Source organism: Pinus tabuliformis, chromosome 1_1 (genome assembly GCF_031772625.1).
Source record: "Pinus tabuliformis cultivar Carrire ecotype Pingquan chromosome 1_1, CPIR1, whole genome shotgun sequence".
NCBI lineage: Eukaryota > Viridiplantae > Streptophyta > Pinopsida > Pinales > Pinaceae > Pinus > Pinus tabuliformis.
In genome coordinates, this window is record NC_142297.1 from 359,442,388 (window position 1) to 359,586,566 (window position 144,179).

Below are 144,179 nucleotides of genomic sequence, written 5' to 3' on the forward strand. Positions count from 1 at the left end.
TTTAACTTAATTATCTTTGGTATTGAGATTCATATCCCAATACTTATCAACTAGCACTGCATATTCTAGTTTTTGTTAAAACTAGGTAAGTGTTTCGCACAATTGTTAATGAAGAAGGTTCTATGTTCATTATGCCAATTTTTTCTTGGAAAGCCTTGCATTATCTAATAATAAATCAATCATCTAGCACTCTGAAATATTTTGATAGCAGATGTTTTCATCCATATGGGATCCTCAATGATTTGCCCATAGAGCTAGCGGGAAAAATGGTCGCGATCGAAGTTGAATATATTGATGCTCAACTTAATACAACCTTATCCTTGGTCGAAGTTGTAGCTATGTTATATCAGCAGTGGTCTCATCATTATTTTGAATGACACAATTTCCTCACAAAGTGAAAATTGTCAAAGTAGACTAGTTGTCTTACTATATTTCAGACCCTAACTCTGCGAGTAACATATCGTTTGTCACAAAAACGAATTCTCCTTATGAAGATATTGGTGTTGGTTTACTCAAAGACTCATCGTTGATGGGAACCTTTGCGATTCCTCCACTGAATTTTCCTTCTAAATTGTCCAAGGTTAACATCATTACATCAAGCAATACGGAAACTCATGATATGTGGATAGCGCCTTTATAGTCTAGTTATCCTCCTATGGCAGTGAGATGCCTTTGAGCCATTTTGAATTGGCTTATCAGGCAGTACAATCATTTTCTGACCCTGTGTCTTTTGATATTGAACGAGTGGATATGACCAATGAAGATTATTGTCGTTTGTCTTCATTATAACTGGTTTCATTCTATGATCCTTTTAGTTATACATTTCCAACTGATGAAATAATCATGCAGGTCACGACTTTAGATGAAATTCCATGGGATGATTACCATCATAGTTCATATTTTCTACCTAACCCTCACAAATTCAAGAAGGATTTTTCAAATATGTTTTCACCTGAGATAGTAAATATTCCAGAATCACCCATTTCACTATTTCAAACTAAGGCCAAAAGGAATTTGGCAATAAATCTGCAAAAAATACCATTGACATCTCAGTTAAAACAAGGATTGTTCAAAATATTCACATAGGTGCCTCATGTTCAATTCTATGAAATTTAGACATATAAGGCCCTATTTCAGTAATTTTGTAACATTTTTTCTTAGTCCTATGAGGAAATCCCAATAATTGATCCAAGCATTATAATACACAAAATTAATACTTAACCTTATGCCAAGCCTATTAGACAAAGATTACATCGGTGCATCTGCAAAAAGTTGTTTCGATTAAAGTTGAGGTCGCAAAACTACTCAAAGGAGGTTTAATCTACTCAGTTCCCTTAACTCAATCGCTATCAAATATCGTACATTTTAACAAGAAATAGGGAACCATTATAGTATGCATCAACTATAAGGATATTAATAAAGCTTGTCCAAAACACAATTATCCTACTCCCTATATCGATCAAATCATCAATGAATGTGCCGAAAATGAAATATTCTAATTTATGGAGAAATTTGTTGGCTACAATAAAATGTACTCCTAGTTGATCAACACAAAACTGCATTCATTTTCCCATGTTGGGATTTTTCTTATCGAAAACTCCCATATGGTTTGAAGAATGCAGGTGAAACGTTTCAACGATCCATGTGTTATGCATTTCACAATATAAAGCATATTGTGTAACCTTATTTGGATGAAATTCCAGCTCATTCATTGAGATGAGAAGACTATCCAATGGATTTGAGAGAAATTTTTATCATATGTCATCATTACAATATTTTCTTGAATCCACATAAGTGTTTTTTCTATGTGCAATCTAGTTTATAGATAGGGTTTGTCATTTCAGAGGAGGGAATTCATGTCAATCCATTGAAGGTTGAGGCTATTTTGAATTGACCTCTTCCTTCCAATATTCACCAACTCCAAAGTTTGCGAGGGAAAGAAAATATATACGTCGATTTATCCATAACTACATTGACTTGACTAAAGCTTTTAGCCAACTTTTGAAAAAGGGTATCCTTGGATGAAGTGGCTTGAAAGGCCTTTGATGTAATTAAATATGCATTGACCCATATGCCATTACTGGAATCAACTCATTATCATCGAGACTAATTTTTATACTTAGATGCATCTGGTGACACCATTGGAATGGCCTTAGATCAAGAAGACAAGTTCAATGAAGAGCATGTGATATATTACTTAAGTCATAATTTGACCAAGGCTAAAGTAAAATATGCACATGTGAATAATTTGGCCTTGGCCACTGTTCATGTTGTCCAACGATTCCATCACTATATTATATTGCGGAAACCTAATATGATTTTCAATTGAAACCCCATAGTTTACATTCTTGCTAGATTTCCAAATTTATAGTAATCCTATAGGAATTTGATTTGGAATTCATTAAATCCAAATCTAGGAAATCAATCATATTTGTCGAACTGTTGTGTGACTTTCCCCGTACTAAAACTAAAAACTTTGAAGAGGATTCTCTTACATATGAATCTCTCTTTATAGTAAGTACCTTAGATCCATGGTATGGAGATATCATCATTTATCTTCAAACTCAAACATTCAACTAGAACTAAGCTGAATTCATCATCATTGAATCCAATATCAGTGGCAAGAATAAAATATTGTTGGAGATACACTTTATCGTTGTGGTTCTAATTCTATCTTACAACAATGTTTAACTCACATTGAAGCTGAAAAGGAATTAAATGACTGCCATTGTGGATCTTGTGGTGGTCATATGCCAAGATTTTCCACTACTCAAAAAATCTTGTGCTTAGAGTATTTATGGTTATTTATGTTTAAATATTGTATAACTACAGTCTGGAAAAATGCCATAACTGTCAAATTTATTGTCGAAAAATGTGTGCAGATGCAACTCCTCTTTACCCAATCATTGGTGTTGGTCATTTCTCTAAATGTGGCATTGAATTTCCTACATGTAACCCTCATGTGCCTAGGCAGAATGGGTACATTATCCTTGCGGTATATTACTTTCAAAAATGGTCTGAGGCGATGCCTACATATAAGGATGACAGTGAAGCAACATCCATTTTCATGCTCAATCATATCATTTCTTGTTTCAGAGTACCACGAGCCATCACCACAAACCATGGTAGTCATTTTTGAAACTATATGATGATTGATATTACCACAAAGCTAGGCTTGTGTCATGGAAGTTCTACACCTTATTACCCATAGGAAAATGGCCAAATGGAAGTCGTTAAATTTTTTTTAACCACCATGATTAAATGGATTATCGGGACTCATAAATAAGAGTGGCATATAATTCTTTATCTAGCCTTGTGGGAATGTTGTACCACATCAAAAACATCCACTGGGTTTACTCCTTTCCATCTTGTCTATGAAATGGAAGTAGTTCTATCGATTAAATGCAAGATACCTTCTTTGAAACTGGAAATTGAATTATTACTAGCCACCTATGTTGAAGAAGAACATTTCCTATACTTAGCACGTCTCAATGAGACTCGCCAAGATGTTGCATTAACTAGTGGGACCCAAAAGAAATGAGTTAAAACATAGTATTATTAGAATGTAAAACATTGTTTGTACATAGAAGGTGATTTATTCTTGGTCTATGATCAAGAGCATTGGTGAGCTCTAGTATTGTAGCAATAATGCTACAACTCCTGGGGCTTCTTGTCTCTCATTTTATCAACCCGGTAGTTCGTACAAACTTGGAAGCGACGGTGCGATATGCACAAGTACTAGCTCTTGTCGCAGCTGTCACTTGGTCAGCTGGCACAAGTCCGCTAGGGCTCAAGCCAACTTCTATAGGCTCTCAGAAGAAGCTTGCTAACTGATGGACGAAAGCTATTCTCAAAGGAAAGCTACTCTACTTGACAAACTGAACTGAAAGCAAATCAAAGCATGTAAACCTAGGAAACCCTAATTTAACTAGTCTAACCTCTACAATGCAAAGAATGTGAATGAAACTTCAACCAAGGCTGTTGTTACCTCTAATAAGTGCAAATGCATGGATCTAAACTACTTGCATCATGAAAGACATGTTTTTGTATTTTTCCTTTAAGTGAATGGAATGATTGTGATTTTGTGCTAACTAGGGTTTGGTTGTGCAGATGGGATGTAGAAGGAAGGAAAGCGTGGGACAGGTTGGGGAGGCTAGGAGAGGTTCCTAGGGATCCTTAGAATCCATCCATAGAGGTTCCTCACATTCAGAAGCTCGGCAACCGAGTGAGTGGCCTCCTACAGGATGACTGCAGGGGATCCTACAGGATACTCTGGTTTCTACAGGATGTCTACAAACTGCTACAGGATGACCTACCGTGAGTGTTTGAAGTGATGGAATGGTAGGGGGAGATGTGTAAGGTAGGAATAAGGCTGGTGATGGCTGTCGAAGTGGAGGAATGGGGATAGGGAGTGAATGTAGGGAGTAGGTTGGAAGATACAGGGCTAGGTCAACGAAAGGGCTAGAGAATGGAAGTACGTGAGGAGTGAAAGACTTTGGGAGATAACGGAGCGGAGCAGGGGTCAAAGATGTGTTTGCATGCGTGATCAAGATGGAGGACGAAGTGATGGAACGAGAGAAAGCAGTGTAGATGAAACAAATTCTTGTGACTGTTACCAAACCGAAAATGCATTAACCTAAACTACCTGTGCTTGTAAATTCAATGAACAGCAATCCAAAACGCGAAGGAGAATGTGCATGAAGCTGTGGTAAAGGAGTGTGGTGCAGGTGTGAATCATGTGGAAGCATCTAACATAACGTGACTGTGTTTGCAGCAATCATGAAATAAAGAAATGCGTATTTTTGGTGGTTAGTCATGGACTTCACCCCAATCCCAAATGAGATGGCAGTGAGCCTTAACAACCTTTTTGCTGGAGCTCCAATGGATTATATCTATCCTCTGCCAATCTAACTAAGCAACCAAAAGCAATTCAACCATAAACTAGTCCTATCTATGCTCATGAAAAAGACTAATTCAACAACCTGTAATTCAAATTGCATGTGAAAATGAAAACTCAGAGTGCTGAAACGAGATGCAAACAACACTACAGCAGAGGGGATCTATGGCTCTCAGGTTGGGCCCTAACCTGAGAGCTATAGTCTCCTTAAGAAAACTCAGAGATAGATCAAAATCTGCCTTCTTTATTCATAATATGATGTTATGCCAAAACTGGCTTACAACAAGAACTAACAGCGAGCTGTGCTCCAAAATTACAATAGTAATGCGAAAGATTCAACAACCTATCAAAGGCTACGGTCTCTATACTTATGCAAAACAGTGATCCAACAAGTGTCCTTGATTTTAGGAGCTCGGCTGTCCAACTAGAGTTTAACTGCTGATCCTGTAGGACAGTCATAAGTGCTGTTCCTGTAGAACAGTTGTAACTGCTGTTCCTGTAGAACAGCTGGCTGCTTCGAAGCTCGGAGGGGAGATGGATTGAAGCTTGGAGTTCTTGGTGGGAATCACGAGGAATGTCCCCAAGACTGTGGACATCCTCTCCTAAAAACCAGCAGTGCCACCTCGTTGTCTCCTTTTCTCCTTTTTCGTTGTCTTTTGCTCCCTTTTAATGCCAAAACCTGGAATCATAATGCATTAGTCACGTAGATAGAGTGCCTACCCTTCTTCCTACAAACAACATGAAAAAACTAAGAAATGAATGCATAAGCAATAAAAAATGAATGGTTTGAGCAAGTATAATAGGCCAAAATGAGCCCAAATTGTACCAAAATTGGGGCTCATCATCACCCCCAAGCTGAACCATTTGCTCATCCTTGAGCAACCTTGCTCCTGCTCCTTATCCTTGGCCGAGGACTCGGGACCGGAACAAGCTCTTTCTTTTCTGCTTTTGATGGCCCTGCCTTCTCTGCCCCTGGTGGTGACGAGGGTGATGCTTCCTTCCCCTTTTCTATTTCCTTGAGTCGGGCTTCGGAAAGCGACTGGCCTATCTTTCGTGTCCAGGAAGTTATTTTTGGGCTCCCCTTTTCGAGGGTGGATGATGTTTTAGAGGGGGTCCTTGCACTGGGTGAAGTAGGGACATCCCTTGAAGTGGTTTGGCTGCTGGGTGGAGGCTGTGGCTTGCCTGTGGTCATCCTCTTGCTTCTCCTGGCTTCAGATGGTAGAGGGGTCTCCCTCTCCCTTTTCTCTTTCGGTTTTGGAGGTGTGCTGAGGGCAGCCAGTGCCACTGCTGCCTCCTTTTCGAGAATGCCAACCTTCTCTTTCCTGCGTTTTTCTCTCTCGGAGCTCCTTGTAGAGGCCCCCTCCTTTTCGGATTTCAGGCTTCCTGTGGAAGACCCTGCTTTGCCCGCTTCCGGGCCTCCTGTAGAAGATTCTTTCTTTGTCTTCGGACTCTCTGTAGGAGGTTGTTTCTCAATGACTTTCGGGCCTCTTGTAGAAGCCCCTCTTTCCAATCTCGGGCTTCTTGTAGAAGCCCCTGTCTCTGTCTTCGGGCTTCCTGTAGAAGCCTGTGGTTGCACATTCGGGCTTCCTGTAGAAGCTAGTTTTTGCGTTCCTGTAGATGCAACTCTCACCACCTTTTCTTGCTTGGCTGCATGGATTTTGCTTTTGGCTTTGACTGCAGGAGCTGACGAGGTGCTTGGGCTGGCAGGGACCACCTCAGTTTTGACTGCCCTGCTTTTCAACCTCTTTTCCCTTGTTGACAGGATGGGGGTGTCCTCTTTTGCTTTGTCATACTTTCCCTCCTCCTTCTCCTTTCGTTCTTTCTTCTGTGTTGGAGTCGGGATCTTTTGGCTTTTCCCTTTCTTACTCTCGGCTACTGGCTCTTCTTCTTCACCGCTAGAGGATCCCGTTTCTTCAAGCAACATTTTTATGTCCCCTTCTCTTGTTAAATTCCTAAATGATTCCCATGCGAGGGGGACTTTATATGGGTGGAGAGCATCCTCCACAAGCAATTTTATTAACCCATGGTGGGCTATCTGATCAGGAATGCCATCCTTGAGCTTTATAGAGCACTCCATCAAGGACTGCAGTAAAAAGTAAGGAATGCTCAGCCTCTGTGCTGCAGGAAGGTCAATCCGTTGTCTTAGTTCATTGAGCAACCTGAAGTGATACGCATATATGATGCTGTAACGACCCTCACAGGTGATATATTTCATAATTTGCAAGCTGAATTCGTTCCATGGTGGCAACAGGCTTGTCCTTTTCACCCCATTTTTGTCCTCTGTGAATGATTCTTCAGGTGGGAAGAACTCCTTCTTGGCTTGCTGGCTCTGCTTCCGTTCTTCTTTATCCCACGACAAACCCATGGGCAGTTCAGTGATTCGACTTATATGCTCTGGGGTGAGTCGGAGGCTGAGACCTCTGAAGCTTACTGTGGCCAGCGTCTGGGATTTAGGCTTCAATGCCTGCAAAAATTCCTCGGCTACTTCATCATCGTAGCCCTGCAGCTTATCACAAAAAGGCATCCATTGTGCTCTGGTGAAGAGCTCTACCACTGCGGGATTTCTCCTTAATTTGGTGGAATCTGTGGGTTCTCGCCTGATAAATCCACCCGGTATGATGCACAATTTTCTTAACCGGAGGTGGTGATGGTGGAAGAGTGTGAAGTTTCGGTGACAGAGTGCAGAACACTCGTATAATCCACAAAATTTTACAACACAGTCTAACTACTTCAACAATCCTGTAGAATGACAGTATAGGCCTACAGACAGCAATTTCACCACTTTTTCTATACCCAGACAGTAACTGACAATTCTACCACCTTACATGACTATTTGCATGAGAAGTCCAGGGTTACCTCGTTACTCGGCCACCTTTTTTATGTGAGCACCCGCGTTCCTGTAGAAGACTGCGTTCCTGTAGAACTGTTTTCCTGTACGAGCAGTGCGAAAATTTCCGAGAGGACTGCAATTGGACCGCGGTTGAGGTGCGCTTCACTGGTTTTCTGGTAACAAACAACTCGGCGTATCAAGGTGCAGAGCCGATCAGAATAGCCACTCAAATTCGAAGTGGTGGTTGATTGAATGCATGTCAAAATCTAGCCGATTAGATTTTGAATCGGCGCGATCCGTGGCGCGGGGGACAGCTCATCCCCCGCTGGACCGTTGAGCGACGTCATCAACCACTCACTGGCATATTCACTTGCTGCTGCATTCATTCCCAGAGATCTGCCGCCGCCTTTTTCTGCTGAACTCATTCCCACGGATTCTCACGTGCGTGCTGCTGATTTTTTGTGACCGCCACCCGATCATCCGACTATACCACAACTAGTCGACGTGGCCAGTCAACTGGCCATACGGCTGCTCAACCATTCACTCTTACGCCATGCAAACAAATCAAAGTAATATTCATGCAATTTGATGGAGAGAAGGTTGAGACACTTACCTGTGCGTGTCTGCACACGATTTTCAGTTTTTGGACGACGGATCTACCTGCTGCATGCGGCTTACACAGACCCGGAGGCTCATGGTTACAGGTTGCTGACGCTGGAGTGGATGGTTCTACTTTCATGCGCCCGCGTTTCATCTCGGATGGCGGTGCTGTGGAGGGTATTCACTCGAGCAGGTTGGACTGTTACAGGATCCCCGCGAGGGGTCTCGTCACAGTCCTTTCTCCTTGGGTGCATGCTGCACGCTGGCGGTTCTGGCTTCTCGATCACGATCCCAGCGCTCTCGATGCATATGGTATGAGATCTCGTCATTTGTTACCTTTGGGAATGGCTTTCCCACGAGAACTCATCGATTTTCTTTGTGGGTGCAGGGACTTGGCCGCATGTTGACACGGGTGGTGGAGCAAGGTAACAGCGTCGTGCATGGGCCCAAAAGAGGCTTGGATGCGTCCACACCAACCCATAGTCATCAGATCTGCTCATGAAATGCATTCTGGGCCGTTCTGAGCTTCTACAGGAAGTTTCCTGTAGAAATATAGAGCTTCCTCTAGACAGGCAGCTCTTCCTGTAGAAATTTGCACCTTCCTGTAGAAACTGGCACCTTCCTGTAGAAAATCGCACCTTCCTGTAGAAAATCTGTGTCTTCCTGTAGGAGACTCAATTTATAATGAAAGTGCACATACCTTGAAGAACATAAGCATTCTTGGAGGAGGTGCTGGTGAGGTGTCCTGGCTGCATGATAAGGACTTTTGGCCTTGAGTTGAGAGGCTTTCTCTCCTCCATAGAACACCTGCAATCTGCATGCAAATTTCACATAATAACTTATTGATCTTGTTTTTTCTTTTGTTTTTTTTCCTTTTTTTTTTTTTTTTTGAAAGATAGCAGGGGCGCCTCAAGGAGGTTTTCACCCGTGCCATCTGCCCTGAGCGCCTCAGAGAGGTTTTCGCTCAAGGATCTTTTTCAACTTTTTTCCCTTCTTTTTTTTTTTTTTTTTTTTTTTTTTTTTTAACAAAAGCAATAAGAGCGCCTCAATGAGGTTTTCACCCCTACTACCTGCCTTGGGCGCCTCGGAGAGGTTTTCACCCAAGGATCTTTATTTCTTTTTCTTCTTTTTTTTTTTTTCTCTTTTTTTATCTTTTTTTTTTTCAGATCTTCTTTCAGGGTGTGCCGGAGGCAGAGGCAGAACCCTTCTCTATGACCAATACAGATTTCTCCATAGTTTTGATAAACTCTTGCCTTGAGATAGGTCTCATGTAGATCTTCAATCGATGCCCATTGACAAGCATGGGAATGGCTTCTTCATCAATGGTCCGAATGAGGACAGATCCATTGTCATGGCATTGTTCCACTACATACGGTCCCAGCCATCTGGTTCTCAACTTCCCCTTGAAGTCTTTGAACCTGGAGTCATACAACAAGGCCCAATCTCCGGGCTGAAATTGCTTATCATGGAGATGTTGGTCATGCCACACCTTCCTCTGAAGTTGAACCACTTCTAAGTGAAGGAGGGCCTGCATGCGGTGCTCATCCAGGCCATTCAGCTGCAACAACCTTTCTTGTTGTGCATGGCTGAGATCTAGGTCCAGCTGAGCTGCCATCCTCAAAGTGTTATACTCAAACTCAATGGACAGCAAAGCTCTCTTCCCATAGACCAGCTCATATGGTGTGAAACCGGTGGTGGTCTTCCAAGTGGTGTTGTAGGCCCATGTGGCCTCAACCAGGCGATCTGCCCAATCTTTTCTGCTGCTGCTCACCACTTTGGTCAAGATCCCTTCTAATGCTCTGTTGGTGACTTCCACCTACCCATTTGCGTGAGGATGATAGGGAGTGGAAGTCCTATGCTTGATCTTGTGATGAGCTAGGATATCTTCAACCAGGTTGGAGGTGAACTGGCTCCCTTGATCGGTGACCAGCTCTCTTGGGTAGCCAAACTTGTAGAAGATGTTCTCTCTTAGGAACTCGGCTACTTTCTCTTCTATTGTTGCCTTGATTGCTTTGGTCTCTGCCCACTTTGTCAAGTAGTCAGTACACACAATGATGTAGGATCTTTGCCTCGAAGAGGGATTGATTGGACCCACAAAGTCCATGCCCCACTTCTCAAATGGCTCAAGAGTCACTTGAGGTTGGAGAGGCATCTCATCCCTTTGGGTCGGTTTCCCCATCCTTTGGCATTGGTCACACTGACTGACATATCTTCTGACATCTTGATGAAGTGTGGGCCAGTAGTAGCCTGCCTGCAGGATCTTGAAGGCAGTTCTCTTTGCTGCAAAATGCCCTCCACAAGGCCCATCATGACAAGTGAGGAGGATATCAAAGACTTCCTCCTCCCTTACACAACGCCTTAAGATCTGATCGGGGCCAAGCATGAATAGGTTGCCCCCGATCCAAGTAAATGAGGCACTTTTTCTGATGATTCTGCTCTTCTCTTTTGAAGAGAGGTGCGGAGGGAACTGAGCTGAAACAAGGTAGTTTGCTATATCAGCAAACCATGGAGAGAGTACTGAGATAGCAAACAGATGCTCATCAGGCATCTGGTCATCCACCGTCCCATCTTCATCTGCAGACAAATCCAATCTAGATAAAAAGTCAGCAACAACATTTTCTTTACCTGGTTTATCAACAATGGTTAAATCAAACTGCTGCAATAAAAGTAACCATCTAATAATACGAGCATTCACATCTGGTTTATTCATCAAATATCTAATAGCAGCATGGTCAGTATGTACAAAGGTCTGGTAACCAGTAATATAGTGTCGGAACTTGTTTAATGCATGGACTACATCCAAGAACTCTTTCTCGGTTACAGTGTAATTCAGCTCAGCTTTGGACAAGTTTTTGCTAACAAAGTAAATGGCATATGGAAGTTTCTGCTCAACTTGTCCTAAAGCTGCACCTATGGTTTTGTTCGAGGCATCAGTGTGGATGTGGAAAGGTAGGGCCCAGTTTGGACCTCTCAGGATTGGTGCTGACACCAACTTGTCCTTTAACTCATTCAAACTCTTCTGACAATCGTCAGTCCACCTAAACTCCACATCTTTTGCCAATAGGCCAAACAATGGTGAGGCTAACTTGCTGAAGTCCTTAATGAATCTCCTGTAGTATCCCGCTAATCCCAAGAAACTCCTAACATCCTTGACCTTTTGGGGAGGTGGAACCTTCTTGATTAGAGCAATTTTGTTGGGATCCACCTGTAACCCTTGGCAAGAGATGGTATGGCCTAGCACGATCCCTTCAGTCATTAGGAATTCACATTTTTTAGGGCTAAGGGACAAGTTCATCTCGATGCACTTGGTGAGGACTTTTCCCAAGTTGGACAATGCTTCCTAGAAGCTAGCCCCGTAAGGAGTAAAGTCATCCATATAGATTTCTACTGCATCATGGACCAACTCTGAGAAGATGCTCAAGACAGCTCTCTGAAAGGTAGCAGGAGCATTGCATAGTCCAAAGGGAAGGACTCGGTAGGCAAAGGTACCCCAAGGACAAGTGAAGGTGGTCTTATCTTGGTCTTCCGGGCTGATTTGGATTTGATTGTACCCGCTAAACCCATCCAGGAAAGAGAAGAACTTCTTTCCTGCCAGTCCATCCAACACTTGATCTATGAAAGGTAGAGGGAAATGGTCTTTCTTGGTAGCTTTGTTCAGCTCACAGTAATCCACACAGATTCTCCACTTCCCGTTCTTTTTGGGAACCAACACTAGAGGGGACACCCATTCACTATCTGAGATGGGGTAGATGAATCCAGCATCCAACAGTTTCTGCAATTCTTCCTTGACAATGTCTTTAAGTGCTGGATTCATTCTCCTCTGAGGTTGCCTAACCGGTTTACAATCCTCTTTGATGTATATATGATGGGTACAGACCGAGGGATGGACTCCTTCCATCTCTTTATAACTCCAAGCAAAAGCATCTAGGTGGTTGGCCAACAGACTACACAGCTCCTTTTCCTGGGAAGGAGATAGGGAGGAGCTGATTTTCAATGCTCTCTCAGGGCCGAACTCCACATTCTTAACTCTGGGAGTGACAGGGTTGGTTGTACAAAGATCCACCAAGGTGCTAGCTTGGGCATCCTCCACCAATTTTTCTAAAGGTAGTGCACTGGTAGGTGGGTTTTGGATCAGAGTCTCAATCAAGTCATCCTCGGTTGGGGGGTTTCATTTAGTGGTATCTATGGTACACAGAGGTGCTGAATACACCTCGTCTTCTTCTCCTTCCTCCAACCAGAGCGGTAAATCATGCTCTAAAGAAGGTTGGGCAGGAGGGTATAGGACTAGCTGCTTGGACATGGGACCATTTTTGATGGTCATGTTTCCTGCCCGACAACTTATGTAAGCATCTGCAGTAGCTAACCAAGGCCTTCCCAAGATGAGAGGGTATCCAGTAAGCTTGGCCTTTGGTTGCAGAAACAGGAAGTCTGCAGGGTATTCCCAAGAATCAATGGAGACCATGACATCCTCCACAATCCCTTCGGGAGTCACGGTGGAGCGGTCTGCTAGTTGCAGTACTGTCGAGGTCTTCCTCAAGGAACCTAGAAGATTGAATTTAATCATGGTATCCCTGGTCATCACATTGATGGCCGCCCCCAGATCAATCAAAGTGTGGGGGATAATGGTGCCATTGATGTCAAAATCTAGTACAGGACTTCCAGGATCTAGGTACTTTGGGCAGATGACTTGTCCTAGCATAAGGTCAGACAGTTGTCCTATGACATTGATAGTTGATGCATCTTTCTTCCGTCTGCCTAGGTGTTTGAAACACTTCTCCTTAACCAGCTTTTTATAAATGGGTACATCCTTGATAGCTTGGAGAAGGGGTATCTTCACACACAACTGCTTGAGCTCTCCCAGAAGCTCATCCTCCTCTGGGTTGGGTTGTGTGTTGGCTGTTAGTCTCTCAGGAAAGGGTGGAATAGGCTTTGGTTCACTCTCCTGATGGTCTTCCTCATCCTCTGGGGGAGGAGGTTGGCGATCTGGAAGAGTCTTTCCAGATCTAAGATTGATCTCCTGGATCTCCACAGAATAGGTAGGGCATGAGGTCTCCCCAGTATATACCTGCTGATTCTGTCTATTGTTGGGGTTCGGGTTCGGTTGAGCAGGCATCTGAGGTTGCCTTGGAGGAGCAGGAGGTAAAGGCTGAGGTTGAACTGGTGGTGGAGGCAAAATGGCAGGAGGAGTGTTGTATTGGGGCCTCCACCCCGACTGAGGTGCACTCCATTGAGGCTGTGACTGGGCATGTGAATGATAGGAATGAGAAGTAGGTTGAGTGGGGTACTAAGGTGGATAAGACCATGGAGGAGGCATGGACCATGAAGGATGAGAAGGGGGACCCCAGGAAGGCATAGGAGTTGACTGGTGGGGGTTGTAATAGGCTTGAGATGCCCCTTGCATCCCCTGCTGATAAGGTCTAGATCCTTGTGGCCTCCTTTGGTTAAGGTAATAGAGAGGCTCTGTGGGAGCTTCGGTCCCTTGGTACATGGCTTTAAACCCAGGTAAGGTTGGACACTGATTTTTTGGGTGGTCCTCCTCACAAACGAAACACACTTCAACCGAATGCAATGGGCATTCGTTCTTAGGGTGTCTTCTGGTGCACCTAGGACAGAAGACAGCCAAGGCTCTCTCAGCTTCCTCTTTCTTCTGCTGGATCCTGAATGTGTCCAGCTGCATGGCAATGGTCTATCTCACCTCAATCTTAAGATGTTCTAATTGGTTTGTAAACTCATGTTTGGAGAAAGGGACACCAGTGGAGAGGAGATTTCCTCTACCTCGTTTCCTAGCTGCCCTGGAATGATTTCTAAACACAGTTTTGATGTCCTCATAAGGTAGTTGGTAAATGTCCCCCCCAGCTAACATGTGAAGGGTGTCTAAGAGATCTTCAGGGACTCCTCGGAGTAGAACCAACTTGAGGGATTCAGGGTCAAGTGTGCACCTGGCCCGCTGCATGGCAATGGTCTATCTCACCTCAATCTTAAGATGTTCTAATTGGTTTGTAAACTCATGCTTGGAGAAAGGGACACCAGTGGAGAGGAGATTTCCTCTACCTCGTTTCCTAGCTGCCCTGGAATGATTTCTAAACACAGTTTTGATGTCCTCATAAGGCAGTTGGTAAATGTCTCCCCCAGCTAACATGTGAAGGGTGTCTAAGAGATCTTCAGGGACTCCTCGGAGTAGAACCAACTTGAGGGATTCAGGGTCAAGTGTGCACCTGGCCCGCTTATAACTAAGTTGGAACCTCTCCTCATAATTCTCTAAAGACTCATCACTCCCCATGGTCATCCGAAAGATCTCTCCCTTGGTTTCCTTAGACCTATAGTAATCCCTATACTTGGTATTGAAGGCTTGCTGCATTTGAGCCCAAGTAGCGATGCTATTCCCAGGTAATCCCATGAACCAGCGTAGTGCTGCATCCTTAAGGGTTGAAGGGAAAAGCTTCAGCTTTTGCTCATCTTCAGTATAGTCATAGGTTCTACAAAGGACAACAAACTCAAACAAGAAGGTATCAGGATCGTCAGTGGTCAGTCCATGGAAGTGAGGCAAGGCGGAGGGGCTAATGTTCTTCATTTTCATCTCTCCATTGGTCTCTCGGATGGGGAAAGCTCCTTCTATTCTCTCATCTTCTCTTCTATTATCAGCCATGGCTTCAGATGGAGTGGTCTCTAACTCTTCTTCTTCTATAGGGTCTTGGTATATCTCAGGATGTTCACCTATAGGTTCCTTTGGGTCACTGTCACCAAAGAAGAGAGAAGGGTGGCTCAGTGATGTGGTGGGGGTGTTTGGTAGGAATTTGCCTGATCTATCTCGGTTCCTACGAGGCATGAAATGGAAAGGACTTTTTTTTTTTTTTGTGCTTTTGCTTTTTCTTTGGTACCTGCAAAACTAAAACAGAGTGATCTACACTAACTATATTGCTCAAATGAAATTTGCGGAATTGGAAAGCTAATTCTAGGAAAGCAGGAAATATTAATCTAGGAAAGCAAGAAAGATTAATCTAGGAAAGCAGGAAAGGCTAATCTATGAAAGCAGGAAATACTAAGCTAGGAAAGCAAGAAATACTAAGCTACTTTTGCAGAATGGAAATGAAATAAACTACTGAGCAGAAGTAAGAGTACGAAAGTAGAAGAAAAGCAACAATTACTAATACTCTGATGCTTCCCCAGCAACGGCGCCAAAAAGATGGTGAGCTCCAGTATTGTAGCAATAATGCTACAACTCCTGGGGCTTCCTGTCTCTCATTTTATCAACCCGGTAGTTCGTACAAACTTGGAAGCGACGTTGCTATATGCACAAGTACTAGCTCTTGTCCCAGTTGTCACTTGGTCAGCTAGCACAAGTCCGCTGGGGCTCAAGCCAACTTCTATAGGCTCTCAGAAGAAGCTTGCTAACTGATGGACGAAAGCTATTCTCAAAGGAAAGCTACTCTACTTGACAAACTGAACTGAAAGCAAATCAAAGCATGTAAACCTAGGAAACCCTAATTTAACTAGTCTAACCTCTACAATGCAAAGAATGTGAATGAAACTTCAACCAAGGTTGCTGTTACCTCTAATAAGTGCAAATGCATGGATCTAAACTACTTGCATCATGAAAGACATGTTTTTGTATTTTTCCTTTAAGTGAATGGAATGATTGTGATTTTGTGCTAACTAGGGTTTGGTTGTGAAGATGGGATGGAGAAGGAAGGAAAGCGTGGGACAGGTTGGAGAGGCTAGGAGAGGTTCCTAGGGATCCTTAACATCCATCCACAGAGGTTCCTCACATTCAGAAGCTCGGCAACCGAGTGAGTGGCCTCCTACAGGATGATTGTAGGGGATCCTACAGGATACTCTGGTTTCTACAGGATGTCTACAAACTGCTACAAGATGACCTACCATGAGTGTTTGAAGTGATGGAGGAGTGATGGAATGGTCGGGGGAGATGTGTAAGGTAGGAATAAGGCTGGTGATGGCTGTCGAAGTGGAGGAATGGGGATAGGGAGTGAATGTAGGGAGTAGGTTGGAAGATAGAGGGCTAGGTCAAGGAAAGGGCTAGAGAATGGAAGTATGTGAGGAGTGAAAGACTTTGGGAGATAACGGAGAGGAGCAGGGGTCAAAGATGTGTTTGCATGCGTGATCAAGATGGAGGACGAAGTGATGGAATGAGAGAAAGCAGTGTAGATGAAACAAATGCTTGTGACTGTTACCAAACCAAAAATGCATTAACCTAAACTACCTGTGCTTGTAAATTCAATGAACAACAATCCAAAACGCGAAGGAGAATGTGCATGAAGCTGTGGTAAAGGAGTGTGGTGCAGGTGTGAATCATGTGGAAGCATCTAACATAACGTGACTGTGTTTGCAGCAATCATGAAATAAAGAAATGCGTATTTTTGGTGGTTAGTCATGGACTTCACCCCAATCCCAAATGAGATGGTAGTGAGCCTTAACAACCTTTTTGTTGGAGCTCCAATGGATTATATCTATCCTCTGCCAATCTAACTAAGCAACCAAAAGAAATTCAACCATAAACTAGTCCTATCTACGCTCATGAAAAAGACTAATTCAACAACCTGTAATTCAAATTGCATGTGAAAATGAAAACTTAGAGTGCTGAAACAAGATGCAAACAACACTACAGCAGAGGGGATCTATGGCTCTCAGGTTGGGCCCTAACCTGAGAGTTATAGTCTCCTTAAGAAAACTCAGAGCTAGATCAAAATCTGCCTTCTTTATTCATAATCTGATGTTATGCCAAAACTGGCTTACAACAAGAACTAATAGCGAGCTGTGCTCCAAAATTACAATAGTAATGCGAAAGATTCAACAACCTATCAAAGGCTACGGCCTCTATACTTATGCAAAACGGTGATCCAACAAGTGTCCTTGATTTTAGGAGCTCGGTTGTCCAACTAGAGTTTAACTGTTGATCCTGTAGGACAGTCATAAGTGTTGTTCTTGTAGAACAGTTGTAATTGTTGTTCCTGTAGAACAGCTGGCTGCTTCGAAGCTCGGAGGGGAGATGGATTGAAGCTCGGAGTTCTTGGTGGGAATCACGAGGAATGTCCCCAAGACCGTGGACATCCTCTCCTAAAAACCAGCAGTGCCACCTCGTTGTCTCCTTGTCTCCTTTTTCGTTGTCTTTTGCTCCCTTTTAATGCCAAAACCTGGAATCATAATGCATTAGTCACGTAGATAGAGTGCCTACCCTTCTTCCTACAAACAACATGAAGAAACTAAGAAATGCATGCATAAGCAATAAAAAATGAATGGTTTGAGCAAGTATAATAGGCCAAAATGAGCCCCAATTGTACCAAAATTGGGGCTCATCAAGCATGGCCCTTATATTTTAAAATTTCCACTAGCGAAAGGGGCATATCAGCTAGTGAATTATTATGGAATTCCTTTGGGAAAGCCCATAAATGGTATTTACCTAAAGAAATATTATTCTTAGATTGTTTGGTGAAACGTTTGTATATTATTGTACCATAGTTTATATGTGACAATTTTTAGTAGTTTTTTTTGTTTCGATACTTCTCCTTCTCATCTTGTGTTACACTTTATTTTTATATGTCGACATTCTGTTATCACTTAGAACTATAGTTCTTGTATATAAGGTTGTCCATAAGTTTTATATAAAGGTTTTAAGTCTTGTGAATAGGTTTATTGGTGTATGTCAATTTGAAATTTGAATTTCAAAAGGTATTGATGTGAATTCGTGTAAAGGAAAAATCATTAGACACCCTCCATCATTGTTAGTTAAAGCATGTCATGTCATTGGTACTTTGCACAGTTTCGCAGCGCGGGTTTGATGTCATTGGTACTTTGCGCAGTTTCGCAGCGCAGGTTTGATTGGTCAGTTTAGCTGCGAAATGATGTTTTCGTGTTTTCGCAGCGTTCCGTTTGTCAGCGATTTCGTAGCGCATCTTGTTAAATTTGAACTGCCCGCGCTACGAAATTGGGGTTTCAGGGTTTTTTGTAGCGTTTTTCCTTTGAATGTCAAATCCGAGGGAAGTGAGTCATAGGTCCGTTAATGATTGTCAGTTCACATCCTCTCTATGTCATGATAAACCATTATTCTGCCATAAGGTCCAAAGTCATGTATTTGAGTGTTAGTTTAAGGGATGTTACAAGAGATGGTTATATCATGATGGGTTCTTCATATTATGTAAACATGTTTGCTGTATGAGAAGCCCAAGTTCTTATTTAAAAGGACCACTGCAAGCGAGCCTGCACTCCAAAGTCGAAGTTTGTTTTCGTGCTACAAGCTACCATTAGTTTCTTGTGTGAGAATATTCAAAGCAAAATGGAAAGGAGGGAACACTGATCTGGTAAATGTGTGAGGACAGAGCCGGAAGGGTTAGATGTTACTCTCAGGGATGAAGGGGTAGCAAGGGCCTTTCGAAGTGCTGGCTGCTGGCGGTTTTGCGAAAAATTGAAGGGAGGACATGCAGAAGTGACAAAGGCTTTCGCATTAAATTTCACTAGACTGAATTCGAAGGTGGCAATGTTGGAATTTCCGGTGTCTCCTGAAGTTATTTCCACTGTCACTGAAATTCCGAGGGGTGGCCAAGAATGGTTCAAAAACTTCAAGTTCGACATGAGTCCCTGCAAAGAGTTTTTGAAGGAACCTTATGTAGATGAAGACCTCACCAAAGCAGTGCCAAGGAGCTATATAAAAGAGAATTATGCTATGCTCCTCACATGTATCCAGAAGTACCTGACATGTGAGGGTAGGTACAATAAAGTTTACTCCTACCACTTCAAACTTCTGTTACATTTCACAGGTAAGGTTTCAATAGACATACCTTTCTATTTGTTCAGGAGCATTAGCAAAATGTGTGATAAAATTCAGTTAAAGAAAGATGGTTGTGAAACATCCCTTTTTCATCATGGTCTAGTAAAGTTGCTGGTGTTGGATAGTTTACAAAAAATTGGCAAAGATTGGGATTCATTTGTGTTTATGGCCGGTTTCCCAAGCAAAACAGGCCTCACTCCATTACCTGTGAGAGAAAGAGAAGAAAGGAGTGAAGAACCCACTTTGGCTGAACTTAGAAGAGAAGTGACAGACCATAAGAAGCCTAAAACTAAATCAAGGAAATCAGAGAAGTCTGTGGCAGCTAAAGAGACACTTGAAGCATCAGTGGAGAAAACTCCTAAGTCATCTAGAGTATCTGAAAAGGAAACCCCTAAGTCATCACCTAAGGAAACACCTCAGTCATCAAAGCAGAAGACTCAGAAAAGGAAAGATGAAACTAAATCCAGTGAGGTTGAAAAGATTTCAAGGGTGAGAACTAGAGGCCAACTAAACAAGGAGAAAGGAAAGTCAGTCCCTGTGGAAGAAAGTCCTATTTCAAAAGGTAGTTTAAATGACTTACTTGAAGCCATTGAACTAGAGCAAGATCATCCAATACAAATTGAACCACTAGAATTTGAGCAAGATCACTCGGTGCAGCCAATGCATATTGATCTAACTCAGTCCTCACCTGAAAGTTCTAAAAAATCAAGGGCTTCTAAAAGGTTGAAATTTGAAGAGCCAAGTAAAGAATATGCTTTTAAGCCACGCAGACCAGTTACAAGAAGGCAAATCAAAGAAGTGGAGAGAGCTCAGAAAGAGAAGGCACCTTTAGAAATGCCTAGGACAGAGGTACTTGAAGTTTTCACTGGAATAGTTCAAGCAGCCAAAAGCAAGAACAAGGATAATAAGGTTATCATCAGTCAAAGTGGAAATGTTATTGCTATTAAGAAACAAGCTAGAGCAACAAAGGAAGAAATACCTCAGATTAAAAATGTTTCTAAGGAAAGGGCAGTAAGATATACAAATTATAAAAAGGCTGTAATGAAAGGTAGAACAAGTTTGATTAGCCAAGCTGACTCAGTATCTGATGCATATGTGTGGACAGTGCCAGCTCTGAAGCAGGCAAAAATCATGAAACAAATGAATACAAGCTTAAGAGCAGAAAACAAGGTGTTAAAGGAAGAAGTTAGCAGCTTGAAAAGGAAGCTAGGCAAACTAGCTAATTGATCCAAGGGGAAATTTGCCTTCCAAATTTTGGTAAATTTTGGCTGTCATCATTTTAAAACTTTTTGAAACTTTTTGAAGTCCTTACACCTGTGTAGAATGGCTGAAGAAATCACAGAGTTAAGTTATTGTTGCTTTAAGGTTCATATGCTTAGTTTTGATTACCTACAGCAGTTTCGTAGCGCGCTACGAAACTGCTGTAGATGACTGTTTATGTGAAAAATTTGAGTTTGAATGCTGAGGTCAGCAAATCTTAAAAGGGATGACTCGAGGCTAGCATGGAGATTATAGAAAGTCATTCAGATGTTTAAAAAGGTGCCAGGTGTAAGTATTCAAGGAAAAGGTGAAATTTTGTCTTTTGTTAAAGTTTTCACTTTATGTCCGAATTTTTAGGGTTCTGGTAGGGTTGCCGAGGTGTGGAGTGGTACACCTGTTCAGTTATGGGATGGCCAGATCATAAGTTTTCTTCCATCATACGGGACTATTAGAGGATTAAATGGCTTGAAACATGATCTTAAATGCATGAACACTAATGGGAGGCAGAGACCGTGAACATAGGGTACAGATTCTTATTTGTTGATGAATCATCTACACATCAGGCATCCAAAGCTGCTCATCCAGTGAATGTGTTTTCAGTTTGGTTTGGCTATTATTGAAGTGCTACAGGTGTCAAGTTTCAAGGATGCATCAATGTACACGAGGAGATAGACTTGAAGTTTCAATGGAATGGAGTCCTCTGTTTTCGTAGCACAATACCTTTTGTAATTAATTAGTTTGTTTATGATATAGATAAGGTAATTAATGATAGAATTCCGAGCTCCCTTCATGCTTGTTGAGGAGTCTCAGGTAGTAGTATTTTGGTTTGCTATATATAGAAATGACTCTTATGTAAAAAAGGTTGGACATTTTATACAAAAACAGAGTTGTTTTGGGCCATTGTAAGACTTGTGACAGTAATAGTAAAACAGTATTGATTTCTTCTCAAGATTCTCGATGGGTTATTGTGGTCAAATATAATGATGGTGTTTTATATTTTATGTTCTTTTACAGCCTTGTTGTAACACAATCACTCAGAATTCATAATCTTATGCTCTGACTTCCTGTGTGTTTGGCAAGCTGTGGTTTTGATGGAGTATGTTTGACACTTAATGCAAAGAGCCTTGACTTCCATGAAATGACTATGTTTTTCTTGTTTACTTAGTGTATGAGACTCCATAGCCCAATGAGAACCAGTTTGACATGTATCCAACCAGCTTTTGCTTTCATGAATGAATAAAGAGTTAGCCATCTGTTATAGTGAAGGATTTTTATCAAGAGTTTGTGAGAGAGCCCTCTCTGATCAAAGAGGCTAATCTTTGATCTAAAGTTAGGTTGAAAGAGTTACATGAAATCTTGCTTGGTTGCAGCCCTCAGTAGTGATTTTGTGATAACATTTTGGTGCGTCTGCCGGGAGTTTAAGATTGAATTTCTGAAGGTAGCAGGAGTTCAAATGATTTTCGAGGCTGCATTCTACCTTGGTGACTCCATTTGTTTTTAAAGTTTAAAGGTGGCTTCGAAAGGAAGATACACAAGGAGTAACCTTGATCCAAATCCACCTAGTCCTGTGGAAAATCCTAATATCATCTCAAGGAGTAAACAAAGATTCTCAGATATACCAGGTACTTCAAGTATTTCAAAGTCATTATTTCCTGAGTTTTCTAGAAGTCCTGAGAATAAACTTGTTGATGATAAAGTTCAAGAGGTTATATTAAGGTCTGAAAATGAAGAAGAATTAATTGGTATTATTTTGGATCTACAAAAGAGAGGTATTGATACTTCTTCTTTAATTTCACAAAAAGATAAAGAGGAGTTTTGGGAAATTGTTTCTTCTGAGTTATTATTAGAGAAAGAAGATTTAAAACAGCTCAAGGAGCTTGACCCTTTCGAAATTCTGCTTAACTCAAAGATTGGTTTACCTCTCCCAAATTGGAGTTCTTTTGTTAGTGGTTTACAAAGCCCCACTAGCCCTTTCCGTACTCATACTTTGTCTTCTGCCTCTGCTAGTCCAAATAGCCCTCAGACTTCATCTCATACTAGTTCTGGTCCTTCTGGTCATAGCATACCTATTGTCACTGTTCCTCCTTTCATTATGGCCGTACCTGCTAGGTATGCTCCTTTGGCTCTCCCTGCTGTTCTGCATGATTTACCAAATAAATATGCTGCTAGGATTCCAACATGGGGAGGAGATGAAGACATTACAGCTGAAGAGCATGTGGATAGATTTAATGACTTTATTGATAGGTATGAAGTGGATGATGAAGATGTCAAATTGAGATTGTTTGCTCAGTCTTTCATTGGGGAGGTCAGGAAATGGTTCAAAGCCTTGGGAGCTGGTAGCATTCACAGTTGGGCTGAGTTTGAAGATAGCTTTCTGAGGAAATGGGGAAATAGAACTAATCCAGTTCAGGCCCTCACTGAATACAATAATTTAAGAAGAGCTCCAGATGAGACTATTCAAAATTTTTCTAAGAGGTTTAATAAAATTTATAATTCCATTCTAGCTCACTTGAAACCTCCTGGAGCTTTAGCACAGTTAAGCTATGTTGAGTCCTTTGATTCTGATTTTTCTCTCTTACTCAGAGAAAGAGAGTCTGCTACACTGGCTGACATGCAAAATGATGCTATCAAAGTGGAGGTGAATATACTTGCGGCTAAAAAGTCCAAGATGGCTAAGACTAAGATAAAGGAAGAGGAGAGGCCTTCTACCTCTGCTCAAGAAGATAAATTTGAAACCATGATGAAGACTATGGAGAAATTGATGGACCAATTAGCACTTGGGAATACTGCTGCTCCTCAAGCACAACAAGAACCTCGGTTTAGAAATCCTCAGTTTAGAAGGCCTCAAAATCAGCAAAGGCCAAGGGAGAATAGAAATCAACAAGCTGATCCTCCTGTAAGACCTCCGTTTCAGCAAAATATGGTAGATGGAGAGGAAGAATCTGAGGAACCTGAAGAATCTATTCATTGTCTTCGTGAAGAAGATTCAGAGATTTTTCTAACAAAGGAGGAACATGATGAGTCTAGCCAACTAAAAGCCGAGGAAGAACCTTCAGATTTCTTAAAGGGTTATCAGCATGCCATATTTGAAATCCAAAAGCAATACAACCTCAGAAATAGAGATGTCCCCATTACAGCAAATAAGGTTCATCCCAAGAAGAATGTTTCAAAAGCAGTGGAAGACAAAAAAGAAAAGCCAAAACAAGCTGATGAAAAAAGTGATTCTCCTATTGAGAAGAAGGATAATCAAACTCTTGCTCTTCCTAAGGAAATTGAAAGGTCTACTCCTGTGTTCAATATAGAAAATGAGATTGCTAAAATCAAAATATCAGTCCCATTTAATGAAATTTTGAAAGTGAACAAGTATAGAAGTAAGATTGTGGAAATGCTTAATTCTCCCCCAGGAGGAGCTGATATTTTAAATTTGCAAGAAGACAATCCTATCATTTGTTTAGGCCCAAGGCTTGAAGATGAGCAGAATGATGAGTTTCCTCCTTTTTATATAAGCATCAATATACATGAGATGACTCTTCATAATGCCATGTTGGATTCAGGGGCATCTCATAACCTTATGCCTAAAGTCATTATGGAAAGGTTAGGATTGGAAGTGACCAGGCCTTATAAAGACTTATTTTCTTTTGATTCAAAGAGGGTTCATTGTATTGGGTTGATTAAGGATGTGGTTGTGGCACTCACACAAATCCCAGCTAAAACCACTGTCATGGATATTGTTGTGGCAGATGTTCCACCTAAATTTGGAATATTACTCTCAAGGTCATGGGCAGCTAAAATTAAAGGTACCATGCAGATGGATTTGACTTATGCTACTATTCCAGTATTTGGAGAGCAGAGAAGATTATACCGTGAAACAAGGATGGCTTATATGGTGAGCAGCAAGGATAAACCACAGAATTTTCCCATTTATTCTTGTGACACAGGCCTGGGATCAGCTATTCTATTTAATGAATCAGTGGGAGAAGAATCACAGAAAGAAAAAGCAGAAAATCAGTGTGAAGAGTTGCAGCAAAATGATGAAGAAGATATTTCTGGTTGCTGGTCTTTGTATTTTGATGGAGCAGCAGGGAAAGAAGGTGTTGGGGCTGGAATTTGGATCATGAGTCCGGCTGATGAAAGTAAGTTTCTGTCTTATAAACTCAATTTTGATTGCACAAATAACATGGCCGAGTATGAGTCCTTGGTTTTAGGCTTAGAAAATTTGATTGAGTTTAAGGCAAAGAACATTGCTGTGTATGGAGATTCTGAGCTAGTTATAAAGCAAGTTCAAGGTGCTTATCAAACAAAAGATGCAAGAATGAGAGCTTATAGGAACTTGGTGTTAGAATTGTTGGAGAAATTTCAGTCATATACTTTCAATATCAAAACCAGAGATCAGAATTCCATGGCAGATTCTCTTGCTGTAGCAGCTAGTCTTTTTGTCATTCCCAAACATGCTTCTGATAGTTATGAAGTGAAAGTCCGCCATAGGCCAGTGATCCCTGATAATATATTAAATTGGCAAGTCTTTGAAGATGACCAGCAGGTGAAAAGTTTCCTAGAATTGAAAGGAGAATTTGAACATTGTCAAATTGATCAGCAAAACATGTTAGTAGAAACAAAAGAAAAGTCTGAGGTGTTACAGCTGCAAAATAATCTTATTCCTAAAGGTCTGATTCCACTTGAGAAACTTTTTGATCAGAATGATGTGTTTAAGGCGCCAAGGTTGCAAGCAAATGAAGAGGAAATAGAAAGATGCAATCTAGGTGATTTAGTAGCGCCTAAATTGGTCAAAATTTCAAAATTTTTATCAGCTGATCTAAAAGTTAAGTACATTGAGTTAATGAAGAAGTTCATTGATGTGTTTGCATGGAATTATACTGATATCAAACAATATGATTCCTCAGTTATACAGCATACAATCCCAATCAAGCCAAATGAGAAACCTTTTAAGAAAAAATTGAGAAGAATTAATCCTCTGCTAATGCCATTAATTGAGAAAGAAGTCAAGAAGCTGTTTGATGCAAAGATTATTGTTCCTATCAGATTTTCAAATTGGTTAGCTAACTTGGTACCAGTTAGGAAAAAGAACGGAGAAATAAGGATTTGCATAGACTTCAGGAATTTGAACAAGGCTTCACTGAAAGACAATTATCCTCTTCCTAAAATGGATCTTATGTTACAGAATATTGTAGGCTCTCAAAGAATGTCAATGTTAGATGGCTTTTCAGGATACAATCAAATCCTTGTTCATCCAGAGGATCAGGAGAAGATAGCTTTTACTACACCATGGGGCACATTTATGTATGCGAAGATGCCTTTTGGCCTCATGAATGCAGGGGCGACTTTCCAAAGGGCTATGGACATTGCTTTTGCAGAGGAAAAAGACAAATCAGTAGTGGTATATCTTGATGATATCACAGTCTTTTCAAAGAGAGAGGAAGATCATTTAAAGCATCTTGAAAAGATACTATTGAAGTGTAGAAGGTTTGGCATTTCTTTGAACCCAACTAAAAGTATCTTTGCTTTGACTTCTGGTAAGTTGCTTGGGCATATCATTTCTCAAGAAGGCATTAAGATAGATCCTAATAGAGTCAGTGCTATTTCAAAGTTGGATTTGCCAAGGAGCAAGAAAGAGGTTCAGTCTTTTCTTGGTAAAGTTAATTTTGTTAGGAGGTTCATTCCCAACTTTGCGGAGGTGGTTAAGCACATCACAAAAATGCTAAAGAAAGGAGCAGACTTCAAGTGGACAGCTGAGGCAAGGAAGTCATTTGAAGAGATTAAGAAAGCACTCACTCAAGTGCCAGTTCTTATCAGCCCTGATTTCTCCAAGGAATTTCTAATATTCACATATGCCTCTGAGGATACAATTGCTGGAGTTCTATTGCAAAAAGGAAATCAAGGTACTGAGCAGCCTATTTCATTCTTTAGTAAAACATTGGCTAATGCTGAATTAAAGTATAACATTTTAGAAAAGCAGGCATATGCATTGGTAAAGGCAATCAAAGATTTTAGAATCTATGTGTTACATTCTCATATTATTGCATTTGTGCCAAGTGCTGTTATTAAAGAAATTCTTACACAAGCAGACCCGGATGGTAAAAGAGGAAAATGGATAGCCAAATTGTTGGAATATGATATTGAAATTAGGCCAACTAAACTAGTGAAGGGTCAAGGGTTGGCAGAGCTGTTAACTCACTCAAATCTAGACAGCAGTGACATTAATTTCAATGCAGAAATATCAAAAAATTTTGAAGAAGAGGAAGAGTTGGTTCAGATCAATGAAAAATTTCTGATATCTGAATGGTATAAGGATGTCTCATTTGTTCTACAGCACAACAGAGCCCTTGACAATCTTTCCAAGTCTAGAGCTCGTTTCATCAAGCTGAAATCCCTTAGATATTTTGTTTATGAGCAGAATTTATTTTGGAAGGATGCTGGAGGAATTCTATTAAGTTGTTTGATTGAAGAAGAGACTGATAGGGTGATTGAGGAATTTCATAAGGGAGATTGTGGAGGCCACCATTATTGGAAGGCTACTGCTAATAAAATATTGAGAGCCGGGTATTTTTGGCCCACCATGTTCAAAGATATTTACAAAAAGGTTGCAGCCTGTCATGAATGTCAGTTGTTTGAAGGTAAAAGGAAGCTTATGCCTATGCCACTAGTTCCTATTTATGTAGAAGCACCATTTCAGCAGTGGGGACTAGATTTTATAGGTGAGATACATCCCTCTTCATCAGGCCAACATCGGTGGATACTTACAGCCACTGATTATTTCACAAAGTGGATAGAGGCAGTACCAACTAGGCAAGCTAATGATGCAGTCATTATTTCCTTTTTAGAGAACAATATTTTATCAAGGTTTGGATGTCCACTCAAGCTTATCACAGACAATGCTCAGGCTTTTAAGTCTAAGAGAATGATAAACTTTTGCCACCAATACCATATTTCTCTTGGTCACTCAACAGCCTATTATCCACAAGGCAATGGTCTAGCTGAAAGTTCAAATAAAAGTCTTGTGAGGATTATCAAAAAACTGCTGCAAGAAAACAAGAAAACTTGGCACTTGAAGCTGAAGTATGAATTGTGGGCTGATCGCATATGCACTAAAAGATCTATTGGAACCTCACCTTATGAACTTGTGTATCGAGCAGAAGTTATTTTTCCAACGTCTCTTGGTGTACCAGTTATGAAGCTAATTCAAGGACTTGAAGAAGAGCCAAATGCCATACAACGAAGGATTAATCAATTGATAGCATTACAAGAGAAAAGGAATGAAGTGGTTGAAGACTATCAACAAATTCAGAATAGAGTCAAGAGGGCTTTTGACAAGAAGATTAAAGATGTGACCTTTCAGATTGATGATAAGGTTTTGAAGTGGGAAGCCAAGATTGAAGAAAAAGGCAAACATGGCAAATTTGAGAATTTATGGAAGGGGCCATATTTGATCTCTGCTTTCCATGGAAACAATACTTATATTCTACAAGAAGTTGATGGATCACAGTATGCTGGTGGGCATGTTAATGGCAGGTTCTTAAAGCATTATTATCAGTGAAAAATCTGCCAAGTAGTCCATGATCATTGTAAATAATCATTTTCTGAGTGTTTCATGTTAGTAATAAGTGACAAGCTGAACAAGAAGACTTTAGCCCGAGGAGAAGGCCCACAAGGTTTGAAAGGGATGCTTGTCAGCCATATGTGAGTGTAATAAATGGATAAGGCACTGGTACTACGTGTTCTTAGTGTACCATAGGGGCACACTATCCCAAGTGGAGCCACTGTTATCACTTAGAACTATAGTTCTTGTATATAAGGTTGTCCATAAGTTTTATATAAAGGTTTTAAGTCTTGTGAATAGGTTTATTGGTGTATGTCAATTTGAAATTTGAATTTCAAAAGGTATTGATGTGAATTCGTGTAAAGGAAAAATCATTAGACACCCTCCATCATTGTTAGTTAAAGCATGTCATGTCATTGGTACTTTGCGCAGTTTCGCAGCGCGGGTTTGATGTCATTGGTACTTTGCGCAGTTTCGCAGCGCAGGTTTGATTGGTCAGTTTAGCTGCGAAATGATGTTTTCGTGTTTTCGCAGCGTTCTGTTTGTCAGCGATTTCATAGCGCATCTTGTTAAATTTGAACTGCCCACGCTACGAAATCGGGGTTTCAGGGTTTTTTGTAGCGTTTTTCCTTTGAATGTCAAATCCGAGGGAAGTGAGTCATAGGTCCGTTCATGATTGTCAGTTCACATCCTCTCCATGTCATGATAAACCATTATTCCGCCATAAGGTCCAAAGTCATGTATTTGAGTGTTAGTTTAAGGGATGTTACAAGAGATGGTTATATCATGATGGGTTCTTCATATTATGTAAACATGTTTGTTGTATGAGAAGCCCAAGTTCTTATTTAAAAGCACCACTGCAAGCGAGCCTGCACTCCAAAGTCGAAGTTTGTTTTCGTGCTACAAGCTACCATTAGTTTCTTGTGTGAGAATATTCAAAGCAAAATGGAAAGGAGGGAACACCGATCTGGTAAATGTGTGAGGACAGAGCCGGAAGGGTTAGATGTTACTCTCAGGGATGAAGGGGTAGCAAGGGCCTTTCGAAGTGCTGGCTGCTGGCGGTTTTGCGAAAAATTGAAGGGAGGACATGCAGAAGTGACAAAGGCTTTCGCATTAAATTTCACTGGACTGAATTCGAAGGTGGCATTGTTGGAATTTCCGGTGTCTCCTGAAGTTATTTCCACTGTCACTGAAATTCCGAGGGGTGGCCAAGAATGGTTCAAAAACTTCAAGTTCGACATGAGTCCCTGCAAAGAGTTTTTGAAGGAACCTTATGTAGATGAAGACCTCACCAAAGCAGTGCCAAGTAGCTATATAAAAGAGAATTATGCTATGCTCCTCACATGTATCCAGAAGTACCTGACATGCGAGGGTAGGTACAATAAAGTTTACTCCTACCACTTCAAACTTCTGTTACATTTCACAGGTAAGGTTTCAATAGACATACCTTTCTATTTGTTTAGTAGCATTAGAAAAATGTGTGATAAAATTCAGTTAAAGAAAGATGGTTGTGAAACATCCCTTTTTCATCATGGTCTAGTAAAGTTGCTGGTGTTGGATAGTTTACAAAAAATTGGCAAAGATTGGGATTCATTTGTGTTTATGGCCGGTTTCCCAAGCAAAACAGGCCTCACTCCATTACCTGTGAGAGAAAGAGAAGAAAGGAGTGAAGAACCCACTTTGGCTGAACTTAGAAGAGAAGTGACAGACCATAAGAAGCCTAAAACTAAATCAAGGAAATCAGAGAAGTCTGTGGCAGCTAAAGAGACACTTGAAGCATCAGTGGAGAAAACTCCTAAATCATCTAGAGTATCTGAAAAGGAAACCCCTAAGTCATCACCTAAGGAAACACCTCAGTCATCAAAGCAGAAGACTCAGAAAAGGAAAGATGAAACTAAATCCAGTGAGGTTGAAAAGATTTCAAGGGTGAGAACTAGAGGCCAACTAAACAAGGAGAAAGGAAAGTCAGTCCCTGTGGAAGAAAGTCCTATTTCAAAAGGTAGTTTAAATGACTTACTTGAAGCCATTGAACTAGAGCAAGATCATCCAATACAAATTGAACCACTAGAATTTGAGCAAGATCACTCGGTGCAGCCAATGCATATTGATCTAACTCAGTCCTCACCTGAAAGTTCTAAAAAATCAAGGGCTTCTAAAAGGTTGAAATTTGAAGAGCCAAGTAAAGAATATGCTTTTAAGCCACGCAGACCAGTTACAAGAAGGCAAATCAAAGAAGTGGAGAGAGCTCAGAAAGAGAAGGCACCTTTAGAAATGCCTAGGACAGAGGTACTTGAAGTTTTCACTGGAATAGTTCAAGCAGCCAAAAGCAAGAACAAGGATAATAAGGTTATCATCAGTCAAAGTGGAAATGTTATTGCTATTAAGAAACAAGCTGGAGCAACAAAGGAAGAAATACCTCAGATTAAAAATGTTTCTAAGTAAAGGGCAGTAAGATATACAAATTATAAAAAGGCTGTAATGAAAGGTAGAACAAGTTTGATTAGCCAAGCTGACTCAGTATATGATGCATATCTGTGGACAGTGCCAGCTCTGAAGCAGGCAAAAATCATGAAACAAATGAATACAAGCTTAAGAGCAGAAAACAAGGTGTTAAAGGAAGAAGTTAGCAGCTTGAAAAGGAAGCTAGGCAAACTAGCTAATTGATCCAAGGGGAAATTTGCCTTCCAAATTTTGGTAAATTTTGGCTGTCATCATTTTAAAACTTTTTGAAACTTTTTGAAGTCCTTACACCTGTGTAGAATGGCTGAAGAAATCACAGAGTTAAGTTATTGTTGCTTTAAGGTTCATATGCTTAGTCTTGATTACCTACAGCAGTTTCGTAGCGCGCTACGAAACTGCTGTAGATGACTGTTTATGTGAAAAAATTGAGTTTGAATGCTGAGGTCAGCAAATCTTAAAAGGGATGACTCGAGGCTAGCATGGAGATTATAGAAAGTCATTCAGATGTTTAAAAAGGTGCCAGGTGTAAGTATTCAAGGAAAAGGTGAAATTTTGTCTTTTGTTAAAGTTTTCACTTTATGTCTGAATTTTTAGGGTTCTGGTAGGGTTGCCAAGGTGTGGAGTGGTACACCTGTTCAGTTATGGGATGGCCAGATCATAAGTTTTCTTCCATCATACGGGACTATTAGAGGATTAAATGGCTTGAAACATGATCTTAAATGCATGAACACTAATGGGAGGCAGAGACCGTGAACATAGGGTACAGATTCTTATTTGTTGATGAATCATCTACACATCAGGCATCCGAAGCTGCTCATCCAGTGAATGTGTTTTCAGTTTGGTTTGGATATTATTGAAGTGCTACAGGTGTCAAGTTTCAAGGATGCATCAATGTACACGAGGAGATAGACTTGAAGTTTCAATGGAATGGAGTCCTCTGTTTTCGTAGCACAATACCTTTTGTAATTAATTAGTTTGTTTACGATATAGATAAGGTAATTAATGATAGAATTCCGAGCTCCCTTCATGCTTGTTGAGGAGTCTCAGGTAGTAGTATTTTGGTTTGTTATATATAGAACTGACTCTTATGTAAAAAAGGGTTGGACATTTTATACAAAAACAGAGTTGTTTTGGGCCATTGTAAGACGTGTGACAGTAATAGTAAAACAGTATTGATTTCTTCTCAAGATTCTCGATGGATTATTGTGGTCAAATATAATGATGGTGTTTTATATTTTATGTTCTTTTACAGCCTTGTTGTAACACAATCACTCAGAATTCATAATCTTATGCTCTGACTTCCTGTGTGTTTGGCAAGCTGTGGTTTTGATGGAGTATGTTTGACACTTAATGCAAAGAGCCTTGACTTCCATGAAATGACTATGTTTTTCTTGTTTACTTAGTGTATGAGACTCCATAGCCCAATGAGAACCAGTTTGACATGTATCCAACCAGCTTTTTCTTTCATGAATGAATAAAGAGTTAGCCATCTGTTATAGTGAAGGATTTTTATCAAGAGTTTGTGAGAGAGCCCTCTCTGATCAAAGAGGCTAATCTTTGATCTAAAGTTAGGTTGAAAGAGTTACATGAAATCTTGCTTGGTTGCAGCCCTCAGTAGTGATTTTGTGATAACACATTCCATCAAAATTATATTGGCTTCACTGATGGCACTAGTCATAGTACTTGTAATTTGTCTTTCTCAACCTGGGTCATTTTTTCACCCACATATGAGTTAGTTTCTATTCATGGGATATGCCTTGGTCAAGCAACAGACAATATTGTAGAATATAGCACGGTGATTGAGCTATTATCTGATTCCATTGCATCTGGCATTCATTGGTTGATCATTAGATTAGATTTGCAACTCGTAGTATTTCATTGGAATCGTGTTTATTTAGTTAGAAGTGCTTCCATGTTAAGGATGTTTTTGTTGTTCGTCTCTTGGAATGAGAATTTGATTATATTGAGCTTTAACCTATTATTAGAAATTTAAACACATTAAAAGATTCATTAGATAATTATGTGTTAAATTGGCACTTGTAAAACATTTGTAAAGAAAATGATGCAATATTCCTACATATATTGTATGAGATAAACAAAAATAGAAGTAGTAGTTTTCATTATATAAAAGTCTGTAAACAGTGTGGCTTTTACCAAACAATTCATCAAATGACTGCCTCTATGTTCTAAACATGTTGATACATCATCAAAAATTAAAAAAAAATAGCCCTCAGACTAGTCACTACACATGATGATGATCATCGTAGCATACAACAACACGTGCTACTTGTCGTCGAAAATGGGTAATAGGACCAAGAACTCTTGTAGTATGTGTTTGGTAGAAGAGAGGAAAATCATCTATCGTGACATTTAGAATGTCTAGAGTCAACCTCTCAAGGTTGTGCTCTATCTATGTGAGTGTTTTTTTCACATACAGGTTTTGTATTATGGGAGAAACTATATGCTCACCGGATCTGTCATATCTATGTAATCCAGCTAGTCTCACTGGGGTCACATCTACATGATCATTTCAGATAATTAGTTTTGGATGTCAAAAATAACAAAAAAATGAAAATATTAAAAAATAAACCAAAATGTGAAGTTTTTCATATAACACATCACTACATCCCATGGGGTAGTTGCATGTTTGTATCTCCTCTATAGTCCAACCCTGCATAAAAAAGTCTTCGATCATGATCACCTAACTTTCTAGCCACTCAAAGAGGTCTAGAGAAAATATAGCTATTGTTCCTTTGCCACTTCGATTGCATGCCATAAGTGTACCCCATTTTAGCATGTGAGGGTCACATGCCCTCCTCTATCTACAGATACTTGTGGAGCCAAAATAGGAATTTGCTACAAAGTAAACAAAATAACAAAGGCACAAAACCCAAAGTTTTTGAATTTTCTCGTTCCCACCTTGTTTAGTTTCCCCTTTAGGTTGACAAATACTGTTGAAAATAATAATGAGAGGGGGGGGGGGGGGGGGGGGTTGAATCAGTATTAGCAAATCAATAACATTTTCATTTCCATATTAGATTCATATACGTTACTTTAGTTAAGGAAACTTGTATGTATATGCAACTGTGTTTAATGCAACTAGCATATGTACAACAAACTTATGATTCAGTTAATTCATCATATGTTGATCTTTAATCAATGCATCTGTACTTCATTAATCATATAAATAGTAACTAGGTGTAGCAAAAATAGAATAGATCATCACACATAAGAAAAACACATGAACACCATGATTTAAGGTACAAACCCAATGTGGGTGAAAACCGCCTACTACAATTCGTCTCGATATTCTTTTAATAAGAAACTTCTTTTTACAATATTTTTGTTCTCGTGCAGTCTTATCCTAGTACGTAGGCTTCTACCTGCAGAAGGCTACTACCTTCTCCCGTTCTCCAGCTTCTCCTAGAAGGGAGCTACAACCCCCTTAGCTCTTGCACTAGCTGATGTACTAGTACGTAGGCGCTGACCTACAGAAGGCTACAACCTTCTCTTTTCTTCCAGGGACCATGTTTCATAAATTTTCAAAATAAAATCAATCAAGAATCAAATATATCTGCATCAACCAATCTCCTTTGCAACAATACAAAACTGAATCAACCACTCACTTCTCTGAATGTTGTAACTAGAATACAATAACAGTAACCAAAAACCAATATGAAACCCAAAACATTGCAACAATAAAAAAAAGTAGTTAAAACATATCTTATGATACATACACTACTTCAATAAGTAGAACCTACATCCATACACTGATATATCAAGGAAAACCTGCGTATATGCCATTTTGAATTACCAAACCAGCATGTATATGCGCCTTTGCTATGTTGAACCTGCATATAGATCTGTAAAAGATAATTTACCCTTTTCAACTATTCAAACATCATTTATACCTAGATCATCAGATTTACAGATCAAGACATGTGCCAAATATAAAAGATCAAAATCACACAAAGATACTTCTCTTCAAGCCTTAAGATCTTGACCCATCAATAGATTTTATCCTTCTCCTAGTGCTTAGGTTCCTCCTTGATTTAGATCCAACTGTGCACAATAACCCAATCACCAGTATTCTTGATCTTGCTCTTCATAGGATATTCAATCTTTCAATGCCTTTGCCTAATGATATCCTTCCCCTTTTATAGTCTTAGGCCTTACTCAATACCATGGTCCAAAACCACTTAGAACCAATACTTGGGACCCAATACCTGGGTTCAACACTTCGGATGAGATACCATGGTCCAAAACCATAGGTCCAAATGCCAAGGACTAAATACCATGGACTAAAAATAATATTTCCCACATGTACACACTTTTCCTCGCATGAAAGTGTGTGCGTACACATACGCGCCTTTTGATCGTTGATCTCACTTGTATATGTGGCTTGGTCAATCGGAACCTGCATATACCTTCTTTTCCTTTATTCTGAGAGCTTGTGAGCCTAAACTATCATCTAAATGATTTTTTGAGTGAGTTGCCATCAAGGACAATACCTATTCCATAATGCGTGGCCTATGTTATAATGCTAAAAATCCCCCCCTTTGGACTTGATGGCAACCTCAAAGTCCCAAAGTCACTCTCCCCCTTTGTCATCAAGGGCAGAGGGTTGTGCTCCCCATGAGTACATTGTGAAATCTCTGCTCCGTTGTGTTGTCCAAGTACCCCTGACTATAGGCAATGTCTATAAAAAGATGTTCTACAAGAATAACATGACTTTATACATCATAAATTACCTTCCTATCACCAAAGACTCATACATACATCCATCTCCTACCCAGGTGGGGATATACCAGGATTTACTCGTCCACCCAACCAAGTGGGGATACACCAAAAGTTTAAACATGATAAGAAAAAAAGATTACATCATCCATCCCAGGCATAATGGGGAAACAAGATAGGTCGTTACATCTAGACCTACAAACATGATCTCCCTCTGCACCTATTCCACCTAAAACAAAAACATCGGTGAAATTGAACCAAGATCTTCTAAGATAATGCCAACAATGCATTATTAGAAGTATATGGTCCCCTTGAGTCTGTGCCAGATGGTCTCTGTCAGACCCATATCAGACTCTTTTCATCCAGAGTCTAGCCCACTGATTTACTTCAAATCAACATTTACACGATCGTATCTACAGAAAAAGGCATATGTATGTGAATGCTCTTCATGAAACTCGCGTACACCCACTTTTCTTTGAAATAGATAAATGTCAACAACAAGATGATGAATCAAATACTCCTACCGTATGTCTGAGCTATTCATATGTCTCCCTGGGTAGTGGTTTAGTGAATATATCAGTAACCTGTTCCTTGGAGGGAACATACTCCAATTTAACCTTTTGTTCAAGCACTTGCTCCCGGAGAAAATGATATTTGGTAGGTATGTTCTTGGTATTTGAATGCATGACTGGATTCTTTGAAATATTGATTGCACTTGTATTACCACATAAAATGGAGATAGGTGGAGTACAAGTGATTTGAATGTTTTGCAATGTTTGCATCATCCAAAGGAGTTGTGTGCAACAAGATGCAACAGCCACATATTCTGCTTTAGCTGTAGATAATGCAATTGAACTTTGTTTCTTGCTGAGCCAAGATACTAATCTGGAACCCATAAAGAATGCACCACCACTAATGCTTTTTCTGTCATCCATGCTTCCTGCCCAACCTACATCTTTATATGCATGAAGTGTGAGATTTGTGTCTCTAGGATACCAAGCCATAGTTTTGTGTTCCTTGATGATATTTGAAAATCCTTTTAATTGCCTGAAGGTGTGCTTCCTTTGGATTTTCCTAAAATCCTCCAACTATTCCCACTGCATGCATGATGTCTCGACATGTGCCTGTTAGATAGGGCAGACTACCAATCATGCATCTATAGGTTGGTTGATGTACGACTACTGATTCATCATTTGCGTTGAGGTTGCAACCTGTTACAATAGGGGTACATACTAGTTTCAAATCTTCCATGCCATATTTCTTCAAGATCTGCTTGAGGTACTTAGTTTGTGATATAAAGATATCTTCTTTGTTTTGTTGTACTTGTAAACCAAGGAAATATGTAAGCTCACCAAGTAGGGACATTTCAAATTCTTTTTGCATCACCAAAGCAAATTTTTGACTCATGGCTTCTTCATTGCTACCAGAGATGATATCATCAACATACATAATAAGTATTAGCAATTTATCATTATCAATTTTTATATAGATTTCTATCTGCTGATCCTTTTGAAAAACCTTGTTCATGGAGGTATTTGTCCAAATGATAATGCCAAGCTCTTGGAGCCTGTTTAAGACCATAGAGTGCCTTTCTAAGTCTGCATACAAGTTTTGGATCATTTCCAAGGATGAATCCATCTGGTTGCTCAATATACACTTCTTCTTCTAAGTCTCCATTTAAAAAGGCATATTTCACATCCATTTGATATACTTTGAACTTCTGAAAGATAAAAAGAGCAAGGAACATTCTTATGGCTTCAAGTCTAGCAACTGGTGCAAACATTTCTTCAATTTTTATACCTTCTTGTTCAGCATACCCTTTATAAACAAGTCTGGCCTTGTTTCTAATAACATATCCATTTTCATTCAACTTGTTTTTTAATATCAATTTGGTCCCTATGACATTCTTATCATTAGGTCTAGGAACTAATTCCCAAGTGTTATTCTTTTCAATCTGCTCAAGTTCTTCATTCATGGCCTTGACCTAGCATTCATCTTTGCATGCTTCACTTATATTTCGTGGTTCGATGGAGGAGAGCAATGTTAGATAGCTTGAAGCTTATGTAATAGTTTTTCTTGTTTGTACACCTGCCTCTTTCTGCCCCAAAATTTGAGTCTCTAGATGGTTCTTCTAAACATACCTGGATGGAGTCTTTTCTTCTACTCTTATCTATTCTTCTGGGGCCTCATAAGTTTCAGCATTAGTCTAATTTGATGTTGAAGGATAGTATTCTTCATCTTCAAAATCTTTGGTTTTTATCTACTTTGGATTGTCGCCTGCTTCATCAACCACCACATCAATACTTTCAACAATTTTTCCAAGTCTTTTATTGTAACAGTTATATCCTTTACTTCAGGAAGTACCCAAGGAGAATGCTTTCATCTTCTCTAGGTTCAAACTTGCCAAGGTTTTCATCGATCCTTTTGATGTAACATTTACTTCCAAAAACTTTGAAGTATTTAACAGTGGGAGTCTTACCATACCAAAGTTCATGAGGAGTTTGAGTGTTGTTTACCTGGACGTTTTTTTTGTTGAGAATAGTAATGACAACAAATGTAGCTTCATCCTAGAAGGTTGCAGGAGTTCCAGACTCATCTAGCATAGCATGAGCCATTTTTTGAACCATTCTATTCATCCTTTCCACCACCCCATTTTTCTAAGGAGTCCTTGTAGTAGATAATTCCCTTCTTATTCCACGTTATTCACAAAAGTCGAAAAATTCATCCGAGGTAAATTCCCCTCCTCGATCAGACCTGAGGCATTTGATTTTGCGAGCTGATTCATTTTCAACCAAGGCTTTGAAATATTTGAACTTTTCGAAAGCTTCCTCTTTATGCTTTAGAAGTCCTATCCAACACATCTTGGAAAAGTCGTCAAAGAACAATATAAAGTACTCTTCTCCTCGAGGTGACCTTTTGGTTGATGGACCACATAAATCAGTATGGGAAAGTTCAAGTGACTCACTAGTTGATCCTTCCTTCTTAGGGAAATAAGTTCTAGTTTTCTTACCAAACTGACATGATTTGCATATTGTATTGTTTGGAATTCTGATGTCAGGAAGATCAAAAATATGCTGCTATTTGCATGCTTTCCTTATTTGAGGGAAGCTTAGATGCCCCAGCCTTCTGTTGCATAGCCAGTGTTCATCGTTTTTGCTTAGATAGCACTACTGTTGTCCTCCCTTGAGTATGTATAAATTATTTGGAGTTCTTATACCTTTTATCATTGTTTCTCCTGTATTAAGCTCACGAAAAATACATCCATTTGATCGAAATACTACCTCATTTCCTTGATCACACATTTGACGAGCACTCAATAGATTATGTTTTAAGCCATCAACATACATAACATTTCCATCTTTGACCTTTTCTTTTAAAAGAACAGAGCCTTTAACTTTTATGAGTGTAGGGGTGTCATTTCCAAATGAGACCTTCCTCTCCTTTTCTAAGGCACTATATGACTGACATTTTTCTTTAACACATGTCATATGCTTCGAGCATCCACTGTTGATGTACCACTGATTTTCCTATCCTTCCACATATAAGACTATACCACATCTTTCTAGTTGTGGTTCCTTCTTTGTCCATGTTTTGGGACCTAATGAGGCTTGCTCCTTCTGAGATATTTGTTGAAACTTACTCCTGCATTCGAAATATTCATGACCAAAGTTGTTACAAATAGAGAATTCTATTTCATTTTCAAGAAAAAAAAAGTTATTGTAGGTACTATTCATGATCCCAGTCACACTCCTTTGATTTTGAGCTTCTCTAGTCATGATGGTCTTGTAGGCAACACATTGAACAACTTTGTTTCCAAAAAACATTGGCCATTAAAGAAATTCTTGCGATTATTAAATATACTGACCAGGTGATTGTAGTTTCCATTGACATTCATTCTTGAGGCAAATTGAGAATGATTTACCTACGGTTAGTTGTAGCTTCTAATCATCCTTGAAGTAGATTAACCCCAATTTACCTGGTGATCCGCTTTATGCCTTTGCTGATGATTGTCGACCTGCTCACTTCTCCTTGCTGCATCAAAATAACTTTTGGAGGTGGATGGCTTTTGTGCTTGAGATGCTTCTTCAGTATATCCAAGACCTGTCTTGATTAGAGGAGAACGTTGCACTTTGATAATCTCATCTAAAGTTTTAGATCCTTTATCAAATCTAATATTAAGAGCTTTTATTTTCTCAATATCTTTTCTAAGTCCCACAATTTCACATTCTAAATTTTCATTGTGTTTTTCCCTTTCAACAAGTTGGAATGTTAGAGTATCTATAATCATACTCTTTTCTTCTAAAAAATTTTAAGTTTAGAAATTTCTTCATAGAGATCATCTACATCTATAGCATCCAAGAAATCATCATCTTCAAAAGCTATCAAAAGTCTATAATCATTACCATGTTAATCTTCACCACTATTTGAAAGTCCATCATTGTCTTCATGTGTATAATAGCTCTTCTTACTTAAGTTCTATTTTCTGTTCCATTTAACTAGTTCCTTACCTTTATCAAGCTTATCTTTATGAGGAGATTTGGTTGCATAGTGATCAACTCTTCCATTTGAAAGGTAGCTTACCTCTGAATCTTCTAGAGCCTCGTTGAAGGTTCCTGACAAAGTTTGATTCTTCCTCTCCTTCTGACGTATGTCCCAACTCATTGTATTCTCCTTTTGGAGTTTTTAATGCGGCTTCTATAATGTTTGATGGACCCCCTTTTCTCATTTTGAAAGCAATTAGGATTCTGTGTAGCTGTGACATGGTAATACTCTGCAGATTCTACTTTTCTTCTATGGTAGAAACTTTTGATTCAAACTTAGAAGACAAAGATCTGAAAACCTTTTCAACTAAAGTAACTTCTTTTATCTCTTCACCCAAGTTTTTGATGTGATTGACAACCTCATCTATACATAAGAAATAATTAGCCACACTTTCATCATTGTGCATTCTAAGAGTTTCATATTGAATTCTGAGAGATTGTAGTTTTGCACATTTTACCTGATCGTCTCCTTCATGGCTTAGAATGATCTTGTCCCATATTTATTTTGCGGTTTTGAGATGCATAACCTTGACGAATTCTTATTGAGATAGATTCCCCAATAGTGTATTGATAGCCTTTGTGTTTGTTTCATATTTCTTTTTACCAGCCGTATCTGTAGGAGTTGTTGATGGAAATTTGTATCCTCCTTCCATGATGTTAGCCTCCTATTGCAATAGGTTTCATATTTCATGATTGACTATTTTACATGCCAAATATGTCATCTTTTCATGCTGCAAGGTTCCATATTTCCAAGAATTTCCATTTTGAAGAATCATACCATTTTTGAAGAGATTTACAGTTAAGGGAAAGCCAAACAGGTTAATCTTGGCTTCCCTAGGTTTAAATTGCTTGTTTTAGAAGATAGAGAATGAATATATGTCCAAACAGCTTAAGATTGGAAGATGAGTAGATAGGAAGAGAAACAAGGGTGCTCAACCATTTAATCTGAGCCCTGGAAGAGATAAGGGTACATATAGATAGGAGGGCAGTCAAAAACAAAAGAAGATAATCAGGGTCTGCAAGTCCAAGTTCACCCAAACCAAAAAGAAGAAAAATGTTAGGTGAGTAGGCTGGGTAAGTAGTTTTGAGGTTGCAGAATGAATAAGTGTGATCAATTTTGTATTTCAAAGTGTTATTTTACTTCAGATCACAAGTACAAGGCAATTTTCCCTTGGAGCAGCTCAAGCGAGGCATGATTAACTTCCCTTTATTCCTTTCCCCCGAATCATTCACTAACTTCCCCTAAAGATGTTAAGATCAGCTTAAAATCTTTAAAAATTCATCATATTCCATAGCATTTGCCTAAGTAAAGATCTGCTTTGCTTAAGGATGCTTATATTTCTTATACAGGTCCTGTTTCCCCTTTAAAACCTAAGATTTCTATCCTTAGCACTTTCTTCACAAAAGTCATATTAACTCCTAACTCTATTATGTAAATCCCTCCGTATTTCCCCTTCCCATACTAAAAAATATAGTAAAAATCCCCATTATTTACATATCCCCTCCTCTGGTTGAAATATAACCATAAATATTGCTTGGGAATTACTAAGTTTACTTGAAACTTAGTAAGAACCCTCATTTTACTAAAAAAACCATCTTCCTAAGAAGTTCAGACTCCTTCCAAAACACAAAAAACCCCTTCAAATGCTATCGGACCACTTCCGATGCATTAAGGACCCTTCCTAAAGCTTAAAAATCTTCATCCGATGCATTAAAACCCATCTCCATTGCATTAAGCCTTCTTCCGATCACATTAGGCCTTCGCCGATTAACAAAACATTCCTCTGATCCGTATCCCCCTCCCTCCGACGCGATATCGCTATCGGAGGTGGCAATGACCTTGTTGGCCCATATATATTCACACTCCGATGGCTAACCCTGACCGCGACTTCGTGATCGGCAGTAACGAGGTTTCTGATATATATATATATATGCTGCCCTCTCATCCACCGATGCGATATTTCTATCGCACCCGAAAGCATATCGCATCGCGATCCACTCATTTTCATAATCGCATCATTTATCCATATATACCTCCACTTCCCCGTAAAACTTGGTTATATTGCAAAACTTAAGTTTTACTGCTAACCTCATTTTACACCAATATATGGCATTTCCGCAATATTTCCCATTTTCGCACAGCGGCATGCCTTATCGATTTTTCTATATTGGTGATCGCTCCCATCACCTCGCATATATAAAAGCCATCGCCCCCTGTCCCCACAGATTGTCGATCGCCGATTTAATCGCTGTCGTCTCATCAAGCCCCCGAGTCGCAACGAGCCAGCCACTGCTATGTCACCCTGCCATACCCGGGACCCCCCATTGACGTCATGCTGACATCATCACAGAAAAGGCCCGAAGGGCGAAAATCGCAGCAAAGGATGCCCGAAATGAAAAACTGAGGCAGTTTTCGATGCACGATTAATTGGTCAAAATGGAGGGCCTCTCATGGCTCAGCTACCAGCAGGCCCGAAAATTCACAGTTTGATAGGATTTCTTCATTTATGTTCATATTCAAATTGGCCAACGTCGATAGCATTCTACAGGCTATGAAAAACATTTGCAGCAGCTATTTTTGCCTTGAGAGGACAGAAAAGGGGCGATTTGACAGTTTCAAGAACATCAGGGGAGAGAAAGGGGCCCGATTCAACTGCAAAGAGTATCAGAGGTAACATGAAGCCCAGATCAAAATGAAGAGTATGAGTGAACCAGAAAAGAGTATCAAATCGGCAATGTCGAAGCAGGTGAACATTAAAGGCCCCCAAGCAAAGTCAAAGAAGTAGTAAAGGCCATTCAAAGCTCATCAGATCAAGATTGGTGCACATTAAAGCCACCTAAAAGCAGCAGAACCACCTAAGAGGTGAAGATGAGAGAATAAAGGCACAATTATTGTAGAGAACACTGCACCGAGCCACCAAGGACACCATATTAACTCATTTTAATGCAACTGCCTCCAGCATAGCTCAAATAGATATATTCTTGCATTAATTTCAGGACAAGATTAGATTAAAGAACTCATTTCCCTCAGATCTGTTTAAGATCTGCTCTAATAGATATTTTTAGATATTTTCCCTATATAAACCACCCTAATTCATTGTTTAAAGGGTTGGTTGGTTGACATTCCTCATTCTGGACTTGTGCTGTATTTTTGAGAAGCTCTGTAATCAAATCCTGTTGGAATGATTTGGATGAAGAACTGACTATTGTGGTATTAATGATTAAAGAGTGACTATGGAATTCTTGTGCTACTACATGGCTCAATAAGTTTTCCTACCTCTGTTTACAATTTTTCATATGTTTATGCAGAATTGTGTTACCATCTAAATAGCAAGAAAAAAGAATAGCTTAGGTTTTGCTTGAGTGCACCCTATGCTCAGTTCTTGTTATTTCTATATGTTTTCTCAAAAATGGTTATGAATATGCATACTTAAATGATCATGTTTACCTTGTTTCTTTCACATATGACTGTTATTTAGGAATTCTTGATTGCTCCTAGAGAAACTATCATTCACCTTCCCTCTCTGCTAGCTAGTGAAAGATTCTTAGTTGCCTTTCATCTCTGACCTTCATCCAATCTTTATTCCAGCTTGATATTGTTCCATGTGTAGCTATCATGCTCTATATTCCTCTTTTGACCAAGAAAACGCAACAACAAGCCCTAATCCATGACTCCATGCCCAATGGTTTGAACTTCTCACACTATGCATCCCAACACTGCTTGAAAACATCTCTGTCCCACCAAAATCAAAACAAAACCCTTGTACACCATAACTAGCCTAAAATCAACCCAAAACAAAGTAAAATCATAAAGAGAGAGCCCTCTTTGACTGCAGGTAGGCTAGGACCTGCAGCCCAAAGATTGGTTTGTGGTTACCTCGGCCGTATCCCTTAAGGAGCCAAGGGACAGCCTCAGTGATAACATCATTGACGACTCCACTGGGGGTTTTATTCAGAAATTTCCAAAAAACAAGTTAGAAGCTAGCTCCCAAGAAGAAAACACATAATACTAGGTCCAACCCACACCCAAATCCACCAGCTGTTTTTGAAAATCCCAATTTAATCTCTAGAAACCTTAGCAAACAAAATCAAGAATTTGTTGATTCTAGTCCTGAAACAGTTTATCCAAGTTGTTTTCCAACCCTTGTTAAAGTTTTGTTTCGTTCAAAACCTACTTCCCCTTGTTCATCATCCACCTCTCCAAGCACCTTTTCCACACCTCCATTCACTGCACATACTACCACTACCACCACTGTTATTATAGTTGTTCCAGCTATTCCAGTCATTCCACTTATCCCTGTAAATATGGCTAACAGATATGCACCTTTACAGTTACCAGCAAATCGAGGGGCTATGCCTCAGGATTATCAAACCAAAATCACATACTTTGATGTTATTGGTTCTAGCACAGCCCTGCAACATACCAAGAAAATGCAGGACTTTTTTGAGAGTTATGAAATAGATGACGATAGTGTAAGAATGAAGATTTTTGTCCAAAGTTTAATAGGAGATGTAAGGCCTTGGTTTAGAGCACTTACTGCAAATTCCATAGCTAACCCAGAGGCCCTTTACCAACCATTTCTTAACAGATGGGAAAAGAAGAAGGACCCTCTACACATATTATCCGAGTATGACACTATCAAAATAGGCCCTCAAGAAGCTGTCTTAGACTATTGTGCCAAGTTTAACAATGTTTAGAACACTATTCCACAAAACCTTAGACCTCCACCTGATCTTGCTTTATACAAATTCCCTGATGGATTTGATTCAAACATGGCTTATCAGTTAAGAGAAAGAGCCCCTCAAACCATAGTAGACATGCAGAATGTAGCTGTTAGTGTGGAGACAAATCTGATTGCCAAGCGAAATAGAGAAAGAGCTGAGAGAAGAAATACTTTTAAAGATGAACCTTCAACCTTTGAGCAAAAATTGGACACAATCATCAAAGGTATGGACAACTTTGAAAATAGAATGGGGACTATTGAAAGAAAAGCCTCATGGGAAGGATAGCAAAAAAATCCTATCAGAAATCCAAACTTGAGAAAAAATCAGAACCCAAACGTTGGAAGGGCAAGTCCTGACCATGATATAAGACCTCCTTTTCATGAAAACTATGCTGAAGCATCCACATCTAGTGAGTAGATAGAAGACACTCACATTAACTTGATGGGTTTGAAAAGTGAACAAAAAGTGTTTCTAACCCAAGAAGACCAAGATGAACAGGATACAAATCAATTTCAGACCAAGTCTGGAGAGTCATTTGACTTCAAACAAGGCTATGATTCAGCTTTCTATGAAGTTCATAAACAATACAAATTGAGAACAAGAACCATTGATGTGTCGGATCCCATCAAGCCAAAGGATGCCAAGCAAGCTAAGAAAGTAAAGGACAAGGCCGCTATCATAGAACCTGCTGATAAAACACACCCAAAATTAAAAGAAGTGACCATAGAGGATGTATCTGACATGCAACCCTCTAATAACCAGCCTTTTGTATCCTTTCCCTCAAAAGACAATGTAAATAGCACTCCTCAAAGCCTTCCCAAAATAGAAAAATCTCAAGAAATCACTGATAACCAAGAGAAAATCACTGAAGATACAATTGAAAAGGGAAAATATGCTAGTCACAATACTAAAACCAGTCAGAAAAACCTTTTGATTTAGAAGTAGAAATTGGTCAATTAAAGATATCTATTCCTCTCTCTAAGCTTGCCAAACATGATGTGTATAGACAACAAATCAAAAGATCACTGCAAATACCAGAGAACAGGGATGATGTTAATGTCTTAGATAATCAACCTGAATTACTTTTTGGTCCTGAGGTCAATGGTAAGTCAGGACATGGAGTTGTTCTACCCTTTTACGTCAGTTTTCACATTCATGATAATGTGTTGCACAATGCTATGTTTGATTCAGGGGCTTCACACAATCTAATGCCAAAAGCTGTAATGGAGAAGCTAAACCTTGATATCACTAGACCCTACAAAGACTTATTCTCATTCGATTCTAGTCAGGTCGAGTGTTTAGGCTTAATCAAAGACCTTTGTGTGTCTTTAGTCCAATTTCCCAACAAAACGATCCTAATGGACGTGGTGGTTGCTGACATTCCACCAAAGTATGGTATGCTCTTGTCAAGATCTTGGGGAGAAAAACTCTAAGGATCTCTCCAACTAGAGCTCTGTTATGCCACTATTTCAGTCTTTGGGCAACCGAAGAGACTGTATAGAGAAACACTGATGAAGTATGTGGTAAGTAGTGAGGAAAAACCCCAAAACTTTCCCATTTACTCCATCCATTCTGATATGGATTAGTTTATATTGTTCAATGATGATAGTTTCCATCCCACTGATGAGAAGCCTTTGCCTTTAGCACAAGAAACATGCATCAATCACGAGTCAGTTTCCCATACCCATGAAACTGTTAAAACAATTAGTGCAACCAGCATACAAGAAGAACCACATGAAGCACAAAACCAAGGTCCACCCAATCCTAAAATGACTGAAACTCTTAATACTAACCACAAGCAAGAAATCACATGGTATTTAGAGTTTGATGGTTTTGTTAATAAGCTAGGAGTAGGGGCATTCATTCATTCCCTTCGGTAAGAGCGAGCTCTGAGAAGCGGATTAGGGTTCCTGTACTCACCTGCAACGGCGGGTCTGCAGAACAGAGGAATCTAGAATCAGATCGCGACAACGCAGATAACAAAAGACTGGGGGTTTTGACCGGCGGGTACAATGAACCCCCATCCAGGGGAAGGAGGGACGCCTCCCTCAAATGACAACCAGCAAGGGAATCCTGAGGGTTCCGACAAAGAACATGAAAATAATGATGGAAGCACAGGCAAAAGTCAGCAGCAACAGACTGAACAGGCACAACAAGATAAACCGAAAGTTAGCTCGTCCACATGCAAGCCAGTAGCTGCACACAGACCAAAAGTGGAGCTACCCAGTCACTGTATCAACGCCAGAATTCAATACATGAGAGATCATGCTCTCATAGGAAAATTTATCGGAATATGGCCAAATGAGAAAGCATTGAGAGCATGGATAAATGTCAAATGGCATCCAAAGGGGCACATAACCCTGCATGTAGGGCCGAAGGGTTTCTTCACTGCAATTTTTAACTGTTTGGAGGATAGGAACAGAGTTTTTGAAGGAGGGCCTTATTTCTTTAACTCTGTTGGGCTATTTCTCAGAGAATGGATTGAACGGTTCAACCCGGATAAAGAGGACCTAAGTTGGGCGCCGGTGTGGATCAGGTTGTACTGTCTACCATTGGAATACTGGGAAGAGGAGTCCCTCAAAGCCATTGGTAAGGTTCTGGGCGACTTTGTCAGAATAGCTGAAGATACAAAGACACAGAGATATACCTCATATGCACAGATCTGCGTCTACATGGACCTGAAACAACCTCTGCCCGATATGGTAAGTCTCTTTCATGAAGATGTGGAATGTATCCAGTTAATCGATTATGAACATGTTCCCTTTAGATGTAGGAAATGTCATGACCTAGGTCACCTCTTCAGAGACTGCCCATTAAATAGCAAACCTACGATTCAAACTGAACAGGAAAACCTATCGGTAGATGGTTTCACCAAAGTGACAAATCGCAGAAGAGGGAGTAAAAACCCAGTAGTTACTATACAGATACCTCCAGGAAATCAATCAAAGCCATCTACTAGTAATAGCTTTGCAGTATTAGATAATGAGGATTTGCGAGATCCAGACGACTCAACCTATAATAAAAGAGGACCTACTTAGGAAAACGAAAAAATGGATCGATCCCAATCGAAAGAAAAAGAAAAGGAGATAGATCTAGAAGGTAATCAGCCCAAGACAGCCTCCAAAGACTGGAGCCTTCCTGAAATGGATATAGATGGCATAAATCCCAGCATAGAAAATGAGAAGGAAGGCGATGGTCACTCTCAAGAACCACAAATCATGGAGGAGGATTCGAAATCAATAGACATTGGTGAGCTAGATATCTTGGGATTAGAACAGGCATGTAAAACAGGGAACTTCGACAAAATACCCGACAGACAAGTGGAAAACCTAGTGGAAGTCCTCAATAAAGCCAGGAAAAAATATTCACTAGGGGTTCAAATTGGCAGCCAATGGGACAGCAAATTCATTACCAAAGACAGCAAAAAAAGGGGAAGGAAAACTACCTTAGAAAGAACCATCAAGATTGGAGAAGTGCTGGTAGAATCAGGCAGATATGCCAAGATAACCAAGTATTTCAACATCAATCCCAAGCCTTCCCAATGAAGTTGATCTCATGGAATACCAGAGGGCTTAATTGCCCAAGGAAAGGAAAACTCTTAAAAAACATGTTAATGGAAGAAAAACCAACAGTTCTTTTTCTACTGGAAACAAAATGCAATTCGACAGTTTTGGAAAAAATAGCAGCTAAGGCCTGGCCAAGGGGGATAGTAGCAGCTGTTGATGCTCAGGGCGCTTCTGAAGGATTTGCAGTGCTTTGGGATGCAAGAAAGATTCAAATGACCAACATACATGCAAATAAAAATTTCATCCAAGAAATATTCCATATAATAGGAACCAACATCTATGGGCACATCACTAATGTGTACTTTCCTCAAGAAACCCAGCACAAGAATGAAATTTTGGAGGCTTTAACAAATCTTAGCACAGATAGGCAATACCCGTTATGGATCGCTGGAGGAGACTATAATATGATCGCTTCGGTGGAGGAAAAAAAGGGAGGCTGATGCAGAACAAACAGGGACGGATCTCTATTAAAGGATTTCATACAGAATAATTGGCTTATAGATATTCCTACTAATAATAGCCTCAACAACTGGAACAACAAAAGGACAGGTCCAATGCAAATAGAATCACGTCTGGATCGTTTTTTAATATTTGACAATGTAGTTCATGTAGGTGGAGAATTCACAGCTTCTATTCTCCCTTACTCTGGTTCCGATCATTGGCCGATAGCCCTCCAGTGGAATCGTCCTGGCTGCCATATTAGACGTCCCTTTAGATTTGAGGCTTTTTGGATGTCTCACCCGGACTTCAACGAATTTTTTAAAGCAACCTGGGTAAAATGCAATTTGACGGATGGTACAAAAATGGCTTCATTCCAAAGGAAGATGAAATATCTCAAAGGGGAAATTAAAAAATGGAATCACTCTGTCTTTGGCAACATTTTTAAGGCTAAGGAAATCCTCAATCAAGAAATGAAAGTGGTTCACCAAAGAATGATAACTGAAGGACGCTCGGAAGAACTTAGCAAGAAAGAGTAGTCCTTAGAGAATCTACTCCTCGAGCGAGAGTCACAGGAGGAAACTCTCTGGAGACAAAAATCGAAAGTTAGATGGTTGAAGGAGGGTGAGAAGAATACGAAATTATTTCACAAATCTACAGTGCAAAGAAGAATGATTAATCAAATTTCCCTGGTCACCAATGAACAAGGAGGAAAAATCGAAACACATGAAGGAATAGAACAGGTGTTCCTCAACTACTTCAAGAAGATGAATCAAGAGCCGGATATAAACAGAACAAAAGCTATCGGGAAAATCATCAGCAATATTCCAAAATTAATCACGGATGAGCATAACACTCTCCTTCTCAAACCCATAAGCCTCCAGGAAGTTGATGATGCTGTCCACCAACTCAAAGCAAGAAAAGCTCCGGGACCCGATGGCTTTACTTCAAATTTTTTTCATCACTTTTAGGATCTGGTCAAATGGGAGGTGTGGCAGGTGGTGGAAGAATCACATACCCTCAGATGGATGTATCCAGGACTCAACGCAACATTCATAGCTTTAATCCCTAAAGAAGAGGAATCCTCCACTCCGGATAAATTCAGACCGATTGCTTTATGCAACATCATATACAAGATTGTTTCCAAAGTGATAGCTTCCAGATTGAAGCCCCTGCTTCCACTTCTCATCTCTCCAGAACAAACTGGTTACGTTGAAGGAAGGAAGATTACGGATGGGATAATTCTAACCCATGAGATAATCCACTCTCTCAAGCATAAAAAAAACCAGGTATGTTGCTCAAACTCGATTTATCTAAGGCTTTTGATAGTATGAGTTGGGAATATCTGCAAAAAGTCCTTCAAGCCTTTGGTTTTTCCCCCTCTTGGATTAGATGGATCAGTAGTCTCATTTCCTCTTTGTTCTTCTCTATTCTCATCAATGGAATCCCCTCACCCACTTTTCGTCCTTCTAGAGGCATTTGCCAGGGGGACCCTATATCACCCTTCATGTTTGTCATTTTGGCTGAAGGTTTAGGACGTAGCATTAAAGAAGCCCTCCGTTCTCATCATCTCAAAGGTCTAACCTTCCACCAAGCCCCTGCTTTTTCACACCGGCAATTCGTCGATGACAACCTGCTTTTTGGTCATCCGTCTGTTCCAGAAGCTCGAGCCCTTAAATCTATTCTTGCAGACTTCTTGGAGGCCTCTGGTGCCCTCATTAACAAAGTCAAATCCCAGCTCTTCCTCTTCAACACTTCGCCATCCATCCAAAGACCTATTGCCCGTATCCTTGGCTTCTCCATTGCTTCCCTTCCGTCTAAGTATTTGGGGGCTCCTTTATTTGCCACGGCTCTCAAGCATGCCTCATGGAACAATCTTTTAGAGAAGTTGGAAGCTAGATTATCCCTGTGGACGCATAGAGCGCTCAATATGGCAAGTAGGCTAGTACTAATCAAAGCAGTTCTTAAAACCATGCCTCTTTACCTTTTCTCCATATTGGCAGCGCCCAAATGGGTCCTTAAAGCTATCAAACAGCTTCACAGAAACTTCCTTTGGGGTAAATCGGGGCGAAATCGAAAATGGGCATTAGTATAAATGGGAGAAAGCATGTCTTCCCAAAAAGGTAGGGGGAATTGGATTAAGAGACCCAGAACATAGTAATATGGTTATGGCGGCCAAAATCTGGTGGAAATGGCTTTCCAATCCCACAACACCTTAGGCCTACCTTTGGACAGCGAAATATGCAAGCAACAAATCCATGGAGGAGAGACTTAGAATGTCAGAAACTAGCAAAGGATCCGTGATTTGGAACTCAGCCATTCAACACAGGGATATAATTCAGAAACACAGCTTTTGGGAGGTGAAGGATGGCCACATGGCTAGATTTTGGGAAGACTCATGGCAGCAGCTCCCTAACCTCAGAGACACAATTCCGGGTATTGCTGATCAAGACATACAACAACATGAGAAGGTGAGTCGTTTTTGGGACTCACACAACGCTCAAGAACATAGAAAATGGAAAGAGGCCAGGCATATAATACCACATAGCCCGGAGTAAACTCAACTCTCCCTCTCCACCGAGCTTCAAAAAGGGAAAATAATCACTTCGGCAGGCTGGGACACCCTCAGATGGGGATATGAGGAAAAAGGCACTTTCACAACCAGGGAAGCTTATAAAATAATTATCAAAGAAAAGATAATTAAAGATCAATTATGGGATAGGATATGGAACCCATCCATATGGCCGAAGGTCTCAACTTTTCTATGGCTTATATCTCACAAAAGAATTCTCACATGGGACAATCTCAGTAAAAGGAATTTTGCTGGACCTTCCATTTGCCCAAACTGCAAACAAGAAGAGGAATCAGCATTACATCTTATGCAATCCCGTCCAATGGGAAGGAAACTCCGGGAAAAAATTACCTTCCGCTGTCAGAAGGATGGAAGACTGATTGGAGACATCAAAGGGACTCTCTGCACCTGGCCCCAAGAGCCATATAAAAGTAAACTCTTAAAAACACTATGGCAGCTCATACCGGGATTACTTATGTGGGATATTTGGAAGTAAAGAAATAGAAGGATATTTAAAGATCAAGCACAACCAATTGAACAAATTTGGCATGGACTGCACTAGAACATTAAAGAAACTCTGTCTATTAAAGGATGGTCTAAAGAGGACTTCCCATCTCTCCCGCAGGAACAAGCCATATGGGACAACTGGCAGATTCAATTACAACATCCATTAATATCAAAGGATAACTCTTCAAAGCATCTAGAATCTCCATCAAGTTGGACACCACCACCAAATAATGTATACCAGCTTAACTTCGATGGAGCCTCGAAAGGGAATCCAGGAAAAACAGGATTCAGAGGAAGCATCAGAAACTACCAGGGAACCCCCCTAATAACCTATGTTGGCTCAATTGGTTGGAATACCAACAATGCGGTAGAATTGGAGGGTCTATGGAGAGGACTAAATTTGGCACAGGAACGGAGACTCTTGCCTCTTATAGTGGAAGGGGACTCTCAAATTATTATCAACATGGCCTCAAAGCTTATGCAGGGATCTCAGGTATATAAGGTTAGTAGCAGTTGGAGATTGGCCACTAGACTAGAGCTTCTCAAACAATGGCTTACCAATCACCAAGAAATTTCCTTTAAACAAATTAGAAGGGAAAGGAATAAATTGGCTGACTTTCTTGCAAACATAGGAGTGGAAAGTGGAAGGGAATTCTTTGAAGGCTCAATCTCCAGCATGGTTTCAGAGAATCAACTCTCCATCTTCAAGACTATAGTTACTAGTGATATGCAGCCGCAGGAGATCTCACACCCAGATGCGGGTGATTTTATGAGCCGTTAATGCCCATACGAGCGACGCTGGCATTGGGCATCATCGTGGAGCAAGTAGGCGATTTCTGGCAGCGCATTAAATCCCATTAATGAGGAATTGGGTGTACAGCATGCGGAGTAAGTTCTTCAGGATGATGAGCATACAATCCATTTCAATTGCCCAGAGCTCGACTTTCTCTCTGGCTCATTCTAGCAGAAACATGCCCAGTCGAATTGGTTCACAGGAGTTAGGTGCAGTGCTAAGAATTTGGAAGCCATCATGGCTCCATAGAAGCCCGCATCTGGCCAGCCTCAAGCATTTAATTACGGTTCTTCTGGCTCGCATCTGGTATGGTCATTATTTTTTCCTTAGGCATATAACTGTAATAGGTCGTGTTACGGTGTCTGTTGAAGCTGTTTGGGCAGGGTGTGGGACTCATTCAGACAATTCTGGAATTTATTTAGGTGTTCTAATTTCTATCTATGTGGTGCTTTCCCTGGGCATTTTCTACTCTGAGTACTGTTATCCTCTGTTTATTTCAAATTGGGGTGGGTCATTCTTCTTCCTCCTTCAACCCTTTTGTCATCTCAGTTTATCAATCATTGCTGGTATGGCCCGAAGTCGAGGAATTTCCCGGAGGGGTAGTAGTTCAGGCACTCGTGGGGGTGTTAGAGGAAGGGGAGGTCTTGTTCCTCGACGCATTTCCCCGCTAGCTTCTGTCTCGCCGACCTCACCTTCATCCGACCACTCTGGTCCGTCCCTCTATAGTTCTTTCCAATCCTCCCATTTCACATTTAAAAGCAAGGTAAACAAGCCTACTATCTTTGCTATTATCACAGTCATCTTCTCAGAGGAAGAAGATGACCTCTTTGGCTCTGATGAACAATCCATGGACAGGACTCTCTCACAGAATTCTAAGGATTCTCAAGGAAGCATGGCAGAGGATATCCTCAATCTTCCAAAGGTGCAGCAGGACGAAGGTCATGAAGAGGATGCGCGTCTTCAGCAAACTTCTTCACACGAGGAGTTCATTCCTTGTGCACCGGCGCAGTTCTCAGGCACTGTTCTGTATCCGGTGATGCCTCCTGGTCGCAGTATTATGGATGTTGAAGACAATGCGATGATTGAATGCATCAGCTCTCCTTGCAAAGCCAACGGTGAATATGCAGAATTACCACCTCAGGTTGAAACAATCAACGACGGAGATTGATGGAGCAGATCGGACGGCGGTGGAGGATTTCGAAAGGCTCTTTTTTGCTGAACTTTACGTCCCAAAAAGTCAGAAATGATGACGTATGTAGAGAGCCACACGTCAATAGGAGATTATATTGGGCTCGTTCATACGGAAACCGCTTGCTGGTCGACGGCGGTCCGATATACTGGTGGTTTTTGCTAAGCGGTTTTGTGCTGCCATTGTTGTCCACGTCAACATTTTTCAGTATAATTCTCCATCGTCCTCTAGTTTTTGCTTTTTGGTGGTGGTGTCTAGTTCTACAGAGTCTTGGGCTCTCGTTTTTTATCTATGTAAACAGACAGTTAAGAGCTGATGGCAGAAGTTTTTTTGATAGAGGGTTGGCTTTAGCCCCCTCAGAGGTTCCAACCTCTTTGTAAATATTTTCCTCTTTTATTTATACATAATAGAATAGTCTTTACTCAGATAAAAAATAAGCTAGGAGCAGGGGCAAGAATATGGATTCACAATACACATAATAGCCATGCAGAGGGTCATGCTTACAGGCTAAACTTCAAATGCACCAACAACATGGCAGAGTATGAAGCTCTCTTTTTAGGCCTTAAAATGCTCAAAGCTCTAGGAGTTGCTAAAGTGTCCATTCTAGGTGACTCTGATTTAATCATTCAACATGTAAAAGGTAACTTTATTACTAATGACAATAGGCTAAGAGCTTATAGGTCTACTACCATAGAAATACTCAATTCCTTCACCCAACCCAAGCTTGTTAAGATTCCTAGAAACCATAACATGCATGCTCATAGTCTAGCTACTTTTTCTAGCACTTGCAGGCTGCCCTTTGAACCCAATTACAACTTTACTGCTGAGATAAAGCATAGGCCTGCTATCCCTAACAATATCAAAGATTGGCAAGTGTTTGAGGATGATGTTCAAATCAACAATTTTCTTACCTTACAACAAGAATTCTCAAGCTTAAACATTGATGAAGATGCCATGAATGACCCACAACAGCAAATAAGCCAAAATGAGCAAACTATAATAGATGAAGCAGCAAATCAAATGTTGCACCCAACCATTTATGAGGAGAAAAACATGCAAGAGCTGAAGCAAATGCATTTAGAAGAAATAGCTGAAGTAGAGGCCGAAGTGATTGACTTAAAAAACAATTTTCTACCTGCTAGCCTTACTCCATTAGAAGACATATTTAATTCAAACGATGTCCCAAAAAAGCCAAATATGCAGCCCTTAAACTTTGTTGTGCAAGACTGTAATATTGGGACAGAAGAGAAGCCCAAAATGATTAAACTGTCCAAGTCTTTGCCTCCCAATCAAAAACCAAAATATGTTGATTTATTTAAAGAGTTTCAAGATGTATTTGCCTGGAGTTATGAGGACCTTAAGTCCTATGACACCTCTGTTATTCAACATACCATTCCCTTAAAGCCAAATCAAAAGCCCTTCAAACAGAAGCTAAGGACAATCAATCTTGTGCTTCTCCCTTTTATTGAGAAATAAGTGAAAAGAATGTTTGAAGCTGCCTTTAAGTATGTGAAGATGCCTTTCGGACTAAAGAATGCAGGTGCTACCTTTCAAAGGGCCATGGACATTGCATTTTCCGAGGAAATCCATGATTTCCTAGTGGTTTACCTTGATGACCTTACTCCTTTCTCAAAGTCTGATCAAGAGCACCTAAAACATTTGAGACAAGTGTTCCTAACCTGTAGGAAATATGGCATTTCCTTGAACCCCAAGAAATCTCTCTTCGACCTTGAAGAAGGAAAATTGCTAGGCCATATCATTTGAAAATATGGGATTAGAATTGATCCTGAAAGAATTCAAGCCATCTTGCAAGCCCTTATCCAAGAAACATCAAAGAATTGCAAGCATTCCTAGGAAAGATCAATTTCCTAAGGAGATTTATCCCAAACTTGGTTGAGCTGATACGAATGCTTAATAAAATGCTAAAGAAGGATTCTAAGGTAAAATGGACTTTAGAGGCCAAGCAAGCCTTTGAGGGAATACAATCTTCGTTAACCCAAGCCCCAGTCCTCACAAGTCCTCAATTTGATAAGGAATTCATCATTTTTTCATTTGCATCTGAAGACACCATTGTTGTTATCCTTTTGCAGAAAGATGATCAGGGAAATGAAAAGCCAATTACAATTTTTAGCCAAGCCCTTAGAGATGCACCCTTGAAGTACCAAATCATGGAAAAGCAAGCATATGCCCTTGTTAAAGCAATCAAAGATTTCATAATTTACATTTTATATTCACATGTGATTGCTTATGTACCAAATGCTGTTGTAAAAGACATATTAACTCAGGAGGGCATAGAAGGTAAAAGAGGCAAGTGGATTTCCAATATCCTTGAGTATGACATTGAGATAAAACCCACCAACGTGATAAAGGGACAAGGTTTAGCCAAACTGATGTCCGAAACCAATTTTCAAGCCTTAGACATTAATCAATTGGACAATGAACAGGAGCTGGCGATTCCATAGATCAGTAAAGCTTTTTTGCAATCCCCATGGTATGCTAATATATGTTTTATATTGTTAAACCTGTGTGCTCCTCCAGGATTGTCCAAAACCAAAAAGAGATTTTTAAAGATGAAAACATCAAAATTTTGTGTCTTAGATAGTGCCCTGTTTTGGAAAAATCATGAAGGAATATTGCTGAATTGTCTAACTATGAATGAAACTGACAATGTCATGAAATAATTCCATGCAGGGGACTGTGGAGGGCACTTATATTTGAATTCCACTGCTGATAAGATACTAAGGGCTGGTTTCTATTGGCCCTCTTTGTTTGTGGATGTGAAAACGTTTTCTCTTTCATGCCACAAATGCCAAATCTTTGAAGGCAAAAGAAAGCTTCTCCCCTTGCCCCTTAAGCGTATTTCAACCGAGAGGCCTTTTCAACAATGGGGTCTTGACTTCATTGGAGAAATCCATCCATCCTCTTCTGACCAGCATAAGTGGATTGTAACAACCATAGATTACTTTACCAACTGGATTCAATCCATCCCACGCAGGCAAGCCAATGAATCTACCATCATCCAATTCCTTGAAACCAACATTTTGTCCACATTTGGTTGTCTTGAGAAGATCATTACAGATAATGTTGCTACCTTCAGATCCAAGAAAATGATCAATTTTTTGCCACAAATTCCACATTACCTTAGGTGACTCCACAGCCTATTACCCTCAAGGTAATGGCTTGGCCGAATCATCCAACAATAGTCTGATTAACATCATTAAGAAAGTCTTGGAGGAGAACAAGAAGAACTGGCACAAAAAGCTTGTAAATGCCCTATGGGCAGACAAATTATCAACCAAGAGGTCCATAGGGATGAGCCCATATGAGTTAGTCTATGGCATGGAGGCCAAGTTCCCCTGTTCTTTGGGAATCCCTGTTATCAAATTGCTGCAAGAGATGCAGGCAGAGCCAAATGATATCCAAAGAAAAAAAAACCAAACCATCCATTTGCAGCAAACAAGAGAGCAAGTGTATGATAGAGCTCAGATTTTACAAGAGAAGCTCAAGAAAACGTTTGACAAAGAACCAAGGCTGAAGATTTCTACATAGGCAACAAAGTCTTAAGATGGGATTCAAGAAGAGAGGACAAATGAAAGCATGGGAAGTTTGATTTCCTGTGGAAAGGCCCCTTTATTATTTCTGCTATTTAAAGTAACAACACATATTTTCTGAAGAATTTGGATGGCATCACAGCTGAAGAAGGCCTTGTCAATGGCCGAATGCTAAAGCACTATCATGATCCCATTTGTTGAAGGCAACACAGTTCTGTATACTATTTGCACATTAATATTAGTATTTTCAACACTTTTTCTTATAACAGGCCAATAAGAGGGAACAATGCAGCAAATTTTGAAGGAAAGATCAAAGAAAGTTCTATTTCAGATCTCTGTCTTTTAAATAATTACAAAGAAGTGCTCAAGCAGATTTCAATATGTTTACAAGCACCCAAAAGGCAAGAAGCAGAGCTGTAATGTTTCGGAAATTCAACTCGAAAGGATACTACATATCAACTTATGAGAATTCAGTCAAAGGCATTGACAAGAAGGAAATTTTCAGTTTATAGCAACAAGTGAAGATCAAGGCACTCTGACCTACTGTTCTTGGCTTTCCATCCTGAAAAACCATCCCCAAGTGGAGCCACTGTTAGCCTCCTATTGCACTAGGTTCATATTTCATGATTGACTGGTTTACATGCCAAATATGTCATCTTTTCATGTTGCAAGGTTCCATCTTTCCAAGAATTTCCATTTTGAAGAATCATACCATTTTTGAAGAGTTTTACAGTTAAGGGAAAGCCAAACAGCTTAATCTTGGCTTCCCTAGGTTTGAATTTCTTGTTTTAGAAGATAGAGAATGAATATCTATCCAAACAGCTTAAGCTTGGCAGATGAGTAGATATGTAGAGAAACAAGGGCGCTCAACTGTTTAATCCGAGCCCCAGAAAAGACAAGGGTACATTTAGATAGGAGGGCAGTCAAAAAGAAAAGAAGATAATTAGGGTCTGCAAGTCCAAGGGCACCCAAACGAAAAAGAAGAAAAATGTTAGGTGAGTAGGCTGGGTAAGTAGTTTTGAGGTTGAAAAATGAATAAGTGTGATCAATTTTGTATTTCAAAGTGTTATTTTACTTCAGATCACAAGTGCAAGTCAATTTTCCCTTGGAGCAGCTCAAGCGAGGCATGATTAAATTCCCTTTCTTCCTTTTCCCCAAATCATTCACTAACTTCCCCTAAAGATGTTAAGATCAGCTTAAAATCTTTAAAAATTCATCATATTCCATAGCATTTTCCTAAGTAAAGATCTGCTTTGCTTAAGGATGCTTATATTTCTTATACAGGTCCTATTTCCCCTTTAAAGCCTAAGATTTCTATCCTTAGCGCTTTCTTCACAAAAGTCATATTAACTCCTAACTCTATTATGTAAATCCCTCTGTATTACCCCTTCGCATACTAAAAAATATACTAAAAATCCCCATTATTTACATATCCCCTCCTCTAGTTGAAATATAACCATAAATATTGCTTGGGAATCACTAAGTTTACTTGAAACTTAGTAAGAACCCTCATTTTGCTCAAAAAACCATCTTCCTATTGTGTTCGGACTCCTTCCAAAACACAAAAACCCCCTTCAAATCCTATCGGACCCCTTCCGATGCATTAAGGACCCTTCCTAAAGCTTAAAAATCTTCATCCGATGCATTAAAACCCATCTCCATTGCATTAAGCCTTCCTCCGATCACATTAGGTCTTCGCCGATGAACAAAACATTCCTCTGATCCGTATCCCCCTCCCTCCAACGCGATATCGCTGTCGGAGGTGGCAATGACCTTGTTGGCCCATATATATTCACACTCCGATGGCAAACCGTCGACCGCGACTTCGCGATCGGCAGTCACAAGGTTTCTGTACCTATATACATATGCCCCCCTCTCATCCGCCGACGCGATATTGCTATCGCACCCGAAAGCATATTGCATCGCGATCCACTCATTTTCGCAATCGCATCATTTATCCATATATACCTCCGCTTCCCTGTAAAACTTGGTTATATTGCAAAACTTAAGTTTTACTGCTAACCTCATTTTACCCCAATATATGGCATTTCTGCAATATTTCCCATTTTCGCACAGCCACATGCCTTATCGCTTTTCCGATATCGGCGATCGCTCCCATCGCCTCATATATATAAAAGCCATCGGCCCGTATCCCCACCGATTGTCGATTGCCGATTTAATCGTGCCATCCGATCAAGCCCCCGAGTCGCAACAAGCCCGCCACTGCTATGTCACCCTGCCATACCCCGGACCCCCCGCTGACGTCATCACAGAAAAGGCGTGAAGGGCGAAAATCGTAGCAAAGGATGCCCGGAATGAAAAACTGAGGCAGTTTTCGATGCGCGATTAATTGGTCAAAATGGAGGGCCTCTCATGGCTCGGCTACCAGCAGGCCTGAAAATTCGCAGTTTGATAGGATTTCTTCATTTATGTTCATATTCAAATCATCCAGCGCCGATAGCATTCTACAGGCTACAAAAAACATTTGCAGCAGCTATTTTTGCCTTGAAAGGGCAGAAAATGAGCGATTTGACAGTTTCAAGCACATCAAGGGAGAGAAAGTGGCCCGATTCAACTGCAAAGAGTATTATAGGAAAGATGAAGCCCAGACCAAAATGAAGAGTATCAGTGAAGCAGCAAAGAGTATCAGATCGGCAATATCGAAGCAGGTGAACATTAAACGCCCTCAAGCAAAGTCAAAGAAGCAGTAAAGGCCATTCAAAGCTCATCAGATCGAGATTGGTGCACATTAAAGCCACCTAAAAGCAGCAGAACCACCTAAGAGGTGCATATGAGAGAATAAAGGCACAGTTATTGCAGAGAACACTGCACCGAGCCACCAAGGACACCATATTAACTCATTTTAATGCAACTGCCTCCAGCGCAAATCAAATAAATATCTTCTTGCATTAATTTCAGGACAAGATTAGATTAAAGAACTCATTTCCCTCAGATCTATTTAAGATCTGTTCTAATATATATTTTGCCTATATAAACCACCCTAATTCATTGTTTAAAGGGTTGATTGGTTGATATTCCTCATTCTGGACTTGCGCTGTATTTTTGAGAAGCTCTGTAATCAAAGACTACTGGAACGCTTTGGATGAGGAACTGACTGTTGTGTTATTAATGGTTAAAGAGTGACTGTGGAATTCCTGTGCTGCTACATGGCTCAATAAGTTTTCCTACCTCTGTTTACAATTTTTCATATGTTTATGCACAATTGTGTTACCATCTAAATAACAAGCAAAAAGAATAGCTTAGGTTTTTCTTGACTGCACCCCAAGCTCAATTCTTGTTATTTCTATATGTTTTCCTTAGAAATGGTTATGAATATGCATACTTAAATGATCATGTTTACCCTATTTCTTTCACATATGACTATTATTTAGGAATTCTTGATTGCTCCTAGAGAAACTATCATTCACCTTCCCTCTCTGTTACCTAATGAAAGATTCTTAGTTGCCTTTCATCTCTGACCTTCATCCCATCTTTATTCTAGCTTGATATTGTTCCATGTGTATCTATCCTACTCTATATTCCTCTTGTGGCCAATAAAACACAACAACAAGCCCTAATCCATGACTCCATGCCCAATGGTTTGAAATTCTCACACTATGCATCCCAACTCTGCTTGAAAACATCTCCTTCCCACCAAAATCAAAACAAAACCCTTGTACACCATGAATAGCCTAAAATCAACCCAAAACAAAGTTAAATCATAAAGAGGGAGCCCTATCTGACTGCAAGTAGGCTAGGACCTGCAACCCAAAAATTGGTTTGTGGTTACCTCGGTTGTATCCCTTAAGGAGCCAAGGGACAACCTGAGTGATAACACATGATATCCCAAACTTCTATACCAAGAGATTGAAGATAGGTTGTGGTTCTTACCTTCCAATAGATGAAGTTTCCCCCATCAAAGACTGGTGGCCTGATGGATGCCTCCTTTTCATAGTTGCTCATGATGATAGATCTTCCTTCAAGCGATCAAGCTTCTTTTGAAGGACTTTTTCTGATTCCAATTGTTGGAAATAATACTGAGGGGGGGGGGGAGGTGAATCAATATTAGAAAATCAATAACATTTTCATTTCCATAACCAGATTCATATACGCTACTTCAGTTAAGGACACTTCCGTGTATACGTAACTGTGTTTAATGCAACTAGTGTATGTCTGGCAAACTTATGATTCAGTTAATTCATCATGTCCTGATCTCTAATCAGTGCATCAATATTTCATTAATCATATAAATAGTAACTAGATGCAATAAAAATAGAACATATCATCACACATAAGAAACGCACATGAACACCATGATTTAAGGTGGAAACCCAATGTGGGTGAAAAGCACCTGCTGCAATTCGTCTCTATCTTATTTTAATAAGAAGCTTCTTTTTACAATATTTCTGTAATGGTGCAGTCTTATCCTAGTATGCAGGCTTCTACCTGCAGAAAGCTACTACCTTCTCTCATTCTCCAGCTTCTCCTGGAAGGGAGCTACAACCCCCTTAGCTCTTAGACTAGTTGATGTACTAGTACGTAGGTGCTGACCTACAGATGGCTACAACCTTCTCTTTTCTTCCAAGGACCATGTTTCATAAATTTTTAGAATAAAATCAATCAAACATCAAATATATATGCATCAACTAATCTCTTTTGAACCAATCCAAAACTAAATCAACCACTCACTTCTCTAAACGCTATAACAAGAATATAGTAACAGTAACCAGAAAGCAATCTTGAACCTAGAACATTGCAGCAGTAAACAGAAGTAGTTAAAACATATCTTCTAAGACGTATGCTACTTCAATAAGTATAACCTACATGCATACGTTGATATATTAAGGCAAACCTGCGTATACGCCATTTTGAATTACCAAACCAGCGTGTATATGTGCCTTTGCTATGCTGAACCTATGTACAGATCTGTAAAAGATAATTTACCCTTTTCAAATATTCAGACATCAATTATACCCAGATCATCAGATTTACAGATCAAGACATGCGCCAAATATAAAAGATCAAAATCACACAAAGATACTTCTCTTCATGCTTTAATATCTTGACCCATCAATATATTTTATCCTTCTAGCGCTCAGGTTCCTCTTTGATTTAGATCCAGTTGTGCACAGTAACCCAATCACCAGTATTCTAGATCTTACTCTTCATAAGATATTCAATCCTTGAGTACCTTTTCCTAATGATCTCCTTCCCCTTTTATAGTCTTAGGCCTTACTCAATACCATGGTCCAAAACCACTTAGAACTAATACATGGGACCTAATACCTGGTTTCAACACTTTAGACGAGATACCATGGTCCAAAACCATAGGTCCAAATACCATGGACTAAAAACAAGGTTTCCCACATGTACGTGCTCTTCCTTGCATGAAAGTGCATGCATACTCATAATTTCCTTTTGATCGGTGATCCCACGTGTACATGCGGCTTGGTCATTAGGAACCTATGTATGGATTCTTTTCCTTTATTCTGAGAGCCTGTGAGCCTGAATTGTCATCTAAATGATTTGCCAAGTTAGTTGCCATCAAGGAAAATACCTGTGCCATAGTGCCAAGCTTGTGTTATAATGCCAAAAAATAGAACCTCACTCCAATTAAATATGGTACTCTGAAGACAATCCATAATAGTCTACGTCTGAGCCTTCATGATCAAATATAAAGTTTCACTACCACACAACCCTCCAATAGTAAACCCGATGGAGTTTAAAGAAATTTTAGCTATGGTCTTGATATCAATCCAGCCATATTTGATAGCGGCCCCATTAGTACAATATTGTATCAAATAGATGGCATTGGTCTCTCCATTGTGCCTATCGCCATATAGGTTGATTTCCACCCCACAGAATGGAATTCCACTCAATAAGTAAATGTGATCAACATCGATGACAAGTCTATGGTCTCTGACTATGAAACATTTTTCTTGAATGTTCCACTTTCCCACCATCCATTCAAGCAAGTCTAATTAGGCCTTCATGTCCGGAATGGTGAAAAGTGTGTATAAGACACAATTTATAAGGGTTTTTATGGTTGTTAGATCATTTAGAGAAACTACATCTTGTTCTTTGTGATCACGCTCTCTTCATTCCATGTTTATGGTTCAAAATCATGAAATTAAACATAGATGATCATTACAATCAATTATGAAAATATTTAGCTAATGATTCATGGTTTTTTCATCTTACTTTTCTTGCCCTCAGAATTGTGCGAAAACTAGTTTTAAAAATAGTGCATATGTGCATGGTTTCTTTCCTGGAAATTGTGCACATAGTGTTAAAAAATAAGATGATGTGCGCAGGACCCATAAGGCGTAACTGCACACATTGAGGGCGAAAAACGTTTTAAAAACCCTACCCAAAAGACCTAAATCTATGATGAAAACATAAATAAATGGCATGAAAATGAAGGGCTTGGATAGATCATTTAGTCTAAGAAGACGACTTGTGATTTCATCCAATGTTTTTCCCGAAATCAACTTCAGATGTTTCTGGTAAAAAATGGCTTCTATCACTCTCAAAATTGTAAAAATGAAAATGGTGATTTTTTCTACTTTTGGAATTTTTATAAGTTTTTAGGGTTATTTAAATATTATTTTGTATCTATTAAATTTTAAAGTCCGATTTTATAGATGTTTTCATTTTATTTTTTAGCAGACATAATTATTTCGAATTAAATGTGCAGGTTACAAGGTACTTATGGAAACATACCATTTTGGTACTGAGTACATTTTATAACTTTTTCAAACTCATTAAAACTTGAAAAAGACAACACCATGGAGCTTTATTTACACCCTTTTCAAACTCCTTAAAAATGAAAATATCATTAAGTACTTGATTGTTCGAACTCGTAAAAGTAAATGAATGACCGTCCATTGAGAATAAGGTTACCCCTTTTACGAATTGAACCATAATATTTATGAAAATGGTATATGTTGACTAATCATGGTCAATAGAATTCTCTCTTGCATTATTTTATGTTTTTTCGGGCTTGAGGGACTAAATTTACAAAAATTAACATTGTGGAGTTTACTTATGTTTTTTTTTGACTCCCTAAAACTGAAAACCACTCAGGTTTACTTTCTCCAAGCTCATTAAAGTTTTACAGTAAAATAGTTGAACAAGTTTTATTTTCATGTCTTTTCAAACTCTCTAAATATGAAAATGATATCGAGTTACTCCCTGACTAGACTCATTAAAATTAAATAGTATAGGAAATGTTAAGCATAACGAGACTGAACCACTCCTTCTTAGGGTTCCTTAAAAATAATTTGGAGGACTCATTCGAAGGATGAGCTTATAGGACAAGCATATGTTATCCTCCTCAAGCATGTAAACATAAAGAGTTACTTGCCAGTAATGGTGGGGAAAACGTGAGAACAATTTTTTTTTTTTCATTTCTAAAAGGTAGTATTTCGCTCTTGACCATGACACTTTGTTAATTTTCATGTATGGGTTGGAAAATCCATTTGTTACTTAGTTGACCATACATTATTGAAAGTCTTCAGTTCGTTTGAGTTTTACTTTTTTTAGTCAAATGATGTCAAGTCGTCATGCCATGTCTTTGATATGTTCAAGAGAAGTTCAACCTTAGTAAAAAATACTCACCCAAGTCTTCTCCTTAAGATGCATTGACCATCTCTGAGGCTATCCTGGATTACTCCAAATTGTTTTTATTCAAAAATAGACATCAGTTACATGCCATATGCCTTCCTGTGATGAGTCACTTCCTATCGACTTCAACTCATTATCTAGGAACCCTTAGTACCTTGATGGTTGCATGCCTTAATGATAGGTTTCGTGCCTTCGATGGTAGGTTTTCATGATTGGCCTTCGATCAAACGATTCTATGAGTGTTCGACAAAAAATCATATATCACACTTCGTAGATTGTACTCGAAGTACCTTGAGATTCATTGTCATTATTGGTGGTTTCTCTTGCACTTGTTCACGATTCACATCATTAACTAGTAATCAAGTTGTTTCTACCATGTTAGACTTCAAGGCATTCACTCGCATGGTTAGATTCATACTATGGATAGAGAGATGGAAATCAAGGCTGTGGATCTAGTTTCATCCATATAGGTTGTGTGGAGTTATTAAATATTCATGATTGTAAACATAGATTCATTGATGGTTGTTTCCATACTATGCCTTCTACTGACATGGACCTTAAGATGTATTTACGTACTATGCTTTGAGAAATTTATGCTCTGATTATGGGAATTACTACCTCAGTGATGATATTATATATTACATTGTAATTCTTGTTTGATTGTTTTAGGTCTCTGATAGCAGTCTCTAACTCAAACCTTCACATGATAAATAACTTCAGTCATCAAAATATTTCTTCTGACTTTTCACTTTACGGGGAAATACGTTACACGTCATTTTGTCACATTAGGAAAATAACCATCGGTTTGGATCTTTTTCTAATGAAAGATGTGTCCCAAGAACATTCCCCTGCAAAATTTGAATGAAAATCATTCTAGATAAAGTGGAATTTTAGGATCCTATGGTACAAGACCATGATTTTGGCTATATTCACAATTTCCTAGTTAATTTATGCGCATACGTTGAGAGGACCATTAATGTCTGCACATATGTTGTAGGGAAAAGTATCCGACTCGGATGACCCTATCCCACTCTAAGGGTGATAGTACCTCAGCAACAACTGTAAAGCAAACTACTTAAGGTTTACTTCTTTATGAAAGCAAAAGAGAGTGGAGAAATGCACTAACCGTTGCCTTGCGCTTAATGTCGAATCCAAACTCTTTTCTTTGGCCGCTTGCTCCTAGCTCCTTGCTCTTTTGCTGGCCCAGCTACAATGAGATCCTGCAAAATAACAAAGAAAGAAACTACAAGAGGCATGCAATCATAATTGGTTCAAGGATTAGTATAAATCAAATATACAATTATCACAATATATCATTGAAACAAGAGCATATAGAAGAACCTCAATAGCTTTTATTAATGAAGAAGTAAAGGTTTTGAGAGCGTTACAACCATTGAAGGCCCCAATCTAGCAACACCTCCCAGCAGAAAGAATTTCTCCTCTTCACCTCTCTCAAGCAATCACCCAATAGCTCTATAGTGAAACCAACAGCATATCATTACTTTGCACAAAATTCCAGCCTCCTGAGCTCATAGGAGAGAGCTCAATATATAGATGAATTGAGAAAGGATGAGTCAGCTTGCAACTGATGTGTAGCTGCCTTGTGTGCTCTCTCTCTTCAGTTGATCTTCAGTTCTTGAGTCCACTTAGAGAACCTTGCTTCCACTTGGAGAAACAGAGCCTCTGACTCATCACAAGGTGAAATGCCTGATCCAAGTGTCATTTTTGGAAGATTCCAGAGCAATGACTCAGTGTGCCACTTGTCCCATCTCGCTCAGCGCAGGTGGCCTTTGTTCCACTTGCTTTGCAATGCAAGTACACCATGGAGGATCTGAGTTTCAGTGCAGAAGCCTAGTGGAGCACCTGCTTTGATTTCAGGATTGCTTGTTTTTGAGTGTTTTCAGGTGGAGAACTGATCTGAGAGCTGTTGGTTTGCTGACCTTGTTCTTCTAGGGGTAGGAACATCATGTTTAGGGAACTTTGGATCCCTTGGATTATTGACAATTCATGCTTGTTGCTGTAAGGAACAAAATTGTCTATAACAGATGCCCCCTAAAGTATGAGGTCGTTTATCGGGTGAAATGCTTTATTGAGAGGATCCGAAGTTCATTCAATCTGCTGAGAAGTGTCCTGTAATAAGATACAATACAATACATTATTTTTCATACATTTTCATGATCTAGCTGAGGCGGGCATTCCCATGCTCAGCTTTATAAATACATTTTGGTACATAGAACGGACGATCGTCTGATTGTAGACTGATAATTCTCTGCTGAAATTATCATCCTTTGAGAAGGATGATCATCTGCTGCAATGATGTACATATCAAATGTCTTTATATCCTGAATATATATCGCAGCCCGGATGGATGAAACTAGATCCGGGGTCTTCAATCTCTTCCGATCTTCACTCAATGTACAAGTCGATCCATGTGAGAATTTCTTGAAGTCGAACATGGAAAGACATCGCTTGATTACCGGTCAATGATGTAAACCGTTAACAAGCGCGAGAGGAATCACCGATAAGGATGATGACCCTCAAGGTACGGCAGTACAATTCACATGGTGGGAATAAAGGACTTGGCATCGACCACCATGCAAAATCTTATGGTCGAAGGTCATTGATGTATACCTGTCGCCGGAAGTGAGAAACTTGCCATTGAGGCATTCAAGCTTCAAAGTACTGAAGGGGGTGTTCCTAGATCAACTCCTTGGATAATGAGCTGATGTCGACAAGGAGCGATCCGTCAAAGGAGGGCCTTAATGAATCCCACATCAGTGACACGGAACAGAGCTAGTGACTGTGATGAGGTGAAAACAAACTGTGATGTATGATTCAGGGTGGCGGTCATGAAGTGGATGAAGGATAATGTATGGCAGTGGATGGGACACGGTTGACTCTTTGCAGAACCACATCACTTGAACATATAACGACACTGATGTGATGGATTGGTAGCATTACCCCAATTGTGGATGGTGTGGCGAGGACCATGGTTATGAGACCGGTGAATGAAACAACCCAACCCGATGTGATACGGAGGACAAAGTGTCATGTTCAAGAGCGACTTGCTACCATTAATGCTGTGAGGTTCTCCCAATTTTTCCCCAGTCATTGCTGACCAGTACCTCTTTATTTTTGTCAAGCTTGAGGAGGATAACATATGCTTGTTCTATAACCTGCCCTTCGGGCAAGCCCATCGCTATGTTTTAACGAGCCTAGCGATAGGGAAACTCGTTCTCGTCTAAAGACAATTTTGTCGCTATTTAATCATTTTAACGAGTCTAACGACAAGGAAAACTCGGTCCTTTTCATTTTTAGAGAGTCTGAAGAGGTACGGAAAGTTAACTCCAAAATTCCTTTTTCGTCATCTAATCCCTTAAGTCCGAAAAAGTATAAAACAATACAAAAGGGATGAATTTTCGATTTCTTTAACGAGCCGAACAAAACAAGCGCTCGATCTTTTTGTGCAATAATCCCTCAGGTCCAAAAAGATTAAAATCTAGAGGAGGGATAGCTCTTTCGGTCCTTTTAACGAGCTGGAAGGCCAAAAATCGGCAAAATTTTCATATTTTACGAGTCAGTGAAAAGAGCTCAAAGAAGACTCGTCTTTTGAGGAACAAGTGATGAACAGGGATAGCAACAGATTCCAGGTACAGGTTGGAATTTTCCAATCACGGCAGTGTCACAAGGATGGCTAAGTGAAATCACTCTTCGCAGCTGTTCCTCAAAATGGGTAAACAAACATATGGAGATGAACGATTGGCCAAATGAACGGATGGAGGTGACGGCATATAAACACGACCAAGGGTTTTAATATGGCTTTCAAAGGTTACATTTCTCAAGGTTATTTACCGGTTCATTTTTTCTGGCTGAGCTTGAACTGCTAGGGAAAGATTGCTCACAACTTATGTTTATTTTTTAACGAGCATGAACTCTGTACAAAAACTGCTCGATTCTGGATGCCCCCAGCATAATAATGCAGACGAGGCATATGCCCCCTAAACTTTAAGGGGCAGTTCATTTTTTAACGAGCTTGAATGCGTTCAAACCTTGCTCAATTATACCAGTCTTAATACAAGGAATGCCTCAGGTGAGGTAATCTTATTTAAGGAGCGATACCTCACTAATTACTCCAATTCGGCAGGTTTTAACTTTTTCCTCACACCCTTTCTTTATGCAAGCTGGAAACGGCTAATCCTACGAGTTTAACGGGTTAGACCTACAGGTTTAAAGGGAGGACCTAAAAATTTAAAAAAATAAATAGTCGTCCCGTGCTTGCACTCCAAAAGGTTCGCATGCCCCCAGGTATAAAGTATAATTTCGAGATTCTGTCCTCTTACTTATTATCCGAAAGATGGTTTTGTTTGCTGCCGCCAACTAAACTCTCTTTTCGGCGATGTCTATCATTAGGTTGCTAAGGATGGTGACCACTTGTCGCCGCAATTTCATCTCTTTCTTTGAAGACTGCCCCTACTTATCCTTCAAAACATATTGTTTTAATGGGTGAGGCTTGACATTCAAAGATGGTGGCTATTTGCCGCCACAAATGGATCTCCTCCTTAGGAGAGCCTACTTTTTTAGACAAAGGGAGACGATCTTTTCGCTCACATAACTTTGACAAAAGAATTTTATCCTAGAACAACCCTCTCTTCCTTTTTCGGACGGGGTACGGACTAGTCCATTCTTCTGCGGAAATTAACTTTATACCCAAGGTTTTCTCTGCCCAAGGCAGGCCAGGGTGCATGCCCCCTAGGTCCCAGTCCTTTCTTTCCGAATTACTCGCATTCATCGGGAAGTAGAACCGGGGGTGGAGGCATTCCTTGAGTGAACAAACCGTTAAGGGATGGTATTTGACTATTTGCGATGCGTGATCCTGGAAATGAAAGTTGGTCTACGAGCTTGACCATTCTTCCTTCGTGCGGAAAACACATGACTCTAAAGAGCGAGGACACTATTGCCTCCATGCAATATATATAGTCTCGTCCGAGGAGTAAGTTATAAACCAAGGGTCCCTGGACGACCATGATGTTCATATGAACTGTCTTCCCTTTCAATGTAATTGGAACATTAGGGAGAATCCCTAACGGGTGACTGGTTCCTTTATCAAAACCTGATAGATTTCTCATCTCAGGTAAAAGCGCCGGGCAACCCAGTGCTTTCCAAGCAATAGAGGAAAGGATACTCACAGATGCCCCTTCATCAATGATAGTTGTAGCCATCACCATTCTGTAGATTTGGACTATGATTCTGAATGGGATACTGGCTGGTAACCGGGGTCTGCCTAGTTGATTCCAATCAAAGGATACAACTAGGTTGCTTGGTGGTGGGACCGAATATACGGCCGGATACGACTCTGACGATGTTCCTTCCTGCGATAAAGGAATGGGCGCATTGCCCTGATGCTCATCAGAGTCTGTGTTGATGAAAAGGATATGGACGGTGTCATCTTTATCCTCTTCAGTGAGGGTGTCATTTGAAGATGGGTCTTCAATGACGGAGTCATTGGAGGATGAAACCTCTGAAGGAAGAACCGGGTCAACTGCCGTTTCGACCTTTATACTTTCGTCTGGTCTGGATTCAGTAGGTTCATTCTCAATGACCGACACTTCAGCCGACCACTTGAGCGGGTCAGCTGGATTTTCAACTATCGAGGGATTAGACGCGAGTTTTTGGTATCCAGGAGGAAGTCGTAACGGTGAAACCAGACGATCTTCCAAAACTCTCTTTGCCTCATCTAAGAATGGACATCGGTGGATGGCATGATCACCTTCACACAACATACTGGGTGATCTTGGTCTCCCTCTTCGTCCTTCACTCTCGCTAGTTGACGGACTGCAATCAACATGACTACCAGAGGTTGATGCTACCGGATTGTGCAACCTTGGGGACCAGTCCCTTAGTATCAGTGGAATACAAGGACAATCACGATGGAAGTGGGCCCCTTTGCAAATGACACATGGCGATTTAGGCCCGGTCGGTGCAGTGTGTGGATTTTTGTCAGCTGTCTTTTGCTTGCCCCCAGTCGTCTTCGCCATAGGCCCCTTCTGCTTCTTTTCTCTTTTCTTCTTTTCCTTCTTCTCCATGGGAGGCTGACTTTTGCCGGCTCTACCTTGTGAAGATGAAGGATCAGAGGGAGAATTATAAGAAGTGGAAGGCTGGTGGGTAGCTCTAGACTGTTATGACTGTTGATTCGACTGCTCAGGATTAGTGGCGATCTGAACTACATTAGTTGAAAAGAGCCATACAGGTAGGCCAATTGTCAATCCTGGAAGTGACAATGTGGCCATATGAGGCGCACCAACATCTCCCCAAGAGGAGAAGGGATTGGGACTTCCGCCAAGGTTACTTCCTTGGTTGGTGGGCTCCATACTTTTCAACTGAAAGATCAACGTGGGAATAACAGGTGATTATGTTCCGATTAAAATAAATTTTATTAACGACGCTTTTAGACACAAACTTGCTTTTTCATGTTTTAAGAGTCGAGAAAAAGCTAAAGATGACTCTAGTCGCCTTCGATGTTTTAACAAGCCCGAAGTGACAAATGCTCGGATGGACTTTTTCAGTTATAGAGTTTGAAAAAGGCCAAAAGAAACTTCTCTGGACTTCTAGGCAGAGGGTGTGCCAAACTTTTCGCGAAACCACAGAATACGTTTTACGGTACGAGTGGTCGATCTTCGTGAATGTTGTGTTTACTGCATCGCGATCAGCAGGGCGGCCGACATGGCTTCCTATGGATAAAGGATAATTGCCTATAGGGGTCTCCCAATATATACGCGACGGTACGTGGGAGCACAAGTCCGTATTAGTGCCACCGACTCTCAGGAGGAATCACCCACCTTCGTAGAGATCGACAGTCACTATGTTTAACGACGCCGGAACACGTCTCTACCTAGACCTCTATGTGTTTGCGTTATGTTACAAAGCGTTGTTATATAAATTGGATTTATTTTAATGTTGATCTTGCTTAGCAGTTTGCCTTTAAGGATCACCACGAGATGTATGTAACAAATTCCTGGATGCAGTCTAAGATGAGAAGCAAACTTTTCAATCTTTCAACTTTGAAAACCTTAACTACTGAGGGAAAAGAAAGGCAAATCTTTTCACACAGATCATAGAGCACACACTAAATGAAAATTTTTCCTAAATCGTCCAGCAAACAGTCAAATGCAAAATGCACAATGCATGTATTTTCTTTTCCCTTTCTTAATGTAGATGGGTTACAAAAAGAAAATTGTTATATAACTTTGATTTCGATTTAAAGTGAAAACAAACAAGCTTGTCCAAAATCAAAAGACACCTTAAGATTTACTTGCTTAATCACTGGAAATGCATGAAATCAAACCATAATGACGAAAGTAAAATGACTAATCAGCTATGGACAGCAAACAAGCTAACTCTTTAGACCGGCGAAATGCCTAACACAGGTTCAGATCTAAGAGGCCAAAGCAAGACTAGTTTACTCTTCGTTATGGGAAATTGTAAATGAGTAGGAAATACAAAAGAACAAGTACAATTTCGTTATATAATAGAGGCAGAATGATGGCAAGTAATGTTTGTTTCAGAACAGGTGCAAGACTGGTAACTGGCAGCCAAATCTATAGTGAAAACAGGCAAGAGAAAAGGAGGAAACCCCAACAGCACTAGGCAAAATTGGGCCAACGCAGGTGCTGCACAGCCAGTCTGGCTCTCAGCGCAGGTAGCCCCTTCGGGACCTGCGTTGCAAAGAAGGTAGCCTGTGTACTACCTGCTTTGGAAAACGAAAGTTGCGTTTTCACAGTTTCCGGGTCATAATTTTCTCAAAAATGCACAGTTTTTGCTCAAATCAGAAGCAATCAGTCAAGCACACTCAAAGGGATGATAAGGAAGGTGAAGAGCTATCACTAAGAGCTTACAAGGATCCTTGTAGATCAGCTTTTCAAATCATGAACTTGCTCAGAAATGAGCTAGAGTAGCTGCCCTCTACTTCGCTTTTGATATAGTCAAAAGCTTTTCGATTTGGTACTCTTTTGTTCAGGAAATGAATAGAAAAATACTACAAACACAATCAAACAGATACGATCCCCAGAGGAGTCGCCAGTTTGTTTTAGGGAAAAGTATCCGACTCGGATGACCCTATCCCACTCTAAGGGTGATAGTACCTCAGCAACAACTGTAAAGCAAACTACTTAAGGTTTACTTCTTTATGAAAGCAAAAGAGAGTGGAGAAATGCACTAACCGTTGCCTTGCGCTTAATGTCGAATCCGAACTCTTTTCTTTGGCCACTTGCTCCTAGCTCCTTGCTCTTTTGCTGGCCTAGCTACAATGAGATCCTGCAAAATAACAAAGAAAGAAACTACAAGAGGCATGCAATCATAACTGGTTCAAGGATTAGTATAAACCAAATATACAATTATCACAATATATCATTGAAACAAGAGCATATAGAAGAACCTCAATAGCTTTTATTAATGAAGAAGTAAAGGTTCTGAGAGCGTTACAACCATTGAAGGCCCCAATCCAGCAACACCTCCCAGCAGAAAGAATTTCTCCTCTTCACCTCTCTCAAGCAATCACCCAATAGCTCTATAGTGAAACCAACAGCATATCATTACTTTGCACAAAATTCCAACCTCCTGAGCTCATAGGAGAGAGCTCAATATATAGATGAATTGAGAAAGGATGAGTCAGCTTGCAACTGATGTGTAGCTGCCTTGTGTCCTCTCTCTCTTCAGTTGATCTTCAGTTCTTGAGTCCACTTGGAGAACCTTGCTTCCACTTGGAGAAACAGAGCCTCTGACTCATCACAAGGTGAAATCCCTGATCCAAGTGTCATTTTTGGAAGATTCCAGAGCAATGACTCAGTGTGCCACTTGTCCCATCTCGCTCAGCGCAGGTGGCCTTTGTTCCACTTGCTTTGCAACGCAGGTACACCATGGAGGATCTGAGTTTCAACGCAGAAGCCTAGTGGAGCACCTGCTTTGATTTCAGGATTGCTTTTTTTTGAGTGTTTTCAGGTGGAGAACTGATCTGAGAGCTGTTGGTTTGCTGACCTTGTTCTTCTAGGGGTAGGAACATCATGTTTAGGGAACTTTGGATCCCTTGGATTATTGAAAATTCATGCTTGTTGCTGTAAGGCACAAAATTGTCTATAACAACATAATTACACATTGTCTTACACTATGACCTGTGAACATGACTTGAAGTATGTAAAAGTAAAATTTAAAGTCTAGAAGCATTGTTGCTAGCATCGATCTGAACCCACAAAATTCGAATGAGTGCCTATTCAGTACTGATCCCTCCCATCATGGAGTAACTCCCCTTCCTTTATGGAACCTCTATCCCACTAATAGTGGATCTTATCCCTTGGAGAATGGATCCATAACTTCCCATTCTCGGCCTATAAATGTACTACAGATATAAGGATTGGAGGAGGATTGTTGGAAGTAGGTTTATGTTGTTAAGATTAGGTTGGAAGGCGTTTCATGCAAGGGAGAGGCTTGGAGTTTGTATAAGGTAGTTGTAACATCATGGTTATATGGTTGTAATGATTTTCTCAAGTTTTATGAATATAAGCAATTTTTCTTTCTCAATTACATCTTCATTCAATTAATTTGTAGCATTCCTTTATCACCTGCATAGGTTTTGGTTGTAAAATTGATTAGTTTATATATATAACTAGTTAATTAGTTCATTTATCTCTTTAATGATAGGCTATATGATTTTATCTCTTATTTGTCTCTATATTTGTAGATATCTTTGAGGACATTGTAGAGAATTTGTTCGTAGTGATGAAAGGACATTAGAATATCAAAGAGTGAGTGATAGAAAGCTTTTAGGAATTTCATGAATCAATTTGTTAAACCAGTAAGAGGCCCCTATCATTTTATTTTATTGTTCTTACTAGGGTTATTTAAGGTCTAGGGAGATCACTCTTTTCCACAAGAGGGTTTTATCCACATAAAAAAAATTAAAGGGTATCTTGAGGGAATCTAAAATATTCCTTAGAACTCTAGAAGTCACCTCCTCAGAGCATGGTCAAGTTTGTAGTCGTTTGAAATGATTTCATGCCACAAATTCAATGATGATGTTCGTTACTGTAGCTGATCTTTGCATTTTCAAAAAATTTTGGAAAATGGAGGTATAAGGGTCATTTATGTAATTGATTGTAATTTATTTCTATTGTCATTTAATCAAAGAGGCCTCGCCACATTGAGAAGGGCTTGGAGATGTAGCCCACATTGGGTGAACTCCTTCATTAAATTGTCTTTTGCATTTGATATCATGGTTTCTTTTGATTTCCACTTCTTTTCCTATGTTTATGTTACTTGGTTACATGCTCTTTTAAATACAGTTTTGTATGCATTAATGAAGTAAAAGTGTTGGATCAAGCTTGGTATCAGAGAAGGTCTTCTTGATGTGAGGTGCATGAGTGAATGCTAACCAGGGACAAGCTCCAAAGAGGAGAAGGAAAAATCAAATCCTTTGATCCCAAAGCATGGGATGTAGCACAAAGGAATAACATGGTAGAAGAGGAAGCTCAAATGGAGGAAGAGTGAAATTCATGCAAGATATTCTTTGCTGAGGAATAGAAAGTTGAGAAATTTTTTGTAGAATATGAGAAGGCAATCAAGCCTAAGAAGGCATAACCAGGTGATCATGCCTCAATAAATCATGAAGGAGGAGGATAATATCCTCCTCCCTCTTCATCCTCTAGTGAAATTTCTTATTCTTCCCCTTCTCGTCATTCTAACAGATATCATAGGAATACATCTAAAAAACATTTTCTTTAAGTTGGACGTCAAGTTTGATTTGATTTTGTTTAGTTGATAATCTAAACACAATCTAGCTAGCATCCCTTTGATTGAGGGGCACTTCTCTTATATGGTGCAAAGGAAAAATGTAGAAAGGTGGTAAGAATAGCTGTAAACTTATTTCATATTGCTCTGCATTTTTCTCTACCATAAGAGGGCAGGTTTACCCATTGGGGTACAAAAAAAAAGCCATGATGGAATAGAAAAATTTGAAACAAAGTAAAGGTTAAAATGTTTAGAATTTTATAGAGGATTTAGGAAACAAGCATTAGCATTGAATGTTCCACTAGACACTCCTAAGACATTGATGAAATATATTGGCTCTTTGCATATTTTTTGGGATCATTGACTCTTATTATTTGAACCCAAAACTATTGATGAAGCTAGTGTGAAGGTTGTACATCTTGAAAGAAGGGGGAAACATGAACACGATGACGATCCAAAGAGGACAACAAATACTAGGAGAAAGGAAAAAAAGCCCTCTTGTACTCATTGTGAAAAAGAGGGCATGATGAGGAACATCGCTGGAAATTGCATCTAGAATTAAGGCCAAAGAAGAACAAAAAAAAAGAGAAGTAGAATACAGTTGCAACAATGCAAAAAAACCAAGGATATGAATCAGAGGATGAGGAGAACATCATAGTTGTAGGAGTTGCAAGTGTTGGGGAAATTAACCTGAGATCAAACTCAGGTGATGAAATGAATGTTGCAGCTCTTCAGATTGCATAACATGGACCTATCGACTTGGGTTCCAATTCAGATGATGAGACAAATATTTCAGCAGATATTTTGCCAAAAATGAAGAGGGAACCAAATGCAGCATGGCTCCAAGAAATCAAAGAAATAAACCAAATCATTCAAGAAGAGAATTTTAAACTAAGGAGACTCCTACAAGAAGTAGAGAATGAGATACAAAAGTTACAGAATCAGTTACTAGCCAATGAGGAGGCCTTGGAAAAGTTGAAGCATAACAAGCCTAAGGTAAAAAGTAATTCTTCAATTTGATGTACCTTTTATGATGATGATTTCACTTCTTTTGAGAAACTTACCACGGGAATTGGATCAAAATTTTTGAAGAATATGGGGTGTTAAGGGAAAAGACTCAACATTAATGGGCATCTCATTATGAATCCCATCAAAGTGGAGGAATTTCCTCGTCATGTAGGACTTGGATATGTGAGAAAGTAGGTTGGATAATGCTTTAAGACAAACACCGACCAACCAACGATGGATGATGGGAACACCTCATCACATTCCAGTGATAGTGAGGATTCCATGGGCACTTATCATGAAAGGCATGCTAGGAATAGGCATTCCATGACAATCAAGAAAGTTTGGAGGAGGAAGAACCACTGTACTAACTGGAATGAGGGTGGACACCAGAGAGTTGCGTGTCAAATACTCCATGCCCAGAAAGAACCTTTGAAGAAACCAGCTGATGAGATGTTCAACAAGAGAATATACCATAGGAAGATTACCCATTCACCTTTTTTAGAAAGAGATGGTTTTACTAGATATGGTAGCTTGTTATGGTCATATCATATTTTTTAAATCAAGTGTTGCAATATAATTGTAAAAGTGATGATGTTTTACCATCACTTATTAAAGCAACAATGATGGTTTGGAATTTTATTGATAGTTGGGGTATTGCTTTCTTCTATTATGTAAACTTGACCAAAGAGTGTGTGTTGTACACTCTTGGCAAGTATGGGGTTGTTTCAACCGTGTTTGGTTTTGTATGTAATTTGTAAATAATGTACCACACATTTGCATGGAATGTAGATGATGAAAGTGTGTGTTATAGACATTTTTGTGCCTTACAGCATTGAGCATGAAATGTCCATAATATAAGGGATCTAAAGTCCCTAAACATGTTGTTCCTACCCCTAGAGGAACAAGGCTAACAAACCACAGCAATTCACAGAAGTTCTCCACCTGAAACTGCTCGAAAACAAGTCAATTCAGGATCATGTCAACTGCTCCATTGACCATCTGTGCTGAATGTTAGTGGCTCCACTGTCTACCTGCATTGAATGTCAACTCCAACAAAGGCTACCTGTGCTGAACGAGAGTGGACAAGTGGCAGGCTCATTTCTCAAGGTGTCAAAACCCAGGAAGCTTCCAAAATGACACTTGTCTCAGGGAATTCGACTGGTGATGAGTAAGAGGTTCCAAATCTCCAAGTGGAAGCAAGATCCTCCAAGTGGACTCAAGAACTGACAGAGGGAGAGGACACTAGTCAGATCTCAAGCTGACGCATCCTCTCTCCAAACATCTATATATGGATCTCTCCTCCATGAGATCTGGGGGGGCTGGAATTTTATTATTGCAAAGAATTGTTGTTGATTTGAGACTAGAATCATTGGGTGCTTAATGCTTTGAATGGGCTGAAGATAGGAATTCCATTTGCTGGGAAGGAGATGCTGGATTGGAGCCCTCTGGGTTGTATCTCTTATTGAATCTTGTTATTCATCAATAAAGCTATCTTGGTTTCTCCTATATGCTCATGTATTTTGATGTTTGAATGTATTAGTGTATTTGGTTTATTTCTAATCCTAAATTAGTTATGAATGTGAATATTTGCCTTTGTGTTGTGTTATTCTCTTGTCGCAAGTAGCTGTTCTCTTGTCGCAAGTAGCTGTTCTCTTGTGATCTCGCAGGAATCAAGTAGCTATTATCTTGGGCGAGCGAGGAGGCAAGTAGCTGTGAACACCCAAAGAGAATAGGATCTAGATCGAGGGACAAACGGAAGACACCGGTAAGTCTATTGATCTCTCTTCTTTCACATTTCATAAAGGAAGAAACTAGTATAGCTATACTCGTTTGTTGCTAAGGCACTGTCACACCTTAGGTGGATAGGATCGTCCTGCATAGGCAATTTTCCCCACAAAAAATTGGCAACTCCGCTGGGGAGGATTTGTTTAGTCATTTTATTTGTGTTTCCATCATTTGTTTACTTCATAGACTTGACAGCAACAATCAAACTGCATCTTTCCCGGATGCAAAGTAGAAAGTTGCTGCTTTGATCCAGTTGCTGGACTTGTCTATGATCTTAACAATGGATTCACAAATGATTTGATGATCCTTGTGATAGATCTTAGTAGCGTTCAAAGCATCCCTTTGATTATACCTTGCTTGTGTTTCTGATTTGGCCTGAAACTGTTGATTTTTGAGCAATTTGTGACCCAGAACCCAGGAGAAATGAGAGTTTCTCCTTCAGCGCAACTACTGTGAAGGCAGTCTACATTTCAACGCAGGTCCCGTGAAGGCTACATGCGCTGAATGTCAAACCCACAGTGTTGAGGTTGCGTTGAACCAGTTTGGCCTTGTGCAGCTGGGGTTCTCTGCTCTGTTTTGCCTTGTTTTGATCTCTGATTTTTGCAGCCTGTAACCAGCATAGGTACCAGTCTGATAACTCCTTTTCTTTGCTTGGATTCTGCCCCCTTTTGTACAAAAAGACTGTGAGTGTTTTTATGTGTTTGTGGCGTCATTTACAATTTTCCTTTGCATGAGTGAAATAGTCATCCTGTAGCCCTTGATTCAGATCTATTGATTGTGATCTTAGAAGAGAGTTCATTGGTTGTTTGCAGATTGATTATACATTTACTCTTGCTTATTGGTTTGAATTTGTCTCTTTTAAGTGTCAAAACAAGTATTCATTTCGAAAATCGTTAAGTGTTGTAATCTCTTCTACCCTCTCTGATTTCGAAAAAGTAAACTTGTTTGTATTGATCATTTAAAAGCAAATTCAAAGTTGTACAAAAAGCTTTCTTTGTAGGCATCAATACTAAGAAAGCGGAAAACAAACACCTGCGTTGAGCATTTGCATTTGATAGTTTGCATGTTGAATTTAGGAAAAGTGCATTAGAGTGTGCTGATTGCTCTTTGAGAAAAGATGGTGTCTTTCTTTTCCCTTAGTAGCTAGGATTTTCAAAGTTGAAAAGATATAAAGCTTGCTTATCATCTTTAGACTGCATTTAGGAATTTGTATCATACATCTCGTGGTGAACCTTGAAAGACAAACTTTAAAAAGATCAACCTAAAATAAATTGAATGAACTTAACAACGCTTTGCAACATAACGCACAACATAGAGGTCTAGGCTAGAGATGTGTTCCGGCGTCGTTAAGCCTGGTGACTGTCGATCTCGTAGAAGGTGGGCGATTCCTCCTGAGGGACGATAGCGCCAGTACGGATTGTGCTCCCACGTACCATCGCGTATATATTGGGAGACCCCTATAGGCATAAAACCTTTATCCTTAGGAAGCCGTGTCGGCCGCCCTACTGATCGCAATGCACTGAACAAAGCATTCAGGAAGATCGACCACCCGTACCCTAAAAAGTATTCTGCGATTTTGCGAAAAGTTTGGCACACCCTCTGCCTAGAACTCCAGAGCAGTTCCTTTTGGCCTTTTTCAGACTCTATAACGGAAAAAGTCCATCCGAGCATTTGTCACTTCGGGCTCGTTAAAACATCGAAGGAGACTAGAGTCATCTTTAGCTTTTTCTCGACTCTTTAAAATTGAAAAAGAAAGTTGTGTCCAAGCATCGTTAAAATTTATTTTAAACGGAATAATCATCACCATTCCCTCGTTCATCTTCGAAGTTAGTCTACCTTCATCACAAAGTTCTTGTAGAATCGCTAGAAAATCTTTTGGATAGACTAAATATGTTTGAACAACCGTCGACATCCAGGACTGTGTCATCCGACAGAGCAGCGGCAGAGCCTCCTACTACTACTCCAACGATGTTCGCTGGTATACCATCTGTCCCGGCGAATTGTCAACAACCAGCTGGAGTCCAATCATAGACTGTTTCGACGACATGGTTAGTTCCTATTTCTTCATCCGGATTATCATCTGGTATTTCTTATGTTGAAACTCAACAAATTGATCCAATGTGTCTTCAAAGGCCAATCTACCCTTTAAGTACTGGATTGCCACCATATGGAGGGCAGTATGCCTTTTCATTGTTCCCCTCCGGAGAACAACCATATGGGAGTTTACAACAAAGTTCAGGTCAAACTGGAATTACATCTAGCGGATGGGTACCGATACTGCCTCAGCAACCAAGGGTTGCATATTCAATGCAGCCAGTCCACCCTGTGTCGAATGTTGCCACTATACCTAGTATGGTGATTGCGTCGCAAGTACAAGCGCTACCTGTTGTATGTCAACCCCAAGTTTCTCAGGTTGCAATACAACAACCTCTTGTCTCAACGACTCAATCACAACCTCAGGTTAGTGCCTCCTTATCTGGAGCGACTCAGGATCAAACAAGTACTGTGACTCCTCATCTTGGTCAATCATCCAGTATTGGTCAACAACAAATGGTTCAACAACCAGAGCTGGTTCAAACTCAACAACCCCCATTCCAGCAATTATATCAAGGACCTGAGCAACAAGTCTTTGTAAGTTATGGGAAATCTCATTTCCAAAGTGGTAATCAACAACCATATTATAATGGTTATGCCCATCAACCTTGTCAAAGTTGCCAGCATCAAATACATTATGCTGGTATGCAAAGACCCACTACTCAGGAGATTCCATCTTATCCTGGGTATGCTTCGCCTAACCTGAATCAACAGTTGCCCTTTGTAGCAACTCTAGAATTACCAGATCTAAACCGGCTGACGAATGATCCAATTGGTTATGCCCCTTGGTGGCCAGTGATTCCGCATAAACTTCCGTCAGATATTCCTAAATTTAATGGAAATCCGGGTGAAGATCCGTCGAATCATGTGATGACATTTCATCTGTGGTGTTCATCAAACACCCTGAATGATGATTCGATAAGACTTCACCTTTTTCAGAGGACGTTAACGGGTCCAGCGGCAAAATGGTATATTGAATTGCCTAGAGCTTCGTTCGACAATTTCAGTACCTTAGCCACGACTTTCTTAACCCATTTTCAATTACCAATAAGGTATGAAATAGGAACGGAACTCCTAACCAACTTCAAACAGACAACGGCCACTCACATATCTGATCATATACATGAGTGGCGACGTCCTCGTAGGATGGTAAAAATGTACGTTCCCAATCATCTATTAGCTGAATGGTTTATCAAGTCATTACTTCCTGCCATCACGGAAGATGTGGCAAAGGGGGGAGTCGTAACGGAAGAGCAAGTCATCGCTCGTGCGCAATATCTGGACTTGGTTTACACTCAGTCCGGCACGCTCTACGACAAAATACCTGATGCCCCTAGACCGGAATTCTCAATTCCTCCTCCTCCTAAATCAAACAATGACTCTCATGCCAGCGATGGCGTGATTGGTGCAACAGACATGAAATCGACAAAGGCTATATCTAAAAAGGCTCGTAAGATTTCCGGTCAAAATGAAAATGAGGAACTTCTTGCCTCGGAAGTAAGTGTCGTGTCAGACGACAAGGGCAAACAACTGAAGCAACCAGGGGGCAAGAAGAAAAAGAAAGGGAGAAAAAGGAAACCCCCTACGGGGTGTCATATATGCGATGAGGATCATTGGACAGCAGATTGTCCATACAAAGTTGAGCTTAAAAAATTCTTTAAGAGTTCAAAAACCTCAGCTGTGCTGACTGATCCGTTTCCAAGCCCGGGAATCGAACTGGTTGCTAATCAAAATGCTTCTCGATCCCAAGTGCTTATGTTGTCTGTATCAAAGCAGCAAAATGATGCTTTGACGAGGAATGAAGATTACAGGAATCCAAAGCTGTCGAACAACAAGGCTAATGAACAACCTACTAGTTCGACAACAACTTTGACCGAAGTTGTACCACCCATCGTTCCTGAGCCAATGATAAAGTCACAAAAGGGAGCAATACACAAATCAACATTTAATCCTTGTGCGAAAATAGCACAGATAGAGGACCTGGCCCAATCGCCGTCCGCTATGTCGACACTTGAGGTACCGCAAAATTGCTACTCCCAAGAGCAAGCTTTATTATCAGCAATAAGTGGGATTGACCCAATGGACTCCAATCTTGTGGCCTTTGATCATAAAGGATATGACCCTCAGTTACCAACTCAACTAGCTTTCCTTATTCAAGTAAAAGCCCTCAACAAAACTGTTCATCGAACAATTATTGATGAGGGGGCATCTACATGCATTATGTCGATGAGTTGCTAGAAAACTTTAGGATCTCCAAACTTGTCGTGATCTTCGACGACATTAAAAGCATTCGACGGAAGGACATATACCCCATATGGTATCCTAAGTAACTTGAAAGTTGAAATAGGAGGGAAAACAGTAGAAATAGATGTTGAAGTCATCGATGGGAATCTTGATTACAACATCCTACTAGGAAGACTATGGATCTATGCCATGACCGCAGTTGTGTCGACCTACTTCAGGAAGATTGCATTTCCCTTCCAAGGAGGAATTACAATCTTCGACCAACAAAATTTTCTCCCCAACAGTTCACAAGTTACGGGAAGCATTCCAATGATCCATGGAAGCCATCATTCGCTCCAAAATATCGAAGTAGGTCTCCTAAAAGACCCTGCTTTAATGGGTACTTTTGCCCTACCGCCTCCAAGTCATCTGGCGGAAGTGGCCACAGTGGAATATGAAACCTTCTACATCTAATGGATTTGGACTCCAAGGACGGTTCTTATCTCATGTCAACCTCGTTAAAAAATGAAACAAGGAGTCATGAGGACAGTTCTTTTACTGTGTCAACCTCATTAAAAAATGAAACAATCCCCTTTCCAAATCTCAAAGGGAAACCTTCATTCCAACCACCAAGTTGAATGCAATGAAGCTTGGGGGGCATGCACCTCGATTTGCATTATTATGCTGGGGGCATGCAAACTTACCACGAGCAGTGTTACTGCAAGGTTCAAGCTCATTAAAAAATAAACCCGCCACAAGCAGTTTTAGCATAAAGTTCATGCTCGTTAAAAAATAAACGCAAGATCCGAGCAGTTTTAGCACATAGTTCATGCTCGTTAAAAAATAAACATAAGATTGAGCATTGTTTGGCGCATTCAAGCTCATTAAAAAATGAACCTATTCCGGTAAATAACCATTGTGTATGTAACCTTATCTGCCATAAAAGCCTTGGTCGTGTTTGCACCATCACCTCCACTTTTCATTTGGCCGATCGTTCACCTCCATATGATTGTTTACCCATTTTGAGGAATAGCTGCGAAGAGTGGTTTCACCTAGCCATCCTTGCGACACTGCCGTGATTGGAAAATTCCAACCTGTACCTGGAATCAGCTGCTAACCCTGTTCATCACTCGTTCCTCAAAAGGCGAGTCTTCTTTAAGCTCTTTTCAGCTGACTCGTAAAAAATGAAAAGATTGTCGAGTTTTGGCCTTCCAGCTCGTCCAAGCGATCGGAAGTGCTATCCCTCCTCTAGATTTTAATCTTTTTGGACCTGAGGGATTATTGCACAAAAAGATCGAGCGCTTGTTTTGTTCGGCTCGTTAAAACTATCGAAAATTCATCCCTTCTGTATTGTTTTATACTTTTTCGGACTTAAGGGATTAGATGACGAAAAAGGAATTTTGGAGTTAACTTTATGTACCTTTTCAGACTCTCTAAAAATGAAAAGGACCGAGTTATCCTTGTCGTTAGACTCGTTAAAATCACTAAATAGCGACAAACTTGTCTTTAGACGAGAACGAGTTTCACTATCGCTAGGCTCGTTAAAACATAGCGATGGGCTTGCCCGAAGGGCAAGTTATAGAACAAACATATGTTATCCTCCTCAATCTTGACAAAAATAAAGAGGTACTGGTCAGCAATGACTAGGGAAAAATTGGGAGAAACTAAAGAAAACTTTGATGGTAGCAAGTCTTTCTTGAACATGACACTTTTCCTCCGTACCACAATTGGGGTGGGTTGTTTCATTCACCGGTCACATCACCATGGTCTCGCCATACCATCCATATTTGGGGTAATGCTACCGATCCATCGCATCAGTGTCGCCATATGTTCAAGAGAAGTCGTTCAGAAAGAGTCAACCGGGGCCCATCCTCTGCCATACATTATCCTTCATCCATTCATGACCGCCGCCCTGAATCATATGTCACGGATCGTTTTCACCTCCATCAAAATCATTAGCTCCGTTCTATGTCACTGATGTCGGATTCATTAAGGTCCTCCTTTGACGGATCGCTTCTTGTCGACATCAGCTCATTATCCAAGAAGTTGATCTAGGAACAACCCCTTCAGTACTTTGAAGCTTGCATGCCTCAATGGCAAGTTTCTCACTTCCGGCGACAGGTATACATCAATGACCTTCGACCAGAAGATTTCGCGTGGTGTTCGACGCCAAGTCCTTTATTCACACCACGTGAATTGTACTGCAGTACCTTGAGGGTCATTATCATTATCGGTGATTCCTCTCGCGCTTGTTAACGGTTTACCTCATTGACCGGTAATCAAGCGATGTCTTTCCATGTTCGACTTCAGCACAATTCTCACATGGATCGACTTGTACTTAGAGTGAAGATCGAACGAGTTTGAAGACCCCGGATCTACTTTCATCCATCCGGGCTGCGATATATATTCAGGAAAGATAAAGACATTTGACATGCACATCATTGTAGCAGATGATCATCCTACCCAAAGGATGATAATTTCCCAAAAATTATCAGTCTACCATCAGACGATCGTTTGTTCTATGTACAAAAATGAATTTATAAAGTTGAGCATGGGAATGCTCGCCTCAGCTAGATCATGGAAGCAGTATGAATCATAATGTATTGTATTGTATCTTATTATAGGTCTCCTCCCAGCAAATAGATGAACTTTGGACCCTCCTGGATAAAGCATTTCACCCGATAAACGGCCTCATACTTTAGGGGGCAACTGTTATAGACATTTTTGTGCCTTACAACATTGAGCATGAAATTTCCATAATCTAAGGGATCCAAAGTCCCTAAACATGTTGTTCCTACCCCTAGAGGAACAAGGCTAACAAACCACAACAATTCACAGAAGTTCTCCACCTAAAACTGCTCGAAAACAAGTCAATTCAGGATCATGTCAACTGCTCCATTGACCATCTGCTCTGAATGTCAGTGGCTCCACTGTCTACCTGCGTTGAATGTCAACTCCAACAAAGGCTACCTGCACTGAACGAGAGTGGACAAGTGGCAGGCTCATTTCTCAAGGTGTCAAAACCCAGGAAGCTTCCAAAATGACACTTGTCTCAGGGAATTCGACTGGTGATGAGTAAGAGGTTCCAAATCTCCAAGTGGAAGTAAGAACCTCCAAGTGGACTCAAGAACTGACAGAGGGAGAGGAAACTAGTCAGATCTCAAGCTGACTCATCCTCTCTCCAAACATCTATATATGGATCTCTCCTCCATGAGATCTGGGGGGGCTGGAATTTTATTATTGCAAAGGATTGTTGTTGGTTTGAGACTGGAATCATTGGGTGCTTAATGCTTTGAAGGCGCTGAAGGTAGGAATTCCATTTGCTGGGAAGGAGATGCTGGATTGGAGCCCTCTGGGTTGTATCTCTTCCTGAATCTTGTTATTCATCAATAAAGCTATCTTGGTTTCTCCTATATGCTGATGTATTTTGATGTTTGAATGTATTAGTGTATTTTGTTTATTTCTAATCCTAAATCAGTTATGAATGTGAATATTTGCCTTTGTGTTGTGTTCTTCTCTTGTCGCAAGTAGCTGTTCTCTTGTCGCATGTAGTTGTTCTCTTGTGATCTCGCAGGAATCAAGTAGTTGTTCTCTTGGGCGAGCGAGGAGGCAAGTAGCTGTGAACACCCAAAGAGAAGAGGATCTAGATCGAGGGACAAACAGAAGACACCGGTAAGTCTATTGATCTCTCTTCTTTCACATTTCATAAAGGAAGAAACTAGTATAGCTGTACTCGTTTGTTGCTAAGGCACTGTCACACCTTAGGTGGATAGGATCATCCTGCATAGGCATTTTTCCCCACAACAGTGTGGCTTGACACATGAAGTATGTAGGATATGTTCATGCTTCTAGAAAAGCAAGAGATCTTCAATGGGAAGGAATTATCTAGGTGGCTCCAAAAATGCTCTGTGTTTAGAAGTGGCTTTGGAAAAGCTCAAAAATCAAATTCAATAAATTGAAGTGGAATCGGGGTAAGATCAAAATATCTCATTTCAAGCTTTCCAATGGTGGGTGAGACACCTCAATCCGAGACCGGATATGAAAGTTATGTCTAGTCAAAGTTTTGGTCAAACTAGGCCCATTGGTATCCCATAATGAGGCAAAAATTTGGCACTTATCGGTGACAAAATCCGATGATGGAAAAGATGAAAATGTCGCCTACTTAAAAAAATTGGTGACCCTTAAAAATCAACTGATTCTTTTTTAATACCATATTTTAAATAAAAAAATAAAAAATATATATAAGGGTTGGTTAGCCGGCAGTCAAACCCATCCAACCGAGCCCAACCTCCATATCTCATTATGTAATTATTGTCTCAACAGCTACAAAAAAAGGAGTCGGTGGGGGTCCAACTCACCGCACTTGTGTGGGACAGCCTGCAAAACGAGTGGCCCCATATATATAACCACAAAAAAGAACAATGTCAACCATCATATAACAAAACGAAAAAAAAATTAACATGGGTTTGCAGTTTTAAAAATGTGACCCAATCCCTCTAGCACTTTCACAACAAAGCACCAAGTAAGGTGGCCAACTTGGAACATTGTTTAATGTGCCTATACTTTAAGATAAAAGCCTTGTATTTTACCGAATGGAGGCAATGCATGTTGAGCAAGCGGAACTGAGAGTGTCTAGTTATAAGCGGAGGAGTGTGCCCCATGCCAAAACTGTGCCCAGGTGGGAACAATTTTTGAGAAATATTATTAGGGAATCTTGGGAGAATATTATTGCAAGGTATCTTGAGGGAATTTAAAAGATTCCTTAGAGCTACATAAGTCACCTGCTCATAACAGGGTGAAATTTATAGTCTTTTGATATGATTTCACGCGATGAATTCAATAGCGATGTCTATTTCTGTAGCTGAGATTTTTATTTTTAGACCATTCCAAAAAATGGAGGTATAAGAGTCATTTATGTAATTGAATGTATTTTTTTTGTTGTCATTTAAGAGCATGTAACCATTTATTTTTGTTTCTTTTGATTCCCACTTCTTTTCATTTGTTTATGTTACTTGGTTACATTCTCTTTTAAATAAAATTATGTATGCATTCATGAAGTAAAAGATTTGTATGACATAGCCTAAGTGTACCATCCTTCTTATTCACAAACAACACTGGTGCACCCCACAGTGATATACTTGGCCTAACGTATCCATTGTCGACCATTTCCTTCAATTGCAACTTGAATTCTACTAACTCTGGAGTGATCATCTTATACAGTGCCTTTGATGTTGGTGTTACCCATGGTACCAACTCAATAGAATATTCCACTTCTCTGTGAGGCGACAACTCTGAAATATTTGTTGGAAACACATCTTGAAACTATTTTAAGATTAGGTACCTTCTTAATATCTCCACATCCTTATCCTCCTTACCTTTATCACTAGAAATATGCACTTCAAATAACACACATCCTTTTCTGCGGTTGAACTTTACCTGCATAGTTGTCACCATTCTAACTAATGTTGCTTTCATCTTACCCTGCAAGATGCTTTGTTATCCATTTTCATCAAAACACTCGATAGCTTTTTCGTAACAATCCACTTCTGTCTTCTGAAGATATAATCAATCCATACCCAAAAGCATATTATATGATCCCAACAATAGTATATTCAAATGTGTTTATGTAGGCATACCATTCAATTCAAATGTACAATTTCTTACCCAGTGATGAACTCATTTTTTAGTACCTTAGCCAATTGTAATAACCAAGACTTTGCACGAACTTCTTTATTCAAACCACACTTCTCCACAAAGTTAGGGTTAACATAACTATAATTAGATCAAGGGTCAATCAAAATAGAAACAACTTCATCACAAACCTTATCATCCATCTCAATAATAGATGCATGTTGATTTGCTTGCCTATTATCCAATGGTTCAAATATTTGTGAGATTCTCTACCCAACATCCCCAACTATCTATGCCTCCCATGCACTGTAAATTTGAGGCCCGCCACTATGATTCTATAGAAAACCCTCTTAAGATGCTCCCTACCACATGTCCAACACTACAACCATCCTATACCATCACCTCTATTTTGTTTCCCTCCAGGATGTGAACCATGTCCCTATCTAACTATGTTGAAATTCTTATAAGGTGCAACATTCTCTTTCTCTTCTACATCCTGGGGTCTTTTCCTTTTGGGTTTCCATTTACCTTTACCTTTACCTTTATCTTTCCCTTTCTAACTTGATGTGATTTTCTCTTACAATTTGACTTCTGATAACAATGCTTCAATTTCCTAATGAATTCCTCAAGTGACTGCGGCTTATCGTACTTAATATAATCTCTAAATACTAATGGTAATCCATGGAAAAATCTCTAAACTCTAGGCTTTTAATCCTTAGGATACCACCCATACCTAAATAACTCTAGGAACTTGGTCATATACTCCTCATCTATCATCGATCTCATATTTAGCTCATAGAATTCCTAGGCTCTTTTGTCGTATTACCTCTCTGACAAGTAATTCTTCCTTAACGGTCTCTTGAATTAATACCAACTCAAGTCTTATGTCTTGATGTCTCTGACCCATTTCACATCTTTCCACTAAATGTATTCTTTCCCTTCGAGGTTGAAGATAGTTTATGACCTTAATTTTCATTGTGTACTGATGTAAATCAAAGAATTTATTCATCCCAAGTAACCATGCTTTTGCATCCTCCTACTTCTTGAAATCCCCATCAAATCTAGGTGCCTTTGTTTTCTTGAACTCATCTAGAGAATATCCCCTATCATTCCTCCTATAAGGATGATAAAAATGACGATAATAGTGCCTATCATAACAAGAACTGGAATAGAACATGAGTCCATCATGTGTCTCTTATCTAGATTATCTAAGAGTCTACCATCTCTAATCGTGTCATCCCTATTCGACCTATGACCACCATGAGACCTACTTCCACATGCCCCATTAGTCATATCCTCCTACCCATGGCTGACCCAAAGTGGTCCCTATGTCTGAAATTATGATAAACTCTGAAGTATTACTACATTGACTTCTGCTTGTTTCTCTTGTGCCCACATGATCCTATTGTTATCTATCTTTCTACTTCTTATTCCTTCCTTCAAACTTCTTAATGTGTCAGCTAAGTTAGAAGAATTCCCGCCACCACACTACTCATCTAATCCATAGGGTAAGACTTGTGAACTATAGTCTACCATATTTCTAGTCATCCTTTATCTATTTCCTGTAAGTATACCATGTCAACTCAAACCAAAACATAACATAATCAACATACCTTAGTATAATTCAAGGGAGGATATCTCATCTACAAGATCAACTAGATTAATGCGATACATGTTTAATCATAATCATATCAGTGTCTACATTTTTTTATGCATGCATTTTCATGGCTAATATTGTTGTCCACGAGGTCATTGTAGGCATCTTAGGTCATCATGATGTTGTTAGTATGTTATGATGTTGATGTTTTGGCTGACATAGAGAAGGACATGTATATCATCAAAGTGAAGTTGCAACACTAGACTTTGGGGTGAGAGAATATCATCATATAGGTTTGTATGTTTGCCATGCATGTATTTTTTAATTGTTGTTATAAGGATTAGGTTTACTTATATGTGGTCATTCTATTGTCGTTGTGGTTAAATATATGATAAATGCTAGTTAATCAGTGTAGTCATATGCACATGTGTCAAATAGTCAGGAAGGATAGTAACTTTTTATATGCATTATGGTCATTACATGACGGTTGTGGTCATTGAAGCTGAGTTCTTGATGTTACTTTGTTTTGTACTAATTTGGATTGACCTCTACAGATGGTTAGGGTTATGACATTTAGGTGTGAATCGTCTTGTTTGTGATATTGTGTTGTACTAATCTAGATTGGCTATGCATATGTGATTGTTATTCATGAATGACAATCATTTATGAGCATATGATGTGAACATGTCAACTAGTTATTGTTATGGATATCATAACCTTATTTATGATTGAATTCATATGTTGTAAATTTGTATCATGCTAATCTAGATTGATTCAGCAGACAAGATAGCCTCCCCTGATATACATTGAGGTATGACTCTAATTATGTCATATATTTGGTGTTTGATATTTTGGTGTGTATCATATCATCTATCTGTTGTTTGAGTGTTTGATTAATTGTATGATATGAATATGTATCTATAATATTTCATGAATGAAATTATTTTTTTTTAAGATGGTTTTACTAACAAATATGTGTTGAGATGGTTGATATGTACTTGAGTGTAAGTAGGTGATAGTTGTAGCATTATGTATTATTGCTGATGAATGTGAGTTGATTGTTAATTATGACAAGGTGGTTAGTCTTGGTAAACATTGATTTCAAATTAATAGATATGTTGTATTGATATTTGGAACATGTGATCGACATTTGTGAGTAGTTATAGGGAAACATGCTTGGTATTAGCATGACAAGGTAATATTTGATGTGTTTTATATAACTAACATTTGGGTAATGTGACTATACAACGAGACTTGGTAAAAAGGTAAAAGAAAGGATTGCCTGAGAATTCCCTTGGCTATGTTTCGAAACCGTAATTTGAAATGAATGAATGCTTTGAATACATCAAGTCTTCTTAACCCTAATCTTGTTTGAAATTATGTGGACATGTGCAATATCCATGGATATTTTTTGATAGGTATAAAAATTGGCTTCTATTTATAGTTAGATATGTCAAGGGAATTGGAGTCCCTTAACAGATGGAACATAGGTGTTTAGTTACAAGGAAGCGTTATTAGCAAAACAAGGTTAGATAACTGGTATATTGTTATATTTATTTTAAATGCATTGACAAGTTAAGTGTTTATGGAAGTATGATGCAGGGGATTGCATGGCAAAGAGGCTACCATGAAATATTGAAGATGGCTCAGGTTGAGTTTTCCCTTGGAAGAACTTGGAACCATGGGGATTGAGTAATGGTGTTTATTGCAAGTCTTGTGCTTTTGGTATTTTGTAATTTGTTGAGCTTGATTTGTAGTTTTGATTGCGTCTAGTGTATGACCATAACACTTTAGTTTTGGCATCATATCACTATCAGTTTTCATGGTTTTCATCTTGTTTTATTTTGTTCTTGAATTTTATGTTTGAGGGTCTTGGGAAATGGTTTAGCAAAGTGGAATTTAATTGAGCTTAGGGAGAGCTGAATGAAACCAAACAAATAATGCGAGACATAGATGTAGCCTAGTGCACATATAAGGAAATTGAAGGAAAGAGTATGACAACTGATGGGATTGGTTGGGTCCATTAAGGTAAATGTTCGATGACACAATAGTCATGAGAAAGCTAGTAGGAAAGGTAAAGTAAATGTACTGAGATATCAAATGCCTTGGCTATGATTGGGAACAATTGTTCTCAATGTTATGCATGTTGTGCATAGATAAAGGGAGTTATCTTAAAATAGACCTTACGATATCTGGTAAGTGTGTTCTAAATATGATTATGTTGATGTTTACATATGCATATATGTATGTATGTCGTTGACTGGTAGACTCATTAGGATTGTTTTATGCTAGTGTTCACACACACACAACAGTAGGGTTATCAGGGATCATGATTGTCTCATGTGGATGTTTATATGTACATCTGTATGTATGTATGTCATCGTTTGATATGGTTGTCAGGGGTCATTCTTGTGGCACAATGATTTCTTATGTAGGTAAATGGCATGAAGGGTTTCCTAGTATTATGAGGAATCAAGTGGGAAGAGTAAACCTAACAGATCTACAAGGTCAATAACATTTTGATATGAAAATATATTATATCCTTGTACTATTCCTATGTTTATGTTATGGATATGTAATGCAAAGGGGTACATCAGTGAAATGAAAGCAGTGTAATCTATGTCATGCTATGAAAAGCATGAATGGTGGAAAGAGAGTAGAAGCAAGGTTGCTTGGTAGAGTCAGTATGCAGTCTATGGATTTGTAGTGCAATTGATGTGTACATGTTGTACATGTGATGTTGTCTGTATGCCGTGTTGTGTATATATGGTGTTGTGTACATGTTGTTTATGCAATGTTATGTATATATGGTGTTGCGTACATGTTTTTTATGTAGTGTTGTGTACGGATGGTGGTGTGAGCATGTTGGATATGTCGTGTTGTGTACAAAGGGTGTTGTGCACATGATGATATGTCGTGATGTGTATAGAAGGTGTTGTGCGCATCTTGGATGTGCGATGCTATGTAGATATGGTGGTTTGTGCATGTTGTATATGCAGTGCTATGTACATATGGCATGGTGTACATGTTGTGCATATGGTGCTATGTACATGTGGTGTTGTGTGTATGATGGGTCATATCGTGTTGTGTGCATGTGGTGTTCTGTACATGTTGTACATGGGGTGTTGTGTGGATATGGTGCTATGTACATGTCATGAATGTGGTGTTGTGTACATGTAGTATTGTGTACATGTCATGAATGTGGTGTTGTGTACACGTTGTGCAAGTGGTGCTTTGTACATGTGATGTAGTGTACACATCGTGCAGGTGGTGTTGTGTACATGTTGTGCAAGTGGTGTTCTGTACAAGTGGTATTGTGTACATGTTGTATGTGTGGTACTATTGTACACATGATATTGTGTGCATTTCTTACATGTTTTGTTGTGCACATGCGGTATTGTGTGCGTCTTATACATGTTGTTTTGTGTAAGTGTGGTATTGTGTTATGCATATTGTGTTATACATATTGTGTGGACGTGATATTGTGACATGTGTATTAATTGTTTTGTACACCTCGTGTAGGTGTATGTGTTGTGATGTACACCAGATGTAGGTGTATGTCTCGTGTTGTATGTAGGGTGTAGTTGTATCTGTTATATGTTAGGTGTAGGTTCATATATTGTATGGTGTTCTATGTCGTGTGTGGTTGTATGTGTGTGATGCACACTATGTGTACATGTACATGGTTGAAGAGAAGGCATTGGGTATTTTTCATGTGTAGCAACTGATCATGTGTGCATATGGAAATGATAAAGGTAGAAGCTAAGGATCAATTAAAGGATAAGTATCAGTATTTTATTTTAGGTTTGATTATGAATAAGATCTAAGATTATTGTTTGTGATTGTTACATGTTATCTATGATTTTGATTATGATGGTTGTTTTTTTGAGCTAACCTAATGTGATATGGTTATACATGATGATTTGATCAAACAACTTGTTTGACTTGTTGTGAGGAAGTGAATAGAATTGCAAGTGTATCTTAATGGCAAACCATCATTGAGATATGATTTGAATTTAATTCAATTTTTTTTTACTCCAACGGAAATTATGTGCTTGGTATAAGAAAACATAAAATCCCTATTTTGGTGGTTGAAACCAACTGTAAGAATTACCAACAACAAAAGGAATTGAAACAGGAAGCGTTGTATTGGTAAAGCATTCAAGAGCAGGGCCATTGTGGGACACTGGTATCCAATAGTGTTCGTTGATTTGCATGATCATGCTATGACCAGTATGACGGTTTTGAGGTAGGATTGTCCATTTCTCTTTAGACTTCCGATGCAAGGAAACCTTGCCAAGGGAGGGGTCACTGGAGGGATGGTGTAGTAGAGAAGGGGATGCCCATGGAACTTGGAAGGTGTATGGCTGTGTTGACACCTAATCCTCAGGATTGGGTGAATATAATGTAAATAGATAAATAAGTAATATGAAACGTTATTGGGAGATGAAGTGAACAATCTCTCCCTCATGTATATAATGAAGACCTACTTGATGGAATAATACACATGAATCATTTTTTCCTTGAGGAGTTACTACCTACCCTGACATGGTATCAAAGCCAACTCCTTTTTTAGCTTTTATGCCCTTTGTAACTCCCTATTTTGCTCCTCTGCTCTCCATTCAAAAGTGTTGTCCATATAATACACTACCCACATAAATGTTGGTGTCAGTTGCCTAACAATTTCTCTGAAGTCTACCTGCACCATTTACTGCTACTGTTACGCTGCTCGATACGTGCCTTGAACACTCTTGCCATTCTCTAAAACAAACCTAATGTTGGGTGTGGATCCTGATTATCTTCTATATTCAAAGGTATCGCCACATAGGACCCCAGTTCGAAATGGGGGCGGCAACGCCGCCCGTAAAATATTCGTTGTAGGGGGGTCCAGGGGGGGCTGCAACCTTTGGGAACCCCCCCTGGCGTGGGGTTTCGGGGGCAGTGCCTCCAAAGCTAAAAAATAGCTGTAAAATTGCCTTGTAAAAGTATCGTAATTTCTATTCAATCTGGTCCGTTCATTAGGCGGATGATCTGACGGTAGAACTTATGTTTAGTTTAGGGTTTTTTTCCCTAGAAGGCAACCCCTCTCTTTGTATGAGGGTATTGTATTTAAGGCTGTGTGATAGATGTGTATTCTGTGAGCGAGAAACAGAGAGGTGAGACTGTGAGAGAAAACAGAGGATATTACAACGGATTTGATGTAGGTTGTGTCTGTTCATTTTGCTGGATAATAGAAAGGAAGGACTGGCTGTTCGGGGTGGATGTAGCCCAAACTGGGTGAACCACATATATCTGTGTCTCTCTTGTTTTGTGCGTTTTCTGTGTTTATATTTCTACAATATTTTATGTGTTCCATTGCTTCGTAATATATAATTTTCTAACAACTGGTATCAGAGCCGAAGGTCTATTTGGCTGATAAACTCGCAGGAAAGAAGGGTTCTTGGTTCGAGTGGGAGAAATGGAGGAAGATGGTAAGTTTAGGGTCAAGAAACTTAACGGCCAAAAATTCTCGCTGTGGAAGATGTAGATGGAAGATTATCTGTATCAGAAAGATCTATACCTACCATTGGGCGGAAAAGCAAAGATGCCAACAGGTATGAAAGACGAAGAATGGAACCTTCTCGATAGAAAGGCACTCGGGAAAATACGGTTGTGCCTTGCTGCGTCAGTCGCCTTCAACATTTCGAAGGAAACCACGACAGAGGGTTTGATGCAAACATTTTCGAAACTATATGAAAAACCCTCGGCCTCAAACAAGGTATTTCTTATGAAACGGTTATTTAATATGAATATGTCGGAAGGTGGATCTATTGCAAACCATTTAAATGATTTTAATACAGTTACAAGTCAGTTAAGTTCTGTAGGGGTAAACTTTGATGATGAAGTTAGAGCTCTGTTATTCTTGTTCTCATTACCAGAAAGTTGGAATGGTTTGGTAATGGCCATTAGTAACTTCGTTTCTGGATTTAGTACTTTAAAGTTTGATGATGTTGTCGGTGCTATCCTTAGCAAGGAAATGCGACGGAAAAGCTCCGGTGAGACATCGGGAAATGCTTTGAGTGCAGAGTCTAGAGGAAGAAAAATGGAAAGAGGAAAGAGCTCAGGATATCGCAGTAAATCAAGGAAAGGCAGATCCAAGTCCAGATCGGGGATAGTGTGCTGGAAATGTGGAAAGAAAGGACACCTAAAGAAAGACTGTAGATCTCGGAAGGGAAAAGAAGGAGATGCACAGCAAGAAAACAATCATGAAGCAAATGTGACAGGTGAGGTGTTACAAGATGCTTTGATTCTTTCTTTCGAAAATATTATTGATTCCTAGGTGGTAGATTCAAGGGCTTCATTCCTTGCCACACCTGATAAGAAATACTTTCATGACTATGTTCAAGGAGATTTTGGAAAATTTCATCTGGGTGATGATAAACCCTGTAAAATCGTTAGAATGGGTAAGGTTCTTGTAAGACAACAGAATGGAAACCAATGGCTATTAAAGGAGGTAAGGCATGTTCCAAATCTAAGGAAAAATCTGATTTCAACAGGGCAGTTAGGCGGTGAAGGTTGTGCGACAAATTTCACAGATAATTCTTGGAAGGTCACCAAAGGATCCCTGGTAATAGCAAAAGGCGAAAAGGTTGGTACATTGTATTTATGCAATGGTATTTCTAACTCTGTTAATGCTTTAACTTCCAAAGGAGTAGATGCAGCATTATGGCATCATAGGCTCGGACACATGAGTGAAAAGGGGATGAAGATTCTTCACTGAAGGAATTTGTTTCCAGGTTGGAAGAATGTTGATTTGGACTTCTATGAGAATTGCATTTATGGAAAAAAGAAGAGAGTCAAATTTCTCAAAGTTGGGAAAGAAAAGAAGAATGAAAAATTAGAGCTTGTGCATACAGATGTATGGGGACATGCTCAGGTATCATCTCTCGGCGGCTCTCATTATTATGTTACTTTTATTGATTATGCAACTAGAAAAACTTGGATTTATTGTCTTAAGAATAAATCTGATGTATTTGATACTTTCAAGAAATGGAAAGCTTTGGTTGAGATTGAGACAGAAAAGAAATTGAAGTGTCTTAGATGAGACAATGGAGGTGAATATTGCAGCAAAGAGTTTGATAGGTACTTTTCAAAGCATGGAATTCGCAGAGAGAAGACAGTTCCAAGAACACCACAAGAAAATGGTGTGTCAAAAAGGATGAACAGAACAATCATGGAGCGTGCAAGGTGCATGAGATTGCATGCAGGATTGCCTTTACAGTTTTGGGTAGATGCTGTAGATACTGTTGTTTATCTAATAAATAGAGGGCCTTCAAGTTCCTTGGATGGTGGTGTTCCAGAGGAAGCATGGACAGGTAAAAAGGTAAACTACTCTATTTTAAAGCCTTTTGGTTGTGAGGCCTTTTTCCATATTGATAAACAAAATAGAACAAAGCTTGAGGCAAAGTCAAAGAAATGTACCTTTATTGGATATGGTGTTAATGATTTTGGTTATCGCTTATATGATTACGAAAATCACAAAATCATTAGGAGCAGAGATGTAATATTCAATGAAAAGGTATTGTATAAGAATCAGTTACAGGAAAAGGAACATGAAAAGAAAAACAAGGAATACGCAGTTCTTGATGAAATCACTGAAAACGTAAAGGTGCCTGAAAATAATAATAATCAACAACCACAACAACAACAACCACCACAACAACAAAAAGCACCCGAAACACCTGAAAGTTGTGTTAGAAGATCTACCAGGATAAGTAGACCCCCTGAACGATACTCTCCTTCATTATATTATTTATTGTTGACTGATTCCGGTGAAACCGAATGTTATGAAGAATCAATGCAGGTTGAAAGCAGGAAGAAGTGGGAGGTAGCCATGGAACAAGAGATGGACTCCTTAATGCATAACCAGACTTGGGATTTAGTCAGGTTGCCTGAAGGAAAAACTACATTGAAGAATAAATGGGTTTACAGGCTGAAGGAAGAAGATGGAGGAAAACAGAGGTATAAAGCTAGACTTGTGGTGAAGGGGTTTGCACAGAAGAAAGGTATTTATTTTGATGAAATATTTTCTCCTATTGTTAAAATGACTTCAATCAGAACTATTTTAAGTCTTGTAGCGGCTGAAGATTTGCATCTTGAGCAGTTAGATGTAAAGACAACCTTTCTCCATGGGGATTTGGAAGAAGAGATATCTATGTAGTAGCCACAAGGATATGAGGTGAAAGGGAAGGAGAAACTAGTGTGCAAGCTAACGAAGAGCTTGAATGGCTTAAAACAGGCTCCAAGGCAGTGGTATCTAAAATTTGACAAGTTTATGTCTGAACAAGGTTATACTAGATGTCACTCTGATCATTGTGTTTATTTGAAAAAGAAAAATGATGGCAGCTATATTATATTGTTATTGTATGTACATGACATGCTTGTTGCTGGATCTAACATGCAGGAAATAAATGTGCTCAAAAGAAAATTGGCAAATTCATAATTTGCAATGAAGGATTTGGGAGCTGCAAAACAAATCCTTGGTATGAGAATAACTAGAGACAGGAAAAACCGTAAATTAACATTGTCTCAGAATGAGTACATACAAAAGGTGTTGAAAATATTTAACATGCACAATGAAAAACCAGTTAGTACACCTTTTGCTATCCATTTCAAACTTAGCAAGGAAATGTGCCCAAAGACCCAAGAAGACATGGATTATATGTCTAAAGTTCCATATGCATCAACAGTTGGAAGCTTAATGTATGCAATGGTCTGCACAAGGCCTGATATTGCACATGCAGTGGGATTTGTAAGTAGGTACATGAACAATCTAGGAAAGGAACATTGGATGGCAGTGAAATGGATTCTCAGATATTTGAAAGGTACCGCAAACTAGGCATTATGCTTTGGTGGTTCAAACATCTCCCTACAAGGATATGTTGATGCAGATATGGCAGGTGACAAAGATAACAGGAGGAGCACTACAGGATATGTATTTACTATTGGAGGAACAACTTTCAGTTGGGTTTCAAAAATCCAAAGTGTTGTTGCACTTTCAACAACAAAAGCGGAGTATGTTGCTGCTACAGAGGCTAGTAAAGAAATGATTTGGTTACAAAGGTTTACGGGTGAATTGGGTAAGGAGGATGATATGGGCACGTTATACAGTGATAGCCAAAGTGCCATTCATCTTACAAAGAACTCAACATTTCATTCTAGGACTAAACACATATAGCTCAAGTACCATTTCATACGATCAGTGTTGGAAGATGGAGAGTTGAAGCTGGAAAAGATACACACTAACCAGAATCCTGCAGTTATGCTAACAAAAGTTGTAACCAGGGAAAAACTGAGAATATGCTCAGTTTCAGTTGGTCTTCAAGGATGACGATGAAGATGAGAAACAGCCAGGTCCAAAGAGGAGTCATTGTCAAGCAAATGGAGCAGCAGTGGAGTTGCTACAATCAGTCTCCAAGTGGGAGATTGTTGGGTGTGGAGCCTGATTATCTTCTATATTCAAAGGTATCGCCACATAGGACCCCAGTTCGAAATGGCGGCGACAACGCCCCCCATAAAATATTCACTGCAGGGGGGGTCCGGGGGGGCAGCTGCGATCTTTGGGAGCCCCCCTTGGCGGGGGCTTTCGGGGGAAGCGCCCCCGAGGCTAAAAACAGTTGTAAAATTGCCTTGTAAAAGTATAGTAATTTCTAGTCAATCTGGGCCGTTCATTAGGCAGATGATCTGACAGTAGAACTTATGTTTAGTTTAGGGTTTTTTGCCCTAGAAGGAAACCCCTCTCTTTGTATGAGGATATTGTATTTAAGGCTGTGTGATAGATGTGTATTCTGTGAGCGAGAAACAGTGAGGTGAGACTGTGAGAGAAAACAAAGGATATTATAGCGGATTTGTTGTAGGTTGTGTCTCTTCATTTTGCTGGATAATAGAAAGGAAGGACTGGCTGTTCTGGGTGCACGTAGCCCAAACTGGGTGAACCATGTATATTTGTGTCTCTCTTGTTTTTTCATTTTCTGTGTTTATATTTCTGCAATATTTTATGTGTTCCATTGCTCTGTAATATATAATTTTCTAACACCTAAACCCTATTAGACAGCACAATAAAAAAATGTGGTGATATCCTGTGTAAATATACCATGTTTGGCTCCCAATACGCTACTACATTCCTCTGCTGCAACGCCAAAAGAGTTCCTCTCCTCGACATATCTTCTGCATCAGGAAGCCCTTTCAAGCATAAACTATAGTTTTCATCTTTAACACTCTACGCACATCTATGTTACATGCAGTGGGAAGCAGTCTCACTTTCGACACTTTATTCATATCCTTGGGCAAAAGCTGCCCAAGCTCATCTTTCCCCAAAACGTTATCAATGTAAATAAAGGTGGGCACCTTATCTAACATTCTGCCCAGTTCTAGTTGTCCATCCTCATGCTTTCTAATATCTGGAACCGTCTCTCCATGTTCCATCAAATCTTTTAAGATCAATCTCTGCAACTCTACTATCTTTGGAGTTGAATCGATATTTTCGAAGAGTTGAACTGTGGAATATTGATGAATTGAGGGAGACCGAACCTTCCACGTGCCCTGGTTCGAATGATTAGAATCAGTTCCACTACCTCTTGTTTCTGTAGAGAAAGTGTGGAAGACCGGAGCAGCCACAGGGATTTGGAAAAGCTGATTGCAGATATTTATTAGGAAGAAACATTTTGTTTTTTTAATCTCTTTGTAGTTCTGGCTCGAGTAGCTACGTGGAGGAGCAGTATTTCAATTTTGAGCCTTTATTTTACAATTATATGCTCCTTCCAGTTTTGGTTGATGAGGGCCTTACATCTTCGTGTTGCAGTGGTCATAGTGCTTGGCAGATTCTTATAGCTTATGAAACATGTATCCGATTGTGTTTGCATGAATGTGCTGTTTTGCGTAATGCTCTTGGGTGTTCTCCAAAAGGCAGTGTTGAATAAGTTTGTGGCTTTTGGATATTTTTACATCATTTTAATACATGTGCGCCAGTAGCCATACTGTTTTCCCACACCACCTCATTGGTTGTGTGTGTTTTTTAGAAAATGTCAAATGCTTCTACAATAACCATATGGGTTGAGCTTTTGTTAAAATAAAAAAAATAAAAAGAACATTTTTTTACATCAAAAGCACATTTTTCCAGCAGAAGTATTTTTTGAAATACAGTACACAAATTTTTTTACTAGTAGAAGTTTTTTTTACAGTATGCATTCAATCATATCCATGGTGGGAATAGTTCTCACTGGCAAGAAGAACTATCTTGAATGGTCTCAAATGATAAAACTCACCCTCATTTTCAATGAGTTGTGGAAAGGAGTGTGTGTCGGAGATGGAGACAATGAACCAGTACAACCTACCTCAGACAAAGAGCTCATCATTTGGGAAAACAAGAATAGCAAAGCTTATGCATTAATCGTAGCATCTATAAATGAAGAGGTGAGTCGCCATATTTTGTCATATTCAACTGCCTTTGAAGCCTTACAAAAGCTGAAAGAACTCTATGATTCACATTCTGCACTTGAAGTTGTTCAACTCATGATTAAACTCTTCACTCTCGGGCTACAAAATAATGATCCTCTTGCTCTTGCGTCTAAAGTAAAGTCTATAATGCATGATATCAGATCCACTAAGGTTGAATTGGATATTCCTCTTATCACTTTTCTCAAGGCACTTTATCCTACTTACTCCAATTATCTTGAGTCATTACAAGCAAATGGAAATCTCAAATATATCACCTTTGACTCTCTTGTGAAAAATTTTGCTGAAAGAGAGAAAGCTTTTGGAAAGAAGACAACCCCTGAATCTTGTGAAGAGGTTGTCTGCCTTTCTCACAAAGAAAATCATCCTACTCAATATTCTTCAAGAGGAAGAGGTGGTCGAAGAGGAAGAGAAAGATATTTCAGAGGCAGGGGGAGAAGACATTCTGAAGGAGAAAAGACAAATTTGCACTGCATTCGCTGCAAAATAAGTGGATCACATGATGCCTCTACATGAAAGATACCATGGGACAAAATTGAGTAGAAAAGAAACAAACAGAAAGGTAAAAGTGATGATATAGACAAATTTAAAGCATATGAATCCACTCACTATGTTGTGGCACAATGTAATGTTGGAGTAAATGAAGATTTATTTAATGCTTCACTTTATTCTTGGAAAAATGATTGGTTGCTTGATTCAGGAGCAACCTCCCACATGACTCATAGAAAATGTATTCTTAAGAATTTACTGACAATGTTGATGGAGCAGTATACTTTGCAGACCAATAAAAAATGAAGCCATCAGGGCTACGTACAATTAGGCTTAAACTGCCTGGTCTTCCAGACTTTCTTTTGCATCATGTTCTATATCTCCCACAACTCAAGAGAAACTGCTATCCTTGGTCCACATCCACTAACAAGGTCACTCTATTCATATGTTTGATGGCAAGCTTGAGGTGAGAAAAGCATCTGACCACTTACTTGTCATGAGGGGAATAGAAGAAGAAAGGCTTCTCAAGCTGCAAGGAACCTTTGCTCGTGCACAACATTTCTCATACAATTCTCCTGATGAAGAAGGTACAGCTCCATCAAGTTTATTATGAAATGCTAGATTTGGACATTTGAACTATGACAGTCTCCGCTTGTTGAAGAAAAATGGTGTTGCTGGTTTGCCTACAATTCCTAGGAAACTTAAGCAATGTGATGCTTGTATCCTAGGAAAGCATAGCAAAGAGTCTTTTCATGATTCACATTCAAGAGCACATAGAAACATTGAACTCATTCATTCAAATTTATGTGGTCCAATGCCCGTTCCTTCTGCAAATGGAAATAAATATATGATGACATTTATTGATGACTACACCAAAATGTGTTGGGTTTATTTATTGAAGAACAAATCTGATGCCTTTCAAACATTCAAGAATTTTCATAAATGGATTGAAAATGATGCACAATCTCATATTGGGTCTATTCACACTGATAATGGAAAAGAATACACATCAAATGAATTTGAAAACTATCTTCACCAACATGGGATCAAACATCAAACAACTGCGCCTTATAATCCCCAATAGAATGGTGTAGCTGAAATAATGAATAGGACAATCTTAAATATGGTACGATCCATGCTCTTCTTCAAAAATGTAAAGATAATTTTTTGGGCAGATGTTGTTCTATGTGCTGCATATGTAAAGAGTAGATATCCATCTAATGCTATTAGAAACAAGACTCCTTACGAAATGTGGTATGGACATGTTCCTTCGGTAAAGCATCTCAGGGTCTTTGGTTCCACCTGTTATGCCTTGATACCAAATATACATAGTAACAAACTTGGTGCTAGAGGTCGTAAGTGTGTCTTCCTAGGGTATTCAAACACCTTCAAAGCATACCGTATCTATGATGAAGTAAATAAAAAGTGTTTTGTATATAGAGATGTAATTTTTCTTGAATCATCCAAAACTAACAATGTTGTTGAGCGGCAACTTGATCGCTTGGATAGATTTGCAAAAGCAAAATCATTTCAAGAATTTGATAATCAGATTCCACATCCTGAAGGGGGGATTCCTATACTAGATCAACATGTGGAATCTTCTTCTGAAGAAGACTCTCCCTCACATGAAATTCCAACAACGGATGATGCTTTACGTGATGTAATTGATATAATTAGGAGACTCAATCTTGATTTAGTCCCAACTCAATCAACGAAGTAGTCTAGACCATCTGAGAAAGTTCCCCCAAAGTGGCTGACAAAGACACTTCAAAGTGCTCATCCCAATGAAGTTGGAAAGACAGAAACTAGAAATTCAAACCAGCAAAATGGAGGTGATGTAGATGACTCTAATTCACCTGTTGATATGGATGCTTCTTATGATTGTGAATTGAACCTATCTACAGATTTTGAACCAACTTCCTTCAAAGAAGCTACTTCTCATGATAAATGGAAAGAAGTGATGCAAAAGGAGTATGATGCCCTCATAAAGAATGACACATGGAAGCTCGTTGATCCTCCATTAGGAACCAAACTAATTGGCTGCAAGTGGGTCTACAAGAACAAGTATAAAGCTGATGGCTCACTTGACAAGCACAAAGCTAGGCTTGTGGCAAAAGGTTTCGCGCAGAAGGAAGGGGTTGATTATGAGGAGACATTTTCCACCACAGCAAAATAGGCTACCATCTAGACACTCTTTGCCCTAGCAGCTCAGAAGGGTTGGAAAGTCATCAAATGGATGTAAAAACTGCTTTCTTGAATGGAGATATAAAAAAGAATGTTTTTATGTCCCAGCCTGGAGGATTTGCTATGAAAGGAAATGAACATAAATTATGAAAACTGGTGAAGTCCTTGTATGGACTCAAACAAGCACCGCGAGCCTGGTATGAAAAACTAACTGAGCATCTTCTGAAACTCAATTTCAAACATTATGATAGACTTGATGATGCAACTTTATTTTTCAAGAAAGTTGGAAAAATAGTTGTATATCTTGTGGTATATGTAGATTATCTTTTGATGACAGGGAACAATGAAAGCTAGATTGCATCCATAAAGAAGGAACTGGGGAAAATTTTTGAAATGACTGATTTGGGCTATGTTCATTACTATCTTGGCATTGAAGTAACCCAACATCTGAAGTCCATATTTATTTCTCAAAAGAAATACATTGGAGATCTGTTCAACATGTTTAGCGTGACAGAGTGCAATCCTCTTACTACTCCAATGGAACAAAACTTAAAGCTCACATCTATTGAAGGAAAAGAATTTGAGGATGCAACAAAGTATAGACAGCTTGTAGGAAGTCTCAACTACCTAACTACTACCAGACCAGACATTTCGTTTGCTATTGGAATCCTCTCCAGGTTTATGCAAAAGCCCTGTGAGGGACATTGGTCTACTGCAAAAAGAGTTCTAAGGTACTTGAAGGGGACTCAAGACTTTGGAATTAATTATACACAGGTGGATGACTTCAGCTTGATTGGATACTCTAATTTAGACTTTGACGGAGACAAAAAAACTGGGGTATCTACTTCAGGATATGCTATGCATCTTGGATTAGGAGCTGTCTCCTGGAGATCGCAAACAATGTGTTCCAAAAAATTCCACAACAAAAGCAGAATACGTGGCAGCAACTGAAGAAACAAAAGAAATTGTTTGGCTCAGGAAAATTCTTGAAGATTTGCATGTAAACCAAGTACAATCAACTCCACTCATGATTGGCAATACCTCTACAATAAAGTTGGCCAAGAACCCAAAGTTACACAATCAAACGAAGCAGATCAATACTAAATATCATCTGATTTGACATCATGTTGAGGCCAAAACAATCCATCTCCGTCATTGTTCCACTAATGAGCAAATTGCAAACATCTTCACCAAAGCACTTGGAAGAGAAAAGCTTGAATGATTCAGAATGATGCTTGGACTCACCAACATCCCTTCAGATTAAGGGGGGGGGGGGGGGATGTTGACACCTAATCCTCAGGATTGGGTGAATATAATGTAAATAGATAAATAAGTAATTTGAATAGTCATCGGGAGATGAAGTGAACAATCTCTCCCTCATGTATATAATGAAGATGCACCTGATGGAATAATACACACGAATCATTTTTGACTTGAGGAGTTACTTCCTGGCCTGACAGACTGCATGGAAGGGGGTAACCGAAGTTCCTAAGGGACTATGTAGCAAAGAATAGAAGGTTAGGGATAGAATTTTTTTTGATCAGTAGCATTTCTAGATGGAGTCAAATGCACATTAGCAGTGTGCTTTGGAACAATGAGTCAGTAAATGTTCGTTGAGAGGACATGTGGCGCAAGATTGTAGCACTTGACCTTAAATGTAAGTTTCACTTCAGTAGTGTATGCTAGACTTCCTGGGAAGGAGGTGAATCCTGGTAATACTTCGAGGGTGGAGGTGTGAACCTCTCGATTCCCTCGTTGTTGATGTAGGCATAGTATCCTTTTTATTTTATGGTTGGGAAAATGTGCATATGGGTATGTGCATATTATTGTAAATACGGTATTGAGCCTGATTTCTAAACCTCCATAGAATTTATGGTTATTTTCTGGTTGAACCAAATGTACATGAGTATATGTGGTTTTTATTGTAAATAGTGTAACGAGTTGTGTTATAAAGATCCAGTAAATGGTATGTTTATCATGTTTCAACATTGGTCATTGTAAATATTGCAATGAGCTAAGTTATAAATCTCCATGGGAAGTACATTTTTTCTTTTAGGGGTCTTACTAGTTGTAGGTGTCATTGAAAACAAAGGACAGTGTTTCCCCAAAGTAGCGGGCTCTGTAACAACCCTAATTAAAAATCCATGTAAAAAATATATAAAAATAAGGTCATGGGACATGTATTCCAAGATGAATGTTGGGAAAAACATCCTAGAGAGTGTTCATTCAATTTATTATAGCTAAAGGAAATCAACAAAGGCAATGACAAAGGCTTTGGAAGGGTAAGAGACATTATTTACAATTTATTTATGAAAATAATGGAAAATAAGATAAAAGGGAGGTGAAAGGTCACAGGTTGCATGTGAGGAGGAAAATGAAGGAAAAACATGAAAATGAAGAAAATAGAGGCCGCATTAATAAAAAGACATATTAGGGTCAATTGGTAACCTTTTGTTAGTTTAACCTTTTGTCACTTCAATTTTGGAGCTCTTTGTCTATTCTCTCTCTGTAATACTCTTAAACACTTAAAGTTTTCTTGGAGTACTCTTGGAGGAGTTTGGTATGCATGGAATTTGGAGCAAGAAGGCAAAGGAAAAGAAAAGATCAAGAAAGGAAGAGCAATATCAAGCAATTACATGATGATTCTTTGTAGGTATCAAGTTGCATGTATGATTTCCTTGCTAGATTTGCGTGCAAGTGTTGCATGTGTGTTCTTGGTTCTATTGCTATCACTCACATGGGTTTTCGTAGGTGTGACAATGTTTTTCGCATAGCCTTTCCATTTCCAGATAGCCATGGTGTGATGAGTTATCATGTTTTGGTTGGGTTGGATTGCCTGAGGGATTTGAAACTGAGTGAGGTGCTCTTTGGAAGAAAGAATGCATGGCCTAGTAACCCATGAATCAATATGTGGGTTGTGGTAAGGTGAAATTTTGTGTTACCTTGGTGGGCCTAGGAATCCTTGACCATTGAATGGTGGGATGTATGGTCAAGGCTATATGTGGGTTCTCTCCATCAAAAAGAATGCATGGCCTAGTAACCCATGAATCAATATGTGGGTTGTGGTAAGGTGAAATTTTGTGTTACCTTGGTGGGCCTAGGAATCCTTGACCATTGAATGGTGGGATGTATGGTCAAGGCTATATGTGGTTTCTCTCCATCACGCCTAGGAATCCTAGGATGGAATATACAGTAAATCTTAAAGTGTGGAGTCTTAGTTAGGGCCTAGTGATTTGGTATTGATTGCGATAAAGACCAAACACTAGAGTCTGAGTTAGGGCCTATTGATCTAGTGTGGCTTGTGTTAAAGCCTACAGACTAGGATACAGGAAAATTCCTCACATTGTAGGTGGAGAAATGTGGTGTAATCCATGCTTGTTTATGGCCTAGTGATCTCGTGGGGATTACGGTAAAGCCTTATATTCTATGTTTACTTTTTATGGCCTAGTGATCCAGAGAGGATTGCAATAAAGGCTACTTCTATTGATGAGGGTGAGGTGGCTTAGCCTTGGGAAACCCTGGTTGATTTTGGTTATAAGTCACACATTCATGCTTGGAATATGGAATGGGGATGACTTGCTGAAGAAAAAAAAATTGGTTCATCCAATCTATGGTTGGGTGGTTCGTGGAAGTCCCAAACTGGGTTGGATTTTGCATTCATTAATAAGATTTTATTCTTCTTATTGTTTCATGTGTAAATGTACTATTGTACATGTGGATTCCATGGTTGTTGTACCCTTACTATTTACGCTAGTTATATGCTTGTTATGAGCATGTTTTGTGACAATGATGATGTATGGTTCTCGTTGTGTTTTGATTCGTAAATGAATGACCAAATAATATATGAACAAATAGATGATCATGTGGCTAATGTGATAAGTCATGAACGTTTCTTAGTGATCCTCACGTAAGTATGAGACCTTTACGCTCAGATATGTGGCTATAACCTATAGAACGCATATTGGTGACATGTTTGACGAAATGTTTGTCATGACTAGGAAGGGTCCAATCAGGTCCTTGATCAATTTTGTCATCAAGAGAAATGTGTTCATGTCTTTTATGTGTTATTGAAGTTTCATTAGTTTCTGGTAAGTGACTAGGTCGTAGCCCTAGAAAATAGCCTTGAATCTCACGATCGATGGCATAACACTAGAAGAAAAAGGATACATTCATAGTAAAGAAGGCTCATGGGAGTGAGTGGGGCTCTCAATTGCATGTAGGGATTGGAAACAGAGTGACTCGGGCTCTAGGTCAGTGAAAATGTTGAGTTTCTTCAGTGGTTGGACACGTGGAAGGGCATGTTGCCTCTTGAAGGTCCTATAGCATGTGTATAAGGTCAGTTTGTTTTTTCTTGTTGATTCCACTTCGTTAACTAAATGTGGGAAGTTGAATCACATCATAGTAGCCTCTCGTCACATGTTTACCCCGATGGACCAATTCGCTTGGGTAAATGTGGGAGGAGGGTGTTACACTATGATTGAGATAATATTCTGCACCATGTTCTTTTTTAGTTATCCTAAAGTATATATATCATGGTAGGAAACATTAACAAAATGATAAGATGCATCATTTTAGGAGATGGAATTGTAATAGCATATGATTAAAGCAAGATCTCATGACATTATCAAAAGAATCTTGAAAGGTAGTCAAACTATAAGTTTATGGTAGTCATCATTAGAAGTAAGCGGCTCTTGGAAACCTCATTGAAAGAATAAGTAGTACTTATGGGTAGCATAAAGCCATATGGTATATAACTCATCATACATCATTGGAAAGGATCATTTTCAAGATGAGGATAATCAAGATCCTCTGTTGGAATATTCATTAGAGGGTTCATCTCTTGGAAGAAGCAAGTGCCTCTCTAAAAGAATGCCACCTTGAAGGGATTCATTGTTTGAAATAATGATGGTATGATGACAAAGGTATGCAACATGTCGATATATTTGAAGTACTCTCAATCAAGGAAAGAAATCTATTGATGGAAGTATAGATTACCATGAGAAGAAAATAGATATGTATGCGTATGTTTAATAATTTAAGTTATGTCATCATATAGTTGTAGATAGCATGGGATAATACTCTACCTCGTGAGTAGGATGAAACGAAAGGGATATCTTTCATTAAAAGGATGTATGAAGGCAGGGTTCACATATTGATGTAGTCAATGTAATATGTCCCCATATGTAATATGAGGTGATTAACAAGGTTGAAGAAACTATGAATGGAAGTTCCTAGGAAGAATATGTGAAGGAAGAAAGAAGAGATCATGAAAGATGCAACTATGAAAAGGAAATCTACATTTGACAACTAGAAGAATTAGTTATGAGATCTCCATAGGAACGATATGAAGACCTTGGGAAAATCTGGAAAGAAAGGTGACCCTGGATAATTTCATATTTGGAGATGTGTCAATATGTATGCAGGATGTTGATTTTGTAATAAGCAAGTGTCATGATGAACGACCATTACGAAAGGTAATTTTGATTCAATGTAGGGCCACTAAAAGAGAGCTCCTTATCGTCCTTCATCTTATCCTTAAATTTTGAAGAAATAGTATTGTTAGTATTTTCCTTATTCTTCAATAATATTTCCTCCTTTACCCCACAATGGTGTAGTCAACACTAGGCATCCTTATGCCAACCTATCTTGAGCTATAGGTGAGGCTTTTGGCTTGAGTTAGAAGTAATTTTAGGAAACCCCATGGCTTCCAGGTTGTACAACTTCCTCTTATACATGAGATACCTAGCCATAGCCATGCTTTTAGTAGGATAAAGAGTATTTCCTTTAATCTTGAAGTTGCAGCATATAAATTTCATTTGGATATGATTCTCCATATATAATCCATCGCCAAGCCTCATATCCATATAAGTAATAAAGATGATGAGAACCTCGAAGAGGAACATTTTTTATCCCATATACAAAGGTCTATCAACTTAAGATTGTTTTCAAACCCATAATAAGTTTCCATCCTCCTATAAATATTACTTAAATAAATTAATTTAGAAATCATTTTCTATATGAAATATATATAGTATAATTTTTAAATTTTTTATATTGAAAATAAAATTAAAAAGAACTTTAAAATCTTCACTGGCTACTATTTTTGTTGTAAGTGTGGTAGCATTACATGTTTGTCATGTTCAACTTCTCAACTTAATTGAGGTATAGCACAAAATTTGAACCCAAGACTTTAGGCTCACTAAGACTTCATTTGCATGATAATTGACAATTCAACTATGCCAAGAAAACCACTCTCATTTAATTATTATTTTTTAGGTAAAATTATTTTAGAGAAATGATAAAGCCATCCTTTTCTTTGGTTTAAACTGGAACCAGGCGAAACCTTATTCCTCTTCCCACTCTGTTGTTCCTCTGCAGGAATCACTGACGAATCCGACTGCCTACGCTTACGAGTCGGAATATCCCTTTCAGGCCGAGCCTCAGACCCTTCCACAGAAGGCCGAGCTTCACGTCGACCTGACGGATAAAGCCACGTCTGCATACACTCCCGGCTTTTTTTCTCCAGCCACTCGATCTCCTCAGACGAGAAACCGTTCACGTCGGAGCCGAAAGGGTTCGTGTTTTTCTGCAGAACGACGTACGGGATACACGCCGGAACCGGCCGTCGATATTTCAAGAACGGCATCGAAACGTCTCTGATGTGACTGTGGTAGGGTTTGAAAACCATTTGGATTTCCGGAGGATGCCGACCGGGGACGACAGCGATGGCGTGAGAGCGAACTTTGTTGAGCACCTCGCGGGCTTCGGGGTGGAGATTCTGGGCTTCCTTGCCCAGTGTGGCGATGTTTATCCATCCACGATTTTTCATCTTCTTCTTCGCTCGGCCACGAAGGGACGGGGAGCGACCGATTTTATTGTTACCGGAGGCCACGATGTCCCAGAATCGCTTGGCGCTTTCGTATGTGTTGTTTTCTAGCCAGCAAACACGGAGGTTGTGATGGAGGTAGGTCAAGTCTGTGTTAGCCATGAAAGGATTAACCTACAACCACGGATGTTTTCTTCGATCGAAAACAAAAGCAGAACCGCCGAGACGCAGAACTCTGAAACCGGTTTCGTCTGAAAGGTTGAGATGATAATGCCTGAATGTACTATGGAGGTGCTTTTTACAGCACAATGTTATCTGAGAAATGTGTTTGTGTTTCGATATTTCAATGTCGTTGAAAGGAAACTGAAATAAAGTATCAGCTCGCAATAAATAAGTAAATAAATAAACAAAATCTATTAGGTCAACGTTAACGTCGGCCATAAACAAAACACCTAATTACAAATAAAATATTTCAATATTACACATGGAAAGCTGAGAAAACAAACATGTGTGTAAGGGTGCTTAATAGGAAAATGTGTGTAAGGGTGCTTAATAGGAAAATGTGTAGTTCTTTCTATTATAGTTGCTTAAACTTTTTTTAATAAATTTGATAAGTAATATATGATATAAAAAAATGTTATTAATAATGATTTTTTAATTAATAACCATATATAAAACATTTTTAATATCAATCTTAATTAAATTTATTATTTTATTTATGAAAAATATATGATATTTAAAAAATACTAATAATAATAAGAAAATTGATTATTAACAATATGTAAATTAATTTCAATGTCAATCTTAATTAAATTTATTATTTTAACTTTTATTCTTATAAAGATAAATGAGTTTACATATTAAATATATTATTTCAACTTTTATTTTTATAAAAATAAATAAATAGATATTTAAAAAAAACTCATAGTAATTAGTGTGAAGGTGTGTAAGGCAGTTGACTTTTAAAATTATGGAAAAAATAAAAAATATTTTTTAATATTTCATATAAATAAAATAATTTATTATATTTCTGAGTTTAAATATTTAAATATTAGTTATATATAAAATATCAATATATTTATAGTATATATTATAAAATAATTTGATATATTAACTTCCATTTTATAATATGATGCATTAATTCTCAATAAAACTTCAAAGCCTCATAGAGTGAGGCCTGGTCCACCTGGATAGTGGGAGTTGGGGCTTCACTGATAATATGGGCATGAGCTTGCCCCCAGAGGCAGACAGATCTGAGCCAGTAGCTATTTTCACGAAGTTAGGAGCCATCTAGAGAATGGTCTCCTGCAAAGTATAAAAATGTTTCTCAAGAATTTTACAAAGGAGAGCCACACAGCTCTTCAGATTTGTGTCTCAGATCTGTAATATTTTACTTGCCTGTAGAAGATTAGACCGAGTGGCATCATACAAAATGTCCAAAATTAATTGGAATTAAGAGAAAAAATGAAGATAATTGTGTACTGAATCATACAGATCCCATAAACAAGGTTCTTTGTTACAGATCCAATAAGCAGTTATGTACGAGAGATGTCTATAACATGCAAAATCTGAACTTACAGATCGTTGTTGTTTCAAGTCCTACTGACTGTTTTGTTGTCTGCGATGGCTGGAAGGTGCATGAATTCGAACCAATGTATCTGCAGAAGAAACCCTCTGGCCGCAGAAGATCGCACTCTTTCTGGCCGCAAATTCTAATCTTCTGGCCACAGAATATCACACTCTTTCTGGCTACGAAATATATGTTGAATCACTTTATCAAAGCATTATATAATCACATATATTACTAAATTCTATTTTAATATTGTAACTAATAGTCAAATTGATTTTACTATCATTCATTGAGGGGGATAAATTCTCTTAAGGTGAAAATGTTTTATCTCTTGAAACAAATTGATGAAATATTTGCACCCTCATGGATTTGATTCATCATGGCATGTGATAAATGAGATGGATACGCGTTGCTGTAAATGTACAATATTTCTATATCAAGCTTGTTATGTTTAGAAAGTAGATCATTGCTACACGAAATATGCTTGAGTGCTTAAATTAACCTATATGCTATGTAATAGTAGACATATTAACACATGAAGCATTGTCTCAGGATAAAAAGAACTTCGTTAGAAACATTATCATTCTATTGACCAAAATATCTCAGCTTCAAAACAAACTAGGTTCATGTTTAAAATATAACATGATGGGATAACCTATACCGACTTGCATTAATGTCAAACATGATCAAATTTGACTATGATGGATCAACTGATCCAATAGTGGTCAACAACATTGTCTATTGGATAGGGAAACTCTACTAAACCTCCAAAGCCAACATGACATTAGGAACTTGGGTTGAATCCTTGTCAATATTGTAATGTTGGGAAACCCTAGAATTAGGGTTTTTTGTTGGCATATAGAGAACACATTTAAGTGGGTGAAAGACTAACTCCAAAGGCTTTTCTAGAATGGGCTTAGATAACGTGTGGATGATCCATTCCTTTGATGAATAACTAATATTAGGTGTCCTTTAAACTCTTTCTCTTGTAGATAAGTTCACTTACTCATTACACATAAGAATACACAATGAGTTTCCATGAAATTTTTGTCCTCCCACTTCCTTAGGTGGAGGAGGAGGAGGTGTTTCAACCATTTCTTGTTATGGATGGGCGAGGAACGGATGTATCAATATGGAAGCTTGTTGATTAGCAGCCCATTGTTTAAGAAGATTATGAATCTCATCCATCAATGAGTGCTCATGGGTCATCACCATTCATTCATGCCCCCACCAATGTTGGGTTGGGTTTGTTGCATCACTAGAGAAATTTCAGAAGTTATCTTTTGCCTGTTCTTCTTCTTTTTACCATTAGGTTTCTGAGAATACTTATGTTGTGTGAACTACAACATATGAATATTTCTGATTTGATCGAGAGACCTTCTCTTTTTAGAACTAGGTGTATTTGAAGGGGCTTCTGATGTAACGATTAATTGACCCAATTGAACATATAACTAGCTCACAACATCAACACAGATGGAACCAATCACATTGTTAGAATGTGGTCTTGATTTGGAGAATTGTGAATCAGTTGATGGTCGAGGAGCACTAGGAATAATATCATATGGAATACTTGGTTGTGAATAAATCAAGTCAAGATATTGGGCATGTACTATTTCTTGCTCTTCTATAACTGCCACAACCATGGTGATATCCTTGAAAATATATGATAGCAATGATTGAGTGGATCAATATTTGAACACTTCATTACAAATCTTGGTCCTAATTATTTACTTACATCATATTCGCTTGTGAATATGTTTCTTGATTGAAGGTAGAAAAGAGAATAATTCTAATCTCTTGTTGTGAAGGTAACCTGAAGTGGTTTAAGAATCAACAACTATAATCATGATAGGATGCCTTATCAACTTCTATGTACCTTTTAGCAATGTCCATGGTAAGGGTTCATATGATGAGGCATAACCTAATACTATCATCTACAAAAGAGTTACATGAATGCAATAAATGGTAGGTGGTGACGTGGGCTATTGGGTTCTCTCTTAGCTTCCATGAAAATTGGTTATATCAAAAGTTATTTTCATGGGAATTGGAGGCCATCAATGGTCATGGTCTATGGGGTTATCATTGATTCCATCCAAATATGGAAGGCCAAGTGATTTTAGAAAAGGAAGTTGATGTTGATTGGATGGTTTTGGAGGTAAAGATAGACCTCCTAGATGGACCTCCCAATACACCCACAACATAATTTCCATGAGTGGGATGATGAACAAACATATTATTAGGCACAATGTATCCTTGAGCTAGTCATAGAAGATAAAGTATTATTTCCGAAAGGGGGATTGTCCCCTAAAAGATGGAACTTTAAAAAGCATGGATGCTAATGATATTATATCTCACACTAGAAGGATAACTTCCTAGTGTGAAATCATTGTTGTAATTAGGAAGGCTCATAGGAATAATGGTATTAGTACGGACATTTACCCTATAAAGTTTGTGCATCAAAAGTCATTCTAACCTAAAATATCCTAGAATTTCTTATAAATACAATGTGTGATTCACATTAAAATATGGTCTCTAGTCTTTTATTATTCAACAAATCATACACTTTTACCTTTGTTCATAATAATTTGAATTCCATTGTGGCTAATCCAACCAATTGTATTTGTGGTTCTAATTCTTCCACAAGCATTGTGATGATATGCTCCTCTCCTCACTTTGGAATTATTGAACATTCTTTCATCTAATTCCACTTATACCTACATACATGAGCTATCTACTTATTCGTTTGAACAACTAATCATTGATGTCCAAATAAAGAGAATTCCATCTATCAAGAACATGGCTCCATCTATTGTACTCATTAGTTCTCTAGGAATTCTTTTCACCTACATGGTTCATCAACATATTCTCTCTAGCTTTTTGTAAACCTTCTTACATTCTAAGATTATTTTATGTCACATCCACCCCTCAATTGTCAACACAATTTCTCCAATTCCACATCAAGTTAAGATACGAGTCTACTTTCAACCCTCATAGCTATCCATGTGGTTAATTACACAACGTGATATCAGATCCACTCTACATATAAGAGGGGTAAACACTATAATATTTCATGTGCTATTAAAGTAACACATGTAGGTATAGATCGGTAAGTTTTACATCGGAAAAACAACTTTTTACAACTTAGACAAAAACTTTTCGGATGTCAGTTACAACTCATAATGCACCTATACCTTTGCATCATTTCAATTCAGTGACAAAAAGCATTCTAAATTCTCTAACTAAATGTCAAACAAATTAGAATCTCATTTAAATACCATCACTATGCATTACTTTCTTTTTACCTCTTTGACTAGATCCATTTTTCTATGAAACCATGCACATGCTTGACATTTTATCTGTCTTCTTTTATTATTCCTTAACCATATTTATTTAGGGTTTATGTTTAATATTTCATCCATATTTTATTAGAATCTTGATTTATAATCACAAAAGAGGGAAAAAAAATATCATAATGAAGATAGACACTCAATATAATTATTCTCTATCAAAATTTAGAAAATTAAAAAAACCATTCACAAAGAAATATTTCAAACATATTAAAAATTAAATTAAAATTTCGTTTACAATTTTTAGAATTAAATGTGGCATGTTGTATTATAATCATTTCGTGTGGATAATATATTTCAAATAAACCCTCTTAAAAATCAAATTAAAATATCATTTATATTTTTGTAATTAAATGTGGCATGTTTGTATTGTAATTATTTCCCATGGATAATATATTTCCATAGAATGTGGGAATGGAACATAAAGCCATAACAACTATGTATGTCCTTTATATTGTTCATGGGACCACTTGTATTGATCTTTTAACACTTTGCATCTTCCTCGTTAAAATCACGTTTAATGTCACCAGTCGTTTTTAGATCAAGGGTAGCTTACCACTCTACCCAACCGAGGTTCAAGTCTTCGGAGGCGTGGCCCCACAAAGTTAAAATCACGTTTAATGTCACCAATGGTTTTTAGATCAAGTAATTAGGATGGTAGCTTAGCACCCTACCCAAACGAGGTTCAAGGCTTCGGAGGCGTGGCCGCACGAAGTAAGTCATTGAGACTTTCTTATTTAAAAAATCACTTTCATTGTCCCTTTGCTCCCAGCGATTCCCATATCCGTAAATCCAACCCACTTGCATACAGTTCTCGTTCTTGTATTTCTTAGCCTATATGGCTTCGAGTAGATGTTCTAAGCCCGAATAGCATTGAAAGCATGGGTGGTTAAATACCGAGCCATAATCACACAAATATTATGAACAAACAACATATATATAATGACAAACCAGGTATATACTGCGTAAATAATTTTAATTACATTCACATATCATTTTGTCTCTCAACCTCGGTCCTACTCGTACCATGTTAGGTTGGGAAAGCAGAACCATAGTACACAAATGTGATGTTTTAAACCTTTTTAATTAACCAATACAAATATTGATAAATGATACTCTAGACAAACTATTTTTGATGCACAATACTTACTTGGGCAAATATCTAAAAATATCTAAATATGACGCCAAACTAAGAATCTTACACCATAAATAAAATATCTCAATGCCCACTTTAAAAAAAATATTTCAATATACCTATAAATAAATTTAATGTAAAAATAGTTAAATTTAAAACATTTCAATCGTATACTAAGTACTATGAAGGAGAATCGTAGTTCCCTCCATGATCAGCATGGAGTTGATAGAAAACATGTGTTTGAGAGGTGATGACACATATCAACTAAGACCAAAATTGATCTATCAAACTTTATGAAATGTAGGAGATTACTTGGATGCCTTTATATTTTATTTATGTTCTTAAAAAGAATAACATAAGCATTTTAAGATCATAGTATTTTTTATGACTTAGGAGGTCATGAAGATTGGAATTGTGACATATATTTTGAAATTGTGAACCAGTTACTAGTTTGGGTATAGTTAGGGTACACTAAGATAATGTTCTTCTCATATTCAACTCTCATATTCTTTAATCCCATAATATTATGTGAGTTTTCCAATGCTTAGTTTCACTAAGTGACCCACAAGAGTTTATTCTTCTTTTAGCAATGTTAATTTTCTTCTTTATGCTAACACGCACACACACATTTTATCTTATAGATTTAGGGTGTAGCACCTCCTGTAGTATCTTAATTTCCTTTTTTCACTTAATTACACCAAAAACTCTCCTTAAATTTAATGTAATAATATTTTTAATATTATTAGTTTTGGGTAAAATGAATTATTCCTCTATTCCTAGATGACTTAGCTAGGAATTCACGTCTTCCTCGCATTCATCCGTGAGCTACTAGTGGTTTTGGATATATTTTGAAGAAATTCCTTGGAATCTCTTGTTATCCTTGTCATTTAACTTATTATTATAAATTATTTACCTAATCATAACTCTGTTGCTAATGGTATAAACACACACTTCTATAAGGAGTATATGATAGGGTGTATTTTATTTGATAATGATATTATAGGATATAAAATTCTTTTGGATTTAATCTTTCTCCAACATTCTCTAGAGATACTACACCCCCAAAAATTCACAACCAAGTAAAATGATAGGAGCGACGAGAGTTTTAAATATGAATTCTTTTCTTATATCATAGTCAATGGTTTGCTAATTTACAATTGTTTTCAACCACATAATAAGCTTTTCATGGTTCATTTATTCTTTTCTCAATACTATAATTCTAATTGAGCTTGTGATGACTATTGATTCCAATATATTTTTACGATATCACCTTTTCTAAGCTATTGTAGTCATACATGAAATTATTATGAGTAATATTTTTATATTTAGTTATCATAACCTTTTTTTTTATTATTGTTCATATGAATATCTATATCGAAGTATAATTCCTTGATGGTTCTTAGATGATTACCAACGTCATAGTGACATCTTTCCATAAAAATAATATCATTATAATAAATAATAAGGATGATGGCTATAGTAGCAAAAGTCAACAAGGAATAATCTCCATCTTCCAACCAATATTCTAGCTTACTAATATATATTCCAAAAATGGTAGGGAAGATGAGACAACCTTGCTCAACCATTATCTTACAAGTAATTTTTTTTACCAATCCTCGAGCCTCCTAAATTGGGAAATCATTCTCATAAAATGTTTCCTCAATATCTCTCATTTCGAAAGATACCTTTAGTTCTTTTAACTTAGTACATGGGTTAGTCCTAGGAGCTATGTCAAAATATTTTCAAAGGTCGATGAAACGTCAGACGAGATTGGTCTTGTTATTTTTTCACTCCTCTAAAATTATCTTAAGAGTCACAAGGTAGTCTATGACTGAATGATTTACTATAAATATGGTTTTGACCTTAACTCTTTTTCTAGGGATTTCTATTCATATGTTGATCTTATTTTCGAAAATATTTATGTATATCTTGGCAAAAATTGGGCTAATAGAAATGGTCTTATAATAATAGGTATTTCCTTGATCTCCACATTGAAAAATAGGCGCAATGTGCCTCCAAGTCCAAGGTTTAGGGCGACCCTTTTGGACTACTAAATGGAGGATATTATGAATTTTAGGGATGACTATAAGCCCTCCAATTTTTAATATTTCATCTTTCTATCCTTTTGATGTTCTTAGCTTTCTATTTTATGAATCAATGAACCCAAAACTTTATATATTTGATAGAAGAAAATACTCATCATGAATAGAAACATTATGGATGTTATATGAAATATTAAGTGACTCAAAAATACTTTTAGGATAGGAATTCCAATCCCTTAATAGAATTATATTATTCTCTTTAATTTCATAATATAATTTCTTCTTACAAAATTTGATACAATCTAGATTATATGTATGAAAAAGCTTTCTTTTAGTGTTATTTCTCCTTTTAATTAGAGAATTATATCCCTTAATTTTATCATATTTTAATGATTCACTTAGAAGCATCCTTAATGGATTTTGTAGTAATTTTATACCCATTACTCTACCTAGTGTTAGTTGTTATTTATGTCTATATACATAATACATCAATAGCTCATTTATTAATGGAAGTCAAGAGGGTTGTGGAAAATTATGACAAAGGTGTTGAATATTATTTTCATATGATAAGAGATCAATTCACTATTTAAATCCTTTAAAATAACGATCAACATCACTTTTTGTCAGAAAAAACAAGTTACTTTGGTTATCATAGTTCTCTTCAATCAAGAATTTTTGCATGGAAAGGTATAGAATTAGGGGTGAACGCCCATGATTAGTGTTGGGCTAATAGTTATTTAAAATATATATTATATGGCCAATATGCAGAGATATAATGTTAGGGTTTACCCTAAATCTCCTTCTTGGATTCATTATTAATGGATATCCCTCTTTATATAGTTAGCTAATAATCACTCATTGTAAAAAGAGTCATATTTGTCAATAAAGACAAAATTGGTTAGTAGACTCCCATTAGAAGTAGGCCCATATGTAGTTAATTTTCTCTGTCGATATATATATTAGAGTATAATATTATGTAATTTATTTTCAAGAATGTTGATTGGATTTAGAGCATTTCTTTTGGAGTTTCCCCTTGACGAGACAAGTAAACATAACTCTTTATTTTCTATTATCAAAGAGACATTTCTTAGGTTTATTTCTCTATTTATGTTCTAAAGTTTTTCATTATTTTTCATGTGCAATATATTACAAATGTTATAAAATATATGTTTTTTTGGCACAAAATGGTAGAATATCTTCGTAAAACGTGGGAGAAATTTTTCATTTCGTTGTTTTTTTTAATAGAAAAAATATGATGGAAAAATTTAGGTCAATTTACAAAAGAACTTGAATATTTCAATTGAAGTACTTAATCTTCATTGGAAAACATATTCAATTAAAAAAATGATCCAAAATGGAGTTCAAAAAGTAAAGTTATGGATGATTGAAAATGATAATATTTTAGGGATTTTATAAGTGTCAATTTCACTCATATAATCTAGGCTCATTTCTGAAAGATTTTTGTAAAAAATTTGAAGAATATAATCTAATAACTAAAATTCTCTAAAAAATATAGATAATTATAAAGACAACAAAAATGGTATCTAGGAAGTGAATTTATCGATAATTGAAAAACAACATTTGTTAGGTTTCTTCTAATGATAGATGTGAATTTAGTGGTTTAAATATATTTTGATTGAAAACAGATATTTCATTAAAATGATTTCTTTAATATTTAAACAAGTAGTTTCATTTCATAATTGGGGTCATAATACCTAATGTGAGAAGTATAGCATAATTTATTATTACATTACACAGTTGGCCTCAATCTCTCCCTTGCAAAAGATATTATCTTGTAACCTTAAGATCCTTTTTTAGAATTATGAACATCATTTTTTCTTTTTCTTTTTTATATACATTTATACGTCTCTAAATAAAATAGGTACATCTCAATAGGTTTTTCTAGTAAACTCATTGATGAAAGAGAATACCTATAAATATTGGCATACTTGTCTAGACAACATTAATACCCATTCTACTACAACTAATTTGGAATTAGTGGAAGGTTAGCTTAAGCAATGTCAAGAAAACATAAATTGGTTGGAATAATTTGGAATTAGTGGAAGGTTAGCTTAAGCAATGTCAAGAAAACATAAATTGGTTGGAAGAGAAGTTCAATGGAGGTTGGATAACTTTATATTTCATACTATATATTTAATTTATTTCTCTCCAAAACGTATATAATTTTTTTCTCTCCTTAATAGTAAAGGAACCCCAAAAATATATGAAAAACTACTCAACCAAATATAAATATTTTTTAAAATATATTTGAAGTATTAATTTGTTGGCTATATAAAATGATTAAAAAAATAGGATCCATTGTAGTATAGTTAAAATAATAAATAGGATATTGGAAACATCAATCACTTGATAACTTCTTTAGAAATTTACTAGGAAAAACATTTAATTAACTCAAATTTCACTCATTAATTAAAACATAAATTCAAATAGCCTTAAAAAAAACACAATATTTACAAATGGTTTATTATTGCATGTTAGAATTCAAAGTATATATGACCTTCAAGGGATTCAATTTTAAAAATATATAAAATACCAAATTTTCAATATAAAATTGGTCACTATACCACATGTGGAAAAAAAGAAATGAACGACAAAATAATGGAAATAATGATCTAGCTGACAGGTGAAACAATTCTCACGCATAGAGGTTGCACATAACTCTCACATTCATTAGACCAACATCGACTTATATAAATAAGAATACACTATGGTTCAACAACTTGAATAGACTTCGAGAAAATAGGATATGAAGCATAATTAATACAATCAATCATAATGAGAATTTGAGAAAGCATAACAAACTATATAATGTTCATTTCTAGAATTTCTTCATTAGAAGTTCTTCTAATGCTCTCCATTAATAGAGAAATGAATTATCTACAACACCTAATTGATTTCTGCATATTTCAAATATTTTCTTTCTAAGAGGATTTGTAAATATGTCAACCACATTTTCATTTTTATTATAATAAATTTGATCAATCTCCTTTAATTTCATATTTTTCCATACAAAATTATCCTATCTCTCAATGTGCTTCCGTCTCACATGATAAATAGGATTATTCATTAGTTTCATGAAGCTTATATTACCACATTTGATAATTGTTGGCATTTTTTATTCTTCTCTCAAATATTCAAGAATTTTCCTTAACCATATTGTGTGACAGGTTGAACTTCATAAGGACTTATACATAGTGTCAGTGGATGACAAAGAAACAATTAGTTGTTTCTCCATGACATGATCCCAGATCCCAAACTAAATACATATCATGCGGCTGATTTTTTATATCAACGATAATTCTAGCCTGAACTAAATCAAAATAACCTGCCAAATCAACATCAAATTCATTAGTTTATTTAATATAAAAAAATAGAAGACTCTTTTAGATATTGAAAGAATCTCATCACTCCATGCTACAACAAATTCTCACTTTTGCACCACAAAACTCTTTTACAATAATGTAGCACCCACAACCAACATGGCTTCAACTCAATAATGAAAATTTAACATAGCTATCTATTTCTATTATCAAATATATATTTATTGGTTATATTTCTTCTTTTTCTTATGTTTTCAAGTTTTGCACTATATTTCATGTGAATTACATTACAAGTGATGTGAAATATATTTTCTTGCACAAAGTGGGAGAATTTTTTTCCTTTTGTAGATTTTTTATGACAAGAAAAAGAGAACTAAAGGATTCAAGTCAATTTCTAAAAATTTAAGTGCAGAATTTGAAAAATATAATCCAAGGATTGAATTCATCTTCACAAAATAACCAATTTCAAGAAAAAAATAAAAGAACATATATCATCTAATGGAGTTTTGGATGTAATGCTCTCGTTGAAAACCAACAACTTTTTAGACCTTTTGTCAGGGCGAATTTCATTGGTAGAATTTACATCGATTTATGAAATATTTTGTACATGATTTGAACAATATAATCCAAGGAAAATATTCCTTTGAAACGAATTCCATAATAAAAACAAAGTCATCCAAAATGGAGTCTAGGAAGTGTTGTTATCAACAACTTAAAATTGACATTTTTAGGGTTTCTTCTAGTGACAGTTGTGAATTTTGTAAATTATGCATCTTTTAGTTGAGAAAACCTATTTTATTCAAATGAGTTCTTCAAGATAACAATAATTGGTGTCATTTGATATTTTGATTCATAATTTTGAATTTGAGAAGTATAGCATATGTTGTGATTATTTTACATTTTTTGGTCTTAAATGGTACCTTGAAAAAGTTATTTTTTTTGTAATTTTAAGAGCCTTCATTTTTCACATTATCAAGATACTACTAGTACAAAATTCCTAATTAGTTACTAAAAAAACAACTAAAATTTGCATATAAACAACCATTTTCTAGTCAATGACCAATAGTAGTTAATTTACACTATCTTATAACATGACCAACTTTTATTCATTTTTAGCTTAGTCATTAATTGGTTTCCTGAATTTTACCATCTATTGGTATATTTAGTCATACATTTGGTCATAATTTTTTCATTGGTTTAGTCATTAATTGTCGTAATTAATGACCAAATATATAACAAAATATATTACTATATGAATCCTCCAGCAAACCAATTAATGACCAAAGAAATATGACCAAAACATTAGTCGTGTTATAAGATACTGTAAATTAGCTACTAATAGTCATATATATGCAAATTTTAGTCATCATTTAAAACCAATTAATGACCAAGGAAATATGACTAAATTCTAGTCGTGTTATAAGATGTTGTAAATTAGCTATTAATAGTCGTATATGTATAATTTTGAGACTAAATTTTAAGAAAATGTCATACAATGTGCACGTTTATCTGATATGATAACGCAAAGCTACATATGTTAATTACAAGACTAAATAATATCAATTGCAAATAAAAGTAGTTTTAGCCATATAAATTTTGTTATATAAAATATCAAGTATTACAATATGAGTTTCCAACTTAATCTTGGTTGGACTACAATTTACACATGAAATATTGTTTCATCATTTCAAAATATTATCACTATGTTGCCAAAGCACTGCAAGTGAATTCACCAACTCTAAAGGCTTGACTATCAATCTCTATGAGTGTGTCTTATGAAATATATTAGCTCTAAGGGTATCACTAGACAGATTCACTTCTCTCTCTCATTTTCCATTTGTCGCTCTAGTGTTATTTTTCTCCTCTTTCTTCAATTGTTGCTTCTTATCATCAATATTAAGTTCCTCTCCTGAAAATGAAAGAAGATACAATGAAGAGCATAAGACATGAAAGACGATGAATACTTGAATATAAAATAAAATAGACTATAAAACACTTATATGACATATACCTCAACATTCGATAGTGGCCACTATGTGGCTAGATGACCTATATAAACAAAGAAAATAAAATTTCACCATAGAAAATGGAATTGGAGGGGGATTCATCATGCATGCTAGGATTTTCTATGTGTGCACACATCATATTGTTCACTTCTAATTGTATAAAAAACAAACAGTATGCACAATGACATGTACTGACATGTGGGTGTCTATTTGAATCAATGATATGCTTGATTTTAACCCATTCCAATCCTACCACAATGAAATTAAGAGAGACAAGGACACAAGAAGGACTATCAATAAATGAAATTAGAGACTTTAGAATGCAACTCAAATGTACCTAAATGTAATGATAAGTATTTGTATCTGTGTGGTCACAGATGAGCATCAAATCACACTGTGAAGAATTCCTTACATTATGATAATTTGGTTGCACCTACACTAATCCTCTGTAGTAGTCCCTTGACTTTATTATAGATATAATTTTAGAAACAATCCTACTCCTGCAATTCTTCCCTATATGGATCATCTTTTTCCTCCCGTATTGATATTTATTTTTCAAGGCAACATAATAGAACTATCCAATTGCATCATTGCCTTTAAAAACAATGCTTGAGTATTTCCAGGTGATTTTTGAACTAGTCTCTACTCAAGTCCATGAAATCCTTGATTTGTCTCCATCACAAAAACCTATTTTTGTAATAAAATTATAAATCCCACATCTGCATTCCTCATCCCTGACATATCAATTTTTTAAAGTAGAATACTTTATCATTTCTCCCTCGGTGGAATAGATATCCACTACTATGGCATGGAGATGATTGCCGTAAAAAAATGGTATAATTCATCCTTCAATATATGTCACGGAACTCGTCTCACCTCACAGAAATCCTCTCATCTACAAAAATACGAGTCCTTTCAAAATGCTTAGTCTCCATCTCATTCATCCTTAAATAAGTGGATATTTCCATGGGTGACAAAGTGTGCTTGGAGATTTAATAGAAGGAGCTATCACTAAGAAAATAAAAATACAATGCAGCATAATAGTTATCAGTAGGAGCAACAAACCTGCCAAGATACTTCGTAACTACATAAAGATGCCCCTGAATTACCTCTTACAACGAACAAAAGATAACCTCAAATACCTATAGAGTCTATCTATGCATGGTAGCAATGAAAACACTGTCAAAAACAACATCTACAACAACGTTGGTCAATCTCTTCTTCTAGTCAAGAGCATTCCCAACTTTTGAAAGTATCAAGTGTGTGAGGGTCCACCTCATCCAGGCTCCTCTTCTTCTTATGCTCTCTCTGTTTAGGTTCAAAATAATACCAAAGGTCTTTGAAATTGATGGGTGGGTAAAAGTTATCAGACCACTAAGTTCTTCCATTTTTAATCATTGTCTATAAGAATTGAATCTAAATTACAAAGGTTGTTCATGCTCCTTCTTTTTAGATGAAATTAACCTAAGATTTGGAGAGTTTTAAGGTTTAATGGATCTAAGTATATTATACTTAAAATATAGTAACATGGCTTAAAATTGTAGGCATTAAGATCAGAATCTAAGGATGAAACATAAAAGATTTTATGTTCATGATTATAAAAGAATTTAATTTCATATAGCAAAGTTTGAGGAAGGTCTAGCATTTGCATCTTACCAGAAAATTTTCTTGCATCACTTGAGCCCTTTTAATTCTGGCATGGTAGAGTCCATTACACAAACAATCAACCACTAAAAAGAAGGTGAAAATAAAAATAAAAATTTCATGCATTATGACCCTAGAAAAGTTAGGGAGGAGCAAACTGATCTGTACAATAGGGAAATGCAAAATGCTTACTTGTCCATTGTCTTTCGATGAATTTTTGGCTGTAATCAAGGTCTGCATAATCATAATCATCAAACCCTTTATACAATAAGGACACGCAAAATGCTTACTTGTGCATTGTCTATCATAATCATTAAACCCTTTGTACAATAAGGACATGCAAAATTCTTCCTTGTGCATTGTCTTTTGATGAATCTTTGGTTGCAATCAAGATCTACATTGTCACAATCATTAAACTCTCAACTGTAGATAAAATTTATGATTTGATCATATAAACCCTCAAAATTATTTACCCATAAGAACCAAAATCCTCTTTAGTAAAATTTAACGATAAGAACAAAAATCCTCTTTACTAAAAAGGATGAACAAAGTCCAAATTCATAAGCATGTAAAAATTACCAAAATATCATAATCATTAAACCCTTAACTATAAATAAAATTTATGCTTTGATCTTATAAAGCCTCCCATAAGAACACAAATCATCTTTAGTAAAAAGGAAGAACAGAGTCCAAATTCATACCCCTGTACAAATTACCAAAATATCCACACCCAGTGACCTTTCCCTTATCATAATCATTAAACCCTAAACTCTAGATAGATTTATGCATTGAATTTACCAATAAGAACAAAAATCCTATTTAGTAAAAAGGAAGAAGAGAGTCCAAATTCATACCCATGTACAAAGTACCAAAATATCCATGCCCAATGACCTTGCCCTTATCATACTCATTAAACCCTCAAGATAAGATTTATGCTTTGATCATATAAACCCTCAAAATTATTTACCCATACAAACAAAAATCCTCTTTAGTAAACAGAAAGAACAGAGTCGAAATTCATACCCATGTACAAATTACCAAAATATCTAAAGAAAGAACAGAGTCCAAATTCATACCAATGTACAAATTACCAAAATATCCACATGGAGTGACCTTGCCCTTGCTCCATCTAATCGTTGATGCTCTCCTAAGGTGTTTCCCATGCAAACTCCATCTGGGTATTTTCTGGTCGAACCAAATGTGCATGAGTATATGTGGTTTTTATTGTAAATGGTGTAACGACTTGTGTTATAAAGCTCCAGTAAATGGTATGTTTATCATGTTTTAGCAGTGGTATATTGCAATGAGCTAAGTTATAAATCTCCACGGGATGTACATTTTTTCTTTCAGGGGTCTTACTAGTTGTAGGTATTATTGAGAACTGAGAATGGTGTTGCCCCAAGGCGGAGGGCTCTATAACAACCCTGATTAAAAATCGATGTAAAAAATATATAAGAATAAGGTCATGGGACATGTATTCCAAGATGAATGTTGGGAAAAACATCCTAGCGGGTATTCATTCAGTTTATTATGGCTAAAGGAAATCAACAAAGGCAATGACAAAGGCTTTGGAAGGGTAAGAGGCATTAATTGCAATTTATTTATGAAAATAATGGAAAATAAGATAAAAGGGAGGTGAAAGGTCACAGGTCGCATGTGAGGAGGAAAATAAAGGAAAAAAAAATGGAAAATGAAGAAAATAGAGGCCTCATTAATAAAAAGACTTATCAGGATCAGTTGGTAACCTTTTGTTAGTATAATGTTTTGTCAGTTCAATTTTGGAGCTCTCTCTCTAATACTCTTAAACACTTTGAATTTTCTTGGAGTACTCTTGGAGGAGTTTGGTATGCATGGGATTTGGAGCAAGAAGGCAAAGGAAAAGCAAGGATCAAGAAAGGAAGAGAAATATTAGGCGACTACATGATGATTCTTTGTCGGTATCGAGTTGCATGTATGATTTTATTGCTAGATTTGGCATTCAGGTGTTGCATGTGTGTTCTTGGTTCTATTCCTACCACTTGCATGGGGTTTTTTAGGTGTAACAATGTTTTTTTCCTAGCCTTTCCATTTCCAGATAGTCATGGTGTGATGAGTTCTCATGTTTTGGTTGAGTTGGATTTCTAGATGGATTTGAAACTGAGTGAGGTGCTCTCTGAAAGAAAGAATGCATGGCCTAGTAACCCATGAATCAAAATGTGGGTTTCGGTAAGGAGAAATTTTGTGTTACCTCGATGGGCCTAGGAATCCTTAACTGTTGAATGGTGGAATGTATGGTCAAGCCTATAGGTGGGTTCTCTCCATCAGGCTTAGGAATCTTAGGATGGGATATACGGTAAATCCTGAAGGGTGGAGTCTTGCTTATGGCCTAGTGATCCAGTGTCGATTGTGATAAAGACTAAATCCTAGAGTCTGAGTTAGGGCCTAGTTATCTTGTGTGGCTTGTGGTAAAGCCTAGAGTCTAGGATACAGGAAAATTCCTCACGTTGTAGGTGGATAAATCTAGTGTAATTGATTCTTTTTTATGGCTTAGTGATCTAGTGGGGATTACGATAAAGCCTCATATTCTATGTTTATTGTTTATGGCCTAGTGATCTAGAGAGGATTGCAATAAAGTTTCCTCTATTGATGAGGGTGAGTGGTTTAACCTTGCCATACCCTGGTTGATTTTGATTATAAGTCCCACATCCATGCTTGGAATATGGAATGGGGTGACTTACCGAAGAAAAAAATTCGGTTCATCCAATCTACGATCGGGTGGTTCGTGGAAGTCCCAAACCAGGTTGGCTTTTGCATTCATTAATAAGATTTTATTCTTCTTAGTATTTAATGTGTAAATTTACTAGTGTACATGTGGATTCTATGGTTGTTGTATCCTTACTATTTACGCTACTTATATGCTAGTTATGAGCATGTTTTGTGACAGTGATGATGTATGGCTCTCATCGGGTTTTGATTCATAAATAAATGAACAAATAATATATTAACAAATATATGATAATGTGGCTAATGTGATAAGGCATGGATTTTTCTTAGTGATTCTCAGATAAGTATGAGACCTCTATGCTTAGATCTGTGGCTATAACCTGTAGAATGCATATTCGTGACATGTTTGACGAAATGTTTTTCATGACTAGTAAGGGTCAAGTTAGGTCCCTGATCAATTTTGTCATCAAAAGCATTGTGTTCGTGTATTTTATGAGTTATTTAAGTTTCATGAGTTTCTAGGAAGTGACTAGGTCATAGCCTTGGAAAATAACCTTAAATCTCATGATCGATGGCATAACACTGGAAGAAAAAGGATACATTCACACCCAAGAAGGCCCATGGGAGTGAGTGGGGCACTCAATTTCTTGGAGGGATTGTAAATGGAGTGACTTGGGCTCTAGGTTAGTGAAAATGTTGAGTTTCTTCAGGGGTTGGACACCTGGAAAGGTGGGTTACCTCCTGAAGGTCCTATAGCATATGTATAAGGTTAATTTGTTTTTTCTTTTGTCAATTCCACTTACTTAACTATATGTGGGAAGTTGAATCACATCATAGTAGCCTCTCATCACATGTATACCCCAGTGGACTATTTCGCTTGCGTAAATGTGGGAGGAGGGTGTTACACTATGATTGAGATAATATTCTCCACCAAGTTATTTTTTAGTTTTTCTAAAGTATATATATCATGGTAGGAGGCATTAACAAAATGATAGGATGCATCACTTTTAGGAGATGGAATCATCATAACATATGATTAAATCAAGAGCTCATGACATTATCAAAAGAATCTTTAAAGGTAGTCAAAGTAGAAGTTTATGGTAGTCATCATTAGAAGTAAATGGCTCTTGGAAACCTCATTGAAAGAATAAGTAGTACTTATGGGTAGAAGAAAGTCATATGGTATATAACTCATCATACATCATTGGAAAGGATCATTTGCAAGATGAGGATAATCAAGATCCTCCGTTGGAATATTCATTAGAAGGTTCATCTCTTGGAAGAAGCAAGTGTCTCTCTAAAAGAATTCCACCTTGAAGGGATTCATTGTTTGAAATAATGATGGTATGATGACAAAGGTATGCAGCATGTCAATATGTTTGAAGTACTCTCAATCAAGAAGAAATCTATTGAAGGAAGTCCAGATTACCATTAGAAGAAAAGAGATACGTATGCATATGTTTAATAATTTAAGTCATGTCATCATATAGTTGCAGAGAGCATGGGATAATACTCTACCTAATGAGTACGGTCAAAGGAAAGGGATATCTTTCATTAAAAGCATGCACGAAGGCAGGGTTCACATATTGATGTAATCGATGTAATATGTCCTCATATGTAATATGAGGTGATTGGCAAGGTTGAAAAGGCTATGAATGGAAGTTCCTAGGAAGAATATGTGAAGAAAGAAAGAAGAGATCATGAAAGATGCAACTATGAAAAGGAAATCAACATTTGATAACTAGAAGAATTGGTTATGATATCTCCATGGGAAAGATACTAATACCATGGGAAAATCTAGAAAGAAATATGGTCCTTGATAATTGAATATTTGGAGATGTGTCAATATGTATGCAAGATGTTGATTTTGCAATAAGCAAGTGTCATGATGAAGGACCATCACAAAAGGTAATTTTGATTTAATGTTCATTTTTTATTTTGAAATATATTTGGATGGGCTAATGCAGGGCCACCAAAAGAGAGTTGTACAACTAGTACTCATGTGATGGGATGGAATATCGTGAAGGAAACATGATGTGGAAAAGGTAATTACATGAAGAAAAGCCAGATATGGACTACAATATTACTTTCTGATAAAGAAAAGGATTACATGACTCACATGGTTCATGAAGGAAAATGACGAATGATCGATGACCTACATCCAATTGAGGAGATCTATAAGCAGTCGAAGGTCCCATGATCTCGACCAGAGGACACTTCTATTGAAAGCAAGTCCCTAGTTAAGAGAGAGTATTGACACATAATCATCAAGATTGGGTGAACAACTGTAATTGATGTAAATAAATAATAGAAAAGATGAAGAGTCACTGGAAGATGAAATGAACAGTCTCTCCCTCATGTATATAATAAAGACCAACCTGAATGAATATCATGAATTGTTTTGAGTAGTTACCTCCTTGTTTGACATGGTATCACAACCAGTGCCATTTTTGGCTTCCAGCTCCATTTTGTAACTCCCTTCTGCCATTTCATCAAAAGTCTATCCTGCATTTTCCTGCCAATTTTCTTGGTGGTATGACTCTGTCCCTCTACCCATTTTCCTAGTATAGTCTCCCACACTCCTCCACTTTCATTCTCTGCCCCGTTCTTTTCTCTGAATATTCCTCCACTTTCGTGCTCTGCCACATTCTTTTCTCCAATACCTCTCCCTCAACAGAAATTTGAATGGACCAAATACGAGTCTCCTACTTAGGCTTCTTGAGGATGGTAAGAGTTAGAACACCATTCTCCATCTTTGCCTTCACCTCCTTGTGAACCCTGGCATTCTTGGGATGTAAGAAACGACGTGAAAAACTACAGTGCGGTCTTTCAAAATGGTGCACCTTGTTCTTTTCATCCACTGGTTCCTCCAATACATGTTCACCGCTTATCTTCAATACACGTTGGCCTTTGTCCACCTAAATTTTAACATCCTATTTACTCAGACCAGGAATGTCGGCCTCGAAGATATGAGCCTCAGGGTTCTCTTTCCAATCCCTTGCAATTTTGTTTTCATATAGACGATATCCCATATGTAATATGTTGTTGGGCTCCCATAATGTTGTTTTCATAGAATTGTTTTGAAAGTGGATAACATAGTTAAAACTCTTGTGTTTGACTGTGTTTAATATATTGTTTTTAAATACCACCGTGGGGCCCGAACACACTTTTATATCCACTCTAATACCTCTATCAGAATAGTTTTTTTTTAGCAGCAGAAGATTTTTTTCTCCACAAAAGCACATTTGTTTTTCCAGCAGAAGTATTTTTATAACACTCATATTTTACAATGCATTCAATCATATCTATTGTGGGAGTAGTTCTCACTGGCAAGGAGAACTATCCTGAGTGGTCCCGGAAGATAAAACACACCCTCATTTTCAATGAGTTGTGTAAAGGAGTGTGTGCTGGAGATAGAGACAAAGAGCCAGAACAACCTACCTCAGAAAAGGAATTCGCAATTTGGGAAAATAAGAACAGCAAGGTCTACGCATTAATTGCAGCATCTGTAAGTGAAGAGGTGAGTCGACATACTTTGCCATTTTCAAATGCTTTTGAAGCATTACAAAAGCTGAAATAACTCTATGACTCACACTCTCCACTTGAAGTTGTTCAAATCATGATTAATCTCTTCACTCTTGAATTACAAAATAATGATCCTCTTGCTCTTGCATCCAAAGTAAAATCTATAATGCATGATATCAAAGCCACTAAGGTTGAATTTGATATTCATGTTATCGCTTTTCTCAAGGCACTTTATCCTACTTACTCCAATTATCTTGAGTCATTGAAAGCAAATGGAAATCTCAAATATATTACCTTTGACTCTCTTGTGAAACAATTTGCTGAAAGAGAGAAAGATTTTCAAAAGAAGACAACGCCTGAATCTTCTAAACAGGCTGTGTGCCTTGCTCATAAAGAAAAGAATGTCACACAAGATTCTTCCATAGGAAAAGGTGGTCGAAGAGGAAGAGTAAGATATTTCAGAGGCAGGGGGGTAAACACTTTCAAGGAGAAAAGTCAGATTTACACTACATACCCTGCAAAAGAAATGGATCACATGATGCCTCGACATGCAAGTTACCTTGGGAAAAAATTGATCAGTAAAGAAACCAACCCAAAGGTAAAAATAATGACATAGAGAAAGGTAAAGAACCTGAATCCACTCATTATGTTGTGGCACAATGTAATATTCGAGTAAATGAAGACTTATTTAATGCTTCACTTGCTTCTTGGAAAAATGATTAGTTGCTTGATTCGAGAGCAACTTGCCACATGACTCATAGAAAATATTTTTTTGAAGAATTTACTGAAAAAGTTGATGGAGTAGTATACTTTACAGACCAATGAAAACTCAAGCCATTAGGGCTTGGCACAATCAGGCTTAAATTTCCTGGTATTCTATACTTTCTTCTACATCATGTTCTATATCTCCCATGTCTGAAGAGAAACTTGTTGTCCTTGGTCCACATCCCCCAACAAGTTCACTCCATTCATATGTTTGATGGCAAGCTTGAGGTGAGAAAATCATCTGACCACTCACTTGTTATGAGGGGGATAGAAAAAGAAAGGCTTCTCAAGATGTCGTCTACCGCTTCTTGTGCACAACATTTCTCATACAATTCTCATTATGAAGAAGGTACACTGCCATCAAGTTTATTATGGCATGCTAGATTTTGACATTTGAACTATGACAACCTTTGCTTGTTGATGAAAAATGGTGTTACTGGTTTGCCTACAATTCCTAGGAAACTTAAGCAATGTGATGCTTTCATTTTAGGAAAGCATAGCAAACAGTATTTTCATGATTCACATTCAAGAGCACATAGAAAACTTGAACTCATTCATTCAGATTTATGTGGTCCAATGCCTATTCCTTTTTTAAATGGAAATAAATATATGATGGCATTTATTGATGACTACACCACAATTTGTTGGGTGTATTTATTGAAGAACAAATATGATGCTTTTCAAACATTCAAGAACTTTCATACATGGATTGAAAATGATGCACAATCTTATATTGGCTCTATTCGCACTGATAATGGAAAATAATACACTTCAAATGAATTTGAAAACTATCTTCACCAACATGGGATTAAACATCAAAGAATTGTGCCTTATAATCCCCAACAAAACGGTGTAGCTGAAAGAATGAATAGGACAATCTTAAATATGGTGCGCTCCATGATGTTTTTCAAAAATGTAAAATTGATGTTTTGGGCTGATGAAGTTCTATGTGTTGTATATATAAAGAATACACGTCCATCTAATGCTATCAAAAAAAAGACTCCATATGAAATGTGGTATGGGCACATTCCTTTGGTAAAGCATCTCAGGGTCTTTGTTCCACCTATTATGCCTTGATACCAAAGGTGCATAGAAGAAAACTTGGTGCAAGAAGTCGTAAGTGTATCTTCCTAGGGTATTCAAACACCTCCAAAGGATACAGTCTCTATGATGAAGTCAATAAAAAGTTTGTTGTATCTAGAGATGTAATCTTTCTTGAATCATCCAAAACTGACAATGTTGTTGAGCGGCAACTTGATCACTTGGATAGATTCACAAATGAAAAATCATTTCAACAATTTGGTAATCAGATTCCACATCTCGAAGGGGGGATTCCTATAATATATCAACCTGTGGAATCTTCTCCTGCAGCACTCTCTCCCCCGCATGAAACTCCAACAACGGATGATACTTTAAGTGATGTGGTTGATAGAATTCGGAGACTCAATATTGATTCAGTCCCAACTTAATCAATGGACAAGCCTATACCATCTGAGAAAGGTTTCCCAAAGTGGCTGACAAATACACTTGAAAGTGTTCATCCTGATGAGCTCGGAAAGACAGGAACTAGAAATTCAAACTAGAAAAATGGAGGTGGTGTAGATGACTCTGATTCACCTATTGATATGGATGTCTCTTATGATTTTGAATCGAATTTCTCTACAGATTTTAAACCAAGTTACTTCAAAGAAGCTTCTTCTCATGATGAATGGAAGGAAGCGATGAAAAAGGAATATGATGCCCTGATAAAGAATGGAACTTGGAAGTTGGTTGATCCTCCATTAGGAACCAAACCAATTGGTTGTAAGTGGGTCTACAATAATAAGTATAAAGCTGATGGATCAATTGACAAGCATAAAGCCAAGCTTGTGGCAAAAGGTTTTACACAGAAGGAAGGGGTCGATTATGAGGAGACGTTTCCCCCACCGCAAAATGGGCTACCATCCGGACACTCTTTGCCTTAGCAGCTCAGTTGGAAAGTCCATCAAATGGATGTACAAACTGCTTTCTTGAATGGAGATCTGAAAGAGAATGTTTTTATGTCTCAGCCTGAAGGATTTGTTGTGAAAGGACATGAACATAAAGTATGAAAACTTGTGTAATCCTTGTATGGCCTCAAACAAGAACGTATGAAAAACTAATTGAGCATCTTCTGAAACTCAATTTCAAACATTATGATATTGGTGATGTAACTTTGTTTGTCAAGAAGGTTGGAAAATAGTTGTATATATTGTGGTATATGCAGATGATATTTTGATGACAGGGAACAATGAAAGCTACATTGCATCCATAAAGAAGAAATTGAGGAAAGGTTAGGAAATGACTGATTTGGGCTATGTTCATTACTATCTTGGTATTGAAGTAACTCAACATTTAGAGTCCATATTCCTTTCTCAAAAGAAGTACATTGGAGATCTGTTGAACAAGTTTGGCATGACAGAATGCAATCCTCTTACTACTCCAATGGAACAAAACCTAAAGCTCACATCCATTGAAGGAAAAGAATTTTAGGATGCAACAAAGTATAGATATCTTGTAGGAAGTCTTAACTACCTAACTACTACTAGAACAGACATTTCATTTGTTGTTGGAATCCTCTCCAGGTTTATACAAAAGCCTTGTGAGGGATATTGGTCTACTGCAAAAAGAGTTCTAAGGTACTTGAAGGGAACTCAAGACTTTGGAATCAAGTATACACAGGTGGGAGACTTCAGCTTGATTGGATACTCTTATTCAGACTTCGATGGAGACAAAGAAACTGGGGTATCTACTTCAGGTTATGCAATGAGTCTTGGATCAGGAGCTATCTCCTAGAGATCACGCAAATAATCAATTCCATCAGATTCCACAACAGAGGAAAAATATGTGGCAAGAGCTACGACAACAAAATAAATTGTGTGGCTCAAGAAAATTCTTGAAGATTTGTAGGTAAAACAAGTGCAATCGACTCCACTCATGACTGACAATACCTCGGTCATAAAGTTGGCCAAGAACCCAAAGTTCCATGATCGAACAAAGCACATAAATACTAAATATCATCTGATTCGACATCATGTTGAGGCCAAAACAATTCATCTCCTCCATTGCTCCACTAATGAGCAAATTGTAGACATCTTCATCAAAGCGCTTGGAAGAGAAAATCTTGAAAGATTCAGAATGATTCTTGGACTCACCAACATCCCTTCAAATTAAAGGGGAGAATGTTGATGCCTAATCATCAGGAATGGGTGAACTATTGTAATTGATGTAAATAAATAATAGAAAAGATGAAGAGTCACGGGAGATGAAATGGATAGTCTCTCCCTCATGCATATAATAAAGATCAACCTAAATGAATATCATGAATTGTTTTGAGGAGTTACCACCTGGTCTGACAGAGAGCTTGGGTACATTCCTTTTTATAGAAAATGGTACATTCCTTCATAAGAATGGTTATATCCTCTCTAATTAAAAGGGAGAGATAAACACATCATTATTATCTTTACTTTGGAAGAAATAATGGAGGATTAGGTAAGCATCTAGCATTCAATACTCTTTGAGGATGTGATTGGGCATCCAATAGTAGTCGTAGAGGACTAGTATTCTTTGAGGACTAGGAATCTAAGGTAAGTATAGTCCTGGGAGGACATACCCTATGAACACTTGGGTGGGGTATGTGCATCAAGAGATAATGATGATAGTATTGGTCTCGCCAGCATTCTGCTCTGATCTTGTGGAGAGATAAAGTTGTTAGTCAGGGCCTTACTATCTGACAATGCTAGTTCATATGATGCTATACAGATGGGTTTCCATTCTAATTCTTCTATTAAATTGAGAATGTCAAAATTCCTTGTATAGCATCATATCAACTAGCATGCTTTATATGAAGCATGTCAAGCAGACTCTAAATGATACAAGAGTTGGTCCTTAACATGATAATCAAATTCTTGTACTTGTTTGCCATGACTTAAAGTTTCATATACATCTTTAAAATTTTTATCTTGAACATATTGTTCAATGTAGCTTTCATGCATTACTAAGTTATGCTTAAGTATAGTAGATGCATTTATGATTGGTCTTGATAACATATCTGCAACCTTATTGTGTATGAATTTCTTATATCTGATGATAAGATGAAATTGTTGTAGGAAACCCATCCAACTATAATGTCCTGATTGCTGAAATTTAGTTTGTAAGTGCAAATATTGAAGTGGTTGATGATCTGTATGTATAATTGTTTCTTTGACCATTAGGTAATGTTTCCACTTTTTCACACTTTGTACTAATGCATACAATTCCTTATCATATGTGGGATAATTAACTAATGTAGAATTAAATGTCTCAGAATGATAACATATGGGTTTACCATGTTGCATCAAAACTGCTCCCATGGCATAGTCACTGGCATCTATTTCAATCTCAAATGGTCTTTGAAGATTGGGAAGTGATAGTACTGGTGTTGTACTAATCTTTTATTTTAAGGTGTCGAAGGCTTTCTGTTGTTTGCCTCCCCACTGAAACACCTTGTTTAATCCTGTTAAAGCATGTAAGGGAGCTGCAATTAAGGAAAAGTTAGCAATAAACTTTCTCCAATACTGTGTTGCTCCTAAGAAGCTTCTAACTTTTGTAACAGATTTGGGTTTAGGCCAGTTTACAATGAATGCAACCTCAGAGGGATCTATATTCAATTCAACACCCCCTATAATATGACCCAAATAATTCAAAGATGTTTTTCCAAATTCACATTTTGAGAGCTTAACATAGAGATTTTCTCTTTTCAAAACATCTAGAGTATGCTTGACATACTTCAAATGTTCTTCCCATGTTTTACTAAATATAAGAATGTCATATAAATATTCAATGACAAAATCATCAATAAAAGGTTTGAGTACATCATTCATTACTCTCATGAAAGTAGCAGGAGCATTAGTTAAGGCAAAAGGCATAACTAACCACTCATCCAATCCCTGCTTTGTTTTGAAATAATTCTTCCATGCATCTTGCTTTGCAACTCTGACCTGATGATAGCCACTATGCAAGTCCAACTTGGAAAAGTAAACAACATCTTTTAACTGATACAATAGATCATTTATGCGAGGAAGGGGACAATGATTTTTTATTGTTATCTTATTCAGTGCTCGGTAATTAATGCACATTCTTCATGAGCCATCTTTCTTTCTCACCAAGACAATTGGAGACCCACAAGGTGATGTGCTATGTCTTATGAACCCTTACTCAAGCAGCTCCTATACCTGCTTCTTGATTTCTGCATTCTCTAAAGCGGAAACATTTTATACCTATAGTTACGATTGTTGTTTCATCTCTTGAGTCTGACCCCAAATCCTTTTGAATAGCTGCAACAATCTTCTTCTTTTTTCCATTGAACTTCTTGGGTCTCTGCTCCGGATGTAGAATCCAACAGTGTTCATCATCATGGCCATCCTTCTTGCAATGAGTGCATGAAGGCTTGGTATTTTGTACAACATTTGTCTTCCTCTCTTTCCATTTCTATTTTCTCTTTTCCTTGATTTTGCTTACAGTGGGTTTTGATGATCCCCCAACTTCTGGGTTCACATTCTTGCCTCTAGCCTCCAGATGTGTAGCCTGAATAGGTACCTCATCTATTCTAGTGGGATTAAACATGAGAATGGTATGTCTTAAATAACTAAGTAGACCCCCTATATATTTCAACAAAGTTTCAGGTGAGTCTAAAGAAATGCCTAGAATCAAACATCTTTTCTTAAATTATTTGGTGTAACTTTGTACACTTTTCCCTTTCAATTAGCCAAGAGTTTTCCAACTCATCATAGCTTGTTGCATGTAAGATAATGGATAGAATTGCTTTGTAATTGCAGAAACAAATTCATTCCAGGTAGAAAGAATTTTACCATGTTTCTTCAAATCAGCTTGTGTCCTGCCTTCCCACCATATCAAGGCGGTCCCTCCAAGGCGTAGGCTAGCCAGCTGAATCTTTCTCCTTTCTAAATTGATGTTATGCACTCTGCAATATACATAAATTTGTCTAATCCAGTTATCTAGCTTATCTGCATTCAATTCTATGTCATAAATTGGCAAATCAAACTTCACATCTAATTTAATCAAAGAAGATTTCTTCTTTTCAATCTTTATAACTTCCCTAAGTTTAGTGATAAAAATGATAAAAGTGATGAAATAATCTATCTCAACAATGAATTATACGTTTCAAGTATTTTTATTTACCCTCACTCCATTTATTGTCAAAACGAATTGACTAGATAGTAAAGCAAGTATAATAATTTATTATTGTAACATTCTCACACGACTATTCATGCAAAATGAACTTCCACCCGTGTATAGTCAAATCTTATGTTTCCTTTCTTGGAAACCTGAAAAAATCATGTTTAAATTTCCAATGAGCGGATGGACCATGCCAGCCAACCACTCTCGTCCATTGAAAACTATGGGCGTGGGTGGGCAACTAGAAGAGGTTCTTCTACTCCTTTATCTTCTTTGGAGGTTGATGAATCTTCACATCTACCTTTCTTAAATTCTTTATACATTTCTTCTACAATGGCTCTAATGATCATGAAACTATCCATGAACTGGGATTTTGATTCCAAGGGACTTTCTTCCAACATTTTCCTCTTAGGGTATATTCTTCGGATTTCTAGGTTAGCTTCGACCAACTCTCCTTCTCCTAATTTAAGCTTTGATCTAGTTATCATTGAAAAAAAGAATCCAACACAAGCTTGTCTAACCTTAGTAACCTAGAGCTCTGATACCACTTGTTTTGTAATTGATCTAAGACAAACAATTAAGGTATTATAGACTCATGTGCATGGATATGCCTATGTTACTTGATGCAACGAATCGATAATATTACGAAATACACAGGCATTGAAGCAGTTAGAGAAAAACATAACATGCAAACATGTAAACACAATAAGTTTAATAAGGAGTTCACCCAATACTGTTAAGCTACGTCTCCCTGTCCAACCTTCAGTGGTGGGCTCTCTATTATGTTTTCAAAGTAGATTTTTTACAAAAGTGAGCTCAATTTTAGCCTCACTCAATAGATAGACATCAGCAAGATTTCGTTAGGTGTGGAGCCTGATTATCTTCTATATTCAAAGGTATCGCCACATAGGACCCCAGTTCGAAATGGGGGTGACAACGCCACCCGTAAAATATTCGTTGTAGGGGGGGTCCAGGGGGGGGTGGCTATGACCTTTGGGAGCCCCCCCTGGCGGGGGGTTTCGGGGGCAGCGCCCTTGAAGCTAAAACCAGCTGTAAAATTGCCTTGTAAAAGTATAGTAATTTCTAGTCAATCTGGGTCGTTCATTAGGCAGATGATCTGACGGTAGAACTTATGTTTAGTTTATGGTTTTTTGCCCTAGAAGGCAACCCTTCTCTTTGTATGAGGGTATTGTATTTGAGGCTGTGTGATAGATGTGTATTCTGCGAGTGAGAAACAGAGAGGTGAGACTGTGAGAGAAAACAGAGGATATTATAGCGGATTTGCTGTAGGTTGTGTCCCTTCATTTTGTTGGATAACAGAAAGGAAGGACTAGCTGTTTGGGGTGGACATAGCCCAAAATGGGTGAACCAGGTATATCTGTGTCTCTCTTGTTTTGTGCGTTTTCTGTGTTTATATTTCTGCAATATTTTATGTGTTCCATTGCTCCGTAATATATAATTTTCTAACAACTGGTATCAGAGCCGAAGGTCTATTTGGCTGATAAACTCGCAGGAAAGAAGGGTTCCTGGTTCGAGTGGGAGCAAAGGCAGAAGATGGTAAGTTTAGGGTCGAGAAATTTAATGGCCAAAACTTCTCGTTGTGGAAGATGCAGATGGAAGATTATCTGTATGAGAAAGATCTATACCTACCATTGGGCGGAAAGACAAATATGCCGACGGGTATGAAAGATGAAGAATGGAACCTTATTGATAGAAAGGCACTCGGAACAATACAGTTGTGCCTTGCTGCGTCAGTCGCCTTCAACATTTCGAAGGAAACCACGACAGAGGGTTTGATGCAAACATTGTCGAAACTATATGAAAAACCCTCAGCCTCAAACAAGGTATTTCTTATGAAATGGTTATTTAATATGAATATGTCGGAAGGTGGATCTATTGCAACCATTTAAATGATTTTAATACAATTACAAGTCAGTTAAGTTCTGTAGGGGTAAACTTTGATGATGAAGTTAGAGCTCTTTTATTCTTGTGTTCATTACCAGAAAGTTGGAATGGTTTGGTAATGGCCATTAGTAACTCCGTTTCTGGATCTAGTACTTTAAAGTTTGATGATGTTGTCGGTGCTATCCTTAGTGAGGAAATGTGATGGAAAAGCTCTGGTGAGACATTTGGAAATGCTTTGAGTGCAAAGTCTAGAGGAAGAAAAATGGAAAGAGGAAAGAGCTCAGGATATCGCAGTAAATCAAGGAAAGGCAGATCCAAGTCCAGATCAGGGATAGTGTGCTGGAAATGTGGAAAGAAAGGACACCTAAAGAAACACTGTAGATCTCAGAAGGGAAAAGAAGGAGATGCAGAGCAAGAAAACAATCATGAAGCAAACGTGAAAGGTGCGTTGTTACAAGATGCTTTGATTCTTTCTTTCGAAAATATTACTGATTCCTAGATGGTAGATTCAGGGGCTTCATTCCATGCCACACCTGATAAGAAATACTTTCATGACTATGTTCAAGGAGATTTTGGACAAGTTCGTCTAGGTGATGATAAACCCTGTAAAATCGTTGGAATGGGTAAGGTTCTTGTAAAACAACAGAATGGAAACCAATGGCTATTAAAGGAGATAAGGCATGTTCCAGATCTAAAGAAAAATCTGATTTCAATAGGGCAGTTAGGCGGTGAAGGTTGTGTGACAACTTTCACAGATAAAGCTTGGAAGGTCACCAAAGGGGCCCTGGTAATAGCAAAAGGCGAAAAGGTTGGTACATTGTATTTATGCAATGGTATTTCTAACTATGTTAATGCTTTAACTTCCAAAAGAGCAGATGCAACATTATGGCATCATAGGCTCGGACACATGAGTGAAAAGGGGATGAAGATTCTTCACTCAAGGAATTTGTGGCCAGTTTTGAAGAATGTTGATTTGGACTTCTGTGAGAATTTAATTTATGGAAAACAGAAGAGAGTCAGATTTCTGAGAGTTGGGAAAGAGAAGAAGAATGAAAAATTAGAGCTTGTGCATACAGATGTATAGGGACCTACTCAGGTATCATCTCTCGGTGGCTCTCGTTATTATGTTACTTTTATTGATGATGCAACTAGAAAAACTTGGATTTATTGTATTAAGAATAAATCTGATGTATTTGATACTTTCAAGAAATGGAAAGCTTTGGTTGAGATTGAGACAGGAAATAAATTGAAGTGTCTTAGATCAGATAATGGAGGTGAATATTGTAGCAGAGAGTTTGATAGGTACTGTTCAGAGCATGGAATTCGCAGAGAGAAGACAGTTCCAAGAACACCACAAGAAAATGGTGTGTCAGAAAGGACGAACAGAACAATCATGGGGCATGCAAGGTGCATGAGATTGCATGCAGGATTGCCTTTACAGTTTTGGGCAGATGCTGTAGATACTGCTATTTATCTAATAAACAGAGGGCCTTCAAGTTCCTTAGATGGTGGTGTTCCAGAGGAAGCATGGACAGGTAAAAAGGTAAACTACTTTATTTTAAAGCCTTTTGGTTGTGAGGCCTTTGTCCATATTGATAAAGAAAATAGAACAAAGCTTGAGGCAAAGTCAAACAAATGTACCTTTATTGGATATGGTGTTAATGATTTTGGTTATCGCTTATATGATTATGAAAATAACAAAATCATTAGGAGCAGAGATGTAATATTCAATGAAAAGGTCTTGTATAAGAATTAATTGCAGGAAAGGAAACAGGAAAAGGAAAACAAGAAATACGCAGTTCTTGATGAAATCACTGAAAAAGGAAAGGTGCCTGAAAATAATAATAATCAACAACCACAACAACAGTAACTACCACAACAACGACAGGCATCCCAAACACCTGAAAGTGGTGTTAGAAGATCTACCAGGATAAGTAGACCCCCTGAATGATACTCTCCTTCATTATATTATTTATTGTTGACTGATTCCGGTGAACCCAAATGTTATGAAGAAGCAATGCAGGTTGAAAGCAGGAAGAAGCGGGAGGTAGCCATGGAAGAAGAGATGGAATCCTTAATGAATAACCAGACTTGGGATTTAGTCAGGTTTCCTGTAGGAAAAACTACATTGAAGAATAAATGGGTTTACAGGCTGAAGGAAGAAGATGGAGGAAAACAGAGGTATAAAGCTAGACTTGTGGTAAAGGGGTTTGCACAGAAGAAAGGCATTGATTTTGATGAAATATTTTCTCCTGTTGTTAAAATGACTTCAATCAAAACCATTTTAAGTCTTGTAGTAGCTGAAGATTTGCATCTTGAGCAGTTAGATGCAAAGACAACCTTTCTCCATGGGGATTTGGAGGAAGAGATATATATGCAGCAGCCACAAGGATATGAGGTGAAAGGGAAGGAGAAACTAGTGTGTAGGTTGAAGAAGAGCTTGTATGGCTTAAAACAGGCTCCAAGGCAGTGGTATCTAAAATTTGACAAGTTTATGTCTGAAAAAGGTTATACTAGATGTCACTCTGATCATTGTGTTTATTTGAAAAAACAAAATGATGGCAGCTATATTATATTGTTATTGTATGTAGATGACATGCTTGTTGCAGGATCTAACATGCAGGAAATAAATGTGCTCAAAAGAAAATTGGCAAATTCATTTGAAATGAAGGATTTGGGAGCTGCCAAACAAATCCTTGGTATGAGAATAACTAGAGACAGGAAAAACCGTAAATTAACATTGTCTCAGAATGAGTACATACAAAAGGTGTTGAAATGATTTAACATGCACAATGCAAAACCAGTTAGTACACCTTTTGCTAGCCATTTCAAACTTAGCAAGGAAATGTGCCCAAAGACCCAAGAAGACATGGATTATATGTCTAAAGTTCCATATGCATCAGCAGTTGGAAGCTTAATGTATGCAATGGTCTGCACAAGGCCTGATACTGCACATGCAGTGGGAGTTGTAAGCAAGTACATGAACAATCCAGGAAAGGAACATTGGATGGCAGTGAAATGGATTCTTAGATATTTGAAAGGTACCACAAATCAAGCATTATGCTTTGGTGGTTCAAACATCTCGCTACAAGGATATGTTGATGCAGATATGGCAGGTGACAGAGATAATAGGAGGAGCACTACAGGATATGTATTTACTGTTGGAGGAACATCTGTCAGTTGGGTTTCAAAATTCCAAAGTGTTGTTGCACTTCCAACAACAGAAGCAGAGTATGTTGCTGCTACAGAGGCTAGTAACAAAATGATT

The 144,179-nt window shown here is 38.2% G+C and overlaps 1 protein-coding gene across 1 annotated transcript; it reads left to right on the forward strand.

Annotated features, from left to right (window-relative positions):
• Positions 1-46,397: 46,397 nt before the first annotated feature.
• LOC149213078 (uncharacterized) lies at positions 46,398-47,423 on the forward strand. Its single transcript, XM_089388911.1, has one exon. The coding sequence runs from the start codon at positions 46,398-46,400 to the stop codon at positions 47,421-47,423; it is 1,026 nt and encodes a 341-aa protein (XP_089245037.1).
• Positions 47,424-144,179: the final 96,756 nt, after the last annotated feature.

What these genes read in the sequence shown, in the direction of transcription:
- LOC149213078 (XM_089388911.1), top strand. Translation starts at nt 46,398, where the DNA reads ATGAACCCCCATCCAGGGGAAGGAGGGACGCCTCCCTCAAATGACAAC.